This window comes from Coloeus monedula (genome assembly GCF_965178545.1).
Source record: "Coloeus monedula genome assembly, chromosome: 11".
Lineage (NCBI taxonomy): Eukaryota > Metazoa > Chordata > Aves > Passeriformes > Corvidae > Coloeus > Coloeus monedula.
The window spans coordinates 21,441,596-21,585,774 of NC_138791.1; the positions used below are offsets into that span (position 1 = coordinate 21,441,596).

The 144,179-nt window shown below is 41.5% G+C and overlaps 1 protein-coding gene and 1 long non-coding RNA gene across 5 annotated transcripts in view; one reads left to right on the forward strand and one right to left on the reverse strand.

Annotated features, from left to right (window-relative positions):
- Positions 1-4,229: 4,229 nt before the first annotated feature.
- Positions 4,230-100,885, reverse strand: FGD5 (FYVE, RhoGEF and PH domain containing 5). 3 transcript variants are annotated; one of them, XM_082288875.1, is made up of 21 exons: positions 100,713-100,885; positions 88,084-91,027; positions 62,685-62,814; positions 55,176-55,234; positions 55,035-55,065; positions 42,944-43,095; positions 40,995-41,151; positions 40,487-40,571; positions 37,538-37,588; positions 35,940-35,998; positions 31,211-31,282; positions 29,615-29,683; positions 21,221-21,304; positions 19,638-19,717; positions 15,357-15,456; positions 13,109-13,246; positions 11,929-12,031; positions 9,780-9,910; positions 7,963-8,091; positions 6,107-6,255; positions 4,230-5,379 (listed from the first exon to the last, which is right to left on the reverse strand). In XM_082288875.1, the coding sequence occupies exons 1-21, from the start codon at positions 100,723-100,725 to the stop codon at positions 5,343-5,345; spliced, it is 4,773 nt and encodes a 1,590-aa protein (XP_082145001.1). In that variant the 5' UTR covers positions 100,726-100,885; the 3' UTR covers positions 4,230-5,342. The 3 variants fall into 3 exon arrangements, with proteins under 3 accessions (XP_082145001.1, XP_082145000.1, XP_082144999.1); XM_082288874.1 differs by having other exon boundaries at positions 40,487-40,574; XM_082288873.1 differs by having other exon boundaries at positions 40,487-40,574; positions 40,995-41,147; positions 42,940-43,095.
- Positions 100,886-142,499: 41,614 nt separating this feature from the next.
- LOC309576913 overlaps positions 142,500-144,179 on the forward strand; it is a 2,327-nt gene continuing 647 nt past the window's right edge. Inside the window, exons 1-3 of one of the 2 annotated variants that reach the window (XR_014226725.1) lie at positions 142,500-142,838; positions 142,917-143,748; positions 143,847-144,156. This is a non-coding gene — a long non-coding RNA (uncharacterized lncRNA). The remainder of the gene's footprint in view (positions 142,839-142,916; positions 143,749-143,846; positions 144,157-144,179) is intronic. The other variant, XR_014226726.1, reaches the window with a different exon arrangement.

The following is a 144,179-nucleotide window of genomic DNA, read 5'->3' on the forward strand; positions in this document are numbered from 1 at the left end:
GTTTAGAAGGCAGGAGCTTTTGTCTCCTCTTTCTTCCTTGTTTCTGCCACCCAGAGAAGGTTTTGCAGAAGTTTTACTCTGAGCTCTGGTGGAGAGCAATCATGCTTGCTGTACAGCTCCACCATGCACGCTCAGGTTGAGGAAAGCCATATTAAGATGGTGACAAATTTCACTGCGGTTTTTGCAATAATTTCAATGAAATGTAGAACTACAGTGTATGCCTTGAACTTTTAATAAGCAGGATTGTATTAGATAATGCTGAAATTTGCTAAATTTATATATAGAGACATATAAAGGACCCTTAGTAAAAAGTGCTTTTTGGCCTTACCTATGACTGGAGAGAAATTAATAGAAGATGCCGGAGGTGAAAAAGATCAAAGGGAACTGAGATTACTTTACAAGTAAAGGTTAATAACTAGACTGGCAGCAAAGAAAATAATTATATCTATTTACCACACTGTGGTGAGCTGACCATGGATTGCAGCCAGATGATAAGCCAGTCACTCACTTTGCCCTCTTCCTCTATAGCAGGATGGGGAGAAAATGACATGAAAAAGCTCATAGGTCAAGATAAAGACAGAGAGATCACTTAACAATTACTGTCGTGGGCAAATCAGGGAAAATTTATCTAACTGCCAGTTAAAGTAAATGTGGATGGCGAGAAAGCCAAAAATTAAAATACCACCTTCTCTAGCTACCGCTTTCTGCCAAGTGTAGTTTTCACTCCCTCTCCCATCCAGCCCTCAGAGGATGGGGGGTTCCAAACGGCACACATCAGCTCCTGCTTGCCCTTCTGCTCCTCACGCCTGAGCTCTGCTCAGAGGGCTCCTCGCCTCATCGCGCAGTTCCTGCCGGGAGCGCGAGCTGCACCCAGGGCTCCTTTCCTCTCCCCATGGAGCGCGGCCTGCTCTGCTCAGGGCTCCTTTCCTCTCCCCATGGAGCGCGGCCTGCTCTGCTCAGGGCTCCTTTCCTCTCCCCATGGAGCGCGGCCTGCTCTGCTCAGGGCTCCTTTCCTCTCCCCATGAGCGCGGCCTGCTCTCCTCAGGGCTCCTTTCCTCTCCTCATGGAGCGCGGGGTGGCCCGAGGGCGCCTCTCCTCAGGCCGCAGTTCCTCCCCGGAAAGACTGAACTGCTCCCAGCCTTAGCTGAGAAAGGAGTTTAGTGGCGGTCAGTTTCAAACGGGCCTTGGTAACAAGGTCGTTTTAGCTCCTCCCACGAAGTGGGATAGTTGCCTCAGAAGAAAAAATGTGCTACGAAGCTGCTATGCAAGAAGAGAAGTGAAGAGACCCTGTGGAAATTATTCCCTTCCCAGGAAAACAGACTGAATTCCCGACAGAACAGAGGTGAGATGTGCCTACTTGCAGGGAGGGAAGGAGGCTCTAGGTGTGGAAAGAGAGAACCTCTATAATGAACGTGTGGGCTTCAAGAGGCCAAAGCTCTCTCTCTTGCCATGGTGGTGGCAGTAAAAGTACATAACGGACTAAGAGGGGGTCAAAACTCAGGGCATGCCAAGTAGTATAAAATACAAATAGGATTTGAGGTTATTCATGTGTTTTGAATGTTTGGGATAGATGGTATTGTAGAGCTCAGTTGTTTAGGGGTTTTTAAATTCTCATTTCAGCTGCTTAAAATTTTCTGGGAACTTTCAAGGTAAATTTTCAGAGCAGAGCCAATACCTAGTATGAAAGAAATCAACAATTACAAGTGATTGACAAGGTTTTAATAGAGCTGTTTGGTCTTGTTAAAGACACATTCAATTTAAATCTCTCTTTTAAGTGTTAGTAGATGATTTTTAAAGTATGAGTCCTCATGCCTTTCACTCGGGTTTGTACGTGGCTGGGCAGTGCTGAGGGAAGCTGCTGACCTCCATCAGGTGGGGGAGTTTGCCCTCATTTCTCCATGTTTGTCTCTCAGTAAAAATGAGTTTGCTGTCTGCTGTAGGTTTTGTAGACTGCAGAAAAATATCACTACATAAAATGAATAAGGTTGGGAAAGACCTCCAAGATTATCAAATTCTACCTTTGACCTCATACCACGATGCCCTGTAGTGTAGAAACTTTCTTGTCAAAACTTGATCAAAAGTGGTCACAGTGTTACCCAGGCTGAAGAATTACGTTGCTTTTAATTCACACAAGTTCATATGTTATGTTCCTAAGTAACTTGTGGAGTTAGACTAGTGTTTTTTCCCTTAGTATTTAAAGGAATACCTTTTCCCCTCACTGAATATTGTCTCTTTCTTTTACCTTTACAAGCAGTGATATTCACCAAACGTGGCTACAGCCAACATAGTTTTTACTGCTTTTGTGTTAAAGTAGCATGCAAACAGGAAAGCCTGGTTGGTATTCATAGCTGCGTGGTAAAAGCAGCAGAGAAGCAGCTCAGGAACAGCAGCAGTCCCAGGTGTTGACCAGCAGTGCTTGTGTAAGTGGTATAGGATCTTGTCATACAAGTTGTATTCTCCATCTCCTAATGACTTGCACTTTGATTAAGAAGAAAAATTTAATAATGGTTTTAAAACCAGGTTTTAACTAGGCATATACCATAAAATAGGTCTAAATATTATTTGCAGATAATAACTAATAACCTTAATGCTTTTCAATAAATAGATAAATAAACAGAAAAACTCTGAAACAACAAATGGGAACAGCTTGAATCTCAGGTATTGGCTGAGCAGCTAGTACATTGTGACTTACTCTAAATTTTTTTTCATATAATTTGTGAAGACGTGGAGCAAAATTTTTGTTTTGAAGGAGTAATCCTAGCTATAAATTAGTAAGAAAAAGCTGTGTAAGTAAATTTCAAATAGTAAACTGAGTATATACCTCTATTTTAAGAGGTTAGCATTTTATAAGATGTGATTCCTGGGCTAACTCTGAAAATTTCTGTCTCTGGTGTTTAGCTTTGCTCAAATTCAGTTAACAGTAGGATTGAAATTGTGAGGACATTTTCATTTTTTGCTCTTTCTTTATGCTGCATTGAGACCATTTGTGTCTGTAACTGAAACCAAGATGAAGTAAAGTAGGTGGGCTTTACAGAAGATGAATGCAGTGTGACTGAAACACATTGTCATACCAATTAGGTCTAAATCCTGTTTCTACCAGAAGGCCTCCAGTACCATCTTCTGATTTAATGCTCTTCCTTAGTTTGTCAGAGAACTGTTTAATAGGCAAGTGTCTGTTAAACAGTAACTAGAACTGCAAAGCTGGAATTAAAGAAGGTAAAAATTGTGTAAAGGAAAAGCCTGTAGAACTGCAGTTATGTTTTGCTCTTTTATTTTTCTACATTACTTAAACTAAAGTTTAATAGCACTGTATCCTATTTTTTTACAACAAAATATTTTCATGTATTCATTTCCTGCTTCTAACTGAAAGCTTCATACAACAGTCACTAAATGTCAGCACCTAAATCTTCATAACACTGTCATTCTGTAGTGCAGTTTTGTTTTGTTTCAGACCATGGCTAGAGATCTTGCTCTGTATTCAATGTTGGCTTATTTTTCTTGTCAGTGCAAAATGTTTTCAAGGGGGGGTAAACATTTACAGTGTATTGGTAGCAAGGCCATGGCTCGTACATGAAACAAGGAGTTAACATTGCTGTTCATCCATTAACTAAAGAATACAAAAGTTTTATTTTTCTCATTCTTGGTTTTTGTTGGCACATGATAATATATTCTTAATGGAATGGTCAGACTCAGATGTATCAAAAAACTAAAAACAATGACATTTTTCATTTAGTGAAAATGAAATGGTAGGTGTGTATTTTTTAAGCTTGTTTATCCAGGTGATAAACTGATCTACCTTACCATTTGGATATATATTATAGACCTTTAAAAATATGGACAATTCTAAAAAAGTTTGTTAGGGTCAAAAATTCAGATATCCATTAAGTTTCTTGAAGAAAGGGAAAAATGAAAGTAATAAAAATTCCCACCAATATAATCTAATGTAAGTAAATTCTTGAACATGTTTTTTTTATACAGAGATATATTTTAATCATAGATGTCATTCTATTCCTCAGTTAAATATTATGACTGAGGACAAAACCATTGTATTGCAATGATTAGAACATCACTTCTCAACTTTCTTTATAAAACCCCCCACCAAAAACACTAAAAAGCCCCACCCCAACAAAAAAACATCCCAAACCAAACAAACCTCCCCCCCCCGACCCCCAACTCCAGAGATCTATATCCTCAGCTGGTGTAAAGCACCACAGCATCTTTGAAGTCATACAGACACAGCTGGCTGCTGAGAATCCAGCCCTGGAGATTGTAGTGCATGGCAGCAGTCTGACATAAGACAGGTGTAGCCACAGGAGTTCCAAACGACTCCAGCAGAACAGGTTCAGACAAGTGCATTTCAGCCCACCCAGCATATTTCAAATGCTGTGCTGGCTATATGGATTAAACTTTTGATGACGTTTTTCATAACAAGAACAGCAGAAACAACAGGAATTTTGAAAATAAAGATACAGTATTTAAATAGATGATAAAAATCTTAACACTACTAGGGAGACAACTGTCTGTAGGTTTATAATAAATTAAAAATAACCTTTGGGTTTGAGTCTGAAATATTTAGAGAGAAGCATCTAGCTCTGTAGAGCTACTGGAGTGCATTTCAAAGTACTGCAGTGATATGAAACTAAAACTTTAACATAAATTATACAGTGATTTGTGTAAAATTATAAATGGATAGTAAGTAATTATGTTGGATCATAGTCAGTGAAGTGTTGGTAGACCAGGTAAATTGAATGTATTGTTCATTCATTTTCTGTGGAAGCAATTTAGCATAAGCAGGGCATAATTTCATGCTGGCACCTGTTAACGGATGAGTAATACATCAGGCCACAGAACTCCTTAGAAACATGAAGAAAATGAAGCTGTAGTTCAATAAAAATGATAAAGTGCTTTAAATGATCATTTGTTGTTTACTACATTGTTTCTCATGTCATGGTAGACATCAAAACCAATCCAATGAAATACAATAGTGCTCTAGAGTAAGTAAAACTGAGCCTGTTACTTACTGTTGTCAATATTTCCATGTATTTTCTGGTCTTGATGTAGGCTTAGTTTATTGTGGGATCAGAAGAGCAGCTTATAGTACAGGCTGAACTTGCACAGACATAAAGATCACCATAAATAATCTCTATCTTGAAATTTTCATTTGCAACAATGTGGATGTAAGAAGAATGAAGAAAAAGAGCAAGCTGGAAACAGTTCCAGTGAATCCAGTGTGTGTGGCCAGTGGGCCTGAAATACACTGTTCAGTTTTGTAAGTCAGAAGAGGGTTGCTGGAAATGTATAGAAATCTGAGAATTTATTCCAAGTCCATTAAGTGAAAGCTGCTATAATATGGATGCTTCTTCCATGGCTTCAATCCACCTAAAAAGTAGAGGAAAGAAAAATGGTACATGTAAATTTTTTTTTGCATTTTAAGAAAATAAGTATTTTAAGAACATAAAGCCTGAAGAACACTGTTTTTTCCACCCCAGCTCTAATGAGGAACTATAGTTCTGTGATTAAAGCAGGGAGATGAGTACTGGGACTCTTGCTTTCTAGTGCAATCTTGACAGTAATTTATTGTAAAATCTCAAAGATAGTACAAGTGCTTTCTTAGAATAGGAAAGATGAATCTGGTGAAGTATGATTTAAAGCAACAAAACCTCCTATAAACACTCATTTCCTTTTCTGTGTGTCTTGGGGTGCTGGCATTTTTATTACAAATTTTGTGAGTATCTTATTATGTGAAAGCAGTAACATTAGAATGGGAAGTAAAAAAAATCATTTGTTGATGAGAAAACTAAGAAATGAGTAAATTGAACATATAAATTAGAAGTTTCTATGCACTAATCACCTTTGACAGACTTTTAGCTATGACTCTTGAGGCTCAGTCTCTTCTTTACGTACAGAAGAGAGCAAATTCTCCTTCCTGAAGGAACTGAAAAGCACCAGCTAGATTTTTAATGTCAATCAGGCCAGTCACATGCAATCTGGCTTAATCAAAATTCTGAAAGTTGTTTGTTTCATCTGTTACAAAGGCATTCTGAAGTGAAGGAGGGGAAAATCCCTACATAAGTGCACTGACTAATGTGGAAATGTATCCCCATACCTGTGTGCTGAATTGTTATCCTCTGCTCGGAAGCTATAAAAGAGAGTCTGTTTGTGGTAGAGATGAAAAACTGTATCCATACTTCCTTCCTCCTTTTCTGGGGCAATGGTGAAACCCAACAAAGGCAAACTTTCTGTAGCAACTTTGTCCTGAAAGCAAAGAAGAAGTGAATGAAAATTTAGAGAGAAGGCTTGTAACAGTTTGTGGGCCCTTTCTGAAAAGCAAATGATACAACCCTTCTGTGACAGTTCTGCAAAAGCAGTAGTGTGAATGTTCTGCTGGACTCATGGCTCTTAACCTAAACAGGAGCAGTGCCTATGCACTGCACATTTTTTATCTAATCTGAGTCCTGAACACCACTTCTCAAAGTCCAGTTCTTCATGATCATCCACATGGCCATGAAGGTCAAATTAGCCATTACTTTGATGGCTGTCTTTGACATTATGGTCCAGGAGGCAAACCTGAGATTACTGAGAGTACAGTAGCAATTCTGAAAGCCTGAGACTCACTTCCAGTCATGTTCCTTTTGATCATTTTTACTTGCTGGCTGCAAGCAGTAGTCCTTTTGGTGCCTTGTCATTGCCTTTGACAGCACTAGTGATTTTTTAGAAATCTGCTCTTTCTCAAGCAGCACACATGCTTTCCAAAAGGCTGCTTGGAAATTTCCTAGTTCATAATGCAATTAATCATTCATTTACTCCCAAGAAACTTCCATGAGTTTAGTTTGGCAGACACAGCTCTGTACAAGTTAAAGAAAACAATAAGCCTTAATGAAGTTGCAGTTTAGCTGTTACTGATAGCTGTAGTTTTGGTCACTGTATTTAGGTAGATTTATATGTGTATATTGCTTTTGCCTCTGCTTTTAGAAGGTAAATTGCAGACTAGGAATGTAAAGTAAACCATTTTTGCTTTTTCCCTATTGTTGAACCAGAAATGATCACTTTTAAGGTTAAAAAAGATAAGGTAAATGTGTTGCATACAGAATTTGATGCTAAAGGTCTGAACTGCTGGCCAAAATGTGAATCCTTTTGTGACTCAACCTCCTCATCTCTTTAAAGGGGATAACATTGCTTCATATAACCATCACAGGGGTGATGGTGATGCAATTTTAAATATCTGATGTTTGCAAAGTATTTTAAAGACTTAAAGTACCAAGTATTGCTTTGACAGGTTCTTGCATTCTATATTCTTTATTTGAGCAAAATGAATTTTTATGTTTTTGCTTATGAAATCTATCCTTTATAACCAAACTTTGTATCACACTTCAAGTTTATTTGTATTGCAGCTATTATAAAATAAGAAAAGGGACTGGGAAAAGACAAAATACATAAAAGTGATCTAGTTAATACTCAGCCTCCTTGGCTGTAAGGAAGAACTTACAGGCCAACACAGCTGGCATTATTTTCACTTCTGCAGACTGCCTCCTGTCTTTCCCTGTCAGTGCTAGTAGGACAAGCACGTCCTATTTACACTTGCCAAACTACAAGATTCTCCTCCCCACTAGGAATGGATCATTGTACTCTCTATCTACAAAAATACCTGGCAGTTACTAAGTGCACCAGAGAACACCAAAAGATCTTGAAATCTTTAGGTGTAAATATGTATGTTAAGGGTCACGGTGGTTGACAATTTATAACAGCATGAATAGTAAGAAATCAAATAATGAAGGGCAGCATGTGAGGGCTGCCAAGGTCCAGCTAGAACTGTGGCTGAGCCAGTCTGTTAGGGCCAGGTCTCAGAAGCAGGTAGTTGTAAGAACTACCATTTATACTTTTCTCATTTACTGGTCTCCTGCCTGTAGGGAGTAAAGAAGGGGTCTCAGATAGAAAACTATTTCAAGTCAGATTGCACAGTACCTCGTTTGCTATGTAGGTGTAGAGGACTTTGCCTTTGATAACAAACCAGCGTTTCTTCCAGTGTCTTTTGCCTCCCTTACATCTGCTGAGGTAACCACTGATGGTAGCTCCCTCTCCTGAGGCTGCCACCTGGAGCAGGGTAGGAGAAATCAGGATTTTTAACAGTAAAGGCTTTTCCCCTCCTGATTATGCATGTTTGCATTGCACCAACCTCTAAGTGAAACCATAAAAATATTGATACAGAAAAAATACAAGCATGGTATTATGGTTCTTTTTATCTGTTTGAATATTTATAGTTAAACTTACTTCCCAGTAACTCTAATGGTAAATATGCAGTCGAGTTATTATTGAGGTCAATAAGTTTACAGTTGTGTTCTGAAAAGCCAAACTTGTCCCTTTTCCCACATCTGGTGTTTTTTGGTGCTTTTTGTATTTTAAAAGTACATGCTTCCAGAAGTGAATTACAGTTTTGTGGCTGAACACTTTTGAGATGTGGGTATATTTAGGGCCTTGCTATGGTTTTACATTAATTTAGGTTAATCACTTGATAATGACTTGGTTTTATTTTTGAAATAATATTTCTGAGAAGACTTGCTCCTCTCATAGAAATATTTTGAGGTCTAAGTGCTTAATGTTCTTAAAAATCCAGATTTTGAGTAGATGGAGCTATACACATGCACACATGGAATGCAGTGTACATCATTAGTTACAGCAGTAAACTGTAATGGTATTGAATTTAGAAACAAAGGGCAGAGAGTCAAAATCAGCTTTTGTAACACTGACAGAAGAGATGACCGATAATTAATATAGCAGTGTTTTGCAGCAGAACAGAAATGCTCCAGGACCAGGAGTAATGCTATTGAGAGATAGTTCATGTTAATAAAGATGTGCTGCTTCCCTGTGAATAGAAAGGTGATGGGCTTTTTTTCCTTATGGGGTTGAAATTCTGCCTGCTAGCTCTTTCAGTACTCAATTTGTGTGTTTGTATTACATGCTTGTATCTTTGGCACAGTTTCACAAACAAACCTCAAGAAATTCCAGTGTCTCGACTGTAAAATGAGTTCAGCAAGATTTTTGCACCCTAGTCTCTTTAATACAATGATAAATGCCTGCAGGAAATGGGAGTACTTTACTGTGCTCAAGTTCAATGGGCAGCTTAGCTACCTAGAATCAATCATCAACATGATTGGCACCTTGTTCCTGGAAAGAAAACTAATATAATTGGAGAAATCATGGCCCCATTAAAATCGGTGGGAATTTTGTTTACATTGGTAGAATCAAGATTTTACCCATTTGATTTGAAATGGTTTTGTTTGAGCTGGAGGGAAAGTGCCTGATTAAACATGTGTGCTCTTGAATTGATTGCCAAGGACTATTCACTAAGTAAGTCTATTTCCTAAGGCAGTGTCATTTTATTTCTCTTGAAATCAAAGTAAGGTTCTGGAAGTAAGAGTCTTGTTAAGAAAGGTCACTGATGAACAGTGTATCATGCTCTGTTGATCTGCCCTCTTGTTCTATCTAGTACCTTAAAGGCGCTTTGGTTTTTTCAAGACTTCATAGGCTGATGAGCAAATTAAAGTACCGTACTCTGAGTTTCTCAGTGGGCTCAAGACACTTCTGTGATATCTTTAGAGCTCAGAGTATTTTTGTATTTTAAACACTACTGTGAAAAACAAAAAAAAATAATTGCTTGATGAAAGTAAACCAAGGCACGTGCTGAGCCCACTGCACACAGTATAAATTAAAAACAGAGCTGCTGAAATATGAGTACACAGTTTTCTATAGTTCCTTGCCTTTCTCAGGCAGCTTGGTCCTACCTCCATGAGAGCTGAAGGGATTCTCTTCTGTTTCTTAAAAGATGAATAATGAATATTGTGGAATACAGAGGAGAAGGCACTGCTTGAACACCTGGATGAAGTTGGAGGGAAGCTCACACTTAGTGGCCGCTCTGCAAGATGAAGAAAATTCAGATAGGGAAGGGGAAAATAGGTAAGTTGATACATATCAGGCTAGGGGAGACACATGACACACTAATACAAATGACTAAGGAAAATGCAATGCCTCCTCTATACACAGCTTTTATTTTAGTCTTTCTTTCAAATCACCCCTCTAAGTCTGATGAGTGGATTCCATGGCACCCTTAGTAAATGGTAGTAACCTAAAGTTTCTTGAAAAGGCCTGCAAGAAAGCTGACAAAGCACAAAACACAGCTTGTTTTCTTCTTATTCAAAATGAGCGTTAAGCAAATGGCTTTAACATCTTTCTTCTCTATGTTCTGTAACACCTTTGCAGGATGGATTCACTAATGCAACTTTCTTTCTGTATGAACCATTAATTCTCTTTGAATTGTGCATGGGAGACCGTTACTCTGTTTCTGAAAATTTCCATTACGCCCACATCTGAGTTCATATCTTCATGATTTCACTTCTGGCAACACATTATTTGATAGCTCTTAGTAAAGCACAGCATTAGTTTAGCACAAAGCTGAGTTACTGCTTCTGGACACACAGTGGCTTGGGGATGCTTTTCTGGCTGCTGTGACAACATCTGTTTATGTGTTTTCTTGGCTAGTGTGAATTCCCTTAATCAGGATGGAAAAACTAAATCTCATCTGTCCACACCTTTTTTTTTCTTGGCAATATAATAAACTTACTTTTAGAGACTGTCTACATGAGTAGTTGTGCAAGAAAATGATTTCCTGTTCACTTTCTGTTCATACATTTGTAACCCCTCTCCCCCTTTTGTCTTTGATTTGGATGTGTACTTAAATCAGAAAAGAGACTTATATAGTAGGATAATAATACAAAATTCTAGATAGGCAGTAGCTCTTCTGCTTTGAATTCACGTTTTCATCTGTAACTAGATTAACTTGCCCTGTAGAAAAGTTCTTAGTGACTCTGCGTTTAGCCTCAGTATTTATTTTTCTAAAAGCTACAACATGGATGAGGACAGTGAAGAACCATAAAGACATTGTTTTATTTTAATGGATAATTAATTAGAAATGACAGGGAAGAGTTATCACCTATAATTAATTAAAGAATAAAATAGTTGAGTTAGAAAGAACCTACAACAATCTAGTCCAACTGCTTCACCAATTAAGGGCTGCCCAAACATTAAAACATGCTATTGAGGACATTGTTTAAATGTCTCTTAAAAACTGAGAGGCATGGGGTATAGACCACCTCTCTAGAAAGCTTATTCCAATGTTTGTCCACCCTCTTGGAAAAGAAGTGTTTCCTCATGTCAAGTCAGAATCTTCCCTGCTGAAGTGCTGAACCTTTCTCATGTTTCTTGTCTCTGGATCAGAGGGAGAAGAGATCAGCACCACTGTTTCCATGTCCCCTCCTCAGGAAACTGCAGAGAGCAATGAGGTCACCTCTCAGTCTCCTTATCTTCAAAGGAGATGAGCTCAGAGTCCTCAGCTGCTCCTTGTAGGACACAGTTTTAATCATTATTCTGGTTTATCAGAAAGCCAGGGGAACTCTCAGAGAACCTGGCTCATAATCATAGAATCCCAGAATGGCTTGAGTTGGAAGAGACCTTAAAGCTCATCTCGTTTCATCCCCCTGCCATAGGCAGGGACACTTTTCACTAGACTAGGTGGCTCCAAGTCCCATCCAACCTGGCCTGGAACACTTCCAGGGATGGGGCAGCTGCAGCTTCTCTGGGAAACCCATGCCAGGGCCTCATCACCCTCTGAGCAAAGAATTTCTTCTGTATATCTAACCTAAGTTTTCCTTCTTTCAGTTTGAAAAAAATGGTTCACTAAACTTGATTTTATGGCTCGGTAAGCAGTTTTAGCTGCCATACAGCCTGGCCCTCCTGGAACCTCAATACACATGCCTCAGGCTTGAAATGAGGAATACTATTTAACAAAACACAATATAGTAGGCAGGTTCTAAAGCCTCCCCATTATACAAGCAGGAAATCGATTTGTCAGTTATGCCAAGAGTGAAGGAATCTTACCTCTTTTCTTAAGTTCTGCATAGCAGCTATCACAGACTTTGGCTGCTTGATCTTTGAGGTACTTCATGGGGTACTTGTTTCTTGAACAATTTCGACATACAATCTGTTCCAGCAAGAAGAGATGCCCATAAATATGATTTAAATTTATAGATATGCATATACAAAACAAATCCCCTGAGCTGGCTGGGAGAGGAAGTTGGATAGTGGACCACACACGACTCTCTCCCAAATCTGTGGCAGTCAGGAAAAGCCTGCTGATTGAAATGCGATTGCTGTAGGTTTACACTGTTGTAAGCCAAGCAGAATTGGTCACTGTATTTGGCTGCACACCACTGCTGTGTCCTTCTCCCCAGAAATTTACACCTTCCCTATCAATGAATCATAGAAAGACTACTTTAATACTACTGCAGTTTTTGTAGCTTTGTTAGTACCCTTGTTTTCTTAAACAAGCTTGCATGTTCCTCCAAACCCTGTGTAGGTACAGACTGATTTTCTCTGGGGAATTAGAAAAAAAGATTAAGTTAAATGCTTTTTTATCCTGTCAAAAATCTCTGATATTTTTATTAATTTTTTTTTTTAAAAATCAGTTTAAAAGACATCCGTGGTTTAAAACAGGACTGCAGGTTTAGGTATACAAGCAAATCTCTAGAGTAAGAGGTTAAGGGACAAAACCAAGAAAGCTTATAGATCGCCTGAACTTTAGGGCCAAAGGCAACAGCTCTTCAATGGAGTACAAAGGAAACTTTCCCTTCAGTCACTGATCAAACAATGCTCTACTGCTCAGTTTCTTCACTTTCCTTGGAAGATAATTTTACCAGCTGTTATTAGGGACAGGACATGGAGTAGTTGTGCTACTGCTCTGGTCCAGAACAGAGCCTGTATTTTTAGTGTATTGCTTCATTGTCTCTAGAGCTAGCTGTGTGTCAGATATAAATAACAGCTGCACTCAACAACAATTACCCTGTCAGCCTTTAGCTACTAGCCTTTGGGAGCTAATTTGACCTTAAGGCAAGGTTACTGTTATGCCTTCTAGCGACATTAGAAACCTAAGCACTCACTGGTTCTGTGACAAGTGAAATTCTGTTCTTGATATTGCTACAAATTTTCAGGTTACAGCAGTGCCAGCCAGTGTCCTAGAGGTGTGAATAAAATTCCCCTGAGAAGCTTGCACAGCTCTTACCTTCCCACAGGCATGGCAATGATGTCGCCTCAAAGTGAGGGTAAAGTCACAGCCACAGTTCATGCACATCATGACATGGGACACAGGCACCAGCATAGGAGGCCTCTCACCCAAGGGTATTCCAAGCCTTTCCCTTAGCTTAAAATGAAGGAAGAATAAATGAAGAAGCATCCACACTTCCAAAGTTCACTGTCAGCCCTGTTCCATTACATACAATTCTCTCATTTCAGTCTACCTTCACCTGCTAAGATCCCCATTTTTTCTCATTTCTAATGCACTTATCTAAGTGACATACAGCTGCTTCAGCATTAAAAGACAGTACACACTGGTGTTAAAGCCAGAGCACAAAAAGTAAAAATCCACATAAATCTATTTTGGGTCAGGCTCTGACCCATCTCTTGCACATCAGACCAGTATCTGACTAATTGCACATGAAAATTGCAGGCAGGAACATGAGTTAGAAGCATTTTTTTATTAGCAGCTTTTGAAATAATATCCATAAAAAGCTCTACAACCTTCAATCGAAAAAGCACCTGAGTTCTTTGTCATTACACCTTGGGACGGTTGTGTGATAAGGGAACAGAGAGTAAAGAAAACAGTAAAACCAAAGTGAATTTACTCCACTCCAGATCTGATCCATGCTTTCTGGTTGATCTCAGTATATGTAAGCAGCTTTAGAAAATGTTATCTGCTCTTCCTAGTTCTTGGAATGCACCACATGGCAGTGATGTTCAGGTGCCTTTGGTCCAAGCCCAGGGAGCCACGACCAGTGTGGAACTGAATGCAATCTAATAAGCCGTGCTGAGCCGTGCTACTTCAGGTTCAGCACCAAAGTATTATGGGTACCTCACTGTCAGTTCACAACAGCTCAGCATTTGGTACAAGCACGACAAACTTTTTTGCTTTTGAAGGATTGTTTCCTATGTGGAAATTAGACTTCTGTAGACACATAGGATGTAAACACAGACAAATCAAATTCCTCTAAATTTCTCCACGTGTACATTCAAGCTTACACCAGAAGCAGAGCTGCAAGAGAAATTTTTTTTTCATTTGTTGAAAAAGGATTTGGTTTAGATTACTAAGCTGATTAATTTCTAATTTTTTTCTGTTAAATATTTGAAAGTAGATTAGATACAGGCTATAAAAAAAAATCCTGTTTTGTTTTTGAGTTAATTTTTTACTTTCTGAGGTCTTCAAAAATTGATGTATAGAATGGTTGAGTCTGGAATGGAACTCTGAAGGTCACCTGGTCCAACCACTCAGCTCAGGCAGAGCCACATAGCAGCAGTTGGCAAGAACTGTGTCCAGGTGTCTTCTGAACCTCTCCAAGGATGGTGACTCCACAACCTCGTCGGGCAACCCTGGGTGCTAGTGTTCGGTCACCCTCAGAGTGAAAAAGTATTTGCTGCTGTTTGAAGGAATCTCCTGTGTTTCAGTTTGTGGCCACTGCCTCTGGTCCTGTCACTGGACACCACTGAGAAGAGCCTGGCTCCTTCTTCTTTGTACCCTCCAGGTATTCGTACAGTAGATCCTCCCTGAGCCTTCTCTTCTCCTGGCTGAACAGTGCCAGCTTTCTCAGCCTTTCCTCCTATCTGAGGTGCTCCAGTCCCTTATCAGCTTTGCTGCCCTTTGTTGGACTCTTTCCAAGGTTTCTATGTGTCATACTGAGGAGACCAGCATTGGACACAGCACTCCAGGTGTGGCCTCACCAGCACTCTTTCTTATTTAGTAAAACTGGGATTCTACATAATCTAAAATAGCATTTTTACTTTTTATCAGATGTGGGTTTTGCCTCCTTAAGTGGGAGTAGTAGAACTGAAAATAATGAGATAATAATATACATAATTGCACTGGTGCAATTTCAATATTGCTGGTGGGGTTTGCACGGGTAGTGACTTTATTGTGTATATGATATTAATGTAACTAATGGGCAGCTTGGGGTTTTTTTTTAATCTATGAAGTTTGTAGCTATTTTTAATTAACCCAGAATAGCTACTAGTTTGTCCTTTAGGACAAAACAATCTTCCTCCAGAAGAACTAAGCAAAGGCCACAGAGTATGGAGTGTGATTAACATTTCAGAGGTAGCCCGTGAGCTGTGATGAGTTTCATCGTTCAAGCTTGGCATACTTGTTTAAATGAAAATAGAGTATCTGGCTACTAGGAACTCTGCATTGTATAAACTTCCTCCTTTCTCTCCCTTTCTCTCCCTTCCCTTTTCAAGCATTGAAACATTTGGCCTCCTTTTACCTCCACGCTGCTGTGGAAAGTCGAAGTCTTGTGAGCTTTGTAGTCATCTGGGATGTGTTTGCTGATGCAGCTGTACCAGTCATCCCTTTCTGAACAAGAGCTGGGGAATGAAATACAGCAGAGCAATTAATGCCATGCGCAGCAGGGACTGAAACAAGCTGATCAGAGGGGAAAAGTTTCACTTCATGAATGTTTGCTTTTCCCCTCTACTACACTACACTGAATAATTATCTGACCAGGAACAAAATTGACTGTTGGATGTATTCAGAGTGATGATTAGTGTAGCTCCATGCTTAGGACTGTGACTGAGAAGGAACTAAATGTCCAGAAAAATTTTCAAAGTAGTCTCTGGCTTTGCTATAAGCTGCTCAATCCTAGATCACACAGGACAATATGAAGTGTCTCTTTTTGTCCCGTCTGCCCTATCTTTCAGGCACTCTAGTGCATAGAGTGTTGGCAGATATGGGTTGCTCAAAGTAAGTGTGTTTATGCTCATCTCTACAGTGGGATGCTTAGATGAATTGCGTGTTGGGAAATGCAGAAGTGCGTCGCCCACGACAGAGATGTGAATGATTCATTTTTCCTTTAGCTTCTTCACAGACAACCTCCAGTCTCCTGGAACAGAAGAAGCCAGGACAGCAATTTGTGAAGGAAGCTGGGCGTTCCGTGGAGTTGCAGTTATGCGTGGAGGCCAGTAATTCTCCAGACTGGCCCCTAGGTGCCCCCTGTGCACAAGGCAAACCAGCGAGCACTTTGCACTTGCCTGCCAGTCCAGCTATCCCCAAAAAGCAGCAGGGTGCCTGTTATTTCACAGATGCATTTGCTCTGTTACACCCATGAGGTATCCTGCCTATTTTAGCTGTTTCTTCTGCTGTGACTTCAAACTGTGCACTTCCTGTTCATCTGAAACTCTGCACAGCTCTAGCGGTTTCTAGCCTCAGTCACAGGAGGGAATGCAACTCAGTGTGGTCTCCCCTCTCCAAATCATACCAGCCACTCACATTAAAGCTACCCACTAGACTTTGTTGTAAAAACTAGCAGTGGCATCATTGCCAGCTGCTGTTCAGCTGTGATTTCCTCACACTGTCCTCATGAAGACCACCAAACAAGACATCTGAGAACAATTTGTGTTTTGTGGTCTTAAAAAAATAAGAGCACAAAAAGAGAGGAAATGCCAGATTTTCTTGATGGTCTTTGACTTGGCATCCCTCTGCACTGTGAGCATAAGCCCTTGTCTGAAAAACATGAGCCTGTGCAAAATTCAACAAGCCTGGAGCAGAAACTCTGAGCTAGTGTATGTACTACAAATTGGCTAACCTCTGGAAGCCAAGGAGCTATGTGACAGGAGATCATCTCTGTCAAGAGCCACACTACTAGTCATAGAATCCCAGAATGGTTTGGGTTGAAAGGGACCTTAAAGATCATCTCATTCCAACCCACTGCCATGGGCAGGGACACCTTTCACTAAACCAGGTTGCTCAGAGCTCTATTCAGCCTAGTCACTCCTTATAATACCAAAGTTACCACGTGTCTAATTATGCTTTCTAAGAAATCTGAAGATGTCTGTATCTTCCAGACAAATCGTGTCCACTGCCTAGAAAACACTAAGGCCTGACTTTCCTGATTGAAACATTTCTCTTGCTAATTCTTTCATGGCAATTCTCTGTACTTGAGAATTAAGATATGATTAAAAATCACAAAGGAAATTATGGCCCATATAGTGATGGAAATTAAAGCCACTTTAGGGAAGACAGGTAAGAAGGACAACATGCTGTCAAAAGTCTCATATCTAACTGGCCCCTTTAGCCTCTTCTCCACTCAATTAAAGATCTCTAGGAAGTAATTGCAGGTTATTAGTGACTAAATGTGGGAATAACACCTGTCTGCTGATGAGTAAGATCAATTATGTCAATTTTCATAGGCCTGTTCTTAATTAGCTATTTGACTGGTTGCATAAAGGCTCAGAGGAATTTCTGCTGAACCTCTGAGACTCAGAGAACCTCAGCCCTTGATTCACTATTGCCACATTTGGTCCTTGTGGGATTTTTGGGATGCATCTTCTGTGCTATCAGTTATTCACATTGGTTGATATATTCATCATTAAGCAGAAAAAGGGGGTCAAGTTGTCACTGCATTTCACTAGACAGCAGGGGACCTTCACAGAACATAGAAATGGGACCAGGATAGGATTTTGTCACAGTGCTACCACTATCACTCTAAATTAGCCTTTTAGGAGGTAATATTGACTGTGTTCTTCTAGTATTTTCTCTGGTATTTTATATAAGCACCACAGAGTTATCCCTATGTACAAGACTAATATTTTTGAAATGCAAATAAAGATATAAGAGCATAAGAGCCTTCTCCATAAAGGTGCTGTGCTCCCTACAAAAACCAATAACATGGCTCTTCAGGTCAACAAGCCATTTTCAGCAGGAAATGGAAAGACTTTACAGTGCCATCTGCTCATATAGCCATGCTGACCTCTGAGCTTTGGTCATCCTTAGTCCACTGCCTTTAGTTCCTGGCACTCATGCTGTATTTCCTCAGTGCATTCACCTTGTCTCATACAAGTATAAAGGCTTTGAGGTTTGCCTTGTGGTTGTTAACAACTGGCCTTTAGTGCAGGCTTGCAGCACCTCAGTGTGAGCAGTAAAACATACAGTACTTAGGGACACTTGAGGCCTTTTCTGCACTTTTCTGTCTTTGGTGCTTCTTTTGGTGAGTGTAACAGGCCAAGGATGTTGTGCAGTGGAGTTAGGAGGGCATGCTGGCTTGCTGGCTCACCAGTATCTCATCAGCTCTGTCAGCCAGTACAAAAAGGAGGAGGAAGAACTGTTCTTGGGTGACTTATGGCAGATTGGTCACTGAATGAGCAGCACAAGGAAAGGGAAGGGGCTCTATCCAGTCTCTGTCTGTCTGTTTCAGAAGGGTAACCTTAGTCTCAGGCCCTGGTTCTATCTACTACCAAATAAATACAGCTCACAGTGGCCTCACATACTTTGTTTATGCTAATTAAGCATGGACTTGATATGAGTACAGAAGGCAAAGAAACATCCTAATAATGCAAGCAGCGCATCCTAAGCTGCTCACTAGGGATGACAACTTCAGTTCCCGTAGGGAAAGGGGACGTGCGGCAGAATTTCCCCTCTACAATAGAGGAGGACTGTACACATCCTGCTTTTATAACTGGCAGGTAATTCAGAATTACTGTGAGTATATTTTGAGGATTGTGATGAGTGTGCAGGTCTAAGAAAATCTCAGATATGGTTATGGTTATAAAAGGAAATGGACCAAAAGGCTTTGACAGGTAGCTGAGCATTCCTCACAGATGCTAAGTGCTCTGGGAAGGATGAGAGCTCCAAATTCTGATTCTGAATAAGAAAGTGCCATCCCTGTCTTTCTCTTGCACTGTGTAATTTAGGAAGTCGGCTGTGTTTCTAGGCATTCTGTTGCACACTATAGTTGCAGACTGATGGTGGGAAAGTCAGTACTTAAAAGCATTGAAGACCTTGCTATTTGGAAGACTTAATTTTAATACCACTGCTAGTGTGCTATGTCTTTTATAATAAACTACATGTGGAAAACAAGCCACCTACCTTTCTGCTATAGCTGTAGGTAAATTAGTGGGATAGTTTTGGGATAGAAGCATGAAAAATATAGAACATTGCTATCTTCTGATCAGAAACTGACCTACAATCTCTTTTTGGCACTAGCTTGGAATGCTAGAACAGAGATCTTGACTTTCAGTTGCTATAAATACTAGTCATACACAAACTCATTAGTGAAATTCCTTTTATTAGAAAAACCCATAAGGTTGCCAGTAAGGTTTAATTTTGACTTTGTCACTTAAGCACTATTAAATACTTTTATATCTGTTGTATGGTATTACCTAATTACTATTTTCTCCAGCAGCTTTACAGCCCTAGAGGTGTGAGGTAACAAGGGAACTTACAAAAGGGAGATATAACAGACTCCTAGTGTCACAGGGAAAGAATGTGAAAGAGAACGGAAAGTACCCAGGCCGCTTCTTTCCTTTCTCTTTAAGATGTTATTAAGAGCCAACTTCTAGTCTTTAGGGAGTACATTAATTGAATTAGTTACAGTTTATAAGCCTTGCATTTGTAATGAATGTTGATTGTGTAATCAAGTACTCAGCCATTGTCTGTCACCAATAGCAAAAAAGAATGAGACACCATTTCAGTCTTAGGTATTGGTTGGACTAATCTAGAGGTACAGCTCTAGAATGTAACACCCTTTGCCATGGACATTTGGGAACAGTACCTTGCTGACAGGGTCAGGCAATGTTCATCATATTCAATCTTCAGGATGTTTTGGGCTTTCTCTATCACTGGGCGACTGACCTAGAAACAAATACCATGAACATGAGTGTGGACATGAGTTAAACTGTCTATAACCAGTACACCATACGTGTCTCAATGCATATGATCTTTGATATCCCAACCATCTGTTTCATATTTCAATACAAAGAGATGGGCATTAGGGTTTTTTGTATTGCTGTTGTAATGAGAAATGATCTCTATTTCAATATGATGGTGTGCTGAAGGAAAAAAAAATCACTTAACGCAGCCTATAAGGATAAAGTATCTATGAGGGTTTAATTTTTAGTATGACAAGCTTAGGAGATGTTTAGTCTGACAAGCATCAGAGCATTTTGGTCTTTGCTCGTAATGAATAGAAATCACATTTTTTCTGACATGCACGCATTATACAGTGAAGCACTTCAGTTCAGTGAATGCCTGTCTGCAGCGAGGCTCTTTAAGAGCAAAAAAAAAAAAAAAAAAAACCAACTTAAAAGCTACATTCCCTACCATGGAGTATATTAGTAGCCTGCTAATAACAACAGCCAGTGAGGAGAAACATATCTTCATAGTTTCATTTTTATTAGCAAGCATCATTACACTAGTGATTCAGTGTTTCAAATGTACTTCAGTAAGTACTTGCTCCACAACTCCTTTTTGCTTAACAGCAGAATATTTTGGCAATTCCTAGGAATTTCTGGGATCCCTGAGTTAGTTTTAAACTCTCAGGTCCCTGGGATGATCAGCACCCCCACCTTTTCACAACACCTTAACCTTCCTGTGTCATTCCACTGAAATTAATGATTAGTTATTCTCATCTTGTATGTTTTCTAGATCATCAGACTCCTGACTTGTCACGTCAAATCCTCTTTCACATAAATTCAACTTGGATTATTAGCTATAGAACAGTTATGAAGGTCCAATAGAACTCTTTGGTCCAATATCTCCTGTTCCACAGGTGCTGGTTCCAATGAGTACGTAGGGAAAGAGTGTAAGGACAGATTAATTGTGTTTGCAATTTATAAATTTATTGAAGAAACTGGTTTTGTATCATTGCATGAAATTACTCCCAATACACCTTTCCCCCATAAAGTTGGCTAATTGCTTTTTGAACCATTAATGCTTTTGATGAAAACAGTTAAAAGGCACATGAAAACCAGGCTTGTGTAAATTTTGAGTAGCAGGAGTTTTAAACCAGGCAGACTAAGCCCTAGTGAATACGTTGAAGGGAACAATAATGCATTGGCTGGAGACAAAATGGTATAATATATCTTTTCTGTTTCCTGTTTCATGATCAGAGGGTAACTGATTTTGGCTTGTATTACTTATGTAGCCTGAATAAGGCTACCATACTAAGTCACAGAGACAATATTTTTGTTTGTTTTATACCATTTTTCCTTCTGTCTCCTGTAAGAGACAAAGGAATATCCTGAGAACAGGTTCATCCCCTTTTTCCCCTTGCTGGATATGAGACATAAACCAGCAAAGCACCAGCAGCTCACTATAAAACTTTAATTCAAGCTTTTAATACAGATGAAGCATTACCTTCATGCCTGACACAGCCAAGGTGTTTTTCAGTTGGTATTTGCCATCCTTCTGGGGATATGTGTACAGCAGAACATCATTCATCTATATGAAAAGAAAGACAAAATCAATGATTTGCAATATGGTTTGCAGGCCTGCCTGCCCATTCTCCTGGGGGGGATACACAGAACAAGCTGTAACTTGATGAACTGCTGGGACTGTTACTAAAGACAGGCCCAAGCAACACAGCTTGGATCAAAACATGCATTTCCACAAAACTCCAGGGAGTCTGCATGCAGAACTTTATTTCTTACCATTTCTGACTGTTGCTAATGACTAAGCAAGTTAGCTAATCAGCTCTTTTTTATCCAGCACAGGTGAAACAGCTACTTGTTTTAAAGGCAATGACATGTTCAAGTTGGTAAGGCAGGTTCTGCATTTACTAGCTGGCAATACCTACTAACTGCGTGGTGCTGCAGGTCTGACTCCCTTGGGGATCCCTTAACAATGAAGCTGCAGTAAGGCTACACATAGGGCTGGCATTCACAGACTTCCATCTTCTGGGCAAAAAAAAAGAGGTGGAGGTGAGGAGAGGTGCCACAGTCTGAAGGAATGATTCAGGGAGGAATGGTTTGGCTATTGGAGAGTAGTAACTGTACTTCACTACTAGTGAAATTCACCCAGACATCTCACAGCTTTGCTGGGTCTATGGGCCACAGCAGAGATGATGGAAGGGCAAAAATGAGAAACTTCATTTTATGAGGAAAAGGAATCTGTACCTTAACACCCCAAATATTTCCATGGTTCTCATAGTTCCTTGTAGAATGCATGTTTTTCAAACAGCCTCATACTAAATGGGACCAGATCTTCCCCGCAGTGTGCATAACTTAATTCTAGGCATTATCACAGCCTTTTACCTTGATGCCAACAAACAAATTAATGAAGCAGTAGAACTGGACCTTGTGGGTCTTTCCGGACCTCTCCTGCCCTTACTACTAGAAGAAGTAGCAGTATTGGTGGCTCTAACACTGCCAAAGTAGCGTCTGCCTGCATGCATTCCTTGCTTTATTTGAGTGACCAGGTCATGCTCTCCTGCTGTCTTTCCCAGACCTCTCACATCAGTACCTATTTGCATACACTCAGTCAGACCCTTGACTACTGTACTGGGACACTATGAACAAAGATTGCAAGGCAATGTAAAACCAAGGAAACTGAAGAATGATTTGGCACTAAAATACTGTGTCCTGTGTATAGGATATACATCCTGTATTGAATTACTGGGGTCTTGATAGTACTGCCTGACCACCTGAAAGTGCTGGTATAAAAGTTTCACTAATTTGCCTGAAAAAGAAAATGGAGAGTGGAGCCTTTTGGATGTTTTCTTAAAAGGTCATAGTTCAGCTTTCTTACAGAACAGGAACAATGGTTAAAGAAAAATTACATGGAATCAATAGGCATGGGATTAAATCCTTATCACCTCGGACTTAACAGCAAAACAGTTGTTGCCTTTATTAGGACATGGATTCACTCATGGACCAGTTCATTAAGTAGCTGTCTGAGTCATAGCAAAACAGGCTTATATGCTTTAGCTGTATGTCTTTAAAATGCAGATTCTGGTTAAAATGAGGCAAAACATACTGAAGAGTGACTTCCCAAAACTTTTGCCTCAAATTTTATGACTTTTAAAAATCAAATTGAGTTTATTGAGTAGGATCAGACAATATTTTTATAGACATTACTGAAACAGTTCATTCTAGTATTTTCACAAAAAAACCCCTCCCATCCTTTCTTGCACTGGACACTCTACTGTGTATTTCTCCTTGTCCTTCTAATAAGTCCTAACTCCTTTAAATCTCTTTTAAGAAAGTTAAAGGGAGTCTTTTTTGTAAGTTTCAAACTCTTGTCAGCTGAGGATATAAAGCCTACTGTCAAGTCAGAATAGTAGTCTTATGTTCTCTTCTCTGTAGTCCAAAGTTGGAGCAACAACACAATAGAATTTCCTTAGAATAAGGTGACAAATTGCTTGTAACAGTTTTTCTGTGATTTACTTACTGTTCCATAAATTACTCTCCACTAATATTAATCTGATCAGCACAGTAGCACCTGCACAATACTGACCACATGACGATTCACACTTTAACCAGGACTATGCATAGCCAGTAAATTCCTCACAACCTACTGCATACTGACTATCTAGGAGGCTAAGAGACAAAACTGAGAACGTTTTCAGTGGAAAGCAGATGACAGCTATTTTCACTTTCTATTACTAGTGGTAACTAGGATTCCACCAGCCAGGTGGGAAAAGGGTAAAAAAGGCGGGCAGAGTTTATTGCTAACATTAAGAAAATGTGAAATAAGAGAATACTACTGAAATCTTCTATTTGCCTGGTGATCCTGCTATCTCCTGCATGTTCAAAGGATTGTATGGGAAAACTGGACTTCCTCTGCCGCTCATCAGTGCCAGTACTTAAGGCATTTCAAACCGCAAGAAAAGGTAACTATTTAGAATCATAGAATTGGAATATTCTGAGTTGGAAGGGACTCTCAAGGATCACTGATTCCAACTCCTGACCCTGCACAGGACACCCCATCATTCCCACCCTGTGCCTCAGAGCATTGTCCAAATACTCCTGGGAGCTCTGGCAGCCTTTGGGCCATAACCCTTGGGAGCCTGTTCAGTGCCCCACCACCCTCTGGGTGAAGAACCCTTTCCTAATATCCAGCCTAACCCTCTCTTGACAGCTTCATGCTGTTCCCTTGGATCCTGTCACAGAGAGCAGAGATTGGTGCTGCTTCTCTACTGCCCCTTGTGAGGGAGCTGCAGACCGTGATCAGGTCTAACCTCAGTCTCCTCCAGGCTGAACAATTCAAGAGGCCTCAGCCACTCCTTGTATGGCTTCTCCTCCAGATCCTTCACCATCTCTGTGTTCCTCCTTTGGATGCTCTCTAACAGTTTTAGCTCCTTCTTATACTGTCATGCCCAAAACTGCACACAGTACTCAAGGTGAGGCTGCCCCAGTGCAGAGCAGAGCAGGACAACCCCCTCTGTCACCCAGACCGTGATGCTGACCCTGATGCCCTCCTGGGCACAGCTGGCCCTCTTGGCTGCCAGGGCACAGCTGACTCATATTAAATTTTTTGCAGACCAGGACTCCCAGGTCTCTTTTCATGGTGCTGCTCTCCAGCCCCTTGTTCCCTAGTCTACACACACAACCAGGGTTGCCCTATCCCAGCACTAGTCCTTGTTAAACTTCATATGATTGGTGATTGCTCATCTCTCTAATTTGTCGAGATTTCTCTGCAAGGCCTCTCTGCCCTCGAGGAAGATGACAGCTCCTCCCAGTTTAGCATGATCGGCAAACTTACTTAGTATCCCTTCGAGTCCTGCGTCCCTGTCATTCATGATGTTAAAGAGCACTGGCCCTAAGATGGAGCACCATTTAGGGCACTAAGCCCAAGGAAGTGAGCTCCTGAGAGAGATTTTCAGGATTCTGACATAATCTGCTATGAGGCTTCTTGAGTAGTAAACTCAACTTATTTTATGTATTTTAAAAGTTATATATTTCTTTTAAAAGCTGCTTATACTTTTATTACCGTTGATAAAGGATGACACCATGGTGCATACCATTATCATGACAACTCTGATTAATATCCCAAGATTTTACTAAACATGACTTGGCTTTATAATTGCCCACTGCCATTTTTTTCCTCCTTCTTTTTTTCTCCCCTACAGTATTTAGAAGTAGGCTGTGATTTGGAGGTCCCACTAGCCACAACTTGACACAGTGAAATTATGACAAATATTTCAAAGCTTGTGAAGCAAGGCACACATATTCATGAAGAAAGAAAGGGTTTGCACTCACTGCTGTCTCTTTTGCCACATGCACAGTAGAGACCTGAGTGCTGGCCATATGAATGGTATGGACAGAACTACCATCAGTACCAGTGGTTTCATGCATCATCCTGCTTCAACTGCCCACTGTTCCCTGAAGCAGTGAGGACTGACTGATGATAAAAGCTGGTCTTTAAGCCTCTCAGAAATCTGCAGTAGAAGAGATGAACTGCTAAAACCCTCAGGGAATTTCCCACAAGTCCTTGGGCTTCAGACACACTTCTTGTTTGCCAGAATACTTTTGAGTAATTGGGATTCCCAGACAGCTCAGAATTTGATATTGGAGCACATATCCTTATTCTTCATTGCTCCATGGATACACATGTTCCCCAAAACAACAGTTGGCAACACAGAGAAAGAAGGATATGTCTCCTCTTTAATTCTTTTCTTCTCTGTTACTACTTTTCTTTCCCCCCCTTCTTTTTATAATTCCCTGTGTTGTGACAGGTACGCAGTGACATTAGAGTCAGTGCAAGTTTTCTAACCTATAGTGTTCAAACTGAGTGATCAAGACAAGTTTATGACCTGCTGAACTGCTGGCATCCATATGTAATATACTCTCTGTCTAAAAGTTTCTACCACGTGTTTGGTTTTTTTGAATGTTTTAAAGGCTAGTTAATTATGAACCCTGTCATCTTCTATTCAAGTCTGAGTTAAACATCCCCTGAGTGTCAGTGGAGCAGTCTGAATGTGTGCTGGAGCTGTGTTTTCCAAGCTGTGACTCTAAAAATCTATACTCCAGTCCTGCCAGATAGAGCATTAAACAGTCTCCCGTTTGGTAGTAGCTTCCTGCAACCCATTTTCAACACAAGTGGCCTTTGTAAAGAAATTCTTAGAAGCGTGAGATAAGAGAGAGGCTCTGAGTTGCAAAGTCTCGTAGTTGGGGGGCAGTTAGGGGACCTGCCAGTTTCAGCAGCCCATACTGTGCTGCACAGAGGCCACAACATCCTTGTAAACAGAATCTGGACTCAGGAAACAGACACACAGCAAAAGTCACAAAACATCCTGCCAGGAAACACCAGATTCAACAATACCATCAGCCTGCACAAAACAGCCAGCTCAAGTAACATGATGATACACACAACATACACCTGCAGAAACATTTGAAATTTGTCTTTACACTGTCATGCCTATATGGGCTCTGCACAGATATACAGTGCTCCTTATAGGCAGATATATATTCAGAGCACAAGCATGCACACCACTAAAGCATACCTCGAAAGCACAGGCCAAGTAGGAATCTGGCACACACCCAAGTTTTACAGCATATTCTAACTACAACTTTAGTTTGATTGGCTCATCTCCTGGGATGTATAGGGATTAAATTCTCAGGGTTATCCTCCAGTGTGTAGTCTTGCTCTGAAATTCTTTCCAGGTCCTGGTCTTGATTTAGCCTTCCATCAGAGTAAGTTCACTACTAAGAACTTCAGAAAATGCTGTTTATGTAAAAATCTGTTTTGGATAGTGAAGGTAAATAGACTTATTTCATCAAAGCTAAGCCAATACACCTATACATCCTGGGTTCTGGTGACCTTTTTGAGTTGCTACTGACATGTGAAGCATTAAAAAAAAAGTTCTGAAAGGTTTGGGTTTTTATTAATACACAAACCTGGGTTTTGCAAGTGGCTTCAAAGGATTATAATATGATCTTTAGAAGATAAATACTTTAAATAAATGTCGGTTTTAAGAGAAAATGCTTAGGAAATTATTCTAATCTTGGGGTTTGGGCATGGGTTTTTCTTCCACAGTGTCCCCAGGTATCAGAATCAAGACACCACTGACAGTGGGAAGAATATTTTCATGCAGGCATGGCCTGTTAGTGAAAGGTGTTGGCAGTGATGGTTGGTAGGGCCTTAAGACCAATGCAATAAACGTGCTATATGCCAAGATAAAAATATGCTGATGTAGCTATGCAGTAGTTGTGTCTTGCTGTATCCACAGGCTAAATAGTCCTTTAAGCAATGCAGGAGTGGTAGTGGCATGTGCAGTGGTGGCACCACTGAGAATCCGTAGCAATAGTAGTGACAAGCAGATAATGCAAGACCATTCAGGTGTTAACGCAGGAGTTGCCATATTCCACAGTAATTTTCCTGCAGTTTCACCGTACATGGAATTGCTTTGCAACCTGAGGAGCATTCATGTGGAGGAGGCTGGAGTAAAAAAAAAAATCGCTGAACCCAAAGGTAGATGTGTGCCAATAAGTTTCAAATAGTTTCAAAGACCCAATCACCCTCTCCCTGCCCCTACTGGATATCTAATACAGGAAGCCTGAAGTGATTGCAACTTCAGTGTGCTAGACCAGGAAAGAAGCCAGGTTTATGTGTCTCTTTGTTCTTGAAAGTGACCATTATGACTAGCTCCACCCCATTCTTTGCATGACAGCACATTTGGTCACGATTTGCCTTGCTGACTGAAAGGAAGAAAAAACCACTTTTTCTGAATACTGAGAGCATCTATTAACAAGACATTGGCTACTGTAATGTCTCCAGCTGTCGAGACATTTCTCTCTTTGCAGTTAACATCTGACTTTGAGCATCTAAACTTTCCCTAGGAATAGGGAAATGGTTCCTAAACTAGAGAGTGCCAGAAACTAATTTCTGTGCTTGCTTTGTTCCAGTAATACTTTTGGCCTCTTGTGACCTGTGACCTTCAAGCTGATACAACCATTTCGGATGACTTGCAATTTATATAAGTTTATCCCAAGTTTAAATTACTTTCCTCTCAACATTTATTACTAACCTGATTTATGATCTTCCTTTAAAATTCTCTATATCAGTTACACTAGCTAAGTTTGTAACACTTCAGCATTTGCCATAGTAATGGGTTTATGATGGCAGTTTCAACAAAGACACTGGAAGACAAAAGGGTAGCAATGTCTTGGAATTTTGTCCCAGCTTTAGGCACAATTCCAGAATAATTTTGAATACTAGCAAAGGCAAGTGTTTCAGAAGAGAGATCAGTAGGGATTTAATTATCATCTGTTATCAAGTGGTCATCAGTAGACTTCAGAGTTACTACTGCTGAGAACATTGTTTCTTAAGACCAGCTCCTAGAGTTTCTGGCTTAACCTTTTTCCCTTGAGTGCAACAAAGTAATGATTTTCACATTTATTGCAGTTGTTACAGTCCATTGATGCTGACTCAGTAAAACAGAACTGCAGCTATCTCATATTTGAAGATTTGGGTGAAATCCATCATTTTCAGTACATGAAAGTCTGAATTTTCACAGAAGCCACTGAAAGCATCAAAAAAGTGAAGCACCAGCACTTTGTCCCATCCCATCTGATCTTTGATTATGACTGCAATATGTGATTGAGGAGGGAAAGAAGCTTGTGCATATGCTCATGCACAAATAGGAGTTAAAACTAAGAGGGAGAAATAAGAAGGATTAATGCAAAATATATGGCTTCTGTAATAAGCCATCTCTCCTCCTTACAATGATCCCATGGTGAAAAGCTGTCAGCACTTAAAGGTGACAGCAAATACGTATTCCAGGCATATAAGCAGTTTATTTAAAAATAAATTCTGCAACCAATATTTTAATGTTAATAGCAGCAGTAATGCTCAGTTCTTTATGGCTTTTTTCTGGGAAGGAGCTCTAAAGAATTTTTCAAACATTAACAGGTAAGCAGGTGATAAAGTCCTAAGACACAGGCAAGTATCATATTCCCCTTCATATTGATAAGTGCATAAAAATACGTGTGGTTAAACAATAAGCTACCTGAAAAGTTGAGAACAGAGCTCAGGAGCCTGGAGTCTCAGATACTCTAACTGCTTAATAGAGTGTGTAATGCAAAACAGAAAGCATGAGTGTTCATAGTATGTCTCCAAAACAGTGGTGTTTCATCTGTTTTGTTTTGCAAATACTTGCAGTAGGGTTGTGGACCCTTGTAAAGGGTATTCCAGCCAAATGAGGAAAGGTCCATTCTTCCTAATTATCCTAGAAGAATGTTGCAAACTGTCACTGAAAACTCTTGTTCTAATCCACAGTAAGCTGGAGGTGTGTGTTTAGAGGAACTAAACTGAGGCAATGCACAGAGTTATCAGGTAATTTACATATATGTGGACAGCAGGGGCTAAAACCCAGTCCTTCAGCTTCACATCCCTCCCAAGTGTGACCAAAGGAAGTGTTCAGCTACTTTAGCAGTAGGGTATTCTCTCTTGCTTCTGATTAAATATTCTAAGGTCTTAGGATTTTCAAGTGTGCAGCTTAATTCCTGAAGGTATTCAGGAGTTCTTGTCTTCCTGATTCCCTTGAAAACTTGCACTTCTTTGCAAAACTATGTCCTGGTGAAGGCTGTATGTAACTGTGGCACAACTAGATGGTTGCACAGCATGTATTCCTGTATGTGGGGCCAGTGGGATGTGGGAAAGGACTACAGCCCTGTTAGCAACAGGAACTAACTCACCACATCACTGTTGATGGTTAAATGACTTGCAGCCTAAAATCCGCCAGGCTTAAGGGTTGCATAAATTCATGGAAAGATATGAGACAGACAGTAAAAATATTTTAAAAAATCTTACCAAGAACAAATGCCGAGGATGCCTGTTTTTGCCAGAGACTTTCATCAGTGTTCCCTCTTTAACAAAGATCTGAAGGAGAAAACAGCAGATTTTAATTCTAAGACTTCATTCTGAATCTTACTGAGAAAAGAGAGTATTTCTCCTGGGGAGAGAGCTACTCCAATGCCATTCATCAGCAGAAGAAGAGGTAGAGAACCTCAACACTTGTTTCTAGCCTTACTCCTTATGATCTGGCTTAGTCTTTGCCTGGGTTAGCTCTGCTGCCCTTTGTGGCTTGCATTTGTGTCAGTACAAAATGGGTTGGAAATGCACTTGTCCTCAGCCCACTGTTTCTGCACGGTGGACTATGCTCAGAGGTAACTGTTGCAGATTGCAAAGCTAACATGTAATGGGCTTTAGAAAAGAATTCTTGTCTTTAAAAGTCCTCTAAAATAGACCAAAAAAAAAAAAAAAAAAAAAAAAAAAAAAAAAAAAAGCTGAAACCTTGGGCTTCAGTATGCTACACGAACTTAACTATACCTGCATATATAATTTGTATAATTTTGCAAGCACAGTACTTTTTCAGTCCATCTTGTTACTATGTATGTAGGTAGGAGTGCATATGTAAGCAGCTAAACCAGCACACTAGAACTTCATTGCACTAATGTTTGAAAAAGTCTGCCATAACTAAACTTCATCAGTGGATTAGCAATCATCTGCTCTTTTCAGATGGAGAACAAATCTGGTGTACTTTTCCACTCTAGAACAGTTTATCATCAAAGAGACAAATCCTGCAAATTCTGTATGCTGGGCTTTGCAGAATTTGTTAAAGCATTACCTGGTAAGGGCAAGTGAGAATACTGATGTTAGAGAGAAAAACAAAAGTTGACTGTAGTATTTGGCTGATGAGTATTCTTATGTATGAGTATGCATGCTTTGAAAATTGCTTAATGAATTTTGTTAAAGATATTGGTGGACTGAAGGGAAATTCAGAGTTGCAGAACTCAAGAAAGAAATCTTTTGAAGTGTAGAAGCAGGTTGGAGCTGAGGAGACTGGACAGGTTGGAAATCCAGAAGAATAAATTTGCTTTTGATATGGATAGCAAGACAGAGCTGTACAATCTCTCATGTTTCTGTTGATGTGTTGCTTAAAAACAGTGCCTTGTATAAAAAGCACCACGGGGGAATGGTGAAAATATAAATTTGAAAACAAATTAATTGTCCTGATTTAAGATTCTTACCCAGCTATATAAAGTGCAGAGCCTTTTCAGGCTGCAATCAATTCCTGCTAGAGTTGCAGCCTTTTGACAGGAGTATATAAGGAGGAAAGCAGTAGCTTCATCAAAATACACTACACTTGGGGTGGCTGAGGACAGCTGAAGTGAAAAGCCAAATGGCTGCTCTGTAAAAGCAGAGAAAATGCATGTCTTTCTCAGCATGACCTTCTTTTTGTGCACTGCCAGAGTGATGTTTTTTTACACAAACCAGTGCTCCAACTCGTATCACAATAGCTCAGTAAACATCATCTGTAGACGTCTGAAATGTGGCCATCCACACAGAGATATTGCTGGCCGGAAACAATGCCCTTACCAGCATAGGTCTGCCTGCAGCACTCACCCTTCCTGGCTGGAGGAGGCCGCTCTGCCCTCTCACACTGTGCTCAATGTGTACTAGCTTCTGCAAGTTTTCCTGGGAGAGAAAAACAGCATTTAGAAGACTGCATGGAAACTGGTTTTATACAAGCAAGCAAATCTTCCTTCACCCCTCCTCACCATTTTATTTCTTTAGAACTGATATTACAGAATGAGGTTTCAGAGAGAACTGGGACCAAGGATTTTACACCCAGAAAGTCTTCTTCCTGCCTCACAGATTTTACAGAACCTCATAATCTGCATTCACATCTATGACCTTCTACAGTTCTTTTACCTGTGATTCCCCAGTTCACCTTCCAAAGGACCTGCTAATTCCATATGTATTTATACATTGTCTTCTTTGCCGACTTTCTGGCTCTGGGAACTAATAAAATAGGGACAAAGTACAGTACCTGCTCCAAAGGCCTGTGCATTAGTGGCATGACACAAATAATCCAAAGCAGGCTTTGATACTTTAAGACTGTTGCTAGCATTATCTGAAGATTTACATTCTGTGATAATGGATAAATGCCTTTGCAATAGGGGATTTAAAAGGTGTCCTAGTAAGCAGGCAATGAAGCTGCATTTCTTTTTTGATGCTTTGCAAAAACCAGGAAGTTTATGATCAAACTCTGATACTATTAACTGTCTACCTGGCTTTAAAGCACAGTCAGTCAGTGGGTACTGGCACCAGGCATGAACTTACCTATGAAAATGGTAAATAAGATTAACCTAGATAAGCCTGTGCTCCCATAAAAAAAAAATCAGGTGAGTAAGAAGGAAGAAGGGATGTCTGTACCTCTGCAATACTGCTAGTCTTTTCAAATCTCCTTCCATTTAGCAGGTGAGGCTGTTAAAATAGAGGCTTGTGCATAGGATTCAGCTGTGGTTTTTATCTGATCAGAACAGTAGAATGAGCTGCCCAGCAGCAGTGAGTCATCGCTGGAATATGCCTAAAAATTAGGAGTCTCCTATCTAAGTTAGCCACTGTACCCTATATCCTCAGTTATACACCCAGATAAACTACAGACTAAGGACCGTATTTGATACAGCTTCATGACCTGGCAGCCTTTGAGTACAGTTTTCTGCTACAACAGGCAATGGTCTGTTTACCTTTGCTCCATTGACTGGCATTAAGATACCCCTGGGATTAGTGAGACTTGATCAGATCATACATTGGATCTGCCTGATACAAGTCAGTGGTGTCTACAGAATCAGCTAATTAAGAAAGTTATCACAGATACTGGAAAGAGCACATCCAAGTCAACAAGATGGTATGTCAAGGCTAATTTACCCTGGATTTCAGCTAACACAATTAATGTACCTATCTAGGCTTGCTTTTTGAGATAAACCTGAAATACCTCCTATCTTACTGCCCTAGTGAAATATTGCACTTGTTAGCATGAAACTAAGTTTAGTTCTTAATCAGTAACTGCATGTCAAATACATGGAAATACCTACAAGGCTTGACCAGCACAGGGCTGCACTGTGCCCATACGATGTAATTGACAGTTGGCACATTTTCAAGAATTTGAGCTGTCAAATATCTCTTTTGCAATGCAGGAAGTAACAAATGGAATTTTATAGGTCACTTCTAAAATACTGTAGGCCAATAAAATGGAAAAAACATATAAAGCAATAGCACAGGAAATATGAGGGATCATGGGACAGCTGACTTTTGCAAAAGATATTTGCAAAGGACTTTCCCATCACTGAAGGGTATTTTAGCCTGGCAAGACTTGTCCAGTTGACAGCTTCCACCATGAAAATGTGTTTTTCTTCTGCAGAAAAAGCAGTGTTCTCCTGTGAGTACACTCATGCCAGTGCTAGTACTACTCATCTGGGTTTCTACAACAGTGAGGGGAGAAGTTGCAGCAGCCCAGCTTTTCTCAGGACTGCTGGCAGAGGCGCCTATTGAAATGCTGATGTTTGCAATATGGGCACATGTTCACCAGGAAACAGACAGAGAAGTATTGAACTCATTTCCTGAAGGAAGTCACATGTGAACAGCCATCACATGTGAAGGATAGTGGTTTATCTGGGAATGTGGGCAAATGAGGGGGGGTGTAGTTTCCTTACAGTTCCCCAAGATTCCCTGTTTATTTAGCTTTCTTCATTGGTTTTAAAACTATCATCGTTTTTCTTTCAAAGATCCTTCACAATCCTACAATTAAGGAATAAAAGCAAAACTCCACCCAGATAGTACTGCAGATGTGGGTGTTAGAAATTCTGCTGTGGCCTTTTTAGCAGTGAACTGCAGTTTCCATAATTTTATCATGATGTCTATGCAGCAGGAACGCCTCCCCAAGGAATTCACCAGCTGTTAATAGCAACAGTGATTTATAGCTCTTAGCACCTCAGGGCCTCTAACAGATTGTAGACATTCAGAGAGCGATACAAACCCTGCTTAGTTCATCTCCTGGAATTACAGATAGACATAATACTCTGAGGTGATGGTGTGCCTTGTACTTCTTTTTGTACATCTGTAAATTGAAAGTAATATTTTCCTACCTGGTGAAAATGCTGTAGAGATAGTTATGATCATAATATGCTTGAAAATCCAGGGTTAATAGTTCCCAGGAAAAACTGCTAGAGTCTTATTATCATAAAACAACAACAAAAACAAAAGCTAATAATGGGTCACTGATAGTCTGTAGAAAATGTAGATCATAATTCAGTGCTCCTATGAGATTTTTGGAGTGTTGTTTGATGAGCTGGTATGTGGCAACAGAAATCTTCCTCCTTCCAGGTATATTATTTCTTAGAAATTCAGCCAGGTACATGACAATTTATTAACTCTCTAAAATAAGTGGCATTGTTCAGTTTCTTCTGTAATTAGAGTAATTATTTGCTTTTATGTTTTCTTTTTTTATAAACCGAGAGAAAGAAAAGAAGTGCTGTTCGTGGCTTTTGTGTCTGGGATATTAATTCAGGACGATAACCTCTGATTTAGCAGAAAATTGAACTTTGTTTCTCATGAACTTGCACCTTCACAAAACCCCCTGCATTCACACAGAAGGGAAAGAAGGAAATTTTGTTTCATCTCTTCCATGCCACAGTTTTGAAAAAGAGCAGATGTGCTCTGATGATATGATAAAAAATAAGTGTAAAAATCTATTTGGAATTTGTGATTAAATTATTCCAAAACAGACACTATTAATAGCAGTTATTATACAGTCTGTGACATCTGTAAGACTCAGATGATACGATGATGTTCTTCATATTAAAGCATGGCTTAGTAGAGAGAAAATGATTTCATGGCAATGCAACACAGTGGATTTTGGGCACTTACATATACTTCTAACTTCAGAAAAGTATTCATAGAAATCTGCCATATATCTGAGTGAAATCTAAGGAAGCAGAGGTGCCAGAAAAAGAGTGTGACCTTGATCTGTTAGGAACTGAGCTCTTAAAGTTCTCAGCCTCTAACACAGACATCCCTAAAGCTCTGAGCTTTTTCTGGAAGCGTTTCACAAGATCTCAGGTTTTTGATGAAATATTTGTTTTGGTACAAAGAGTGCTTAATAATGGAAAAATATGATTATAAATTCTTTTATTGAGGAGAAGAAAAATCAGAATCACACCAGTTGAAAACCTTGCTTAGTAAGTCTGTACTGTCAGACTCTAGTTTATAGAGGGGTCAGATTACATTCCTTTTTATGATAAAACTCTAGGCTTGTTAGACATCCACCCTGCAGTCTGCATCTATTCTTTCATCTTCATAACCGATTAGTGTGTTCTTCCCTAACAATTCGTGTATGTTCATTTCTTCAACCTTAAAATCCTACCTGAAAACAAGCTCTTACTAAGAAGATTGATATTTCATTCCTTCCCCTCATATGCATTGATGCGATGATGCTACATGTGATGTTTTTCTCTTTGTCTCTTGAACTTCATGTTTTGCTGCCTGAATGATTATTAACAACCCTCTCTCTGCTCAGGAAATAAAATAATAAAGAAGTGAGTTGAATGCCATCTATAATTAACCAGGGGGGATGATGTTTGCAATGTCAAAGAGTTCTTTAATATAGTAAAGGCACAGCAAAATTCTGATGCAGGATGTTAAATTCAGCAATATTCAAATGAGAAGTAAAATGTGAAAAGTACCCCAACATACGATACATTCCCAATAACTTGAAAAATCTGTGACCAAGTGTAATGATAAAATACTTTGCTTTGGAAAACTATATAACTTATTTAGATACATAAATCTGAATTCAGAAATGAGTTCTAACCTATGAAAGGTTTGGCCAGTCTGGTTGCGTGATCATTTGCAAGATTATAAACCATGACCTACTCTTCTGAAGTAAAATGGGATCCCAGAATTGTGGAAGAATTATGTAAATGAGCTCAGAATCTATCTTTGATATATTTGATAGTACCTTTGAATGTTTTATATCTAAAAACATCCCAGTCTAGAAGTAGAACCATGAAAATTCCCACCTCTTCCTTCATTGCTCCACACAGCATTTCAGCAGCCCCAAGAGGGGAAAAAAACCTTTGTGCTACTGGCTATGGTGTCTTACATCTTGCACAGCTGCACTAAAGGGCATAGACCAACTCCATATCTGCAGTACTGTAAAGCACATCTGTACAAGCCCTTGAGTCTCACCTTGGAGGAGGCTTCAGAATTTAGCAGACATATGTATTCACTTGAACAGATGTGCAGAAAACACACTATTGACCAGGAGAGCATGTGTCATGGTAGGACTCACCGCTTGGAGCATGCTGTCATTGGCTTGGTCTGTGATTTCAGAAACGATGAATAAGGCAGCTGAGGGATGAAGGAAAACAAACACCATATATCACACAAAGGAGTAGGAAAAGAACTCAAATCACTCCTGTTTCCAAGGGCATCCTTTGGCTTCTTTGTCACTTTCATAATGCAACTGCCTAGCAACTGACATGTCACACAGTGCTGTCCCCCTTCCTCCCTTCATCATTCTCTTGTGTGAAACTGCATCATGCTTCTGCTGACCCAGAGAGCTTATGAGGTCCCTTTTAAGTATCTAGCATGGCACTAAATCTTTTGGTAATGTTTTCTAGTTGCAGACTTTCGTCAATGTCTTGTGTTATAGAGAGATGAATGTAACCCAACATTAGCCACCAAAGAGCACGGCAGTCTAAGATGTACCTCTTACTGCTGAGGGAGAGCACATGTCATCCCTTTCCGACAGAAGTGTGTATGAAGTGGTGGCATGAATTAACTCCTGGATTCTCCTCTGGCAAATAACCTAGGCTAGGACATGTTTGCTGGTGCTGAGAGCAGTGGCATAACATGGCTTAGGTCCCTATTTCACATCCCTTCCCCTGTGGCACAGGGCTTCCTATCAGTTTCTGGCCATAACCTGGGAGCATGCTAGCCATCGCTGGCCAGGAATGGGACAAGCATCTGCTAACCACAAATGAGATAGGCAATTGTGGTCAGAGGGCTTGTCTGCCCTGCTATTGTTTAAATTACTCGTATAGCTGTAGTTATACTGTCAGTGACTAGGGTCAGTGACTAGGGTCCTAAATCTTGCATGAGTCTCTGCTCTTGGGCAGAACAGACTAACTTTCAGTCAACCACTGACTTTATTGCTATGAGTTGGTTTGGATTTGCAATCAGTGTAAGAGGGGTGAACTGATTTCTTTAATACAATGTTACTGCTGCTTACTCCAGCCTGGAAACTACTCCCAGAAGATACCGCAACTAAACCTTGCTTTGATTTCAGTGGGAGTAAAAGACTTCTGCTTTATCTCATGTGTTGGAAAGGATGGTGTTAGCAGTGGATTTGTTCTTGATTTTGCAGAACTGCTTTTTATGCAATGTCTTTCAACTTTAGGTAGCCTTAAGGAATCCAGAATACAGATATGCAAGTCAAATCTCCTGGGTTTCTCCCAAGTTCACAGAGCACAGTAGGCATACCATAGATAATGGTACACAATCAGTCAGGGGGAGCCACCCGAACTGACTTTACAATGACCAGGCCAAATATTCACAAAGCCAAAGAGGACTAGGATTTCCTCCATGGCTGGGGCAAAACTACAGTGTCTGCACTATGCCTGTATAGATGATATTTTCTTCTTCCGTAAATTTCATCACATCAAAACTATAGGAAGCCTGTATGTTTCAATTTAAAAAAAAAAAGGATTCTTGTCCTAAATAATTTGTCTAAATTAGTAATCAGTTCTTACAGATTTTTACATCTAGCCTATTAATGCAAAATCTTGAAAATAATCATCTTCCATATACTACCAGTATAGAGATCTTGCACCTCTTTAGAAGCAATGTTAGCAGAGCAGAATTTTTCTTCTACCAGTTTCATTTTACCTTGTGTGGCTTCATACTCTGTAGAATCAGGACAAAGATTATTCAAGTAATCTGTAGTAAATGACCAAACAAACACAGACATCCAACAATCAGAATACAGGTCGACATAATTTGTAGTATTGTTAGCTAAAACATTAAATCCTAATCACAAAATCAGACGCTGGTTAGGATTGGAAAGGCCATTAAGTATCATCTTGTTCAAATCCGTCTGCCATGGGCAGGAACACCTTCCAGCAGACCAGGTTGCTCAAAGCCCCATCCAACCTGGGCTTGAACACTTCCAGGAATGGACCATCCACAGTAATGTCCCACAGCATTTTACTCCCAAATAGTTAAGTGTATATATAGCCACTTTCCAAAGCAAAACTCATCTTTGATGGTATTTTACTTTGAGAATCAATGCAAGAGCATTGATACAGATTTGAGCTCCTCACATAACTTGGCAGGTATAAATAAATAAACAGTGACAAAATTGTTTCTTGGTCAATTGTTTCTTGGTGCTGAGTAGCACCACTTTACAAATAACTGTTCTTCTGATGAATTCTGTTTTCCCATCTGAACAAACGTTGTTGGCTACATTTATAGTTAGTGTACATGAATCATATGCTTTTTATGGGCATAGGAAGGAGACACGAGTTCTGTACAAGCAAGGTTCAAATAATTACTGCTGAACTTAATCATATTCTGAAAATAGGTTCTGTAAGATACCTACAATAGTGCTTAGTGTGACAGCAATTATATTTGCATTATATACAAACCTTTAACTAGTGTTTTTTCGGACTACTTTTCTTGGATCATCTGCTTATTCTTTGGGTCTTTATGCTTTTAAAGACTGTAGTATGTAAGTGCTACAGTTTTAAGAGCCTAGTCTGGAAATACTTCATTCTTATCTTGCTGGTTAGTCCAGGCTCCTAAATTCTGCATCCAAGAACTAGAGACCTCTGTGCTGAGATTGGTGCTATGCATGGATGTCTGTTCCCTTGAATATTTTATCCATACACATTTCTCTTTCTAGTGCTGTGCCTTCTCTGGCATCCTGAATGCTACCTGGCTTTTACCTCCATTCTGGAAAGCATCTGCCTGTACTCAGGCAGGCAGGAAGGGGTTGTATGATGCCATCAGGCAATATTCAGTGTTCTTTTTCACTGCTGCAAGCTCTGTCCTTAGCTATGGACTGAGTGGACAAATCCTTTTGGTTGTGGTGCAGTAAGTGGTAACCAATATCCTCATAAATACCCTTCCTTATCTGGTAGAATCTGCCAGTTATCACACAAGTATGCCTGAGAATCTGAAGGACTGCACTGTTCCAGAATCATCCTGTCCTAGCAGGCAAAGAGGGGCTTGGTTTCTTGAGGTTAAGAACTAAAGTAGTAAACCTATTTTGTGTAATATCTTAATCCAGCAGACCTTATCTCACTGGACACAAAAGCTGTTGTTTTCCCAGTTTTCAGTACCTGGGACAAGGAGGAGCTCAAGTTGTTTCAAGCATAGATGGAATCCAGTCACTGGAGCTTCACTGAAGCCCTTCCAGCTTTGTCACAAAATACCATGATGCATGTTTGCAATTTATCTTGTGGACCACAGAAATGGGAAAACAGAGAACAGAAGGGCTATTTCTGACAGGGATATGCCAATTCCCTTTACATAAATGCAGTATTTGCGTGCATGCACCACAAACACTCTATGGATCATGTGAGACTGCTAAGTACTGCAAGCCACAAGTCTGGGAAGTTGCCCTTAATGTAGACACACCCAGAGAGGGAAGAAAGAAAGAAAGTCCTAGTATTGGCATGCAGTGTTCATTTCTATTGCTTGTACTGAAAAAGCAAATCCAGCTGTGAATAATGAGTTGCATCCTTGATCAAAACGTCTGGAGCAAGATGAAACTGCTGGTAATCTGTGCTGTTAATAAATTTTCCATATGGTCACTTTGTTCTGCTGCTTTTATAGAAGCCCCTTCTAGTACACTGTGCCCTTCATCGGCTGTAGGGGCAGGGTTTATGGCTCTCTTGTTACTGTACCATGCATAACTAATCTTGCATCCCTGTCCACCCACACATATACATATGCCCAAAATATTTCTCTGTCTTTATGTGTATGGATCTTTGCTTTTTTGTGTTCTGACTAAATTACTTGATAACACTGAGTTTCATTGTTACATTTCACCATTTCCTTCCCTAGCCAGTTCTAAACTTCCCAATTCTTTCTAGGGGCCACATCCTGCTTCAGAAAGCCTTCTCTCCTCACAGGCTCAGACTTGCTAGGTTTGGGGTGGCTTGCAGAGAAGGAACATAACACCCCCTCCGGAGAGACTCAGGTGGTAGTTATACATATGGTCCTGAATGTAAAGGGAAGGTATAACTGTAAATGTAAAATCTGTAAGTGTACCGTTAATTTAAATTTATATTGCTGCCTCCTATAATGCAGCAAGATTGGACTGGGTTTTTGACTAATCACTAGCTTTAGATGTACTGTGCACAGGACTTACGGTGCAGTACTGGCTACAACTGCTTTGTTGATAAGGATACAGGATGCAGTGCAGTCTCCTCTCTGAGGCCACCTGTCTTCTACTGTCTCTGGTAACTGCACTTGATATAATAAAAAATCAAACCTGTTTGTTGGCAATGAGGCTGAACTCTGTCTCTCCTGATTCACAGAAGGAAAAAGCCAAGAAGGAATTGCTAAAAGGACCTGACTACACTTTTTTGTGACCTTTCAACGTGGCTGTCCTGTAGAAGTGCCTGCCTCTTCCCAGGCTGCCTGACGCTTCCTGAATCCTGTACTAAGCATATTGAAGTTCCCAGGAAATCCCATACTGCTTTAGCCCTATTTTAGCTGTTTTGGCATCAATATGTAGCAAAGCGGAGGCACAGAACATCATGGGAGTGTTTTTATTGGGTACTTTTGAGAGTGATTTTACTGGGTATTTTTGAGAGTGATTTTACTGACCTGTGAGCATCACACGATATTGGAAGACACGCTGCACCACTTTCAAAAGCTGGTGTTTCACACTGCAAGGGCTGTCACCAGAGCTCTGCTGTCCTCAGTGGAAGGGAAGAAACACAAAGATCAGGGGGGATGCGAGCTCAGCAACAAACTGCCATCTTAGTTATAATCTTAGTTGTTAACTCTAACACATCCTCAAAGAGCTTGATAAGTCAGTAAGTTACTGAGAACCACTCCACTGTATTTCAGCAAAATATATTCACGGATCTGTAGATTCACCAACATACATTGTGTATGCACACAGGAGTGTGTGGGCAACAGAGATAGAAACAAACACATCATGCACAAGTGAATTTCTCACTTCAATTTTAGCACCGGGGCTATGAAGGCTATTCTTCCATTCTACCCTATGTGTGAACACTGGTGGAGTTCCAGAAAAAAAAAAAATCTTTGAGTAATCCCCATGGCAAAGCCATGCATCAGTGCACATAAAAAACCATGTGAGCCTTACCTCAAACTCCTGAATCATGGTAGCCAGTTGCGAATATTTAAGGCACTTTTCATCTAGCAAAGCCAAATTCCTGTCAAACTGCATAATGTATGCTGTATGGTGATTCAGCCTTGATTTTCTGGAGAGAAAAACATCAGCAACTTTCTGGTGTTCCTCCCTAAGGCCACAGAAAGAAAAGAACTAGCAAATAAACAAACAAATAAATAAAAGTGAAGAAGCAGAGCCATACTTCTTGCTCATTGTATTAGACCCACAGTGGCTCGGGACACTGAGCACCTAAAGCCTTGGCTAAACGGAAGGAAAGAGGGAATGCTTCCCTGACAGACTGGACAACACCACGGGCTGCTGTAGAATGGGTACCATGCAGGGCTGGTCCTTTGGCTGAGCCTCTGCCAGAGCAGCACTGTGAGGCTCCTTTCAGGACATGGCTCCTGCTTCTGTAAACAGACCTTCCAAATGCTGCAGTGCTTGGAGCACTGTTTGTGGGGGAGAATATAACATCTGTTGTAATATCAGATCTTCAGCTCTCCTTCACTGCCTGCTTCTCAGCACTGCCTCACTGTCATCTGTCCCAGTATTCAGATGCACAGTATTGAAATATTTACAAAGCATGTACAAGGAGAGAACAGAATAAAATCTGAGTTTGCAAAAGAGGAATCGTACTTAACAGAGGAATGTGAGTTCCTGGGGATGTCCAGAGCAACAGAGTGTCTGGGGGGGTGCAGGCATAGGGAAGGGCTTGCTTGAAGCTTCAGGTGTGCTAATGACCTGTGTGAGTGCAGGTCTATAACATACGTATTTCTGTTGTGTTGGCAGCATTTACAATACAGTCCTCTTTTATCCCCAGTGCCACAGAGTAGTTCTGGACAGAACTCTTAGGGCATTTATGGTTGTGTTCATTTTGTCTTAGGGAACTGGCAGCTGTTAGAGTAGGGTTCTGGCTTCTTTAGCACCCAAGTCATTTTAGATCCCAGCTGGAAACACTACTTCTGTTTGTGTTCTAAGTGTATAAATCATAAATCATCAATGACACTTTTTAAGGCTTTCTGCCAACAGTCCCTTGGTGGACACAAACCAAAACATAGTTCTCTTTAGTCTCTCCTTTCCTTGTTGTGTGTTTTCACTGGGAAGCACAGGGCTGCAAGGAGACCTGTGCCCTGCATTTAGCATTGTTACTGAAAAAATTCTCCTCATCTAATTGACTTCCTTAATTTTTCAGTGCAGAAATAGGATCATCCATTCTCAGTGACCACTGCCTCCTGGAGTCCAGCAGGCTGGAGGTGTGGGGCTTCACAGTCCATCATTCAATAGAACCTGGCAGCCTGGCTTAAGTCAGGGGTCTCCTCAACTGAATGAATTTTGGAGCTTTGTCTGTCCTAGTCATGGTCTTACTCTCTCGTGGAAAGAATTTGCCCTGTAAGGATGTTTGATGGAGTCCATTAACAGGCTGCCAGTGTCTGTTTGGCTTGGAAGCATAGGGTAGCAGATTCCTGCCTTGGTGCTGGGAGAAAGGGGCTGACCCTTAACTGAGAGCTACACAGCTGCTATGTACATTTCTGTAAGCAAGTGATCTTTAGGATTGGTTCTGATATAAGTTGTTCCTGCTTCCCACAGCATGAGTCTGTGACCTTCAGGCCATGAGTGTGAAGCCACTTGGTGATGACTGAGAACTGGCAGGGGATAATGTATATGAAGCTGGCTGTTCTCCCACTGACTGGCAGGGCCATTTCAGAGTCATGGGCTGTTCACTGGACACATACTTCAGTATTTGATTTCTTAGCCTGACAGCCTCTACATTTACTTCCTTCCTGTCTGTATGCAAAATCTGCCAACGTAGTTCAGGTTCTACTCTTCATTTCTGCTGGGATGGTCAAGGGAACACCAATGAGTTCACCCACCTGCTGTGGAGGGTATGTTAAGGCCATCAAACTATGCCATTCTGTACTTGCCATTTAAGGACTCTCTCTTCCAGTTCTTCTAGGATGTCTTGGTGTAATTCATAAATTTCAGGGAGTTCACTTAAACCTTGCTTGAGTTTAACTTGTTCTTGTTCATTTTCATCATCATCTCCAAGCACTTTCAAGATACCTTCATAGAAATCCTGTGAACAACAGCATTGAAATGAGGCAAACAGACTTAAAATATCTTTTCTGAAATTATTATTACTATTTCTTGACTCCTAAACTATGCTCTCTAGGAATTAAAAGGTATGCTATCAACAGCAATAGTGCTCAGTATGGCAAAGAGATCACAGAATATTTTTTCTTCCATCCATTAGTTCATACACAGTTTCAGCTGAATCCCACAATGCTATCAACCTAAAATTGAACAGTTCGCCAGATTGATCTGTAAGACCCTTATGCATACAATGAATTTGGTATCTTTTTATTCACTTTGCCTTTTCACCCTGTTTTTCTGGGTGTGGTTTGTCTCATTTTTACAGTGCTTCTTAACCCAAAACATAATTTTTAAAAATGAAGGATGAGATTCTCACCTCATTGGGTCCAACAGCTTGACATGAAAAACATCAACAACTACATGCCTTGTGCTAGAATTTGAACTACCTACACTTCTGAACTTAAATTTAAGCTATGAAACAAATAATTTTCCCTATGAAACCTGAGTCCTTTCTTCCGCATCTTAGAAATGGTTTTCATCATGAAGTGTTTTATAAATTATGTTGGCATAGGAGTAATTTCCTCTCTATTAAAATATAGCCAGCTCTGGTACATAATAGGGCACCTATTTAAGAATGCATAGCAAAATGCTTTCCCAGGTTTGAGCTGGAAGTGAGGAATAAGACCTCCATCTGAAACTGCAGTGATAATTTGTCTTAGATCCCCAGAAGTTAGAAAATCATCCCAACAGCAGCGAACAAATATTTTGTGTGCAAGACATTGCTTAACGTCTGCTTCATCCAGAGCTCTCAATGCTGAAATGGTTTCAGGTCAAAGCCCCATTCCTACAGAATCCTTCTCTGATTCAGACTTGTAAAGGAGCTTTTGTCAGGGCCTGGATACGCTTTAGTGACTTTGGTCACTGTGCTGCCCTGGCCCTTTCCAGGTGCCTACCAGCCACTGCTGTTTCCCCTGTCTGCTGCTGCCACTCATGTTCCCTCTTCACAGGCAGTGGCTAGAGAAGCTCAAGCATTTAAAGCTGCCTGGGCTTTGGGGAGGTCTGAATCAAATTGTGGCAATGTGTGCAAGGTGAGGCACAACACAGGGCAGGGAGGCTGAGGCTGTGCACAGGTATAGCTAACACTTTGCTGCTGAGCAACGTGAGGCAGGTTCCTAACCCGGGGGCTCTGGTTGCCTGTACCAGGAGCTCAGGCACTGTAACTAGGTGGTTCATCATCTTAGCCATATATGGTGTTCAAAAGCATCAGCTTTCATTCAATAAAATTCAATAAAATTTAAAGTGTCTGATTTCAGGAGTCACTTCTTCCATATTACTACAAAGTACAAGTGATAGAAGAGCAGTATTCAGTGTTTGCCTGAGGATGGTCCTCTAGCAGAACTGTTAAAAGGTTTAATCCTCCTCTGTATTCCCTGTAAGGAGATGAGCCTGTGTGTTCCTCCATCTTGGTCAACCTGGGCTCTTACTGTTGAATTATCTGTTCCTTCTAGTCAGGTCTACATGGTTAAAGTATCTAAATCTCAGTTTTTCTATGAAAATAAGTGAACAATTAGAAACCTAAGTGCATCGCAGTTTGTGATGAGAGCAGAAACTTGGCATTCATGTACATTTCCTCAGAAACTGATTGTGTGAGTCCTTTTTCCAATCTTTTTCTGCATCCCAGTAAGTCATGATGGGCTTGGAGATTTTATTGCGCAGGATGAAGAAAAAAGTGTGAAAGTGAAAACTAAAGTAAATACTCAAAACAGGTCAGTAGAGAGGCCACATTAACTGTGAAGCCTGAAAGCTCCTGATGACTTGTTTTGGTGCAGCAGCTGCAGACTAAGAGGTTGTGAAGCTTCCTTTCTTATAAAAATATGATCTTTCCTTACCTGACCTTCCTTCCCTTTTTTTTTTTTTTTGCTGTGTGTGAAGGTAAGGCTAGGGCATTGCAGCATTCTCTCTTATTGCTAGGCACCCTACACATGCTGGTTTTTTCCAGTAAGTACCTCAAGTTGGGTATTGTTTTCAAATTCAGCATTAAAATAATTGAACTGAGGGTTTGCAGCTGAATATACTTAGATTCACTGACTTTGAAGCCAGGAGGGGACCATATTGATATGATATGATATGATATGATATGATATGATATGATATGATCTAGTGTAGTCTAGTCAGTAGTCCAGACCACAAGACTTACTGGAATATAGCATTACTAGGAAAACAACCAGCTTTGATTTAAGACAGAGTCTACCACCTGTTATGGTTAGGCTAACACTGCATCCTGAGGAAAAAAACCAAGTCCCAATAGGGACTCTTGGTGATCTCATGAAGGGTCAGGTAGTTTATAACCACATACAAAGCCCAAGCATCTAGTCACAGCAGAGCTGGTTTTAAAGCCCTAGCTGCATCCCACAAACTAAGACCATCACATCAGCAGTTGTTTTTCCACCAGGTTTGCACTGCACTCTGCTTTAACCTGATGCAGATCTAGTGAGAAGGAAACCTCTGGTGTCTGATCAATCTGGCCAGATCCATTCTGTGAATCTATTTTTTCACATGCAGCTCTGCAACAGTGAGTTATTAGTAAATCAGATGTTTTTTCAAAAATACACTAAAAACATTCTCTGTCTGCCCACAGATTTTTATCCAGTTCATTGGATGAAAAAAATGCAGCTGCTTTCACAATTGCTGGGAAGGTTATTTCGCTGGATGAGTTAATAGAAATGGCAGCTAGACTTTTCCAGTCAGAGACCATTTCCTGGCCTCCTACTCCACTGTGTGTTCTGGCCGAATGTGCTGTGAAAGAAAGGAGGGGCTTGATAAAAAGGAACCTCTAAAGTTGCACAGTTCATTGAAAGATGCCAAACTGTTTCTGTCCAGCCCTGAACCAGGGGGGAATAGGCTGTGTGTCTTCATTTGTCATGGTCTAGTGATGAAGGAACCTATTGCTCAGAAATAAAATTCTGTTCCCTGAACTTTTAGGGAAAATCTTATGAACTTCCCTGGGCCATACTGGGATTTACCGTGGCATTTCTCATGACTCTGGCTTCTGTCCAGTTAAATTTTTTAAGTAGATAGGGTTATTAAGGAGGAGTCTAAAAAGATCTGACTTCCGTAAAACTTGCTAATGTCCAGGTATGAGAAACTCATCAGAGTATGCTTCACTGTGAATCTATACTTTACATTAGATTGCCCACTTTGGATTGATTAAATCAAGGTTGCTGTATTGATTTCAGCATGGTGGGATTAGGTTGGTGTGACTGTGATCCTGCTGAAAATTTCTGTAAGAAGCAGGAGAGACTCCAGTCAAAGAACTTCACAATTCCTCTCTCACCAATAGGGACTGCCTCCAGGCAAGATCAGGTTTTAGTGTCCTCAGATTCATTTGTGGCTTTTCTGTTGTTACTGTCAACTGCAGTGAACACACTGGCTCTCCATGAACTGGGATGAGTGGATTATCTAATGGATACTAGCCAAGAGTCAAACATACACAGTGTTGGGGTTTTTTAGCAACTATAAGAGCTAAAACATTTGTTTTCTGAAAAGCCACTAGAACTAGGTAAAAAAAAGATCATGATGACAATTTTCTTTTTGATTAACTATATCCTGGATAAACAATATCATAAAGATTTCTGAAAAAGTATAATTATGTTTCCTAATTATCTGGGTCTGATTTCCACAATATGTTCTGCCCCAGTACCATAAATAATCCCAATGTTGTGTTAATAAATTTCCAATTTTTCTGATGTGAATTAGCCTATCTAAGTTCATGTTTCAGCCAGCGTATAATCCAGAAGTTTTTCATCCAACTAAGACAATCAAGCTGTCTTCTGGATGCTTTTATTAACTCAAAGGAATCTGCAACCTTTCAAAGTCCTCAGTCATCATAATTAATCCAGACCAGGGAAAGGGAAAGAATCTAAAGGGTTTTTTCAGCGTATTGTGCCTGGACAAGTGAATAGCTGTAGTAAATTCACTGCTGATGTGCTTAAATAATCTATTATGTTACAAAGATGTCATATTTTCCAAATTAGCATCAGTGAGCTCTGTATCTGTCCACTTTCCACCACAAGTGAGCAACAGGATTAACACTTCTTTCCCACAGCATCTCAGTGGATTTAATTAGTTATTAATTGTCTGTCCCCTTGATTATAATGAATTCTCAGACAAATAATTAAATTCCAGTTGTCTGGATAGCCAGCTTTCTAATGATTAATAAAAACCCTGTAGCATAACAGTAATCACTATAAACATCCATTAAAAAATAATTATGTCACTGTTGAAAATGCTGAGTGCCTGTGAAACCATTAATCAGATGCAAAGTGCTTTTCCAGTCTCACTAACTGTAATCAGACATGGCACCTGAAGGTCTCCAAGTCTGTCACAAAAGCCCAATGTCTAAGTGCAGGAGGTATTAAACACTGAGTCCATATAATACCCTGATGGATCAAAGCTTTCTTAGAACAGCTTCATGAACTGAAGTTGTTTGGTTCAAGGCTCTGGTGTGATAGCTACAAAGCTCAATCTCATCCAGGGGTGGATGAGCCTACAGATCTCGCACCAGCCTTATGCCTATACCTGCATGTGCATGGGAAAGCAACACCCAAGCTGGCTAGGTGACATAGAAGGTTAGCAACTCAGCTATAAAAATACATTTCTGAAACATAAACATTTTCATTACATTTTGGGCACCCATAAATAAGCCCTTTATATCCATCCAATGGCCATACCCTTAACATCCCTGATATAAACCCTACAAATAATGAAGTGAAACAAAGAGGATCAAACCCCACAACCACAAAGGTTGTTGGATTTGGGGTTTTTTTCTTCTCTTGTTTGTGCACATCACTAATACACACAAGTTACCTATTTTTTCCCTCCAGGAATGCCTCTGAAGAATTCTGTTCTCTGCTGTAAATGGGGACTGTAACCTGGAGCTTGTTATAAGAGTATGAGACAAGGAGGAATGCAGGGTTTCAACAAGATCTTATGGTTTATGTGGAGCTCTGCCTAATTGTCACCTGTTTGGCTCTTGGAAGAGAATCTGACACCCTCTGTGAGGTTATGAGCCTCACAGCAGGATGCTGGGAATGCTTGCTGATGCTAAGAGGAAACAGTGATTACACGTGTGGTGTTGGGGAAAAAAAATTATGTACGTGGCTCCAGGCTACAGAAAGGTAGCCGAATTTACCTGGAATCACCAACCTTGATACTTTTGTAGCAGGTAGTTACCTCCAGGTACTCTTTCAAAGAAGTCAGCAATGCCAGTGACCAGAGGTTTTTGGTAGAGCAATTATCAAGAAAGTTCTGTACAGGATTCAGTATCTATAGGAAATGTGATATTCTAATAGAAGGGCAAGAGGTGTAGTTAATGGGACAAGAGTTAGTTCTGGGTTTAGCTTCCAGGATTTTGTGAGCAGATGCAGAAACAGTTAGTTTGTGTATCATATCTCTCCAACAATGGGAGTGAATGGGCTTTAGAGTGCAGCTGCAAATTTCAACTGTAGCAATCCTGGATATGTGTCAACAGACATTTCACAAGATGGATACATCCCATACATACTGTTATCCTTTCTGCAGTTCAGCCCTGCTGCTAGTTAGCCTTTATTAGCTAAATGAGTCAAATGAGAACCTTTAACCTTGCAGGACCCTAGTGAAAGGAAGGAAAGCCAGTCTCTTGTCAGCTAAACCACTGCTTCAGGCAAGTAGTTCATCCAGGAGAAAAAACTGCCTCTCTGTACATATATACATACATATATATGCTATGTTGGGTGATTCCTGTTCTTCAACTTCTACTTGAAAATAACTTGGAATGCAGTAATTCATTCTGGATCCAGAATGTTGGTTTCCTTTTTCTGTATATAACAGAATAGGCCAAATTAGATCAATTCATCAAATGGGGATGAATGAATCCCTGGGAACTGTGGACTACTGCAACCAGTCTAGTAGAGGTAGTCAGGAGGTGATAGGACTGAAGTTAATTTCTACCTTTACTGTAAAAAGCTGATGGATCTGCCACCTGCAGTGGGTTGAAAGCAACTATTAGTATTAGAAAGGTGAGTACGCTGGAGAAGAGAAAATCAGGATTTTGACTTACAGGTGTAGTTAAACAGATTGCTCTATTTGAAAGAAAACCTCTTAAAATTGTCCAAGAAATGCTTATCAGTTGCTAGATTTCCTTGGGTTTCTTATTTTTCATCTTCTAAAGCAGTAGTATAGACAATTCTAATCCAGTCATAATGGAAATCCTAGTTTTTGCATATTGACCACAATGGCAGGAGAGCAGAAGGAGAAGGGGGTACATCACCATTAATATTGGCTTTGCCAATAGTAATTTTTAGTCCTGTGGTTTGAGCAGCAGTTGCTCTGCAGGTGGGAATTGAGGTTCCTTCTCACTGGCTCGCAGCATTGTGTTCCTAGCATCAGGCCTGCATTTGAGCTAGAAACTGTGACATTCTAGTAGAAAATGGTGACTGTAGAGCAAAGCCACTCTTTTAACAGGCCAAGAGAAATATCTGAAACAAACAGTATTTCTGTGAACAAAAAGTGCACATTAGACTAGAACGACAACATTGCTAGATTGTGGCTGAATTAGAAGAGCTCTGAATGCCTGCAGTCTAAGGAATATGGGTGATCTTGCTTCCAGATCTTGAAAACAAAGTCTCAACCTGCTCTTTATTGTATTATCTCATTGGGAGGAACAAAGCTTCTACAAAGCAGAATAGAGCTGAACTGCTTCCCAGATTTTGAATTAGCTTCATGTTGTTGGTAACAAGGTAAAGAAGTCTTAGCTCAAAAGGACCCAATGCAATGCTTTGAAGAAGTTAATCATCTGCTGTTCTTGCAGTCCCTTGCCAGAGAAAAATGATGTAAATTTATACCAGGCAGAGGTCTGACCTCTATTGTTGTCATGGCTGAATCAGCTTCTCTGCATATATCTCTAGTCTGTATTAAGAAAAAGGGAAAGGTCTGATGTGTGAATAAATTCCCCTGGGATCTTTCTACAATTTTCAAAATAGATGTGTGAGTTTCCATTAGGGAACAACACTGAAAAAAAATTTAAAAGGTAGTGAATGTACAGAGCAGATGCATTAGAGGAAAACCATGGCCATTTTTCTGCCTTGGTCTTCCTGTGGGGATACTAGCACTTCAGCTACAGAAATCCTATCTGCACACAGCATGTTTACCTTGTTCACACTGCAACACCCACCTGGCATCCAGACTTTTATGCTTTTCAGCAAGGTAAATACATATATTAACATACATGCATACAAAATAATTTCACATGTATATCTAGAATTGCAATTGCTTCCCTAGTCAGGCTGGTATTTTAATGGACTGATACTAATGGGAAGTGATCATATTTGACACTGTGTGAGCGGGCCAGGGAGGACAACAGGAAATCTTGTTGCAGCCCAAATTATACAAGTCTACACTAATTGCATAAAATGATGCAGAATTTTATAACCACTCTCACTTTTAGAACGAAGGTAGATTCAATAGATTCTGCATATTGCAGAATCCAAAGCTCTTTTGGACACCTAGGCATTATACCTGAGGGGAGGGTGAAGAGTTGAAAGGGAGAGAAGAGAGCTTCTATATTAAAGCCAAGTGCAGACATGAGGTGCTGTACAGTATCCTGTGAACCAAGTCTGACTCATGGTAGTTCTTGGAGATATCTACATCACAGTCAGCAGCCCCTCTCCTAATGATGAAAGTGAAAGTGGCACTCCTGAATTAAAAAGTAGCACATCTCCTACAGCAGACTGAATGACCCCTGATCTGTATGAAGCAGTGATCTCAAATTTCTCACTACTGGACTCAGCAGAAACAACGCCAGATGAACAGCAGAAAATGCCACCACAGCAGCCACGTTAGTGTCTTACCCTGCCATGCAGGGTTCAATCTAGGTCAGGAACCCTGACCTCAGCACACGCTCACATGCAACCAAATACACACATTCATCCAAAACACTGCAAATGAATTTCAGAACCAGCAGACTGTACAGTATGCACTGAGAATACTGTATCAGTGTGGCTTGCTACCAGGGAATTGTCCTGATGCCAGATGTGCTGGTGTGGCTTCCTTCTCCTTTTAAGAGATATACAGATTATCTGAAAGCTATTTTGGCTCAACATTCCCACTGTGGAAGCTCCCTGGCCAATACATAGTTATTTTCCCACTGCCAATGAACACAACAATGAATAAATAAATGAGAAAAAATTCAGCCTAGTGTAAGTGAGGGCAGGCTATTCTTTTGTAACAGTGTGTCCTTAGGCTTTTATAAGAGCTTCAGAGGGCCTAACAGCAAGCTAGCTCTTCGTTTAGCCAGCACATTGCATTCACTAAAACATTTAATTAGGAAAGTAATTACTTGATCGGTCCAGCAGAACTTTAAACATCATCCAAGATATTCACAGTAGTAAAAAAGGCTCAGCAAATCATTCACTCGAAGTGTAAATAATTAGAAAGATGGAATTCTGTTTTGTCTAACATGTAGCAGTGGTTCCTAAATTGGGCAGTTATTTTTTGTTCTTGAGAATGTGCCGCCAACAAGAATTTTGAAACTAGAGTTTAATCAATGAGGTTTAATCTCAAGTTAGAGGCTTGAGCACTAAGATGATTTTGTTCTTTTTTACTTCCTAAGATTTATTTTTCAGTCATAAGCATTGGGATGTCCAGTGCATGGTCGAATTCCAAACTGCTCTGAAGGCTGGAGAACCAGCACACATCTGTTCTTATCATATTCATATCCATATCTCCAAATGCTTAGGAAGAATAAATCTGGGTCTCTTTGTTTCTAAGAGTTGTGGTCCATTGTTATGAGGAAAATACAAACCAGGAAACAGGATCAACTTTCTTTTTAGAAGGAGGTGTTGTGGCTGATGTCTTTTCAGTGCAGAGTTGTACTTAATTCAGTAAATGTCTTGGAGGAAAGTAATAACTACTTCAAAGGGGTTTATACACACACAAAGAAGATGATTTTATGTACAAAAGCCAAAGGTCCACTATCAAAAAGGAAAGGCAAAATAAACATGACCATGATACACTATCAAGCAAATGCTTGATCCCATACAGACGGGGATCCTGAAGCAGTCTGAGTCACACTTAAGTTTGATTCGTGTATATTTTGTAAAGCCATTTGAAACAGACTGGCTGAAAGGAAGCAAATAAACCATCTTGGTGATGTGAGAAATTTTAGGCTGAGAAAGCCACCTGCAGCATTTTGTTCAGGAACAAGCACTAAGAACAGGATGTCAAGTGCAGCCTGCATTGCTGGGAAAGAAAAATAGGAGACAGAATGACAAAGCTTGAAGATTAAATGATCCTGAAGGAAATTCAAAGACTAATCAACTTCAGAAAAACTGTGAGTAGCAAGAGATCATGGACTGGGACTAAAAAGCCCTGCCAGTTCCATCTGCTCAGATCAGAATGAGTTCTTAACTCACTGCTCCAGGGAATTGCATTACCTTTGAGTAGGGCAAGTAACAGCTAACCTTTTAGATTATTATCACTACTACCTCACCAACTGATACCAAGTTTGTGAGCTAACACAATGTTTCCAGTCTTTCAGTTCAATAGCAGAGTGGGTGTGTGGAAATGTCATCATTTTGGCAATCAATCAGTTTATTAAAGTCTCCACTGAAAGGCCAAACAGATTCTGTTATGCTGAATGAACAGCAGCACGAGCCAAGCCTGGAAATGAGATGGGAAATTGCTCTTGCTGCATGCCTAAGAAAAGCCTTTTTTTCCTTTCTGAAAGCAGCTAGGGTGTGGTTTAGTTCTTTGCCTTTCTTACCAATATGTGGGTTTACATGAGAAGATGAAACTTGAGACTTGATGATAAGCATTTAGAAACTGTTTTCTTGAGAAAGTCGGTGATGGGAAACAGAGAGAAACGTATGCCTGCGTTGAGGAATGCTGCCAAGGAAGCCTTTGGGCCTAACTGGCCATGAGTGGTGTGTTGTACCTTGAGAGCAATTTGGTGGCTGTGGTCACTCGTGGTTGTTTCTGAAATCTGCCAGTGGAACTTGTGTCAACAGCAAGTGCACAGCAAAGCATGATTTTTTGCTGATGTGAGTATTCCTAAAACTACTCAAATATGGAAAAAGGAGCAGTTAGATTATTGTAACTTTTAGTGTTATGTATTGAAAATACTGCCTTGGTTAGGCAATATTACCCCTACATTCTAAGGGACTTATATGTTGTAAAATTGGTAATGGTTTCTCTGGTTATTCTGAACAATGCACTAGACAACAGGTAAATATAAAGATCCAACAGCAGTTGGGGTGGGAAAAGTGACAGTGTTGTGGCTGTGGCTTTCTAGATTGAACATGACTGCAACAGAGAAACCTGCAGATTATTTCTGAATGCCACTGCAGTAGGTAGGTATCATACAGATGTCAGCCTATAGAAGTAGAGATGGGGTATGCCAGGGCAAAAGGCAATCAATGAAACACAGAAACATACCCTCTGAGCCTGTTCCCATAAAGATTTTTGACCTCTTCTAAACCAAGGAGTGACTGAACTAGCAGACAAGTGTGAAAACAGGCTGCCTGTTTCTCTCTCCTCCTTCATTCTCTAACCCAGGTTCCATTCATACATCCTCACCAGTTAGAAAACCAACTCATACAAATAACTAAATATTATTTGAGAAACTTGCTTGTTGGCTATGCTGAAGAAAAGCCTCCTGTACCCCCTAAAGGAGTGTATGGGCCAAGAAGCATAAGAACTTTTCCACTGTATAAGGAAATCATGAATCAAAATTGTGATTTTGCCCTTCTTAAACTTCATGCATCTGATACCTCCTCCCAATTCTAAAATTGATGAGATTTTATTAAACTTTCTAACCCAGCACAATGGGAATTGGGACAGGGAAAGTCACAGTGCATGATTACAATTATTCTGACATTTCACAACCTGTAAGTGGCTTAACTTGCATGCCAGTGCATTCATTCAACGGTTTACTTTAGGCCCATTTCTTACTTTCATTTGACATCTTAACTTCTCTTTTTTTTTCTCTTTCTCTTTTCCTTAATTACTTTCATAATTAGGGAAATAATGAGAACATGCAAAATATTCGTAAGATCCCTTTACTGCAGTGGGATGGGCAGGCAGGGAAACAAATTTCACTACACGGGGTTTTACCAGAGGAAGCAGAAGAGGGAAGGGACGGGGCAAGTCCTGAAGCATTTCTTTCCTAACCCAGTAACAGCATAGGCAAGGCAGCCATTTTTCCTGCGGTCTGCCGAGGGTGCCGGCTTGGGAGAGGGGTTACTCTGCCCTTCCGAGTTTATCTTTGTTCCCGGGGAGTCCCTGAGATTTCAGCAACTTTGGAACTAGTGAGTATTACTGTTATTTTTTGCCTGTTGATGTTTCATTTTTTTATAGACTGTTTTTTTTTTCCTCACATCTACTCTTGTTCCTTTCTCCTTATTGGTGGAAAGGGATTTGTTAAAACTAACGGGGAGGTAACTAATTTTAGAGTGTCCGCCTCTTAAATTGTCTTAAACCAAGACACTGTGACACAGCGTGGATCTGCAGAGCACAGTGGCTATTGCCAATACTGCATTATCAGAAAACAAGAAGCTTAAATGGAAGCAGAGTGAGTCCATTGAAACCAAATCCCCATGCTTCATAGCTCTGTTCCCATCTATCTCACTCTGAAGAGAGAGAGTTCACCCGTTTATCACCATCTCCTTTTCTGCACTAGGCTTGGTCTGCATCTTACACCAGTCTCAGCCCCAACAAGCACTGTTGGCCAACGCTTTTCCCTCTAGATGAGAAATAATAGATTTGATTGGTTCACAGTAAGCCATTCCTCCTCAAATTCACTTAAATCCCTTCAGTGCTTTTATGTCTTTTAAATTGCAGCTAAATAAAAGGGTATTTAGGTTTCAGTGATTAAAATTATTTACTTACCATACATAACAACTGGAGCATTTCCACATATCTGCGGAGAGAGACAAACTTTAATTAATTGCCATCAAATGAATACTGAAGGGTGGACTGTGCAGCTTCAATTTTAGAAGAGCAACAGGTAGGTTGTAAAAACAAACTCACACTTTTTCTGAAGACATCAGCTCCTGGGCAATGAGGTAAGCTCTCGACTGGCCTTCTTTCTGTCAACAGAAGAAGCCAGAGGCAATTAAGAGATGTCTCATTCCACAAAGTAAAGCACTATTAGAGAGCACTTTGAACCGACATATTTCTATAGTAAATATAGTGACCAGACTTTTATTCTTTGTTGTTCAGTTTCTGGCATCTTGGACTTTCCATGACAGACTGTTTCCCCAATTCAAATACTAGTAATACAGTACAATATAATAGCTGCTAATACAGATGGCAAATTTGAAAAATGTCTTGTTATTGAAGGAGGAGTGAAATTTTTTGTGGATTTTTACAGGTCCAAAATTTGTCTAAGAAGCAGAAAGTGCTTAGCTTTGAACAGGCTAGCTTCACAGCTGTTGAGGATATACTATGTGGAGAATGGAGTTCTTTATCAAAATGGGTCATATTCCAGACTGTTCTGACTGCTGTCAGTGAGACCTGTGGAAGCAAATGGGGCAAAGGGCTTTATTGTGTTCTAAACAAAGTGTCTAAATTTAATGAGCTGAATAGCTCCAGAATTAGTTCAGTACTTCACCAGACAACATTGTTTCAAATCTCAGAGGCATCTACTTAACTGGCAGGCATCTTGGAAGACACAGATAACTGTGAAAGAAGCAAACTGCAGGCTCTGAGGTGCAAGTGGCTAATAGGGTATTTTGCTCCTACTTTGTGACTCGTCCTGACAGTAAGAGATGACCAAAGCATAGAAATATGTACTGAAAGGAATGTACTGGGAAAAGTTTGACTTTTTCAGCAGTGACGAAGTAGGGAGCTAAAATAGTGGTCTAGTAGTTATAAAGGAAAGCAGTCCTCAGTGACCTAAAATGGACTCTGGGGAAATGAGCACAGTATCAAGTCTTTGTGACATTGCTTGCCAGGCCAAGTATGCTAGTAAGAAGACTCAGTGAAGCACAAAGTCAAGGGTCCCTACATGGCTGCCATGGCCTCCATCTGCTAAGCAAAGGCTTGGAGCAAGGCCCGGAGGGCAGCTTCTGAAGAGGGAACTGGGAGAGAGCTATACTACAGGACTAGGCAGGTGAATGGCTGCAGGGAGTAAAGATTTCTAAAATGCTGGCAGCTTTGCAGTGTTATAATCATCACTTGAACTTTGTTTCAGAAAGTGAATAGCTGAGGGACCTGCACCCCCTCTACTCCCTGTTCCCAGAAGTCTGTCTACACACACTGTTGTCTATCTCAGAGTTCATTTCCTGGTTAAACAAATAGCAGTTAAATAACACAAGACAGACAATGGCTAGAGACACTCTCAGACTTGCTCTAGACAGGCCATGGGACACTGAGGTCCCTGAATTTTGGCTAAGACATATTAATCATAAAGATTGATGGCACTTTGGCAACAGTGCCAGTCCCTCCCTTCTGAGCATAGTGCCAGCTCTCAGTCGTGCTGACCCAGCTGTTTGCATGACCTTGATCAGAACCAGACTGGTCTCCTGATCCAGCTTAAAAGAATTGTGGGGTTGGGGGCAAAGTTGCCCCCAGCAACTAGCATGGGTCTAGAATGGAGTTGTTTGGCCTAAGAGCAGCGCAAGTAGGTCACAGAACAATTTCCTAAACCAGAAGCATTAGTATTGTGCAAGTCGCTTCTCTGGAGTACTCTTTTGGAGTAAGTACCCTCTGGATTTCAAAGCAGGGCAACTAGTGAAGACATGGGAGCAGAAGCTCCATCACTGTGTGTGCCACTAACTTGCCATGCTAACGTGGACAAACTGCATCTCCTCATGCGTTTTACTCTGTGTGTCATATTTCAGAGATAGCTCAGAGTAGGTGTATTGTAGCTTGATGGTACCCAGACAAGAGTGCTACTGTCACAATCAGAGGCTTATAGCAGTTTTATAAGCTTCAGTCTCTGAGTGACTTCATAATGCCCATTTTGTAATTATTATGCACTGTGTAGCAGTTCCCAGTAGTGCCAATGGTAAAAGGAAGCATTACAAGAACAAATCACCTTTTCAGGTTAGCTCTGTGAATCAGTGAGAGAGAAGGAAAAGCAGTCCACATCTGTCTTCCAGATCCCATCCTTGAAGAGCTAGATTGCAGCTGTCCTGGAGGATCTGTGTAATTATATAAATCAAGAGCTGTCCCTTGAAAGGCATCTGAATTAGGTGCTTCCTCAAGGCACACAAATCTGTAATTCCCAACTCCAGCATATTTCAGTTTTGTGTCTGTGCACGAGTGCATATTTTAATATGTTAAAGGTTTGCAAAACAGAATGACTACTGGAATCTGGGCACCAAGCCCACCCAGTGGAAATGTGTAAGGAGAAGCAAAGGCATTCTTATGTACTGCTGCTGTTGAGTCAGTAGCTGCCCTGCTTGTGAGACCTTTGAGACTCTACTTAGTGTTCCCTGTTTGTGTGCAGTGCAGCTCTTCTCCATCTGCCATATGGGGTGGCTGGCCCCCTTTTTGTCCACTGTCTTTTATTATGATACTTGGGAGAAGGGTGGAGCATCTTACCTCCAGTGCTGCCTTTTCATAGGAACAGCATTAGGGATTATGTCTGTAGGAAGTTCCCCTTCATTCCTCCAGCACACCACCAGTCTGGCTAGAATTAGGTATGTTAAATCAGAAGTCCCAAGTGACTAACCCAAATGCTTTGGGTTTTCACTGGCATAAAATTCAGACACATCTGATCTGAATTCCCTCTCTATTTTACCATTTTTCTCTGGCTACATGCTATTCACCTTGCTATAGACTTTCACATTTTGCCACCAGGGTAAGATCACATCCCTCATATGCTGTCTTCATACAGTTCCTTGTAACATATTACTGGTTTTAGACTAAACTCAATGGTATTTGCATACAGATTGGTTTACTTTTAGATTTCCCATACCGTACTGGCAAACAGATACGTGTTCTGGATGGAAGAAACGTCTTTATGTTCCAGCTATGGCTTTATTACTTGTTCTAGGATTTGTATGAAATTTATTTCCTGAGTACTTTAAAGACTATAATTCTTAGAGGTATTCACACAGATTAATCACATTCTTTTATTCTTATTATTTTTCTGAGATTCCCTTCAGCTCTAACTCCTTCCTGTGTTTACAGACCAGTTTAAGAGAACATTCTTAATTGTTCCTTTGCCTGGTAGCTTAATGTAGTTTGCTATATATCTTTAATACCATAACAGAGTTCTTAAAATAGCTGATGTTGCTTCAGTATTTCTAGCACCCATTTGTCCAACTACTGCTTTTTCCTTCCAAAGGCACCCTGTAAAGGGAGACAGCCTCTTATCGCCGTAGGGCAAATCGTGCAAATGATTGCAGTCTAAATGCCTTCCATTGACTACTGGGATTATTTTTAAGCCTGTTGCTTTGTTTGATCAGCATATATCATACATCTTTAGCATTTGTGTGACACTGTCTGAATCAAGCAGCATGATGGAAATAGCTCCTGAAGCCCAGTCCAAGGCATGATGCTTTATAGTGTCATTACAGGACCACATGTATGGCTCTCTGCAAGATGCTAGTAAAATGAATTCTTAAATTGGTAGGTGGGTTCCTGCCCCTTACCCACCCCCACTGATTCCCAGCCTGTGCTTCATCTCTGTGTATTTCCTCAGAAACTGTTCAGACCACCCTGAGGCCTCTGCTGTCATTTGTCCCACATGTGTTTGCCCTTTCCCAACCCTAACCTACTTCCCCAGGTAGAGCTGTTAATGCAGTGGTAGTAGTAATGTAGTAGGAAGGCAGATGCATTCCCCATACTATCATCTCTGTGAATTCCTTTAAAGACTTGATTGTCCTACAGTGAACCTAAAGACAAGAACCTAGGTTTCTGCCTTGCCTGCAAGTTTGACCACTATTCTGCAAAAGATGGGTTTTTTCTCTTCTCTGGATGTATCATAAAATCACTCCTCCTTGCTGGGTCCTTATCTTCAGTAAGCCAAGGTTTAGAATTGTCTCAGGGATTCGGTCAGTTTTATAATAACTGGGGGTTTTATGAGGCTGGTGACAAAGGTTATCAACTGCACAGGAGACTGAGTCCTAAAAAAGTACCTACAAGAAAGGAACTGCCTGAAGACTTTTGCTTGAAGATTCTGACAGTAAAGCGAGAGGCTCGAGGTACGGCGGGGTAGCTGATTATCCAGCATATGCAGCATCTTCCTCAAACTACCAAGGCAATTCATAAACTCAGATCATAACTAGAAATAGGTGAAACCTACCAGTATGTATTGATTTTAGTCCATTTCAAAGCATGGAGCTGCGCTTCTCCAAAGTACACTTTCAAGATTATATTGTCTCTATTTCTGATCTTTTTTAAGCTGGAAATTCTGAGACTGCTACAAAAACTAAGTTCTGACAAAGGGAACTCTGTGTAAAGTCGGTGCCTAGTCAAATCCAAACTATTAAGCTCATTTACTCTATAATTCCTGTAACAGAGATGAAAGCCCCTCTGTTTGTTCCTTCAAAGAAAGCTGATAATGTAAAAAAATACCTCAAGAGGTATTATTGGCTATATTTCAGATTGTTTACAGTGCAGGGGTTCCAGCAGCCCCTGAAAATTTCTCCACATGTGTGTGAATCTGGTCCCTAGGAGAGCAGGAATTCAAAGGAGACAAGCTGTTGAAACAATACCAGGAATGTGTGTACAAAGCTAACTTTTGATATTATATTTACTTGTAAAAATGAGCCTTAAAAAGAAACATCAGAGGAAAAAATGTGCTTCAAACTGGAAGTTTTGTGAATCACCAGCAAACAAGCTGGGAGAAAGCAGGTGAGCAAAACCAAAAGATGCTGCTTGCATTTTGGTACAGGAATTCATTCATGTCAATGAAAGACAGCAGGTAGAATCCATCTCAATGCAAAATGAAATTCATATATCTGGGCACAGGGAGGAAGTTTTATCATTTAGGCTGTTTCATGCCTTTATTTAAACCAAGTTTCCCTGAGTAGGAGAGAAAAGGAAATCAAACCAACAAACCCCAGAAGGTTTTTTTGGTTTGGTTTGGTATTTTTTTGTTTGTTTTTAGTGTATGCATGCGTGTCTTTTGGAAATCTAAATTCGGGTCTTAGCCAGCCCTAAATGGCTGTTTTGACAAGATTAGCTCATTTTGAAATCCATGGCACTATTTTTGCATCCAGACCAATATGTGTCCCAATTCTCTCCAAGTGACAGTGCATCTGAACTCTTTCATGTTGTATAGCTGCTCCATGTTGTCCTGAAGATTTTTCTCCAAGGGATGTATCACTTCATGGGGGAGCTGGGCAAGTTCTGTACACTTTGTCATTATAGAGGCAGGTTTTTGTTAGGGTATGCAGTGTTCCCTTGTCTCATGGAAGACTGGTGTGAGAAGATAATAAACAAAGACAGGAGCAGTAGAGTAAGAAAAACATTCCTCTGTAAGGATACCAGTGCGTTCTGAGACAAGATCACTCACTGGTTCATTAGTCAGCTTGGAAAGATGGCCTGTTGTCAAATGAAGCTGTTTTAAGGCAGCTCCCCAAGAGCTTGTGGAAGTCTGGCACTGGGTACTGTGACCCTTGCTGACTGTTAGCTTGAGAAGCAAAGGGCAACTAAGCAACCAGACCTGTTCTGATGTTCTCTGTCAGCCATGTGCAAGCATTTAGTTTGTGTTCTCCTCAAGAGTGGGAGGAATACCTCCAGTTAGACTCTGAAGCACATGGGTGTTCTCTCTAAATGCTGCCTTCTTTGACAGCTATCCAGTGTGGTTACACCAGCACAGCAGAACTCTTAAAATGAATGACATGTGATAAGGGAGACATTTAGAAAAGCATCATTTCCTAGTGTCTTGAGTAAAACCCTACAAAAAATGGCATAAAATTGGTTTTAGCTGTCTTGAATTTGCTTCCAAGTGCACAATGATTGCATGTATTTCCCTCATGAACTCAAGTCACAATTGTGTTGTCACTTTGCAACTAGCATCACTAAGAGATGCTGAGAAACCTAACTGTCTTAGATAAGACACTAGGGTATGCTCTAGAAATGCTGGTGGTTTGTCAGCTAACTAGTAGGAAATTAACTGAAAGGCAAAAATGTTTTTCACTTAACAGGGAATATCAGAAATTTAAAGGCTTTTTCCTTTCCAAAACAATGTGCAAACAACAAACAACCAAACAAAAGGTCACAAATCTCAGAGGAAAGAGTACAAAGGTTAGTTGTGACTGTTTCACTTGTTTCATGTCATCCAGGAGAACAAACCACAGTCTTTTCCACTGGTACCAGAGGTAGCTCAGCACCCTGCAGGGCAGAGGTAAATGTGATACAGCATGAAGAGAAATCAAAGGAACCTATTCCTGCTCTGAGATTAGAGCAACAGGAATTTCATTTGCCTTTCAATGTCATTCTGCATTGTTTCTTTTTGTGTTTCTCAAGAACTGGTGTCCTGGTAAGGGGGAAACTCTGCTCCCCTCTCTATAATTGCCCCTAAACAAAGCTTCACATTCTGGAAATGCCTGAAGAGATCTATCTTCCTAGAATCAATCTATTTATGCTCCTCCTTGACAGAGCTGACTCTTACTTAGCCATTACCTGCGAGAGTCATCTGCACAGACTTTTTCAGACTCTGACACATGCTCATGACCAAACAAAAGCCATCTACAATCAGGAAGCCATATAGCTGACACTGAGAGAGACCAGGTCGAAAGGAAAGGGCAGAGAGAGGTGTAGGAAATCAGGATTTGCTATTTTCATAGGCAGCCTTAATTCCTGGGGCTCAAATCGGAAAACTTTAGAAGAACACACCCATTTGTTGCATGCATACCTAATGAGCTATGCTCTGGATGCTTGCACAATCTCACCCAGGAGTAGATTGTTAGGCCCATATTATGTTTTAAGAACAGAGACACACACACGTATGTGCACACATGCACACACACACACCCTCCCGTGAAAAACAAAGGTAAATTTGTCTCTAAACCTGCTCGATGCCATTTAACATCCGCACTTAGCTTACAGGAAGTAAGCACTGTATGGTGCCAAGCTATGGTTCCATTTCCATGGTCTTCTCCATAATTTGTTTAAGAGCTGTTTTATTAATCAGAAATCAGTACAATAAATACTAACACAAGTGCATTTTCCCTTGATGGGAGAATTTTGAGATGGGAGAGACCTATTAGACAGTTTACTCCAGCCAATGTAGAACTGGTTCCAATAATGCCTTTGCCTTTTTTTATTCAATGTAATTTTAAATTCTCAAGATTGCAACTAAGTGCTTTGGAGTGAGACATTTTTCCTGACATTCAAGTCAGGCCTTTCTTGCTGTTTATGTTGCCTCCACTATCTTCAGACTACATTCTTTGCCTTTGCCACGTGCTGTAGAGGCAAATTGTTCCTAGCGCAGTGGGGGAGTAAAGGACTGATGGCTCTGCCATTTCTAAATGAGCACCAGACAAAGAGCAGAGAAGAGCTGAGAATCCAGGTTCTTCTGCAAATTGCTTTTCCGTCTCCAGGTTTCATGCATTAACCATTTTTAGGTTTTTTTACCTTGTTGGTGAGACTGGGATCACCAAGGCTGCTCTCATCATCTTCTGAACTCTTTTGTTCCTCATCTGATGTGACAACTTCCATTGGTGTTACAGAGACTGGGCACACTTTGTAGGGCTCAGTGTAGGCACTGCAGAAAAACAGAACAGACTAGCTCAATGGTGGTATTCCAAGACTCGCTGTTGCTCCGACATACCGAATCCCTGCAGAGCTGCAAGGCTTGGAAAGCAAGATTTATCAAGCAGGGGGTTTTTTTGGCTGCTAGGTTCAAAGGCAACCGTTTAGGCAAGCAGAAGACTCTGAAAGGAGCAATGGGAAGTTAACTGAACTCGTTCAAGCTTCCCCGAAAGATCAATGTTCTGGCCCAGTTTGGAGTAAAAACTTCATGCTTATCTGCAACCAAAACTGCTTTGTTTATCCCTAGTCAACCCCTCAAAATGGATGCAGTAAAATAATGCTAACATTTTAAAATGGAAGTTAGATATTGTGACAATGGGTTTTCTGTGAAAACATCAAAAGGATGAGAAAAGTATAATGGTAATACCAATGGCATCAATTAAAGTACAAGATATACAAGATACTCAGATTCCAGAATCCTTGAGCTGTTTCAAGGGAATATGGATCCAGCTCCAGAAACCCAGAGAAAGCTGTGCAGTAAGAGTACTGGACCTGGTGTGCAACACAGGCCAGTGCAATACAGGCCTGTGGTTTCACAGCATTTTATTAAAAAAAAAAAAAAACTTCAATTAAAATTGCCAGTGTTCTCAAAACCTCCACAAAGCATGACTAAAGCTGATCTGTATATGCTTAGCTCCAGATTCCAGTTGCTGGATCTTGTTAAACCTGGTGGCAGTCTTCCAGATTTTGTTACTGTGTACTCACAAGCTGTATTCAAGTTGTCCCTTCATTCTGACTTCTATATGAAACAGGTGAAGATTTTGGTGTCATGCCGCCTATGATTTAATAATTCTAAAATCTCTGAACTTCATCCAATTATCCATTAGCATTATTCAATTTACCAACCATTTTAGCATCAGCTTTTGCTACTATCCATTTTTGATACTGCTCTTGGTACTGCAACACAAAACTCATTATTCCAGCACAGGCAAAAGATGTATACCAAGTCATGTGTATCAGCTGTAACACCCATCTATTCCTACCTGACTTTACTGAGTTTTCACATTAAAGGATCATATTTGGTTTTTTGACAGCAGTGTCATTCTGGGAGTTTATATACAGCTTATACACCACAGTGGCCCCAAGCCTTTTACATTTCCAGGGTAAGGTTCCAGTGTTCAGCCAACAAAGGAAGTCTTTTGTATTGAGAAACAAAATCTGACATCTTCATGTTTTCCAGTAGACATGTTGGCCAGACAGGTCAGTCTGTAATGTGGGCCTGGATTACTCAGTTTATATTATTTTTACACTTCTCATTTCCTCTGACACATTAACTTCCTTTCACAGCTCTGCTTCATCTCTTTATTTTTCTTTAATCTTCCACTTGGAGATCCCAGATGTGAACAAACCCAAGGCTTCAAAGCCAATACTAGAGTGACAGAAGGCTGGGCAAAGATGGGCTAATGTAGGTAAGAGGACAATGATGAGACTCCCAAGGTCACTGACCAGATTCTTATTTCCTTTCAGAAAGGGAACTCCCTACATATCTGCATTTATTTCTAAGCTGCAAGCAGGTGTCTCCCATGCAAGTGTGGCTGTCAGCCTTTCTGTTATGCCTCCAGCTTTTCCCTCATGCGCAGAGTCCAGGAGTTCTCACGGGCCACCCAGTGCATTTGCCATGGCTGGGCAAAGGCTCAAGCAGTAACACTGTTCCTCATCATTGTCTACTCTGGCTTATTAGTACTATCTGCAGTTTTTCAGTGTGGGTGGCATCACCACACTCTTGAAAACCTGTCCAGTTTCAACAGCAAAGGGACCTCAGCACAAGAGCAAGGCAAATACAGGAACAGCTCAGGAGACTGATTAATCATTTAGCCAGTCTCAGTCCTTACTCACACAGTCCTTCTGCACTTTGTAGTTGTTTGTCCCAGAAGACATGAAATTAAGGTATTCCTTCCTTTTCTCTCTCTCTCTGATAAATGACTGCATTATGTTAATAAAAGAACACATTATAATTTGGGAAGAATAACTCAGTATATTTAGTCTTGTAATCATTATGAATGGCATTATTAAAGGTTCATACAGTAGCAGAACTTGCAATATTGCTGAACTATTTCATGGGCTTTGTTTGCAGTAGACCTGTATCCCAGTGGCACCAGCTTGAGTTTAAAGAGAAGTCTCAAAATGTTATGGATCTCATTTGCACACGGGATAGGCACAGGTATATTTGCCACCATTTCCATTCTCCTCTCCTCTGACCCACTCCAATAGCACTCAGGTCTTTACTTCTGTGACTGTTTTATTTTGTCACAGAAGCTTCTGGGTAGTGCACCTTTCCTGGTACCCAGCGTGCACTTAATCCAATGAACTCACATGTCATCATCCATCTTTTATGTCTATGCTCCTGTGATCTCCTAGCGCTCCTACTTTTTGAAGGCTTGAACTGTGCCCAGGAATGACTAAATGATACTTTTCTTTAGCTCATTGAAAGCACTGCTAACTGAGCTTACGGGAAGCAATAAACTTTAATGCAATGGAAGATGCAAATAAAAGTGTGGGTGTGAAGAATAAGGGAAGAAATAGTCCAAGATTTTGCAGTATCTCAATAGACACGGTAATCCCCAATTAATTCTCTTCCTTGTAGCAGTGATTTGGCTGGATAAGAACAGATTGCTGGCACATTATCTGCTGCCCCTTCAGCAATTGCCTGTCATTTCAAGAGTGACCCATCACAACAAAGGAAGCAATGGGCCTTCTGGGACAGTCTGACATTTAATTGACTGAGTAAATGCAGGAGGATTGGTGCAGCAAAAGTCTTTTTAGTTAGCACCAGTTACATTATAATTAGCACAGCTGCTGATAGGTACAGAGTAGGGAGAAGCTGTATGGATGCACCCTACTAGTTATTTGTGTACTTTTACCTCTGCACATGTATTGCTACATCTGAAAAAGTGTTCTGGAGTCTACAGACTCTCTGGTTATCCTGCCCCTATAGTATGCTTACATTTGACCTCAAGAGACCACAGTGACTGAGGGGAGAGTGAAGCCATCAAGGAGAGGGAAGCTGAACTAATCATTGTACTAGCACTTTGTAAATAAAGTCTCTACTACCTTCGATCCCTGCAGAACACAGAGTGGGAAGTTTGTGCACAGATGGTACATGCATGAGAGAGCACTGTGGAGAAACACAACAGGTGTGAGAGCTCACAGAACATGATTTGCAAATTGACGAATACTGTATTTACTCTTGCTTGAATGTGCAATTCTTCTTTTATTTTCACATCTATCCTTCAAAAGACCTTGCAAATTCTACCCCATTCCTCAGCAATGATCACATCAATTCTCTAAGATTTTTAGAAGTTATTCAGTCAGCATTAGTGACATGTAAGGATTTATGTGGGTGATTTAACAGTGGCAAAAGTACCCAGCCAAGGTTATTGTAATAAAGGCCCATGAAGACCATGTATTTTTGTTTGCAAAACAATACAAATGCTCTTGGCTGTATGTTCATCTCTTGGCTACACACCCAAATGATTTCTTGTTTCTTCCTTTAGAGTCACCAACTGCATGAAAAAACAAAGCAAACAAACAGACAAACAAGGAAAACCAACCAAAAAAAAAATCTGGGTTGGTGAAAACCTAAACTTTTGGGAAGGGCTGTGACTTCCACTGGTGTGATACAAGTCCTCTGTACCAGTAAGGATCAGATTGCTTGCAGTTTGCTTTCAATTAATTAATTCATGCATCCTAAAGAAAGGCTCATAAATCTCACCTTCTGCTTCATGGTCTATGCCCCAGCAGCAATAATGAGGGGAAGAGGGGAGTCCGCTTTCCTGCAAGGTACCACTCAGCTGTGCTTTATGATACCTGTATTCATCCTTTCCACCAAGTGGCTCCTTATACATCTGAAGTGGAGCTGGTCAGGCTATTAAAATGTGCTGGCAATGTCCCTTCAAATGCTAGTGCAGTAGATCCATCCCAGTGCCTATTAGGTATCATCATGTGTGTTGGGACAGAGTTACAGCATATTTCTACCTTGCAACTGGTGGAAGTGTGATAGAAAGCTGTTGGTCAATCAAGAGCAATACAGCATCTCCTTGAAGCAGCAAGCATTTGTGTAGGGTTCAGATGTATGCAGTTTTAATGCCACAGTGATCACAGAATCACAGAACAGAATTATAGGATGGTTTGGATTGGAAGGAACCTTAAATATCATCTCGTTCGATCCCCCTGTCACAGGTAGGGCCATCTTCCACTAGACTAGGTTGCCCAGGGCCTCATCCAACCTGGCCTTGAGCTCTTCCAAGGATGGGACATTCACAGCTTCCCTGGGCAACCCACCACTCTCTAGATAAAGAATTTCTTCCTAATGTCTAATCTAAATCTCCCCTCTTTTAGTTTAAGATCATTAACCATTCCCCCTTGTCCTATCACTATCTGCCCATGTAAAAAGACACCCTTGCTCTTTTTTAAAAGCCCCCTTTCATTATTGGAAGGCCACAATGATGGCCTTCTCCTCGGAGCCTTCTCTTCTCCAGACTGAACAACCCCAGCTCTCTCAGACTGTCTCCATAGTGGAGGTGCTCCAGCCTTCTGAGCATTTTTTTGCCCTCCTCTGGACCCACTTTTACAGGTACATGTCTTTCTTTTGCTGAGAACTCCAGACCGGGATACAGTACTCCAGGTGGAGTCTCAGGAGAGCAGAGTAGAGGGGGAGAGCCCTCCATGTTAATCATATGGGAGGGAGCAGGCCAGTGGGAGACTCCTGTGCCTGAATCCATCTCAGATCAAAACAAGTGTGATATGGCCAGTGAGGACATCCAGATTACCCCATCCCAGCTCCTGAGCACCTCCATCATTCTCATGTGTCTGTCCAGAGACAGGGGACTTCTATAATTGGATTTCCGTATTATAAAATGCAGTTTCTGGAGAAGGAGACTGGGTGGCTTATCATTAATCATTGTCACCAGTCAACCTGGATTAGTTTCCCTGGACTAAACTGATTTCTTTTGGAAGTAAGTTTCAATGTATTTCAGTCTAAAGAAGGGTATGAACAAGTGCAGCACTTAAGGAGCCTCTGCTGTGTTCATATTTGAAATGAATTAATAATTTGTCTCCATATGCTACATAAAGGATGATCCCAGCTAATAAAACTCAAGAGGTCAGAAAAGGACACCTTGCTTAATGAGTTCCAAAACCAGTGTTCAGGGTGTGCTGATCTTTCAGCCATTGTGATGTCATTTGGTTAACAGGTATCTGTTCAGCATTCAGACACCTGGACTACCTGGATTACCTCCTTGCTGCCTCCCTGTGGTCTTTCGCTCTATATCCCCAGTCAGTGTCAGGACAGAGAAAGAGAGAATAGTTATTTTCTTTGCACCTGTTGCAAACTGCAAATTGGATTATGCAAATTAATTACCACCAATATAGTTGAAGGCCAGAGGGCCCCCTATGTATTTTCTGAAAATTTCTTATTGTTTCAAAAGTGCCTGCAAGTGGAGATCATAGCAGTATTTGGCCAAAAATATCACCACAAGATGAAGAAAGCAGTAGAAGAGGCTAGAAATCACGTCCTTGGTCCCATTCCTACAGTGGAACCAGGATATTAAAGGTGCTTTTGTCAGTAATTATCAACACACAGCTCACCATATTCACTGTTTCCACATAGTGGCAGTAGGAAGTAAGTGAACTGCCTGGGTTTCTGAGGTAAACGCTGACTTCTGCTCTGCCTCTTGTGGGGTAACAGAATGTCTTTTTTCTAGGGTGTTTCATCCATTCATTAACAAAACCATGTTTCTGGACTGCTAAAAGACAATCCTTTCAAATATTTGCTAAAGAGAGAATGGCTGTGGTGTTGAGTTCATTTAGACCTGGATCTACCGAAGCTCTGAGATAAATGACAGTTATGACCCTAAATATTTTTCTGTGTGTATTGGTGATTGCGCTAGCAATTATTTGAGCTGAGTCAGCAAAGCAAGCTTATAGGAACTACCTCAGAAGGTAGAAACAGCTATTCTTTCTCTGTAGGGTACATCCTCCACAAGTATATATTCCCTGGATCTAGCTGAGTGGTGATGAGCTTGACACATCAACTCAGATCACATATGCTGAATTTACAAATGACTACTAAATTGCTGCCATAACCTCCCCATCCACAGACCCTACCCTGTGTCCATTTAAACTCCTCTGTCACAGGAGTCTCAGCTCATAACTAGTTATAATGTATTGGATGCAAGACCAGAATCTCATCTGGACACAGCTGGGTATTTGTGGCAAAACCCACATATATAAAATTCACACCATCCAGTGGGAAGGAAAAATAATCGATACATGCAAAGACCCCAACCCTCCACTGCTGGGCCAAGAGGATTGAATACAGCTTTTTTCTGCATGCAATATCCCTATCCCTGTCTTTATCTCAAATCCCAAGCCCAGTAGTTACTAGTTTAAACTCTCAGACAGTGACATTCTTACTGTAAAAAATTAAAATCATATTAACCCAATGCAGTGATAGTAATTTGGGAGACGCAATGCAGTGCTGAAGTACCCTGTTTTATTAAAACTGATTATTTATTTTATTGTATCCATTCGTGAATGATTGTTTTAATTCATTCTGCAAAAGGAAGGCTCATTACTAAAGGAAATTAAAGTCCAAATGCATTTAAAGCCAGTAAAAGGAGATGCCTATTACTGCAGCATGTGTTTAGCCAGTCAGTTCCCTATTATGCCAGATCATCAAGGCAAATACTGTATCTGAAGTCTGGAAAGGGCAGGAAAGACATGATGTCTGCTAATAACACACACAGCCTGTCAAAGCAAGGTAACACAGGGATAATCACATTTCATACTCTGAGGCATAAGCTGTTTGCCTGCCAAGGCCAGGAAGGTGCTCTTTATAATTCCACAAGCATTCCAGTTTGAATTTTGCTCTTGCATTGTTGCGGTGAAGAATATAAGAGAGGGGAAGAGGATTTTTGGTCAGGTGCGTAAGGCTTTTGCTCTGTTCCAGACAACTTCAGGGACAAAACTTTCCCAGCTTCAACCACTGGAGATGCTCACAGAACAACAGTGCTGGTGCAGGTCTAGTTTTGGAACGGAATGCAGGAAGTGAGGAGCACGAAGGTGTTTGGGCTTCATTTCAGGGAATGTCCTCTGGCCCAGCCTGGGGCACTATGAGTAGAGAAGGGATAAGAGAAAGCCTGAGAGTGAGGTTTTAACTAGCCATGTCCCAGATGTGCTAGAATGGATGGCTTTGAGGCTTTTGCTTTGACACACCTGTGTAGCCAATCCACACTTTAGGCTCAGTGATGTACCTTGGGGTGCACTGCTGTCTGTGAGCACCCTTACCCTCCCCAGTCCTGTGCCTTTAAAACAATAGGTAAAACAAATCAGCAGTAAGAGCTGGACGTGCCTGAAAACAAAACACAGTGTCCTTGGGCCTCGGACAAGTGGTATGCCCCCTTCCTGCTCTCCCAGGCATGAGGGAGAGGCAGTGAGCTGTGGTGGCCTCAGCTTGTGCTCAGCCTGGCCCTCTGGCCCTTGTCCTGCATTTCCTGTAAACAGGGAACAGTTCCTCCCCAGAGATGACCTGGCAATGAACTAGTGAGGGCTGACGCTCAGCTGCACCACACCCAGCACCCCACCGTGCCAGAAGGTACAATGGGGCAGCTGATAATACATAATATGTTATTAAAGGCAGCTCTACCCTTTATTGACTCCTTTGAACATATTATTTACATCACATGTCAGCCACCACAGAGCTTTTACTTTCAATAAATCATTAGATTCACAGACACCCCAGAGCTTTTATATCCAACAGCCCTAGCAGAGGTTTTCCTTAAGATTCTTTTTATGCTTCTCTTTTCTTTCTTTCCCTTGCTAAATCACAGCCCTGTTGATCTCCATCACCCTGTCATTCCCCATCTGTGCTGTGTTGAATCCTTGCAATGCAAAGGAGATGGGCATAATGAAGACCTGAGTGCTTGGCAGTGACAAAAGTATTGTGCTGTGAAACTCTTCTTCCCTCCCAGACCATGCACACCATACATCTGCATTATGTTGGAATTCCATTCTGCATTGCTGTCAAGGGACAGAAGATAACAAGGAACACATCCACTAATTATCAGGATGGGTTTAAAATAATTTGCTGAGTAACCCCTAGTCACAGTACAAATGGCCTCTGACTGTGAAACCTCCCAACACTTTTGCCGTATTCTCCTCTATAAAATGACTTATGTCAGTGACAGTCTGACTTTGGATACAATGATGTAAAACTGGGGAGGATTTACCCTAACTTCAGTGTAGTCACTTTATACTTGTGATCTTTGAGCAGAATAAGACCCTCTGATTTCACTCTGAACCCTCTGTAAGACTTATGCCTCTCTATAAATCAGTGATAGAATAAGCCAACGAGCTAGAACTTCATTAACAAAGAGAAGGAAAAGATATAAGTAAGCAGTGGCTTTCAGCTGGTCACCTGATGGTCATCTCAGAATATAAGAAGTACACCTCTCTGGGGAGACCACTGTCTGGGAAGCAAAGCTGATACTGCTGCTCTACTACAAATTCTTGGTTATGATCTTTGGCATGTTTCTTAACTTAGTGCTTTGGCAGTCAGTTGTGTAAGGTGGGTAATCCCAGACCAATGTCCTGTTTAAAATACAGGCTAGACTGAAGGCTTTGGACACTGTGAATGCCTACCAGGGTCTAAACCAGAACTGCTTTGTCCGTTTCCCTTGAGGCACAGTTTTCCTTCTCTTCTTCCTGTTTACTGCAAACTAAAAGGGATTTCACTTTGTCCTTAAGACAAAAAGGGATAGGTACCCCCAGGATTATGTCCATGCTTAAGACACAGAGTAATGTTTTCAGTTTTATGGCTAAGCTGAGATACAGAAATCTACCTGGAACTATTAACAGTCATGCTTGCTAGTATTGCTGTTGTCTGCTGAGGTGAGGGTTCTTGAGTTACAGGCCCTCAATGGCTTTCAGGCAGCCAAGTTGGTGATTTCTGCACAAAGACAGATACACACTAGAGAAGAACACTAATAATGAAAGATTTAAGCAGTGCTACTTGCCCAAAGAATTAGAATTCATAAAAACATTGCAGATAGACACTTCAGAAAAAGGTCTGCGTCAATCATTGTGTGGGAGTTTCACAAATGGAGCCAAGCAGAACCAAGGCATCTTTGTCACACACAGGGCTCCCCTGGAGATGTTCCGTGTTGGTGGATGGTTCTTCTGTCTTACAAGCATAATAAACAGCTTTAAAATTTTATATAGGTAAGAATCTGGTCCAGATGTGTTTCACAGCTGCACAAGGAGCTTATTGAGCTACACAGTGAGCTACACAGAACCAGAATATCTTTACAAGTCCTCTTCCTTAGTGTGTCTAGGTCTGTACACTACAGCAGTTGCTCTGTACTTTTGCACATATAGTCCTGAAACTCAAGAGTACAGCCAGAATTGCCCTGTTGATTCTGGAATCTAGCTGGGATGAGATGTGATTAGGTGTCAGTTAGGCAAATGTGACCATCGTAGCAGCAAATGGATCCAACTCATTATAATCCATTCAGAATATCCAGTTTAACATAATCATAAGTGATAATAGTAGTGAAACCTCAAAGGAGGATGCCAGCTTGGAAATGGTGTCAGTGAAACACAAACACAAAACTTGAATCAATCATTATTTGCTGCAGCCAGAATTTTTAGTGATCTGCTTATTAATAGAAATCTGAATTCTTGGCACCTAATTCCAAAAGACATCAGAACTGGTGGAAGACAGAGGCTTTGGTTTTTGTAGTAGAGAACACTGACCTTTTTTTTAAGCTGTTCAGAGTTGTATTGGGAAAAGACTTAAAATTAGTATTCCTAAAGCCTTTTAGATGACAGAGAAAATGATACTTCCAATGCAGGTAATGACAGTTCTGGGTTTTTTTTAAATTTCTTTTCAAAAAAAGCATATTTTGTTCTAAAATTAGGAAAAGTAGCAGTAACACAACACTAATACTTTACAATGTCTGAGTCTGCTATGATAGACAAAATACTAATTTCTTGCAAATAGTACCTTTCTTAGAAGTGAAGTTACAAGCACCTTGCACAATAATGAGCCCTAATACGAGAATTATCTCTAAGCATTGTTGTAGTATTATTGATTTCAATTTCATTCATGCGTAAGTAGAACAACAGTTGGTTGCGTACATAGCAGAATAAGGGCAGAATATGGAACTTCAACACTGGTATTAGGAAAAGTAGGACACCCTTGGTTTGTAATTGCCATTTCTAAAATGGAAATGACACTTGTTATGTATGGCTTTAAGATACCACTTTCAGTGCAGTAACAACATCAGTCTGTCAGATCCAGCAGTAGAAGAGTGCCCAAGTGTGCAGTGTGAGTGCCTTCAGTAGCAGCTGGCAAGGAGATCAGAGTGCTTTACAACTTTCTGTCCTGCAGTTAAAGAATCAATCTGGCAGTAACTTGGCATAAACCCTCCATTTGACATATGCCTCAGGCTGAGAACAGTACTGAAGTTAGAGGGGAGTTAAGGGAAAGGTATAGGACCAGTGGATGCTGATAAGGTGTCAAACAGCATCCCAGGCTACCAACACTGCAGAAGAAGAAAGAACAAACCAGTAGCTCCCACGTGGGGTTGCATCCATGTGTACTGGCTTCAATTTACGATAAATCAAAAAGATAATTTTGTTGGGCTAATGATATTAAGGTTCAGAATTATTAATGGATCACAAAAGCAAACCTCATGCACCCCAAAGGTAAATTTCATGGGGAAAAAGCCATAATGAGGGGGTTTATAGGCTGAAGTCCAGGTGCTAATTTTCAACCAAAGAGTTTTCATTTGGATGTGGCCTCAAGGTGGTAATTACATTTCTGGGACAAAATATTGTAAACCTATCAGCCTATTCATTTCACATTCAAGCCCTAAGATCCATATTCTATATTTGCCTCAAAACAACTGAGTCCATCGAAGTTGCTAGAGCAAGGGGAGAAGGTAAAAATTACTGTTTTGGTCTGGATGCTTGCTTGACATCAGACTTTACAGGTATTGGGGAATTAAGTGGGGGCCTAGAACTTTCCTCTGCTGCATTTATTAAGGCAACAACCAAGTCTAAATATCTAGACAGACAATTTGTGGCACAGTTGCTGACTTATTAGGAAGAGCAGTAAAATATGCCTTATAAACCATGAAGGAACAAAAAAAGATGAGAATTGAGTGCTGTTATGAGACAACACTCCATGCATGAGGATCAAGCCTCAGAAGTATTTTAAATGCAGCCTCCCTAATTCATCAAGAGAGCTTGAGTGTTCCTCTGTACCCACCCCCAGACCAAATGACCCCATGCTTAAACCTCCCACACAGGCTAAAGTAGCACTGATCCTTGCCATCATTCTTCAAGTGGCACCCTCAATGACTTTGCTGCTGTGGCACAGCTCGGCAAACGTGCCAGCATAGAAAATGCAGCCCAGCCTGCTCTGTGAGCACAGCCACACACAGAAGCAGAATCAGAACTGTCAGTCCAAGCAGTTTGTGCAATGATGTAGCCAGAAGCCATGGCCCAGTTTTAACAAGTTGAGCAGGAATACAAAGACAAGAGCTGGCCCTCATCAACCATTTTCTGTGGCTTAAACTTGCTTGTATCTCTGTAATAAAGTGTTCTGTGTGCAGGCAGATTAAGGATTTGCTCCACATCTACTGGTTTACTTTGCAGGGGGGCATAAATCTCCTTGTATGTATGTATTACAGTCAGAGATCTGGCAGTATAGCTGTAATATGGGGAGTCAGACTGTGCCTCCATTACCATTTGACTAACAGTATGCATGGCCTGGGTCCTCAACCTGAAGCTAGCTCAGCACCAGAAACATGAATAGGTTTTGCCCATTTAGGTGTCTGAATGGGGTCAGACAAGCTGCAGGAACATGCTGAGGAAGAGGACAAAGTGGCCTCCTTGGCCAGGGTCAAGGAGGAGGATGGGACTAGGCAGTAGTGGAATAGCTCAGCAAATTTTAACACTCGTCTGGACTTTAATGGGAACTGCACAAGGCCACGGGGGGTATACACACACCAATGTGTCCTGATGTGTGCATAGTCCTGCTTGTCTCTACAGTGTATTCTGCAACCACTTTATGCTGTTTACTTTTCAGAGGACACCATGAAAAGGAAGCCCAGTGTATTATACAGAGGATCAGAAAGGAGACCTGTGCAAGGATCTCCTTGGCAGGTTCCATTTGAGCCATGGAAAATGCAATGAAGCGGCCAACTGTGTTTATAGATTTGTAAGTATCCAGTATGCCTTGTTATGCCTATCTTATGCTGTGATTTTCTGCAGCTGCCTGCTGCAATAATGTATGGCTGTTGGTTCTCTCCTTACTCTGGGAGTGGATGAACACAGGTAAAATAAGAGATGTGAGTGATTCACACTCTCCCAATGGGTTGGCTGCATGACTGATATGAGGAAATGGCTGGTTAACATGAAGACATTACTGATAAATATGCTCAACAACCCTTCAGCAGATAGATGCTGCTTTACAAACTGTGGCATTGAGACCACTCGCAAATGATTGTGTGAAGTCAAGAGGTAACTCTGACCACTCTGAAAAGATCTTGTCTGGCCTTATACCATACAGTGTAGCATGACGTTTTGCAGCAGGTACACTGTTAGGTTCTCTGCTCTAAACAACCTGTTCACTTACCACTGAATTGTAAATCAGTATCTTTACACAGGAGATGCTCCAAGACTTCCCAGCTACCCTGGCCTGTCACAGATTTCATGGTTCAAGTGGCGCCATGTCTACCTGTGTCAAAAGTCCTCAAATACCTTTTAAAATAGAATTGTGCCATAGTATTGCTCCTTTTTATGCCTTGAAGCTTTCTTGTTGAATTGTTATCCCATTCACCCAGTTTTTCCTCTGAGACACTTGATTTTACACATACTCTGAAAGTCAAACTCCTTCACATCTTAAAGCTGTGATGAAAAAGTATTCTATCTGCTATGTGTAGAATGGAAAACTCTGATTACTGCAAAGTCCGGAGCTTTAGCTCAGTTTGCACAGGACTTGACCAGGAGATAACTGTTTTTCTTTGCTGCAACATCTGAGGTGTAGGAATTTATTTTTGATCCTCAGACAACTGAAAAGAAATTATTTCAGATGTTCTAGAAATGAAAAAGGACTGTGTCCATTTTCGGTTTTTGAGACCAGAATCTGTCGGTATTTCCTCCTCCCTGTGGCTGGTGTTTTAGGCACCCAGTTGTGAGAAACTCAGAATCTAATTACCATTGCTGACTGATTCAAAGTGATCTGGAAAACCAGACCTGCAAGAAGCAGAGACTAGGTTTTCTATGTCTTAGGCTACAACTTATAGGAGCTGCTTTAAAGTCTGTCAAAACAGATGTATGGTTCATGTACAGTTCTTTTGTGAATGTTTCCCTTTTGGAAAATGTTTCAGCTCATTCTAGTTCCATGTTCTAGCATAAACCATCAAGGCAGTCAAATCATAAATTGCTGTTCACATCCTCAGAGGTACATATGTACCCCAAATGAGCATCTGGCATTGTATCATTTATCATCCAGATTCCACTTATAGTCACTTTTCTGACTATGACACATCTACTAATGTTCTTCTGACTATGAGTCCTGGATCCTCTTAGGAAAAGATGATACATTTCACAAAATGAAACTGTCTGATAACATGGCACGTATCATAGATTGGAGATTAGGGATATGTTCCTGATTATTATTACTTTGTTTATTTTTTGGCAGTGTAATTTAGTCACTAAAACTTGGAACCAGAGTCTTTATGTTCTATTTTCATTTTGTTACCAGTTCATTATTCCATACTTTCCATGGAAAATATGCACAGTAAGTTCAACATAATGAACGCCATGCTGCCCTGCAGGACTCTTAAGATGGAAGGCAAGTTGTTATTTCCCTGTACTACCAGGATCAATTGCTTTATCAACACCATGCGGCCAAATCTGGGGACAAACCAGGGGAAAAATGCAGTGAAGCTAGGATCAAGTGAACTTAGTTTTCTTGCATTTCAGAGATTCACCCAGTCGTTAAAGTAGAGTATTTCCAGAAGGAAAGAAACAGAGCTTAACTGCTAATCTGTAGGACTGAAGCAAAGTGCTCTCCTCTGTCTTCTAAGAGGTCAGGTTCATTTCCCACATCAAAATTAGAGTTGGCTGTCCTTTTGTTTCGCTGAGGCATTTTTAGTTGGAAAATCACGCTTGGAATGATTAAACATTACATAGATTTATAACATTTGGCTGGGATTAATCTATTAAATTATTCTGCCACTTCTCCACAATAACTGTGTAAAATCAAAAACCATCCTAATTCTGCGACTCTAAAATGGTTTAGTTCAGAATTTACTTCAGTATCTATTTTTTTTACTTGCAAATGAAACAGGAAAAATGTCATGAACCACAGAACTCCTTTATTTTGTTGGGGTTTTTTCCTTGGACTTTTCAATTAGGCACGCATATTTTATATCTCTTGTAGCCACTGAAGCAATGTTTTTTCTTAAAACTGCAATCGAATGGCAAGATAAATTACTTGTCCAGACAGCTTAATATATGTCACTCTCACAGTGGCTCTTTACTCTGGATGTATTCATTGTGATGTAGTTTTTCTCACTGCCACTGTCTGGATTTTTTAAGCCTGACAATGTGAAAATAGAAATTATAGAGGAAAGATTTTGAGGTGCCCAGTTTTACCTCACATACTGCCCTTTTCTATTTAAGGACCAGGAGATTTGACTTCAAAGATGTGTTGTACTGTATGCAGTCCATTACTTCTGTAGACATGTGTGCTAAGGAAGAGTCTTTTTTGAGTTCTTCTAGCCAAGTCTCAGAACTAAGAATGCAGACTGATACCTGAAATGTAAGAGGATAAGAAACTGTCATCAGAAACACCAAACTAGCTATCCTTGACAAGGTCCACCTGCCCAGAGGGCCCATCGGGGGGTGCAGTGGGTTAATACCCAAGTTTAGTAAATGTATTCAAGGCATAAGGACAAACTGCCAACAGACTGAAGAGGTATTTAATTTGGGACAGCTGAGGATGGCTGGATGGAGACTGTGGAGCAGACATATGCAACTATCCCTTGTCTCCGTTCCCCAGTACCTAGCTGTATTTCTTTTGAGAAAAAGAAGTTTGAGGACATCCCTGTGACACTCATAAAGCTGGTGTAGCATGAGTCAGACAGAGCACTGGAAGGTGCTCACTAATGATAGGTCTAAATCTGCTTGCTCTAGGCCTTTGATGGATAGCATCTAATTAATCCAGTCAATTACTGGATCCTTTTATAGATCCTTTTATATTTTAAAGGAAAGAATCCTTTTATAAGCTCTTTAAGAGGGTTCTTGGCAAAACAAACAGTGCCTCTTAAATATGTTCTTCCATCCATTAACTCTAATTGGTTGATTAAAGTAAAATTAAGTGTTGTATGCCACTGAACACCAAATTTTTAGAGGGAGTTTTTACATTAACCCTTCTTTGGGTCCTGTAAAAGAAGAATTCTTGTAGGATAATTAAAAATGTGTTGTACACTATAAATAACTTTGCTGGGTGGCACAACAAACCATAAACTACTAGACTGGATTTGCATTTAAAATGCAATAGCATTCTGTTGCTTTTGTTACAAATCTAATCTAGAGATATACCCCATGTCATGGAGCAGTGGATTCTGGAAAGACTACAGCATTCTAATGTGCAATCTTTCCTTCAATAAATCTTCTCAGTAAGGCTTGTGGTGGGGGTGGGAGAGGAGAAAGGCATGTACAGAACATGGCATGCAATACCATGTCATGTTATTGACCATAAAGGTCTGACCATTACAAACATTTCATCACCCTGTCTGCAGCACGTGCTTTTTTTCTGCATGGTGCTAGGAATGCTTAAATCACACCAGTATCACTTCTGTGCTCCATATTCATCATCCAGGGCAAATCTGCAATACACAGCACACTCTCTCCTCTTGTGTAATCCCACTGAAATGTATTTCTGGTTCATATAATGAAAACAGGGAAGACAGAGAAGTCTACCCAGGCATAAAAGCCCTCAGGACATGAAGATGGTGATGTGTACACATTCCTTCTTTTCTGCACTGTAATTCGATCATAGAAATAGCCATCACAATCAAGTCCATCTACTAATAAAGCCAACATCTGCTGAGGTCTTTGGACCATTTCCTGGGAGCTATATGAGACTGGAATTTCTCATAAACAAAGCCAGGGTGAGATGCAGCATGTTGTGTCTGAGCAGTGGCAGCCCTGTGAGGCTGTGCTGTGTATGCAGGATGGTGATGTGCAATGCAAAGCTGTGCCGGGGGAGCACATTGGCCTCCTCACTACCGGTACTGTCCCCACACATCTGCATCTCCAGCATGAACCAAGACAAACAGCTCCAAGGATATGAGGAAATGGGAGAGCAGTCATGGAGCTGCTGGAAAACTGATACCTGCATGTGGGCAATGTATTAAAATCTTTCCTTCTTTGGTATTAATATGACATTACTGATAATGTCTGGAGACACTTCTCAAAGGTGCTTGTTAGAAAAACTCTGCCATCCAAGAGCACTTAATATCTTGTTTTTCTGTCTCTAATGCCTGACAATGCAAGGTGAAGCACGCCTTGTGCCCAGCTCTCAGCAGCAATGGGTTATCTCCCGCAGACTGCTCCCGGTCTATGAGCAGCTTGAAGTCCTGCATTAACTGCTATCATCTTCTAATTCCCAGTGGCAATTCAGACAATACTCAAGGAAACAGAAATAAAAACATGACTCATGTCAGAGCTGGCTGCAGCTGTTGTCAAGATTTTCAATAGGTTGCGCACGGCCTGAAGTCAAGTATAGTACCGGAATCCCTTACTCTGCAATGAGCTTACAAAGCTTTCTTTCAGGTTTATACTGCAAAATTCAGTAACTGGTGAAAGCTCATGAGATTTTTTTTTCCATCGTGTTCACCAGATCACAAGTGACAATGTCTCTTTCCCTTGTCTCTAGGCTCAGTCCCTGATCCTCCTTCCCTCTGTGACAGCATTTCTATGCGACTTTCTCCCACCTACAGGATCTAGAGCACAGCACATTTCACACTGACATAAAGAAAAACTATGTATAGATTTATGTAAGTGATTTAAAAAATAATTACGTTTCTTTAAAAAGCCTCTCATAATGCTTATGATCACTTTGGTTCTCTTTGGCTGAATGATTGTCAGCAAAATTCCATACAATTGACCCATACAGGTCTTTAAAGGAGCTAAGCCCTATTAGTAGACCACTTCTGTGCTACCTCCATAACTAACATTAACATATCACCAGCCCTGGGAAATGCTAGACCTACAAAACCGAAATTGTCTTGTAAAGCTTCTCATCAATGCTATGGGTGCATGCTAGCTTAGTGTAGTCACAGAGCAAGGATTTAAGAAGCAGAGAACTAAGAACTGAGTGGAATCAGCAGCTAGAATTTGTTTTCCTGAGAAAGCAAGAAAAGGAAAGGATGGGAAAATCTTTCCCAAAACAACTATCTAAAACCTATGCTGGATCTGTAGCTCAGAGCCTGCTTTGCCTAGCTTTGTCTCCAGTATACATATAGCTTGCTTCTACTACAAATGCAGGGTAATGTAAGCAACATTGCTATTATCATACATAGCAGCGAGGCAAAAGACAGCTTGAATTGTGTTGAACATGCGTATCTTTTTTGGATATCCTCTGACATCCATGCCTGTACTGAGCCGCTCTAGCTAGGACTAGCAGAAAAACAAAGCATGAGCTGATTTTTTCTTCTTGACAAAGTTCTCCTTGAGTTTTACCATAAATAGGAATGTATGGTAACTGGACTGCTCATTGGGATGAGAATAGTCTTGATATGGTCAGCATATGGGCAAGTGTGGTACAGGTCAAAACCTGCTTTTCAGCTAACAAACTATGTGTCTTTTTTCTGCCCCTGTCTTCTACAAAATGTCAGAAACATCTGGAAATTTGGTGTTGCTTCTCCTTTCACAGCTACTTGTATATGAGGTTATGTTGATGATCTTTAGAATGCTTCCCCCTCATTTGCTCTTTGTTGGGACAGAAACAACTATAGCCTTATGGTTTTCTCTGGGCCACAGTTCACCTAAATTAATTGTCACTGGAAGGGGCAGGTTGCACCTGTATAAAAAACAATCAGGTACTTTAGCTGTACCTATTGCTTCAGCTGCATTTTTTATCCAAGGAGTGAAAGGCTTCAGGAGTTTCTAATGGCCATTCTCCATGCCCATCTGATGTAATACCACAGCTGTATTTTTCACAGCTGATTAAAATCTTGGCACTGCTGTTAGGATTCTCCTGCCAGCTGCATAGCAGCATACTTCAAATGCTAAACGACTGTCATACCTACTTGTGCAACTTTCTTAGACTTTACCAAGGAGCCCTAATCTTTTTCTGACCAACAGTTACATTCTTTCCAAAATGATGATTCCTGCTTGGACCCACTCTACCAGCTTCTTCGCTTCCTCAGAAAGCCTAGCACTGTAGAACTGCTGCAGGAATCAGGCATCAGGAAGCAACCAGCCCTACACTGACAATAACCTGCCACAGCCTCGGGGAATGCTCCTGGGGAACTTCTGATTTGCAGTAGAAATGGTATATGGGATCAGTAAATGCACAGATTTAAGCACAACTCCTTCTCCGGGGTCTGAGTTCAATGAAAACAGTAAAACTGATGTGCAGCTACTGTCTTGGAAAGGCTTTTTGTTCCCTTTCCCCAGTGATCTGCCCAAAAGCTCAGTTGTATGCTGGGATCTGCAGTGTTAGTATCCCCAGAATGGCAAGGAAAACACAACTTGCAGCAAGAATTACTTGGGAAAGCAGCACAGTCAACTGCAAAGGGCACATCTACCTTCTCTCATGCTGAAGACACTGAAAAGTCCTTATTGGTCAATGACCTTTGTTCCAATCACTGTATCTGTTCGACTTCTTGCCTTTTGCCTTAATGAATTCAGGTCTCAAATTGGGACTTCCCTTCCAAATGCAATATAAATCCTAACAGGTAAAGTAAGGGGAAGATGTTTTTGCATGTGGCAAGATTCATTCACTGAAACCTGTCAAAAAACTTGTTTCCGTGTTCCAGAGAGTTGCACACAGCGTTCCTGATCGAACCACAGGAAAATCTCCATCGCAGCGTCAGCTCCTCTGACTGTTCAAACTTGAAGGGCCTGTGGAAGAATGACTAGCTGGAGGGCCAAGCTCAGCTACTTATAATTAGGAGTACATCAGCATCTCCATGTGTTAATGATAGTAACTTTCCAAACAGACTGTGTTTTGTATTTAAGGACTTTTGACTGCTATGTACTACACTGGATATCATGAGCTCTGTGATTAATTTTCAGATTATGTTCTCTGTGGTTTATGCACTTTCTCACCTGTTTTCTTATGTAAGCTTTTAAAAACACCTATCTGTGACTACAGCACGTGATCACTAGAAGGGAGGAAGATTTGGCCTACTTAACATCTCATTAAAGGGTAAAAGTTTTTAAAGGAAAATAATGGTAATGACATTTATTATGAAAAAAGAAAAAGTGCTTTCTGCTTACAAGCAATAGAGCTCCCCAGGGCCAGACTATAATCTCAGACATCTTGTGTAAAATAATTTGAAAATTTTTTTGATTGTCTGATTAATATTTGAATGAAAGGGATCTCTGGCCAATTACAAAGACACTTCCTAAACCCTTCTAATATCCTTTACAGAAGCCCTTGCACTCTCTCATACTCTTGGAATGAGTTTAAGTGCGTGAATTTAAGTAGCACTAAAACAGACCACTGTTTTAGAAACAGTTCTGATTTCTTTTCTCGGTGGGTATTATTCGTTGACCTATTTTAGAAGTTTAGAAGTTAAATTCTTTCAAAAGTCTTCACTAATTGAAAGAAAAAGAAAATGAAGGAAAGTGGGGAGAATATATTGATGAAGAAAATCTCATTTATTCAGAGAATTCAAAAAAATTAGGAGGTGGCATCTTCAGCTTCTCTCCATTGTAATGGTTGCAGTTGTGTGCAGGTTTAATTCAGCTCGCTCTGCTGGACTTCACAGAACAGTCCTGAACATTTGCTTCTGCCTTTGTATACATCAGACTGTCAAGTTGTGTCTGGTTTCATCCTTAAATAATAGCCTTGTAGGTTAATCGGCACCCTTACCGAGCCTCAGTTCACCAAGTACTTCTCTGATTTTTAAAAATATTGACAAACCTACCAGTATTGCTGTAACAGGAACCTTCTTTTTATTAAGAAACTTACTGGTCTTTCATGTAAATTAAAGCACCGTGAATTTCCTTGAGGTTATATAAATGACACAGATTTACAATTCAACAGGTCTCAATTCACAGTTTAACAAAAGATATATAATATTAATGTGTATTTATTTTACTGTGATAAACATGACAACACTGATTGTCCTTTCTTGATAATTGCTATTGTCATGTATGAACTATTTATACTGAAGCTTCCATTTCATAATTATCTCTAGACTTTCACCTTATCCACCATATCCTGTTTTTAGATACTATACTGTGCTTCTCTAAGAGTTGGTGATATAATCTCACAAAACCTACATACTTCTCATTTGTAGGAACAGAGAGAACCCAGACTATGACATCTTGATTTCATTGGTTAAAAATATGTGCTATGTTGGAGGAAAGTCATTATTAATGATTTAAATTTCATCCTAAGCTAAAAGACATATAAATGTACAAGTAGGATGCTATTCAGACAATTTTTAGGCAGAGAAGTCATGTTTTAAGATGTTTCTTATGCTCAACTTTTGTTAGGCTGTTTTTTGCGTTTGCTACAAAAGGGTAATGGATCAGTCATACAGACTGCTCAAGCTGCTAATCAGTGACTGATGACCTGCAGGGAGCAGAGAAGATATAATCACTCTAAGTGTCATAATTTAACATAGGGTGATGAATCCTGTGGTGAGGCAAGGGGACAGATAAGTATTCACTGGAGGGGGAACTAATTGCTTATCCACTGGATTTTTCTCCTTTAAAGGAAGGGGGATTTGTGTCCCCCATGATCCATGAACCATAAACAGTGGTTCTCTTGCTGTCTAACTATAATATGATTTTGGTATACATTTTGGAATTGGTCTGTGCTGACATCATCCTTGTGATCTTGCATGTAGGCCTGACAGAAGCCCAGACTGACTCTGGCTATGCAGGAAGAGGATTGCTTACAAAACTCTGAACGGAGCTGCTTACCCATGAAGCATCCTCTCCAACACTAGCACTTCAGATGCTGGCACTGTTGTACCAGTCCCTAAGTACATGTGTGTTCCTGCTTCAGACTGGTGAAATTAAAGAAAATATGTCACTTGCTTAACACATAGACTATGGTTTTTTTCTGACTTTCTACTAAATAAATTTTTTTCACTCTCTTCTTCTTGGAAGAAGCACATCCCTTGTGAATAAAACACATTTGCAAATGAATGGTATATGGAAGAAGTGATCAGCTTTCTTGCTTGTACTCAGGCTGAGAAGCATCAGATAGATGACCTATGTTTTGAAAAGCAGTGGAAGGTTGGAGCCCTGGGGATAATTTACAGGCATGAGATGGCAATTCTAGAGACCTATTAGATATTACATAAGCCTTGGTGCAGTTGGACATAGCACTGCAATCCTCACACTGGCCCACAAAAATTCACTTGAGAGTCAAAGTCTGAGCAAGTCCTGCTGCTGGTTAAGTATGATGATCAGACTGAGGGTCTTCTAGTATGTATCAATGACCATTTTATGTAGAAGGATATAGGAATGTACAGGTTACAACACCACAGGTTTTCAGCTTATTTTCTATGAGTATTCAACATCACAGTGGGATTAGCTGTGGAACTGAAGGAATACTCCTTTTATTCCTCTCCCTATCTTCTTTTCTCTCTGGATTTTGAGCATCTTAGCAGAAAGAATGATTGAGACTTATAACCAGAAAGCAAAAAAGGGGGAATGAAATTCTGAAAACTTCCTGACCTTATCTAAATGCTGATAAAAGATTCTCTCTCTCTCTCCTAAACTATGAAATGAGTGTTTGAAGTACCCCTTTCCTAATACCCTGATGTTTATCACACTGCCATATGCATGGCTGATGCTTTGACAGTCAAACTAGGTTAGTGAAGCTATTCTTTACGGCATATGAAGAATACTTTATCTCTAACTGACTTCCATCCGATGCAATTTAAGCCAGTAACTATGATGAAATTGCTTTGGTTTGTGAAGGGTCAAGGCAATGCTGTAGGTTACAGTGTACTGTCCCAGAGGTGGGGCACAGCTATCTTTTCTTTCAGCCTGAACAATTGGTTTGTGTTGCTTTGCACTCTGTAGTGCAAATCTTCAGAGAAAAGGAGCTAGGAAGTGATTTTCAAAAACCAGTGAATCAGAGAATCAGAGAATCACTAGTTTTGGAAGGGACCTCTGGAGACCGCCTAGTCCAACTTCCCTGGCAAGGCAAGGTCATTGTAGATTACACAGGAAAATGAAAACTGGGTCTGATTCAGGCCTTCAGACTATGTGGACTGGGTAAAGATTAGGGGAATTTTGTTCATTTCCTCTTAGGACCCCTTATTCTTACACCATACAGAAGGCTAATGATGATCTATATTATCATACGCCCGAATCAGAGTTTAATTATTAATACCAGATAACTAGATTTTGGGGATACACAATAACTGCTCTTCGGGGGGCAGTGTTGCCAGTTCTGTTCTGGCAATGGTACTTTTAAGTTAAGATTTATTTCTAGAATACTTCAGTTATCAGATATAAAAACTTGATTGTTTCTAATTAGAAATTATTGGTTTAAATCTACTACACATGGTCTGTCCTTTTAAGCAAGAAAATGAAACAGCGAATCTTTTCATCTGACAGGTTCTGTGAACTCCCCTCCCAGCCCGCTGTTCCCCAGTCATACGCAGTAGTGAAGGTTCCTGGTTGATAATAATCTTTTATAACACTCTCACAGTCAGTTCTTTGAAGTGTGATAAAGAGTTGTACTTGGCCATTCATCAACAATGTAGCAATTCCATAAGGTATCACCAGATGCTAAATACAAGTGCTCTGCAGGTGAATGCACCAAAAAGAGGTTCATGGGCTCAAATACCATCTATTGCAAGGGTTTAATCCAACACACTTTTACTCTCAAACAGTTGAAAACAGCCTCTGGACATGAGCAAGCTGCAGTTCAAAGTAATTTTTATCCCTGTGTGGTTGTGGCAGAGGTATGCTTGATAGGTATTTGTACTAGAAATCTTAAATCCATGGTGAGGTATTTTAGGCCAAACTGCTTTAGCAGTGAATAAAACATCCATATCCATACATCATGTATACATGTGTAAATAAGTGCACCTGCTTGTACAATTTGCTTTGCTTTACAATTAGACCATATACTGGTTCTTCAAGTCTGTTATGCCACTGGATGTGCATTTACACGGGATGTGTATTTACATTTCATCAAAGATTTTCAGGCATGTCTTTGTCCAAAACATGCTGACAAATACAGCAAATAATAGCTATCTCAGCGGTAATTATGTCTGCCTGGTGCTCTTCCCCTCCACCCTGGTTATCTTGATAAAGGGGCTGTACAGGAGCCTAGCCTTCATTTCACTCCCAATGGCAAAAACTGCATGCACAACAAGCAGCAGGCTGAAGAATTATGTTCATGCCTTGACCTCAAGACTTCCTGAACCAGTTTGGATTGGCTCTCCCTTTGAAACTACAGGTTTCCACAGGAAGTTCATAAATGGGCCCAAGTCACAGCAGTTGACGTAGTCCTAATATTTTTAACTTGGTTCTTCAAGAACTACCTAAAATGGGTGGCGTTTCACCGCCACAAAGAACTGGCCGGTTTTTTCAAAAGCAAATGTCAGTGTGCTGGGTGAAATGCAAACTGCTGAAAGCAAGTGAGCAATGTAGCTTTCGTTGTTCTGGGGATGTGGTGGTGTGTGTTGCGAAGCTGCACTGCGCTCCACCATGTCTCTTGTGTCAGCATCCCTGGAGCTCCCAACACTGCAGGCAGCCACCCGCTCCAGAGAGCTAGACCATAGGCCTGTGTTCCACATCCCTCCGTTTCACATGCGTTTGGATCCACTGCTTAAGCCTTGATGCAATCTCTTTTCCCATGTCCTACTCACTACCCCACATCATTTGTGTCTTAGAAATGGTTTGCAAGACTCATTCAGAGGTGTTAAAGAAAAATTATTTTACTCCCTAAGTCTGAAATACCCTAAGAGGGGTGTGTGAAATGCCCATGGTTTGTTCCATCCACCAGAACAAGAGAGAAGACCAGAAAAAATAAATGTTGCAAAGAAACACAAGTATTAAATCTTTTGGAGAATGATGGATGGAAATGGACATGAAAACCTTACTTCTAAGATTTTTATCTTTTTCACACAGCTCTAACAAAATGCAACTGCATTAAAGACATTCCTTTTCATTCATTTGCTTTGCACCTTTTTTTTCTCATTACCTGCTAAACATGAACTTACTGGAAAACACACTTCTTATTTACATCTCTGCATTCCACTGATTGTATGCTATAATCTGACAACAAATTGAAAGGTGTTGAGTGCATTGCTCCTACATTCCTATGAAAAAGAAATTTTCTTGTTTGCAAATAACCTAATGGAATGGGATGAAAGATTGTTATTAATGTAAGCAGTGCATATGATTTCAGACCTATTTAATTCATTTATAAATTAGGAGCTCTGTCTAAAGGCCATGATAGACCTTAAAGCAACTTCTAAAATTAACTGTCTAATCTGATTAATTCATTGGGGTTTTCTGGTTTATACTTAACTGATGTACTTTGAAACATAAATTATGTATATATTGGTTTTTTGGGAAATTGACAGGAATTAAAAAATTAAGCAGGACCCCTTCCAGCAAATAGGCTCTCTTTTCATTCAGTCAAGAAGTCAGAGACCTTTCTGACTGAAGAACAAAGCAAGCTCTCCCTCTTTCCCCTGCCAGCCACAAAAATTAGATCCACTGGATAAACCAAATAATTTTGAATATTCTTTTTTTTCTGCCTGCAAATCATAGGATCCAGATCCAGTATTCATTTACAAGGTAAGGAGTTAATTTGAAGTCTTTTTTTTTTTCACTGATAGAGGCTTGTCTTGTATTCTTCCAATCTTTCTTGTAAGCATTTCCTGAGAGGGGTATAAGTCAACCAACATGGAGAATCTGCCTATGATACCTAGCCTTGTTTGGCCAAGGCTAGCAGGTCTTACATAATAATTTATTACAGTACCTTTCTGTTTCCTGGTCTGTGGTTTGCTGCTTGTTCTCAAAGCCAGTGAAGCTGCTCATATCCACATAGCCGTCGTTCTCATTAGCAGCAGATAATGCCCTGCTGGGGTCTTCAAAAAACTCGGTGAAAGTTCCTGCTCTTGTGGATCTTCGAGGAGGAATTTGTATGTTTTCATAGTCAGAGCTCATGGCAGGAATGTTCTCATAGTCAGATGTGTCGGCATTGGGAAAAGAAATAGACCTAGGTTTCGTTAATGGCAGTGGCATGAAAGGAGGTCTGGACCGGTCCTCAAAGGACTCCACCCTTGCCACGCTCCTACTGAAGGACTTGGGCGTTCCTTTTCTTTTACCGTCCTTATAGAAAAGAACAGCTGAGGAAGACTCAGATGCACGGAGCTTCCCCACATGCGATTTTAGTTGAGGTGAGCTACTTAGGCTCCTCCTGTCCAGCTCCATCAGCCTTGGAGGCCCATGATAGCTGGACTCTGAAGAGGACCTTGAAGAAGAAACATTAACATCTACATGGACTTTATTTTCACTTTTCTTCTTGAACTTTAGAGTGAGAAACCTCTTAAAAGAAGATTTCTTTTTCTTGGAATGCTTATCAGGTGAGTCATTCTCTATCAAAAGTGAAGGTGAACTTTTAGTGATTGGCTTTTTGGTGATGTAGGCAAGTTCAAATGGAGGTGGTATATCAACAAGTGAGGATGGAGTAGATACGCCACATGATGAGAGATGATTTTGCTGGGAAAAACTACCCGAGGAACCATTGACACAAGGCAAAGACAGGTTGTCTTCTGTCCTTTTTATTCTAACACCATCCAGTACACAGACATCACTTTCTCTGTAAACAGAGATAGGTATCTCTCTCCCTTCAACAGAATAAGATCGAGGATATAAAATAAAGCGTCTTGACTTGGTTGGTAAAGCCCTGTTGGCTTCCATTGGTTTTCCTTCCAATGAAAAGGAATTATTGCTTAAGTCTTCTGTCCCAGAGCCATTTCGGGAAGAGAGTAAATCAGTTTCAGGTCCAGTTTCTTCTGGAACAGTTTCTGGGACATAGCCTGGCATTCTCCCAGACAGAGATCGTGTTCTAGTGACAGTACTTTTACGATCAGTGGGCAGCAAGTTGTTTTCCCCATCCATGCCTAATTCACCCCTTTTACCATGATCAGCTCCTAAATCAGTCTGCACATCATGGGCAATTTCATTTTCTTCAGGAAGCACATAAGGATCATCTAGGGAATCACTGCTAGTTTCTCTTTCCTCTGATTCATCAGTCACAATGACCACTTTAGGGACTGCTAGATTTTCATGCAAAACATATTTTGTCCCACATTCTACATTAATTTTGCCATGCTTACAGATTTCTAAGTCTTCCTCAAGTGGGACCTCTTGAGGTGAACTTGAGACACTTTTGCTGAGGCTGTTTGCTTCCACCTTATTGTCTTTGAGTTGCAACTCATCTGATTTAGAGGTTTCCACAGTATTTTCACTATGCTCTTCAACAGCCACATTTTCTGGCTCTGGCTCCATCCCTGGACCACAAGGTAGACTATCAGAAATTATACCATCTTCATGCAAAGAGGCCCCTTCTGTTTGAAGATTCTCATCTGAATGTTCCATGGGTATTTCCTCACCACATTCATTCTCACAAGGTGCAATCGAACAGCCATCATCCATATTCTCTGCATTCACAGTTTCTTCCTCCCCTTTCCCAGAGTCTTTGCTTGCTTCACAGGCTACCTCTGATGTCTTCTCACTTCTCCTCTCAGTGATCTGGTAGCCATCACTGCCATTTCCTGTGTTTGTATTATTGTGCTCATCTGGGTCTACTTCCTCCTCTTCAGCTGCTGCCTGATGGATGAACTCTGCTAAACCATTTTTGGCACTGGGTTCATCTCCACACAGTTCTAAGCCAGGACCTGTTTCTTCACTGGCCTCCTCAGGCAGCATGTCAGGGCTTGCACAGACATCGTTCTCTAAGTCTCCTTCTATGTTCAAATCAAGCTCTGCATGCACACTGTGGTGATTATCATGTGCTAGACACCCATCTGCCATTTCTAAAACCTCAGGCAATTCCTCCTCCTCTTGCTCTGCCTTCTCACAAGCTGGGATTGATTCATCTGCAGGCAGTGGCATTGCAATGATATCTCTACAGTTATCACCCATTAGTTTCTCATCTCTATTCAAAATGTTCTCACCGTCAGTCTCACAATCACTACTGTTCTTGACCAGTTCCAGGTTGTAAGACATTTCCTGCCTGTTTTTGGCTTCAGTACAATCACCTACAACATCCTCATCTTCATCTACATTCTTGGTAGCATCATTATCCCCATCTGGGGCATCTAAGGACTCCTCACAAAGTTCTTTCGACTGGTCACAGTCTCTGGTTGACTCCTCAGAGTCTGGTTCCCCTGGTTCAGCAGTATCTGAAGAGTTACGGTGCTCATCTTCGATGACTTCTCGACTACTGGTATTCTCATCACTAGCAACGTTATCCTCTTCCTTCTCCACCTTTCCTGGAGTTTCTGAGACTTCATTTTCCACAGAGGAATCTAGGTTCTGATCATACTCATGTTCCAAATCATTGCAGTCTTTTCTGGTCAGCTGAACTTCAGGAACTACAATGTATTCATTATCTGCCTCGGATTCTAGGAAATCAGCATTGCATCGGTTTCCTTCATACAGCTCTCCATCAAGACACACCAGTTTCCCATTCGCACATTTATTTAAATTATTGTTGGTAGAAACACTGGATTTGCCCTCAGTGTCAGCTGAGAATTTCGGCTTGGGAGCAATAGGCGGTTTGGGACCCCTAGACACAGAGTTTGGGTTATGAAGAATATCAGCCCTTGGCAGTGAAGGAGAAAATCTGGAGACAGGTGCTGGAGAAAGATGACCAATAATCTTTGGTTTCGGTGCTAATGGTGGTTTTGAGATTTCTGGAGAAAAGAGACAAAAGTCATATTAGTCATCTTGGTTTCTTATTAAAGCCTGCAGAATATATCCTACAATAGACTTTATCAATGACTTGTAATGCAGAAGTAGTCCAGCCAATAAAAGGCTGAGCTCTGAAAAGAGAACTGAAGGAGCAAAGCATATGGACTGTCCCTGCATGTGGCACTGTAGCTATTCCAGTCAGCATAGTTTAAGGTCGAAACTGAATGGAACTAGATGCAGCCCCAACACATTTGGGGAGAGAAAGATGTACGGCTGCAGAGCCAAGGGTGTATCACACAACAGGTGCCCACAGATGTGTAACACCTCCTGCATTCAGAATAATAATATTAAGGGACCTTTTGTTTCTGCCACAGAAATGTTTGCCAAATCATTAAATATGAACACTTTGATTTAATGATGCTTAAGTGTTTCACCAAAATGAAACTAATGGCTTTCAGGTATAGTAGCCATTCATGTAACACAGTACGAACACTGTGTAACAGTTATTTTAATTTCAAGAGATAGTTTGCAGAATTTCAGCACTGAACAAAATTAGTTCTACCAACAGATTAAGGTTCAGCTCAACCTAACCAAAGTCTTGATGCCCAGACACACAATCTTCCCATCTGCCATTACCGTGGTAACAAAATAGGGAGTTATGTTTTCTTTGTCAAACATAATCATGAGGCATAAGATAGTTGGCTAAAAGCTCAGCTAATACTTTACACGGATTATGCAGCTGAGCTATAATGAACTGAATTAAATACTTCAATCCAAAACATGAAGAGAGTTACTGGTTTAAACTCAAGTTCTGTTTTCAGTGTACAGCTTCTTCAGCCATGTAGTCAAAAGATCCTCCATTCCTCCTGTAAATGCCATGATCCCTTGCAGGTACAATCTTCTCTAAATATCAAAATGTATTTTAAAAAGTTAATTATCTTGTAACATAATGCCAGCCGTGTATTTCTAGTGGTAGTGCTGACACATGCAGGGGAAATCAAGCAGACTGACAATAACCAAGATTGAAGCTACGTGGATTAAATCATGTATATATCTCCATTTTACTCACAGTAGTTTTCCTGACACAGCCATTTCCAGCTCTTTTGGTCCTGAAATTAATATTCTTCAAAAACTAAATGAAATGCTGAAAGACTGCATAAATGGGCAGCAATAGGAATCCTCCCTTGAGAGATTTTTGATGAGATGAAATACGTAGTGTGAAGAAGCCAGCATAACAAATAGTTACAGATGGTAATAAGTAGGGAGACGTTGTTTCCTCCTGTTGCTGTTTCCCAGCCATCAATAGATAATTACGTGGTTAAGCAATCAGAAATCTCTAATTATTTTTGTAATTTTAATTTGCACATTCTGGTGGAAAAAGGAAAGTTCTCCATTGTAAGGAAAAGCACAGGACAAACTATTTCATCATGACAGAGAAAGAAACAATTCTTTGAGCATGATCTTCATTCCCTACACACAAGAAATAAGGGAATAGCATCTCAAAAGAGAAAATTTGGGACACCATTCCTATGTGAGTTCCTATCCAAAATCATGGTATAAGTTTCAGAAAGTGTAGCTACTGTGCTGTTTTTATTTAGAGTATTTTGAAATGCAGACTTCAGATATGGGGAAGTGCAGACAGTTAGAACTGAGCTGTGCACTGTACTGAGAATAAAGGAATACTGAATGCAAACTGCTTGAAAAAGATTCACTGATTGTCCTGATATTTGGTGGCATGCCACTTGTCTTACTGTTATCTTAGTATAATTGGAGTAATTTGTAAGGAACTAACACTGGCCTATTTATTTGGTTAGACTCTGGGAGACATAAAAGGCTGTTTTTTCTGATCTTCTTAACCTTCCTGAAATTTCTTCTGATACCCAGAAAAAAGCTGACAAAGAGTCATTCTGATGTAATCAGAAAACAGTCTTTCTAGAGTTATGAGACACCAGAGAGATTTCATCTAAGTTGAAAACTGAATCAGTGATCTCAGCTTAGCCCAGAAGGAATGAAGAATCTGTTCTAATCAGGTGCCTTATCGTGTATACCGCTTAAGAATTATTCTGTATCTGGAGTTTTATCCAATCCAGCTGCATGTGGGAGACTTAACTCATGGAAAAGGAGGGAGAGAGAGCTGTGTATTCACCAGTCTGCAGTTACTGTGGTGCTTCACAGTATCCACTGCTGCTGCTTTAGGCTGCTGGGTGTCTGTCTAATCACAGAATGGGTAACTCATCTTTCCCTCCCCATTATGTCAGAAACTTTATGTGCCAAACACACCACCTTTGCTGAAGTAACATTGCTTCTTTTGCAGGCAGCAGTTGAAGGCTGCAGAGTACTGAAGATTCTTGCCAGTGAAAAACAGGGAGGCAACAGAAGTGGGTTTAGTATCTTGTAAGCCTGGCGCCCCAGCGAGATCTACCTTTTGCATTTTTAAATCAGTTATTGAAATCACTGAACATCCTAAACTAACTTTCTGTTAGTAAAATTAATGACATTTTTATTAGCTAAAACTGAGTCTTTACACCTTTGCCACCGTAATAAGACATTTTTAGGACTAACTCCAAGAAAAAACCATCACTTTGGAGGTACTACACCACTTTCTGCAGTGCCTGGCCTTTCCTAGGAATGTATATCCAAGAGTAGGATATAAATACACCTAGTCCATTCCTGGTTATGTGACAAGACTTGAAGTTTCTACGTTCTCATCCTCGTTCTCATCAGAGAGTGTCTGTACGGAAACAGTGAATAAGGAAGAAAAGACTGAACTGTAGAGAATGCCAGGGCCTTCCTTTTGTCTTATAAACAAATTTGAAGTAAAATAATGTCATTAATTCATTTCCTTTAAGTAAAATAACCATGGAGACATTCACTTAAAAGAAATACAGCTTAAACAGTTACCCACTTTCCCTCCAATGATAATTTTCTACAGCAAAAGGATCAAATAATCTTGAGTTTTTCCTTCCGCTACCTTCAGTAAAACTGCTATTGGAAGAGAACTTATGGTAACGGACCCTGTTCACAGTCTGGTAACAGGCATTGTCATGTCCTTCTCTTACCCACTTGTGCCAGCTACTGGTCACTACTGTTTGCTTACACAGTTTTCTTCCTAACTGCTTTGTCCATTGATCTTGCCTTTCACAAGGCTCCTTAAACAATTTTCCTTTTTCTTTGCTGGGGGTGTGAGGGAGAGGCAGTGGGAGGAGTACAAGTGTTTGTTTAAAAAACTAACCCAAACAAAAGAAAGCACAGCTTCTTGCCTTTTATCACAACAATTTCATTCTGCTTCAGTTTCTGCCTCCTTTGCTGTCTGAGCCACTTGAAAGGTTCCGGCTGTGACTTCTAAATGGACACAATGTAACATTGCACCATAAGTAATGTGTATGTTCACAAATAATTGTGCATGTTTATTTTAGGATGTATTTTATGTTGGAGGGAGACACACCCACCTTGTGCTTAAAAGGAAACTCTTGGGGAATACAAATTCCTTTAGCCTGCTCCTCCCCTTATTGTTCGATGCTTCCTTGTACTGACAAGGACTGCTTCCTCTCCTTACCCACCTTCCTTCAGGCAACCCTGCATAGTTCCATTCCTGCCATGATCTGTATGAAATTACATTACATTCGTCTCCTCCCGTCCAAGTTTCTAAGCAGTGAACAGTAGCCTACCAGCTCTCCTGGAATAGCAATCAACCCATGCAGCCTTTACTGTTCAAGTGTTTCTTTGAAACAATAACATTTTGTAGTGCGGTATCACCAGAAATACTGCAACTACCCACTTTCAAATGTTTTCAAATTTAGGATTTCAAATTTAGCCTAGAACTTAATTAAGGCTTAGAAGGGACCATACCTACAAAGCACCACCACCGAGAACTAACTAAACACTGAGGTTTCACATTTGCCTGGATATATGCAGACACGTCCCAGGGCCATGCTCTTTGTGAGTGGCTCAAGAAAGTACGTAGTTCCACAATGCAGATACTGGTTCCAGCCTTGACTGGTGCTGCAGTCCAGTTCAGGCTTCTCTTAAGATGCTGAAAGTAGCTTTTTCTGACCAATGAACTTTTGTGGACTTGTGTTTCCTTCACGCCTTTGGCATTAATTCAACTCAGACATATGTGAAAATGGGAAAGGCATGGAGGACAGAGGGCAGAAATGCATTGTTCAGGGACTTGCAGAGCTTTTGGATGGAAGTGATAGGGCAGGTGAAGGGACAATATTGCAACAGTGGGGTGGGACTGCACCAAACCCAGAATCCCAGTAGAAACCAAGTCTTGTCTGCCACTGCTTCTGCCCAAGAAGAAGCGATTTAAATCCACAGATGGAAAGTAAGAGGAAACAGGAGGCAGAGAGAGAATATCCAGACAAGGACATCAGAAAGTCTTGTTCAGCTTTGATCAGGAGCTCTATAATTTCACATTGCTATATCAGAATGAAATTAAAACTGATTTTCTAGAAGGCTTTGGTCTAAAGTCAGCAAACAGTGGACTATATACCTTAGTACCACTGTCATTTTAATCCTGTAATTAATTGTTCATTTTAAAAATAAAGTCCTTATTTCCAGTTAGTGCTGCCTTGCTTCTATCTCCAGTTTGTATCTCCAGCATTTATTATTGTTTCTTCCATGGGGTTAAAGACTCTTGTATTGTTCAGTCTTTCTCTAGGGAAGATATCTACTTCCCTACAGCTATGTCCTGGTACGTCCTTCTTTTTTGTAAACTGAACAAATTAACTCATTAAATCTTTGCAGTTGGACAATTTTGCCCTTCCTGAAGCATCTTCTTTTGAATTTTCTCAGAACTTTTCCCAGTTTTCCAATAGCTGCTATAAAAGTACATGGGGCAGACCTATAAGAAGAATTCCACACTGCACACTGATAATGCTGTATACAGAGTTCAGTACTTTCCTAGGCCCAGTTCTCACAATTTTCCATTAGCTTGTTACTGTATCAGGTTGATCTGCTTGTCCATTGTGACCTCTAAATTGTTCCCAAGGCTGTTGATTGTCTCTAAATTCATTGCTTTGTAATATGTATTAAGTGTAATTTGTTTGAATGGATCGAACTTAATGATCCAGATCTGTTTATACAGCTGCCCTGCCTATTTTGTTAATTACCCTTTCACCAATCTTTGCATCGTAAAGTAAACTTTGTCATCCTATATGTTTTTGTTTGCTTTCTTACCAAGGAAAAGGATGTCCTGGTCCCACCACTATGCATACCACCATTTGATAATGTTACAGACATAACTACTACAGATATTCGCTACTGACAGCTAGCCAGTCCTTAGCCTTTATTTCTGTTACATAAATGTTTTTCTCTTAAATCAGAATGTGCTACTAAAATACTACATAGATATGCATGTCTTTGCATCTATATAGTTGCCATTATCAAGCAGATCTGTACGTTCTTCGAAAGACTGGGATCAAATTCCTCATTTGAAGCAAGCAAAGTACCACTACTGAGGAAGTGGGAATAAGCAACCTTAAGAATAGCAGTAAAAACAGAAATTTATTTTTGTTTGCAAAAACACTATTAGAGACAAAAATTATTTGGAGCAGGAAGGACAGAAGTTATTTCATGGTAGCATTTCTATTTTATGAACTAGATAACAACATAAAACAACAAAGAACTTATCCTATAGCAGCAGCCATCATGCTCAAGACTCCCTCTCATGTCAGAGAATGACAGTGCTAAGAGCTCATACTGTTGAGAAAAGCAGCGTGTGCAAACTGCTGCACAAACCCAGAATCTCATGGAAACTGTGTGACTGCACAATATAGCTGTAAAGCAGAAAATTTTCACACCTCAGCTACCAAAACAACACCAAGTTCTTAACAAAATAGAAGAGAGAGGAAATTCTGTACCTGTGACTATTTCAGCTTGCATTTATCATTCAACCATAGTGCGTCCTCCTTAAAGAATAAATTGTCCTGACAGAATGGTAGACAGAGCTTCCTATCAAAATAACATGTAACTTCACTGTAAGTGAAATGGATAGTTCTTCTCTGGCAGATGAACAGCTGGGTTTGGACCTGGCCAGAAAATGGGCACAAAACACGATAGTAATGCTGCCAGGAATGTAAGGCAAGCCAAGTACAGTCTCCTAAAACTCATTTATTACATTTCCAGTACGTAAGGCTGTAGGTTCGAATATGTAATTACAACTCTGCCAGCTGTCCAAGTGAGACAGCGAGGGTGTGTTCAAGCTGCCTATGAAGATAAGCCATTTTAATGTCATCCTGAATTAAGTACCCAGCATAAGCTGTGTAACCTGCTTCAATGTGTTGGAGATTTAAATAGATGAGGTAGCACGGTTTACAAGGAAAGTATCATTCCTTTGAGGGGGTTCAACTCGTAAAACACCAGTGCTGTCACTGGTAGGATCCCAGGATGTACTGTAAATAAATGAGACATCATTAATTGTGCAATATTTGATGTAGAAATAGTTCTCTTTGGTTTACAGCATATAAGTGCATCACTTATTTCACACTAGAGAAAAGTCTGAGATTACAAAAGTTATATGAGAAGTGAAAATAGTTGCTTGGGAGTCACTTGAAATGGCAAAGGTACTCAGACTAGGAATTTCAAACCATGTAGGAGTGTAAGTCTTCCTTTCAAATGGGATTTCAGTCCAGATTTAGGTACCAGTTTGACTTGAACAGGTATTAGATACTTACATGGCTTACATGGCATGAGAATTTTGACTTTAGGAACTTGAAATACGAGGTCCCAATCAAAATCAGCAGGTCATTGGCCCCTAAATGCCTCAGATATTTACAAAATTGGTATTTCATGTTCTTCGTAAGTCTGATACTTCTGAGAAACATCTATCCTCTCTTATCAGTATATGTTCCTGTGATCAAAGGCACTCTGTATATAGCAAGAGGGCTCCACAGTGTGAAGACAGACCTATAGTCAGTAGTAACTATCCCAACAATTCCCATGGGAATTTTGTCTTCTTAAAAGTCATAACTGCAATATTAACAGCTGGGCAGTCAAAGCATATCCCACTCTGCAGAAATAAAATGTTGCTATGTACAGTTACAGGAGTGCATCCTCTATGATTAGATCAACGCATTATGACTCCGGGATATCAGATCAATACCTTACAAATTTCTGTTACTATATAGCTTTACTGCAGTCATCTGTAAATACAATACAACAGCATAACATCCCATAGTGAAACACTGTTGGAGAAGGGGAAAAAAATCAAAAGGCAATATAATCAGGATGCTTCAATACAAAAAACATCTTGATCCTGAAAATTCTTCAGTGTTTTCACTGTCTCTAGCAGACTGTACATACATATCTTGCTGGTGGGCTCAGTTATGAAAAACCACAGGTACATGACAAATAATCTTGGTACTAAACTACTACCATATATTTCTTTTTCATGTAATTGTGTTTGCGCCGTCACCAGTTTGGCTCTGTTTTCACAACAGTAACTTAACACTGAGGCAGGCAACCTGTTGTTTCATATATTGCTTCTTAGGTGCCAAAGATGGCTAAAATTCTCTGACAGGTCCATACAGCATCTTTTCCTATATCACTTTTAGTAGCAGCTGAAAGAATATACAATCTGCTTATATATCTGAACAATCTGGAGTCTAACGTCCGTATGTTTTTCCTATGGGCAGCATCATTTCAGCACCTGGCAAAAAAATTACTAGAGGCTGGAAGGTCCTATATATAAGGCTGGTCTGGTCTCTTGTCTCTTACCACAGATTTCCTGTGGCCTTGGGTGGATTGCTTTATCTTTCTTTTCATATCAGTTCTGCATCTCTGAGGATAATCCATATCTCCCTTCCAGTTTTCTGTCTGTCATTATTTTAACTTCTGTGGGATATGCCTCCACATATGACTCTACTTACTGGTGCTATGTATTACTTACTATAATACAAAGATAGCTAATGCTGGTGCCCAAGTTGTACCAGTTAATAAATACCCCTCGATTCAGTAGGAAGTTCTGCTTTGCACTGATGGGGGAGACATTCCTTGCATTGTGCGAACATACAAAACAAAGGCTGAGAAGGGATATGAGCACTCTATAAATACAACCTGGAGGTAAACACCAGAAGAGGAAAAGAACTATTTTTAAGCAAAAGGACAATGTAATCACACGAATAAATGGTGTTGAATCTGGTCTGGAAACCAGGAGTAGCAGGAGAGCTGAAACCCGAAAGGTTTTTGTTTAAGATATAATTGGAGGAATTAATAAAAGGAGTAGTAACAACGGGTACTGCTTTTGGTAATGAAGATAGTCCCATTCGGTCCTACATTCCTGAAAAATAAAAACTGCTAATAAAGTTTAGGTCTTTACGAATGGATACATCTGATATTCCTTACCCTGAACTTCCACTGACAACAGGAGTAGATTAGAGCTGGTCTGTTTTAAATAATGGAGAGATGAAGAAAGAGAGGTAGGAGCATCATTGCTAAAGCAATTTTTGCCTGGCTTCATTTTCAAATGAGTTTGTCTCCTGGGAGGGACAGAATCCAGTCCAGACCAGGATCAGAAAATAGAATGGAAATAATCACCAGATTTTAGGAAAGTGTCTCACTCCCTACTCCAAGAGGAAAGAGAACCTTTTGCTTTAAACTCAGAGCAGTGGTATAACACACCGATAGAACAGTGGAGTGCTGGGCTTGACCTAAAAGAGCTTTTCCAATCCTATGTTCCTATGTTTTGGCAAACAATGATTCAACAGAACAGTTGTAGGGCAAGGTATCTAGCGGTAAAATCTCTGGGCTTCAGGATGTACCCATTCATTGCAAGTGAGGTGCCCAGAAATATTCACCTGGAACAAGGAAACAATGGAAAATTTTAGGGCTAACAAGAAAGAGCTGTTGCTCTTCATCTTTAATTCTGGAAGCAGCATTAAATTTTTCTAAATGACTCCAGTTAGCCATAATTGTTTCTTGGATTGTTATGTTTTTCACACACATGCCTCGCCTCTGAAAATCAGAAAGTCTGGGTGAACAGTTTAAAGTTTGCCCCAATTTTCCAGTGGCATCTTTTAATGTTTTAACTGTTGAATGACTTGTTCCCTTATGCTATGTCTTTCACCTTCCCAGTTTCCAAGGAAAAATTCTGAGAAGTTAACAGAAAGGAGGAGGAAAGGCTTGGGTTTGCCTTAGAGAGCAAATTCTGCAAAAAACATTACCTCCCCCCAAAAATATACTTTTGGAAAGAAAGTGACAGCAAATTCCCTAGGAACTTCGTGAAGGGTTGAGTGTATCCGAGGGAGTAGTGGGCGCACAGCCGCATTCCTTAGCAGGCGCAGCCTTGCCGGTCTGCCAGTCTGGTTGTCCCCGGAACACCTCACCTCGCCCGCCCTTGATCCCTTACCGGCTGGGCAAGCAATGGGGCACTCACAGCCTCGGGGAGCCATTGAGCACCTGCTGGATCGCAGGGGAAAGGAGGGCCGGCCCTGGACGGAGAGTGCCCGAAGGAGAGGTGCCAGCCCCAGCGGCACGGCCCCGAACCCGCCGGCCCCGAAGGATGTCGGAGAGAAGGGGGATGCGAGCCCCGGAGGAGCTGTGCCCGGGGCTGCCATCCTTGGCGATGGGATGTGCCGGCCCGAGGGAAGGAGGGTGCCGGAGGAAGGAAGCCCGCCCGGCGTTCGCCGGCCCCGGGGAAAAGATGTCTAGAAGCAGAGACCCTTCCCGGCGGGCCCGCGCACTTACCGGCGTTGTTCATCTTCCACCCCAACTTCGCTCGCCGGCTGCTCCGGGCGCTCAGCGCATGGTCCCGGGGGCCCCGCCGCCCTCGCCCCTCGAGGCCGCGCCCGGCCCTACAGCCCCTGCGGGGGCACGGGAGCGCAGCGGGACAGCCGGACGCGGACGGCGGGCTGGGCGGGTGGCGGTGCCGGCCGGGGGCGGTCAGCGCCGCGCGCCTCCGCCCTGCCCCGCGCGCGGCCCGTCGGGGGGCGGTGGCGGCGCCGGGGCCCCGCACGGCCGGCGGCGCGCGGGGCCGGACCGGGCGGGGCAGGACCGACTCCGTGCAGGCAGCGCCCGCCGCGGGGCGAGCCCGGGGGTCCCCGTGGGGAGTGCAGGGCATGGATGCGGCACGGATGCCCGGGCGCGCGAATATTTAAAGGCGCGGCGGGGTCCTTTGGCCTCCTTTTCGCGTGCCCCCCCTTCGTGTCCCCACTCCCTTTCCACCGCCCTTGGACCCCCTTTTGTCCCCTACTTGGTCTCCTTCATGCGCTTCTTCATCCCCTCTCCCGCCTTCTCCTCTCCCTCCATATCGCTTCGACCCTCCCCCGCCCCCCATCCTTTTCCCTCTCTTCTTCCTTTTCCCCCTGCCCATTCTTCCCTTCTCTCCATAATTCCCCCCCTTCCATCCATCCTCCTCAATCTATTCATTCACACACATACACCCGCTCCATTCCCCCTAGGGACACGACCGCCCCAGCCTAGAACCTCGTAGGGAACGAAGCTCGGGGAGGCCCCCGCCCCGCCCCGGGCGTTTTTCCCTAACCGGGAGCATCCCTGCAGAGCCGACAGCACCTGCTGCTGGAAGCGGGATCAGAGTGCAGAGGAGCCAGGCACGGTCCCTCGCATACAAACCACGCTTGCTCAGAGCAGTTTCAGGCAAGCTGCAGGTTGCTGTCTGCAGCCCTCTCCCATAAACCAGCATCTGGCTCAACGAGATTAGTGCAGGCACCTAGTTTTCGGGCTGGTAGCAGCACTAACACCCATACAAAATTGGATCGCCCCCTTCCTCTCAATAGAGGCATAATATAGCCCTTCTACGTTTCCCAGTGGGGCTGGTATTGCTCACGCAAGTAAGCACAACTTGGCAAATTTCCCTCCCCTGGCAAAGAAATCTCAGGAGGGCTGAGCTGACCTCAAGATTCACTTCCCTTAGTCGGGGAGGGACCCTTCCTTCCCAGAGCAGGGCGGTTGTTTGCAGCAACCCCAGAGTCCTGCAGGCCAGAAGGCTGGGTATGGGGAGAAGTAGCACATTGTACCTGCCCAGTGTCCAAGCAGGGGTGTGAAGCTGTCAGGTCTTGCGTTGACATTTTGGATCCTCTAGGAATCACAACAATTGCTAACACCATCCAGAGCAACTTAATTTTAAATGCCATTCTGTTTTTGCAAAGGGCCTAATAACTAACATCATCCTGCTGGCAGGTGCTCTGTAGTATAGGCAAAGCTCTTTTTCTTGACCTTTCAATGCTGTCTCATTGTAACTGATGGGGTGCAGGGTGCCTTGCACTGTAGTGCACTGACCTCTCAAGAGAGAAAGCCAGCAGTAAGGGAAATGGGAATTAAACCCTTCTTTCTGTGGACTTGAGTGTCTCCCAGTGAGGCTGGTATCCAGGAATGCTGGGTTCTGGTTCTCTAGAGGGCTCTGGTTGTATCACTACAGCTCTAAGCATGCATTTGCAATCCTGTATGGTTTTGGAGATGGATAAATTCACAGTAACAGCTCTTTCATTACTACTCTGACTGACGTAAAGGCCTATATATTCCCTCATAGCATAATGTGTCTGGTCTGTGCCCTGGTGCAGGGAATGTAATGGGTTTCCCTGGTCCACCTATGACCGGCAGTCATGCAGCCGTCTCCCATCTTCATGTATTGGTCCCTGATTTTATTTTTGTCACCTGCAGCCTTGATGTCTGTGTCAAGTAACATAAATAACATGTCAATAGAAAGCATCATGTGAAATAGCTTCAAGAATACAGATTTAGGATCTTACAAAAGGTGGGAAAAAGATTATGGCGCACAATGGAAAAAGAATGCACTATTTTAAAAAAGCAAGCACAGTACAAGTGATTTGGAAAAATATTCCTTAAATGTGTTTTCCAGGGGAATAACTTTTTGGTTAAACAGCTGCAAAAAAACTAAACAGTAGGGAAAGGGGCAGCAGGAAGGCAGGAAACATGTTTTCATAGAAGAATTGAGAATGTGGGCTGCAGAATTTGGGGGTATTTCCTAATAAACTGAAAAACATAGTCTAGATTGCAAAGTCTTCTCATACCTAGATACATAATGAAAGAATGGTTAAATATGCTACTATCAAAACAAAGCCATTGTAAAAGAGATTTTGCAAATAGACTAGATGGTCTTGTAATTAATGTACTATTTCTATAGTGCCCTTCACACAAAATCTTTTTTGGTCTGCTGTAGGACAATGAACCATGACATTTCATAGGTTTTGATCCAAACAATCCATTTGTGAAAAGTTTCACGTTTTCTGTGGAAGTAGCTGAACACTCCAGCGGAACCCTATACTTAGCATCAAGGAGACAGCTCCTGCTCCTAACATCATGCCATTAGCTCAAAGCCTGGCTAAGGGGCAGGCATTGCCCATGATTAATTTTGTGACCTAGCTCTGCAAAGGCTGAGTGCTTCTCACAAGTTTCTGACTGCCTGTGCTCAAATCTGCTTCCTAATGTGAAGGGCAGGGTGCCAGGGTACCTCCAGGAGTTGCTGACTCCTTTCTTTCATCAGATCTTATTGGTTTGGACTTTGAACTGGTTTGCAGTGGGTAAAAAGGTAACCAATGCACTACTAGGAGGTATTATACTCTTCACCAATGACTGTGTTCTTGAGCAGTTCAGACGAATTTTTGGACTCCAAGAACTGCTGCATGGGCAATTAGACTACAATTCATGTTTAACAGGGAAAACCCCCGAAAATCTGTGCAACTAAAGTATATTTAGTAAGCAAAAGCCTTATATTCTTTTTATTATTAGCCTAAAAGACAATCCAGGGCATAATTTCCTGTACTGAAATGATGAAAAGCTGTGAGAACTGTATAGCTAAATGCAAATAAGAACCATAAAATAACTGCTTGAAATTTATCCATTTACTCTGTAATCCCCCTGAAAAATAATGGGAAATTATCTGTATTACAAGTGGAAGAATGGGAAGGTGAATGGATGTGAACATTCAGGAGATGCTTAAGGGTCAAATCAAATTTTTGCAGCCAGAAGAGGAATCTCTGCTTTTGCAAGCATATCCTGCAATTAAGGTTTTAAAGGGTGGAGTCCACACCACATTAACACATTCCTTGAAGGAAGCAGAGTTCAGATCAGAAAAATCATTTTCCCCGGGGAGAACCCATGACTTAATTGACAAAAGGTGAAATGGACACATCTAATTTCTTAAGTCATCTATTGCAATAAATGAAGCATATATTTAAAAAATATTTTTGACTAATTTTTAATGAGATGTCTTGTAACAAAGGATTACATAACATAATATGGATTAACATAACCCAGCTACCCATTTGACAAATTTTTGAAATTTTAAACTCAGATGAATGCCCTAGGTTTATAGGTCCCCATCCAGCAGATGTTTTAAGTACATGTTTAAGCAAGTGTGTAATCTGTTGTAAGTAGGGTTAGTCCATATATTTAAGTGCCCTGTTATATCAGAGCTATCTAGCATGCTGGAGTCTTATTTTTTTATCACTGTCATGTAAGCTAGCACTCTTTTTGCCATTTTAATGGAGCTCTACAGACTCCGTCTATCATCATACACTACCTATGCATCCTAATTGTTATTCTTAAGCCTCTTTATGTTATTCCATAGAGGTGTTTGCCAAGATGAGGTCTGTTCCTTTATAAGCAGTCTTCCAGGGCATTTTTCATGAACTTTCACCCTCCTATCTCTTCTTCTTTAGGGTTTGTAGATTTGGCTTTCGGAGTTTGGAGTTTCTTTTTCACTATTTTGGTGTCAGTGGCCTTACTGAAAGAAATTTGGACTAAAAATACAGTGGGTGGGGGGAGGGTGTGTTTGACCTCAAAATGACATTGGGCTAAACGTCTTAGTTCCTAGTAGGCAGAATTTCAGAAACCAACATTGCTTTATAAATCTTTATATGCATCTGGTCTTAGTTGCCTGAAGAATCACCTATTTTCATATTATTTTGATATTACCTGGTACATTCTAGCTGGTAGTATGCCACCCAAGAATCCTCAAGACAGGGTGAAGTGGTTCAACAGCACATCTCTCTTGGTGACCTGGCAAACCCAAGAGTGTAGATCTATAGCACAGGATACATAGGGTAGCTAATCCCTTGTGTTTCTCTTTGTAAGGGTACTTGGGATATCTGAAAGGCTAAATGTGTAGGGGAAAATGGTTATATTGGCATGGATTAATGCTGATCAGGTCTACTTTAACATTATTCTACAAAAGCATTTCAATTATTGCAGTAAAGTGGTGCTGCATGTCACAAAAAGTGAAATAATTTACTAAAGCAGGATGAAAAAAGTGAAGATGTTTTAATAACCACAAGCATTTCTTGGTATGCCAGATAAATTTAAATGTAAAATACGGGCAGCTGTGATGAGCTGAGTATTGTAATAGGCAAATACAGTAAATACTGGTAGGTAAACCCTTTTCAGTTATTTATCTTTGCTGTGATGTAATAGCTCTGGAGCCAGATGTCATTGCTACCTGGTAACAAATTCCTGTGTCTATGAAACTTTATATCCTTCAGTGACTCGAATGTCATCTCTCAGACTTGGTTTCTTTTTCCTCTCTGCTCAAAAGCCTGACTGACACCAAGGCAGGCTCAGAGGCAGAATAGTAAGGAGCACTGTATGTGACAGTACTGACCAGTTGTCCAGGGAGCCACAAGAGCCATTGCCAGAGATGTGCTGTATTAGAATTGGAGTTGCACTGGTAGGATGTGTCTTAAATTTGTAGTGCTGTAGCACTCCAAGTTCCTCCAGTGTGAAGTTAACACTCTCTTGAGAGCTGTTGGTACAGAAAGAAGTTGAAGGACCATCCCTCAGATGAGGTCTCAAAGATTAATGGTGAATGCTTCTTTAAAAGACAGAAATTAAAACAAATGTTGTCATGTCCATTGGAGACTGAGATGAAATCCTTCATTCTGCAGAAGCCCATTGCCTGGCTATACTAGAAGTGTCTGAAAGCAAAGCTTGTTCATGTCAAAATTTGACAGCATCATCTGCTCATCTCAGCACAATTCAATACAATACTGCCTGGCATATAATGGCAATTTTTTCTTATTTTTGAGCACCAATGTACCTTTTATGACAAACAGTTTGCTTGCTGCCTTCACTCTACATTTGTGTCTTCTTTACATCAAAACTGACTGCAAAGAATGTGTTGAATATATGTCATAGCCTTGGCCCCTAATTTTACATCTTCATTAAAGGCAAGAGAAGTCAAGTGAAGACAAACACAAAGGGAGTGGAGAAGAAAAGAAGAATGGGAAGGTTATAGCTACATGATGAATATTCTGTTCCATACAAGCAGTTTATTACTTTGTAGCATACTTCACAGCACTATTTTGCAATAAAAGAGAAGGGATTACAATTGCCAGTTACTAGTGACTAACACCACAAATATGCTCCGTTATCTAGTTTAGAGAGTTCATTTCAGACTACAGGAGATACTAGATTTTGAAGGATGGTTGATGTGTACAGACCCCAGCATGCTGTAGGAGAGGGAGGCTAAAGGATAGTGGCGTCAGTTCCTGGGAGACTAGTCTGTGTTTTTATTCCTTACAAAGGAATACAATTGTGAAATACTCCAAATACATCTTTGACTCTCACTTGATCAAATGAACATCTGATTGTTTCACTCACCATTTTCAGTAAAGGGCCCCTAGCAAGAGCACCAGTCCTCTCAGGATGGACATTTATGTGTTTCCATTCAGGCTTATGGTGCCATCAAGGATCCTCTGATGCATCAAGTTTGTGAGCTTTTTACCGCTTAGTATAATTGTAAGAAAATAATATTTGTAGTCAATTGTGCAAAATCTGAGAAACCCCACATTTGGATCTACTTATTGCTCGCTCACATTGCCATGGAGATTTTCTTTGCTACTCAATTGCCCAGATACCTAATTCTCATGTCCTGACTCACTTTTTGCTGATGTCTTACCCAGGTATGGCTTCATTTAATGTAACTTAGCTTGGGCAAGGATGTGTCCGGAAACGTGTCTATCTCTACTCAATGGCATGTGACAATTCTGCACTCTGAAGCACTTGGTGCCTGTATTTGGAAAATGTCAATACAGCTCTACTGGCAACAAACTGAGAAGTAGCTGAAAGTACACTTTTATGGACTGGCCTACTTGTTTTTCTCCAAACTTTCACACCCTCGCAGATGCTGTCTGTTACATAAAGCACGAGAGGAAATAGCATCACAGAGAATCAAATGGTGAGCTGGGAGCTGAAGAATGGCAGACAGGTGCTTCAGACCACTCAAAATGACCAAGTGCAAGTCAGGAGCAATGTCATTGAGGATCAAATGTTATGCAGGTGTAAAATTGATGTCAGTGAAATAAAAATTGGTCACCAAGTCAAAAAGGCTGAGACTTGGCTTAAACAAACTCATCAGCACTGGGGACAGAGCTGAATTTCAGTTCTTGAAGTCAGTAAACACTCTTGCTGAATTTCATTTGAAAAGGGGGTGAAAAAAGCTCCACCCAGCTGGAGAAATTTTGGCTGGTTTCCCGAGTTTGACGGGACCATGCATTTGATACCTCCCAACACATGCAATGACAGTGCGTCATCAGCGAGAGAAAAGGTTACAGCAATGATGGTTACTGCTACCTCTGAGCATTGTTTTGAACTACAGCAATTAATTACATACCTCATTTTATCACAGCTATGTACTGGGTGCAATCAGTTGTATGAGAGCTACATATAGGGAGGAAGACAAACGCCCATTTCCTTTCAGTATTTGGATTTGTTTTGGTCTCATGCCAGTGAAAGTCTCAGTCCAGGCACCTTCCACCACAAATCCTCACTTTAACTGTGCAACCTACTTATCACTGGGGCCTTTTTGGCTGTGGTAAACCTTGGCTGCATTGATTAGCACAGCCACTGACCCAGAGTGGGGCTGGCAGCTGCATTCTCCATTTCCTGCCCAGGCATCTGCTGCCTGATTGGAGGAAAATAGTTCTTAAACCTTCTTCAAAACAGGAAACTTCTCTTCTCCCTGCTTCCTGAGATACAGGAACCGTCTCCGAAGCAACCCGTAGACAAAGACTCGTATTAACTAGTGGGGTGCCAAAACAGATATAGTGGAAGTTCATCATTCAAGCCATAACCTACACTGAAAGCTTGGAAAGTGCCTCTTTGTGCACCGCTGCTCCCACCTCTATGTGTCCACACTGCTGCCTCATTGAACAGTCTGGATGTTAATTAACAGATTATAATCCTATCCATTGGAAGCATTTGTAAATGCTTTTCATCTTCATGATTAAATATTGATCTTGTGCCACCAATCTCTGGAACATAAATTTGTAATATTGCCCCTCTGACTTTGCATTGGAGAGGTGACTGAACGTGGCAACATTGCCACTCCCTCTTTTTTTTTTTTTTTAATGACAGTACAAGTATAGTTTGACTAAAAAGTATTGATATCTCATGCTTTGCTCATTGAGTACCTCTTGGAAGTTTCCCACTTATGATCAAGCCTCCTTTAGCAGCTGGAAGTGGAGCTTTCAGCAAATCACTTTCAGTTTGAATGCAGTCCATTGTAGTCCTGGAGAAAACTACATGCATGTTTATAATTTGCAATTTGCATCAGTGAAGGCCCATTACTAGCAGAGCCAGTGAAGCATAGCTGAAATTAGTATAAACTTCTGTAATTCTGCATTCATAGAGAGTGTCAAAAATTTTACCCTAAAGTTTTGATTTGGTGGGTACTTCTAAAAGAGCCTGCAGGTCAGCTGTATCTGGTAGGGGGTTAAAGTGCACCTCAGAGCATAAAAAGAAATGCAGTAGGTGAAAATGGTAAACAGTGAGAAATCTTTGTTCTTATTTTTGAGTTTGGACATAAATTCTACCTACATGATCATCTTTTCACAGCAAATGCAAAGCCCCTGTCAGCTCCACCCATAAAGCTGAGCGATTTGGATGTCTGAGTAATTTCCCTGGTGTTAGGCTTAAGGAAATAGAGCAGTAGGATACAGCAACATTCAGAAGTCACCCTTTCCTTTGCATTCAGCTACTTTCTCACCAAATACTTCCTGACAGTAGAGTGCCACAGTGGAGAATCCCCTCAGACTGTCTGATTTCTTGCCAACAAGCTATGCTGTTGATCCTAGAATGGCTGCCTTCAAAATCGAGACTAATTATTTTGCCTATGACTGTACCTACAGTAATCAGCAGATAACAGGGGAAGCTGTTACGTACTTGTGGCTTACGCCTGCTGTAACCTAGGCCACCTGAATTGCCAGTAGTGGAGGCAGCAGAAGGGTTTCTCATTGTTTCCTGTGACTTTCAGACACACAGAAGCCTGTCCTTTCACTGCAAGTGATTTTCAAAGGGAGAAGCAATGTTTGCCAAGAGAAGCAATTTATCTTGATAGGTTGACTTATCTGGGTCATAAGGCAGACAAGCTCACCTTCAGTCCTCTCACCAAATTAGGGGAGAAACCGCTATGTTTTAAGCTAAATACAAGCTGTATGTAACTTTCCTTGTTTTAGCCTAGTCATAAATGTGAGAAGAATGTAATGAGACACAAGCTTGCTGCTATGGTCCCCGTTCATGAGTGCCTCTATCGATTGTTCTTTGGAGGAAGAAATTTAAACCTAGCTCTTAAAAGGTGATGTTATGCTGCATGAGGAGAGGTAATACAAAAGTGGTGTGATCAGAATATGGAAACATTTTTCACAGTGGCCTGTATTGTGGGATAAACTGCTTGTGATGTATCTATCCCCTAGGACCAGTTACGCTGGGATCCTTATTTGGGATGAAAAAGTTGTGAAATGCCCAAAATTTCCTATCTTGAGCATCTCCCTTCTTGTTTCTTCAGTCTCTCTCATAGGCAACCAAGACCTTTTTTTTTTCTATTCTTCTGTGTCTAGAGGAGGCCAAGTGGTTCCAGGGTGTTATTCCATGTCCTGACTGCAGTGCAAGTCAATGTCCTTCAAGTGGAAGTACACGTGAAGAAGGATGTGAGGCATTCCTGCAATTCTGACTAATTTCTCACTGAGCCAGGCAATTAACTTTTTGAGCTTGCTCTTGGGCACTGGTATGGATGGTGAGAAGCTCCACTAATACTGATTGTAATTTGGTGCATAAGCAACACAGGATGCATGAAAGTCTTATGGAACCAATGCACTCAGGAATGCTCCTCATGTGGAGCATCAAAACTGAAATCTCACTCTTCTGCCTGGCATGGCTTTGCCTCCAGCAAGCATTTCTAAGTAATTACAGCTGTTTAAGGGTGTAAAGACCCCTTTCATCCCTAATTTTGACATTAGGTTTGATTTCACTGAAATTTCTCTGTGGAAGGTATCTGAGCAGCCTACTTTGGAGCGCTTCTTTGATGTCCTGTAGGCAGAACTGCCAAATAAGTATCGTTCCTGAATGAATTAGTCCCCAGTTATGTATTTTGAACATTTTTAGACATCACTGGGAGAAGAATGTGTACACAAAACAAGAAAGTGTTTGTACAACCATTCTGTCAAAGCAGAGCAAGCATATCTTCTGCCCATTTTGTGGCAGTGCTTTCTTTCAGAAGCATTGAGCCCTGGAATTAATGAAACTCGACTTCTCATAAATTTGTGTCATGGTTGCCTTTCAAGCAGAACATAGTGTGAAGTCTGATTTAAAGATCTTGCCTGTAGCTGGGCTGCTAAATAAAAAAGACTTTCTGAATTTCTTAGCATCTGATAAAGAGTGGACTGATACTGCAATTTCTCCTGTACTGATTCCTTCTCTCTTGTATACATGCCAGTCCCAGACTTGGATCCTCAATGAAGAGTATCAAGAGGAGAGTAACAAAGTTCAGCTGAAGGAATTTTAATGTGGAGGTCTGAAGTGACAAGACGCACAACAATTGTACGTGGGTGGTAGCATTTATGAACCTTTAAAGCTGGGTCAGAGTTCCTTAGAGTCCACTTCTGATCCAAGCAGAGAAAAAGGGACAAAATTTAATCAGGTGACATTATTAAAAGCTATTTAATTTTCTTAAGTGTTTTGATTCATGAGGACAGAAATGACACAATAGTACCTCATTATTCATATGCCTCTTGAAGCAGTTTGCCTCTCCCCACTCCCTTTTCTCATATATTCATTAATGTAATTGATTCTAATAAGGAAGATAATGTCATTATTGTCTCTATCCTTTCTCAGTGCATGTAACCAGGAGACTTCCAAAGGTTCTTGGCCTGCACCATTTTTCAGATTGTTCACTCAGAGCCATGGAGGCACTAGCTTACATACTCTCAATGTGGATAAAAGTACTTTTGCTTTCCTAAAATCAGGATATTGGAATTTTTTTTTTTTCCAGGAAGCAAGACAACATTTAACCTGAGTTTCCATCACTCTAGGACACCTTTATTTTTGCTTAGCTGTGCCAGAACCATATACTTTCCATGATTTTTGTATTCCTTAGTTAAGACAATAGTGATAAAACCATTTTGTACTGGGGTGATTATAGCTGATTATTTCCTATCATTAAAACAGAAACACAGAAGCCTCTTTAAATGTCTTGTTCTGCTCTGTGTATCTCTTCACTAAAGACATTACAATTCAAGTCATGCTAGTTCTGGGACATTTTGCAGCTCTACATATTTTCTAAGTGTCCTTCTTGTCATAATGAAGGATTCTTCAAAGTCTTGTGAAATTCTGTGGTTCCAGCATATGTGGTGCTGCAGCATAGTGGGCACTGAGAAAATGATGTGGGGAAATTAAGAAAAATAATTTGTTCTAGCATTTTTTTTTTCTTCCTTGGGCACCACTTAGTGGGAAAAGAGTTTAAATCCATTTTTGCAGGTCCTGTTGAGCACTGGTATGGAAGGACTCTGAAAACAAGTGTGTTTCCTTTGGGAGCAACTTTCTCTGCTCTAAGCTGAAAAGAGGGGAGCCAGAGAGGCTGGGAAGAAAGAGGTCTGCTTCTAGAGGTCGGTGTGAACTGTGACAGGGATTTTGCTCCTAGTTCACAAGACCATCCTGGACCCTGAGACCTGCCAGGCTGCTTACATTAAACGAGGAAAAGGTTGGCTTTGGCTGAACTGTGGATCTGATGTATTCTACAGAGACCTCTCCCACTGCGGAGCCTTCACCCTCCAAAACAGGGACCTTTCTGAAGGCAGTGTGCCAGAGCCCCTATTGCTCCAGCTACAATCAGTGGTGTGCACACAGCCTGTCTCTGCCTATGTACTCATCCTTGGCTGATTATCTAGCCATTATTTACAGCACCTGGATAAATGAGTGGGTTTTAAAATTATCTTCTCTATGGTTGGTGACATCCATTCATCAAAAAGGAAGACTTTGACTGACCAAGGGGCAAAAATACCCTGGATAATACTGCAGATCTGAGTGGCAAAAGACCTCATCAGCTTTTGGGGAGCAGTAAAAAAACCCACAAAACCAGCAAATGAAAAACATGTTTTTCATTTTTCAACAGCAGGGACTTGAAATGTCCTCCATTTTTCAGTGAAAAAAGGGCCTATTTACTCCTGGCTATTATTTTGTATGTGTTTTGCCAACAGCTGATAAAAATTTCTGCAGATGGACTTTCAAAGAAAAACATGTTTTTCTGTCTCTAACAGCTTTTTACTTCCTCACTTTACACAATTGCAGGAGAGAGTGAGCAGTGAGGAAGGTGGGGGTAGTTGTGCCTATTACTATATGTCTTTTTTTCCCACATCCAGTTTTATTTACAGATATAAGACATGGCAAAACATGTTTTTCTTCATCAGGAAAGTAAATTTTATTCTGCTGCTGACTTAAAAAAAAAATATATATATCTATATTCCTGCCCCCCACCCTCCTGCTCCAAAAGTCAAACCGATGTCTTGCATTTCATTTGTAAGCAACATTTTGAGACCTGCTGGCATTTTTCAGATTGACAGCTGAACGAGTGCTTGTGAGGGCTTGTGGGTTTGAAGAATAAGTGACAACAAGTATTCAGAATGATTGTAACTAGGCATCTGTGTATGTATGAAAACACAATGTTCTTACACGTACTGGTAGGTCTGTGCAAATCCATAATCTGATTCTGAATTCAAAAATGGGCCTAAAGTTTTCAGCCTGGTAAAAGCTGAAAAACTGTGTAGCATTGGCTTGCTTATATTGCAGTTATTGTAGATTATAATTGTAACAGAGTATCTTGTAACAAAAACCTTGGGTCTTATTAAACATAAAATATATAACATATGTTATATATATATAACATATATATATATATATATATATACACCAAATGGAACATATACATATGTACCAAATGGAACTGTAATTAGAGATGCTAATTATAGGAATGTAAGACCTCATTGGGTCTTAAGTACTGCTCATGACTTCACATTCCAGAAAACCAGCATGTAAATGTACAAGCATATATTATTGATTGTGTATGAAATTTTCAGATGCAGTTAGTAGGCCTAAATGCTTCAATTTTGTTCCATCCTGAGTTGCAGAAATGCTGTCTTACAGCTGTAGTGGCAGCTGTAGGTGCTGTGAACATTAATGGGCTACAAATCTTTAATTGGCCTTGCAAAAAAATGAAGAATCTGCATTTTAGAGGCCACTTTGAAAGTCTCTTTATGGGTGTTTTCTGCTTTTAAATTCTTACTTGAATTTACACATTGTATCTAATTAAAATATTTTGGCTTCTTGGTGGAGTGATATGAGTGAATAGAAAATTACATTACTCTAGACAAAGCTATTGTTTTACATTTCCCTGGAAAGCCATATGACCACAAGGGATCTTGTGCAGATAAAACATGGCTATTTTGAATTATAACAAAGGTGAAAGTGAAATAAAATCTGGGGGCTTAACAAACCTGTTGATAGCATAGTAGGTGTTGGTGAAATAAAAATACTTTGTTTGGCTCAACAGTTTGTCAACAGCACTTTTAATCTATATTAAACATTGAGTACTGTGTTAAATATCATTCCCTGTTACCTGCAGGGGAAGTAACTGTCATCTGTCTTCTTCAGGTGATTGTTTGTGCCAATAATGACAAAATTTAAGCGTTGTTAGTGCCATCATGCTGGCCAGTGCTATACAAATGGAAAGCCTTCTTTTAATTGGGTGTTGGAAGAACCAAAATTTTCATGGGGACGGTTAACCTGGAAGCTGCTGTGAGTCGCTTCCTGTCTAGCTCCACACTGCAAAATGTGTTTCTTCCAGCTGCCAGGGGAATCTCTTGGGATGCCACATAACTGTGCATGGTACCACTGAGTGGAATTAAGGCAGTTTGTAAAATACAGGAGAGGGACGCCTGGACAGGCCAGCTAGCTTGTGACCATCACACATGTTGTACTTTTGCCAAGGATCTGGCCTGTACCCTGCTCAGTTTGTTCTGTTGGGAGTGTTACTGTGATGGACAGGTAGACAAATTCTTTGGATTATGCAGTACATGGCTGAGCGGGTCATGTGTTATTTTACATAAGTCCACAAGTTGCACCCCCGCTATCACTGACTGCTGTCAGAGCAGTTCACAGAGCTCATTGCTATTTCTTATGGGGAAGGTCTGCTGTTCATTTTAATGCATCCATTTTCCATGGGAAACATTGCATCCTTTTGTTTATTTTCATTTCTGTTGTCTTCCCCTTACCTGGATGCTTTTGGGAGGGCTGGAGGGGTCTATACCAGTTCCCTGGTGCATGACTTGCATTAAATGCAAGACACAAACATTTTGGCAGAGAATTTTTTTTTTTTTTTTTTTTTTTTTTTTTTTTTTTTTTGGACCGAGAAGTCAACAGGGACAGGCAGAGAGGAACACTATCTTTTCCTGACCAGGTAGGTGCAGCAGGCCACTCTCAGACACATACTGCTGAATACATAACTGCTGGTGAGCACTACAGTAACATAACTCTTGCCTTTGTGCAGAAACGTAATGTCGTGGTTTTTTACCTTGGGGAAAGTTCTGGGAAAGCAACAGAAGTCTCCTCCCTCAAAACCCCAGCACTTCTGTATAATTATTTCCTTGGAAAAATTAGCTTTCCGTTTTCAGCCGCTCTCCACAAGAGCTTCCAGATCCCCCTGTGAAGCTTTGAATTTGGCAGGCTCATGAGACCATGGCAGTATTGCTTTACCCTGGGCCTGCTGGCCACAGAGACACTGCCTGTGTTAGCTGGAATGTAGGAATACAGCTGCTGTTTACTGCCTTGTTTTTCAGGGAAAGCCTTCAGTACGTTCAGAGACTCAGGGAATTTCCACTATTTTTCTCAGCACTCCCCCCACCCCTTTGGCCTTCAGACACATACATTGTGTTGTTTTGACGTAATTTCAAGCAAATATTTTGCCACTGAGAGGCAGTGCAGGGTCACAGAGGTCCTCCAGGCTCCAACTTCAGGCTTTCAGCCCTCCCCAGTAAACAATAGCTCTATAACTCATTAAAACTCCCTTTTGATTACTTTTTCCTGTTTCTGATTGTTTTGGAGCAGCAGGGGTGGATCCCACACTCAACAAACTTCTTTTTCCTGCTGCTAAATTTAAATGTCTCTGAACTGAAAGGATTTGCTAATCTCTTTGACAATAACTCCATCAAATAGAAATTACAACTGTAAACAAGATTTAGACTATTTATGAATGCTACAAGGGAATTGTGACTTGGTTTTGCAGAGTAATTTTCATGTCCAGGATTTTTTTTTTAACTGTCTTCTTTTTTTCTTTCTTTTTTCTTTTTTTTTTTCTTTTTTCCCCAGACAGAAAAGTTACCCAGACCCTAGTACCTTCTCTGTTGGTTACTGTACCCCTCTTCATTTTCAGATTTAGTAATGGTCATGTTCTCCCATTGTGGCCTGCATGAAACCAAGCTGGTAATCTTGCTTATCTCCTTTTTTCTTCAGATTCATTCACTATCTACTGCTTCACATCATTGATTCAGCACTCCTATTTCTGTCTCTAATCTCTGAATACGTTTTCACTGCATGGTTTTCTCCTACTTGCAAGTCACCTGATTTACGTGATCTACCTGTAAAACTCCCTTGCCCAGCTGACTTTCTTGACAAGTTGTGTATTCCATCTTTTATTTATAGCAGGGGTAAACTCCTGAATTGTTTTCAGCAACCTCTACTTTCCTTGTAGGCCAGATATAGATTAATAAATTAATAATTTTCTTTGATGGACAGCAAGGAGAATTTAGGAAAGTGAGTTGCAAAGAATCCAGTTCAAGGGAAAAATATGTGCAAATTTGTCCATCTACATCCTTCTATCACATACATTGCCCACACATACCTGGACACCAATCTGCTTAATCTGTACTAATCTAGCATGAAGCCTGCTTTTCAGATATAGTGCAAAAAGTGATAAAATAACCAATTGAAATGTAATCTGTATAGCACAGGTCCCTATGTGGATTTAATTAGCAAGAAAATAATTTACTTATGTCATTTTTAAACCTACAACTAGGATCTCTGGGAGAAAAAAGTATGAATGTGTATAAAGATACAGTGTGTCCTGATGACCTCCTTGGCAATTTGCTGTTATTACTTGTTAAGCACAACATGGAGAAATACATTTTTCCTGCCCAAAGAGCTGACATCTTAAACAAAAGTGAAACAGACTGCAAGAAACAGATATATACTCTTGAGTATCCCGTCCCTCACTTCGTAACTGCCCCTCACTTCCCCTCATCCTCCTCTCCGCCCTGTTAGGTTGTTCTCTGGTTTTTTGTTTGTTTTACTTCTGTTGTCATTGGCTCAGTTTTAAGTACCCTCTAAGCAGAATAACTGTAAAATGACACAGTGTAGTAGATCCAAGAGTGGACCCTGTGCCTAGAAGGCAGAATGACAAAAAGACTTCCTGGAAAGAATTACACAGCTTTTTCTTTTTAACAGCCTGGCTGCTAAAGTTGTCCTTTGCAGGATAATCCAGGGACAGAGACAGAACTGTTCTGTCTGTAGCAAGTGCTGTGTAGTCCTGCAAGGTTTGCTACCACAGTAATGAAACTATGGTACCTGCCCATGAGGATTATGGATTGAGGTTTAACAGACAAATTGGGTATCATCTGCCCTGAGTTTCACAGAAATTCTTCCCTAAACCTCCTGGAAAGATTAGGAGTATAAACTGGTGCCCTCCAGAGGGATGAACAACTGCCACCGAGCAAGAACACAGCTCTTGTGTCCTAATAGGACATGATATTCTCAGGAGGTTTCCATTGGCTTCACCAGGATTACACTGTAAGAGAATTTGGCCCTGTGTTTTTCTTCCAGTCATCTCCAAGGACTGTGTTCCCATAATTGCATTATTTTGTATTGTTTAATTAACCTCAGTTAAACTCCTGATGGGTCAAGTCAGCTTAAGTGACTGAGCATGGTAACTGATAGATAATGTATATTACCACATCGGTATGTCCTGGCCACCAGGCAACCTTACAGTTCCTGTGCTCTCTTAGTTGACAGCCTAGTTTTGAAGACTATGAGCTTTTCATAAGGTTCAACTGAACTGTCAGGCATATAATATGCTTATTGTGTATAGATATTTACATGCAGAAGCATAGAATCATAGAATCTCCTGAGCTGGAAGAAACCCACCAGGATCATTGAGTCCAGCTTCTGGCCCTGCACAGGAAACCCCAACAATCCCACACTGGGGCTGAGAGCATTGTCTGAACGCTTCTTGAACTCAGGCTTGAGGCCGTGAGCACTGCCCTGGGGAGCCTGTTCCTGTATTCAGCCACCCTCTGAGCGAAAAACTTTTTCCTGATAAAACTTTTTCCAGTCTAAACCTCCCCTCACTCATATGCACTTGTATTTTACACACATACACATATTATTATGTGCATAAATACACACATAGATATGTTTATACAAGTGTGCACACACTGATTATTTTTTTAGAAGAATTAAAGAAAATAACATGCATATGCTGTCCTAAAGAAACTTTGACAATGAAGAGGAAAATAATTATTTTCCTGGACCAAATTTCCTGTGTAGTGATTTTTTGGGGGGCATATTACATATGAATGTGACTCACGTTTTTGTGGAATACAATTTTTAAAAAGCACAAATGAGATAGTAAATTTTACAGCTTAGTTCAAAACTGTCTTTCCAACTTAACGCCTTAAAAAGCTGAGCTACATATAGGGAGTGTAATTAATCTTTCCCATTTGCTATAGCTCTTCTCTCCAGTTGTATTTTCTATTTTGATCCTGCCACGCTGCATGCAGTGTAGCCTTTGAAAGGTGAACTTCCAAAGTATGTTGCCAGTGTCTCCGGCCACACATGAGGTGGCCCTATCCAGATGTGATGGACTGAAACGCAGTTTTCCGAGCAACAGCATTTGGGTGTCTCAGCACCTTCCTGACTGCTCTACTACAAGTATTTCTTGGCTGACTCCGTGGCTCATCTTGGAGCAGCTTTGAGGCTTGTGCTTAGCCTTATGTATGGGAGGAAGGCTGTTCCTTCACACTGTTTAGCTAAGGTAGAGGAGATAGTGAGCTCACATTTGTCTCTGGAAATCTTTATATTCTGCTCAACTTCAAAGGAAATAAGCATGGGGGGTGGGGATGAAATGATAATGGCTGGCTGGAATGGGGGTTGTTTTCCCTAACGAGGTCATTTAGCCAAGCCAGAGGATGAAGGAAAGCCTTCATATCTTTCCAGCTCTTCTGAGACCTTTCAGAAAAAGCTTGATAAAATGCAGGCATTCTTCTGACTTCTGATAGTTTCAGCTGGAGTTCCTACTCTCAATTGTCACTAAAACTAAGCTTTTCTATTACCAGTTTCTATTAGAGATTTCACAACATGCATTTTTCTATGTATCTACCTCTAGGTTAAATCTAGAGACAAAAGTAATTAAGTCTCTCTTGGCTTCAGGTGTTTGTGTGCATAGCAGTAATGAAAAAGTGCAGATGGAAAGGGGAATTCTTCCAAACAGTGAAATTGCTATTTCATGTAGTATTATGCTAACTTCCAAATCACCGGTCCTCTACATTTTAGCATTTTAGAAATGCTTCATCTAGATCCATGATTTCCCTACTCTTTTGGATCCTCTTTTCCGTATGCAAATGACTCTACCAAGTAGCCTTTCCATCAAAACTTTTGCTGGTAAAGCTGTGAAGGTAGTATGACTCCACAGAAAGCTGACTACAGAGCATCATTTCCATGGCCTCATCAACCACCACATGGAACCCACTGTCTGAAAAAGCTTTCTGCTGGAAAAGAAAAGATTTTTTTTCAGCAAAATATGTGTTCTTGGGAAAGCTTGTGCTCTCTAAGTTTGAATTTTTCACTTTAAAAACATAGGAAAATGCTGTATGCTTCAAACACCACCAAATATCAGTTGCCTACAGCATGCTAGTGTCCTGTGGGTACTGTGCACTCAAGTAACAAGGTTGCCTGCACTGGCTTCTTGTTTCCTTTATTGTACTCAGGCCCTCTTGAGATAAGGATCCTCTCTCCTGTGTTTGTGTACAGTATCAAGGGACCGTCCCAGCTCTGATTTGGGACAATTTTTTGTTAATGCAATATCCAGTGAACGCTATGATAGTGATTATTCAGCTAAATATAGAATAAAGGCAATTAAAACACTTCCTACTGTAAAATATTGGATATATATTCATCATAGGGATGATATCTCTCCTTTCCCTCTCTGTTTGGTTTTAACAAAATTCAGAGATACATAATTGATTTTGCATTTGCTTAATTTCCTCTTATTTTCTTTCTCTTTTGTCTCATTTAATTTTTTACTCTCTCCTTTCTTTTCTTTGATAGAGATGTTTTTTTCATTCAGGCTCTGGATAGTATGGTCGTCTTGCCTGGACAGAGTGCAGGATTTACTTGTTGCATAAGCAGACCAGCAGTTTCTGCCCATCTGTTGGGAGGGAGGTTTAAATGGGCACTTTACAGCCAGATGATCAGGAAGCAGGAAAAATGATGTGAGAAATATTTTAAGTTTCTCTCTTCCTCACTTGCATGTACTGCACACAATTTTTTCTGTGCAGGAATCTTGCTTTGATGGAAAGTTCTTTATCAACCTAAGAAAAACTGTCAGGGTTATAGCTGAGATTCTGTTTGTTCTAACACTGGTACCTTTTTGTCATAAAAAAAGAGGAAAAAAATTCCCGAGTCTTAACAAAAGTGAAAGTGAAAAGGCTAGCATTTTGCAGTTTGATCGGGTCTCCAGAAAGACCTGAACCCAAAGCCTAAACTGTGACTCCCAGTCAAAGGGATTTTTAAAATGCAGACCCAAATTTGCTTTTCTAATCTTGATCTAGAATAACTCTTGCAGAGTCCACCTTATTTGTGAAGAGTAATTTGCAACTCTTGAATGTGAGCCCAGTTTTGAGACCACGTGCTCAATATCATAAAGTAGGAAATACATTCAACTAGATGAAGATGTGCAGGGGACAGAGACAACCAGCTTATTTCAGTTTATTCACCAAAACCGTCAAGCTCTACTAAAATTTCATTAGCACAGTACAGTGCACTTTTTGCTCTTTCAACACAGCAGATTAATCTATAGAATATGAAATGAAAAGGAGAAGCTACCAATGGCAGATCAAATCTGCTACATGGCAGATCAAATCCTCTGCATGGACTGAGGAGTGGAACGTTTTTGATTTCATTTAGATGAAGTGTGAGCCCATTAACAAGTATCTTAGCAACATACAGGTTTTTTTCCAGGGTTTGATACCGTGAAGCTAAACAAACTTTCCACCTATCTCTGCAAGCTGCAATGCTTCTTTTCTTGCCCTGGGGTGCAAAACTCTCTTTTCCCCTCATATCAAATTCAGTCCTCTCTTTTAAGACCTCTCTGGACCATCAAATCATCTCTTTTTCTGCTCAAGTATCATACTAGTTTATCATACAGCCTCATTTTTACCATTTGATAATAATTTCTTCCTTCTTGTCTCTTCTCTGAGCACTGTTCAAGGATTTTGGTGAGAAGGGGATTTCTTAACCACGAAAGCTATTCTTCCTGAGATGAGAGGAAGGATTTGGCCGTACACAGAGAAATGCAGCTGCCGTCTGCATCCTGGGTAGGAAAAGGATGACAGCAACAGTCAGTGGGGATGTGACATGGTGAATGAAGAAGAGAAAACAGCTGAAGGTCGTCCTGTAAGGTTGTCTCATTTCTTAGATCTGAGTCTATCTGAATTTCATCTTATTCCTAACTGCTTTATGAGGTATCTCAAGCTGTGTAAACAGTAAAGCAATAATAGCAGATCACAATGCACTCATCACAGACCGTGAAGAATAACAGCCTATGAGTCAAGCAATATGCCCTCTCTAAACAATATAATGCTTCTTGCAGACAGGAATATTAATCACCTCAGGAACTGACAGGATCTGATGGGAGAGACTGTTATTAATATTATCTCCCTTGGAAACATTTGTAATGGTAATAGTAATTTTAATAATACTGGAATAAAATTAATTGGGTTGGCTAGCTTTGTAGCAAATGGGAACACTGAGGAAGGCAATACATAAATAGAGAGACTAATTCATGAAGGAGGTGGACTAGATTTGTCTGTTGACAGCTCAGACATGATAAGGAGAGGGGGAGGGAACCTTTTGTTTTAAAGGTTGTATTTGCTTCATCGATCGTCAAAATCTTGTTGAAAGTCTAATTCAGTTATCATGTTTTTGCTGCTGTCCAGAGACTGAATGTATGTATTAGAGGGGCCTTATATACAATTTTTGCTACAAGCAATTTACTATGATTATATTATTCTAATCTGGCTGGTTCCCATGGAGTCTCTGAAACCAAATTGTATCAGAGGAAGATGAATATTAACAATACTACCTCTCTCAGGAGAGCTAATAAAAGAATGGAGATCTCACGTTTTGGTTCAACACAAAGAGCTTTGAAATGGCCCTGGAAATATTGACATCAGTTCTCAAGATTGCTACTTCAGTTATTTACTGCTTGGCTTGAGCACAAGCCTTTTCTATATCTGTCCCCAAATCCAGCAAGATTACAGTGGAAATAATGAATTTATAAGCTAAATAATGAGGCATGTGTCAAAAGGAGAACTGTCATAAGGGTTTAGTAGGAAAAGAAAGTGCCAAGAGGACTGCATTTTATCCCTTCCTTTGTTACATTCTGCTTTGCATGAATGTGTCATCTGCCTCAGAGTATTATATACCAATTAATAGCGAAAAAACAGATAAATTGGAGGAGTGCTTGAGGCAGATGGCAAATTGCCCAACATTTTTTTTTTTAATATTAAACCAAATAACTCTATGGGTTAAGACTTAGCTCTGAGTACCCAGTATGAGACATTCAAGCTGTGTTGATAGCTGTGACTGGCAGGGAGTCCACCAATGCTGTATTACACTTCCAACTGGAAAACTATAATCAGGCATTTGGCTTTAAAACTTCTCAGGCAAAAGGAGGAAAAATGAATTTAACTGTAGAAATTGAGACATTTTCAAACCTTTCCTTCTGGACCAATTCTCTTTAATAGCAGCATCAACTAAAGAGAAAACTTAGGCTCCTCTCAATATATTTACAAGATGCACAGAAAAGAATTACCCATATATGAATTATCTTATCCCTGGAAAGGGAGTGGCAAGACCCTTATTTAGTTGCTCATGTCAACAAGATGCCGATAAGAAATTCTGAAAAACCCCCTCTCCCTGGTTGCCTCCATTCCAGAGCTAAATTATTTAAATAGGGAGGTAATGCTACTGTTCCAGCCCCTGCACATTGCTGCCTGAGATGGATATCAAGCTCCATTCAAGATTTTAATAGACTGGGACGAGACTTTGTTGTTACTATGGCGTGATATCTCAGGTCTCTATTCACAAGAACAGCCACTTAGGGCACTTTGGTTAAAAGGAATTTCTATTAGAAAAGGCCAGTTTGTCTGAAATGTTTTGAGGAGGGAGAGGGCAAAAAGATGGAAATTATTAATTTGTGCATTTTCCACAAAACAAACTTCTTTAAAAATGAAGGATGTGACAATGGTGTCTTTGCGATGCCTACTGTCAGTCTCTTGCCTGAGCGTGAGAAATACCACATCAGTTAAAACAGGCAGCAGTGACTGTGCATTATTTCCTGCTGTCTACTTGGCATGGACCTGATTGTAGAGCTAGAAAATTCCCTTTTGTTTTGCTTAGGTTTTTCTTGATCCCACATGGATCCTCATCTAACTTTGCCAGTCAGTCAAAAATTGTCAGAATAGGTCCCCAATTACTGGTTGCCTAATGTGATGACTGAGTTCTGAAACCAGAGTGATCATATGGATAAACCATGCAATGGACTACGCCGGTTTCAAACAAACAAGTCTCTCTTCAGTCAATACCTCCAGGTTAAGCACAGCATGTACAGCTGACAAAAAGAATGCACAATGTTATTCTCAGCTTGTAGTTCTGTAGTTCAGTTTCAGCTGGTGTTCTCCTTTACCAACATTATCAATAAGCTTGAATTAAAATGTGGGTTCAACCGCTTAATGTGGTAAAATGAGGTGACACAGCAGACATGAAATATGGACATATTTTCACTTGGAAATAGCACTTTCAGCCTCTCCACCTGATTTTTTCTGCCATAGAAGCTACATCATAAAACTGCAACAAAAGCCTTTCCCATGCCGTAGTAGATATTTCACTCACTACTTCTGCCTTGCCACCTGTTTTAAAAAGATCTAAGCAAGGAGCCTTCACATGTGTTCCTTCTCTGCTCTTTGACACGAGTAGGTCAGTCAAAGAAGGAAAACCTCTGCCAATGACAGGAAGGCATTAAATAAAAACAACCACATGAGATGCCTGTGACTCTCTCAGAGGGGCAGTCCCTGTTCGGAGAGAAAGAAGCTTTCAGGAACAAACACCTAACATTCCTACTCCTTCACAGTAGTATTGTGAGCTCTGGAACTCAAATCCAGCAACACCTCAGTACCACTTGATGACCACTTGATGGTCACTCGATGTCAAAAGAGTTACAGCTAATTTTCTTACACTTAAGAGCTTTTGAAGGAGCAGACAATACTGGGAATATATTGCCTATAGAGCCTCCCCCTCCTTCATTGTGTTCTGTTTCTTGTGACCCCATATGTTTTTGTTCTTGGCAGGGAACTGTCTCTGTGAGGAGAGAGGGTCTGAGCAGCACAATGCACGGGATTGTATTTGTCTTTGTGTTTCCATCCAGAGGGGCTTCAAAGTAACTTACGGTAGGAAGGTGAGACACATATATAATGTCCCTGTGGTTATGTAAGGAGGGTTTCTGTACACTAGATCAGTGTTTAAACACATCATCAATCTCCTGTCTATGAGGGACACAGGAAAATTGCTTTAATTTTCGTATTTTGTCTCAGATGTAGAGAAAAAATTTTAAAGAAGGAACAGGAACATAGTGAACCTGGCATAAAAAGAAGAGGACCTTTTCTGTGTTGATTGCACCTAATGTATTTTTTCTCATGATTGCTAAATATAATTGTCTTCTAGGAGCATTCTGTCTTTTAAATGGCAAAGGAGGTTTGGTTAGCTTTTTCACTCACTTGCAGCCTCTGCTGTAGTTTGGCAGTATTTGAAGATCTTTGTAAAAGGGTCTTGAGCTGAAGTTAAACTTTGTGCTCCAAATCAGTGCCCACGAAAACATGTTCTTTTCACTTTCTGCTCCATCAGGTTCACTTACAATCTTCCGGAAAGAAACAAGAAAATCAGTAAATTCCTACTGGGGCAGAGAGCTATTTGAGCACTGTTGAGAGCTGGCAGCTGCCAGAGACATACTGAGGAATGTGCCCAGGTGGCATGTGCCATAATATAGCCAATGCCAGAAGAATTTGCACTCCTCCTCTCATCTGGCAGAAAATAGCTAATATGCAGGAGGGTGACTGCGAGAAGTGGCATGCTTCATATCAGAGAGGCTGCTTGGAACGCATGCTTGTCCCAGCGCTTGCCCCAGCAGGTCCATACTGAATGTCCAAAATTATGCCTGAATGAGCAGAGGATCAACAAGTGTTCTTGACTTGTATTGATGTCTTAAAAATAGGTGTGATATTTTCCTGGCAAGGAGAATGTGGAAAGCCTGCAGGCAGCATGATGTTAGTTAGGATGAGCATGTGCTGTGAAATTCAGCTCTATCTCAGAAACAGGTTGTCTAGTTTCGATACTCTAGACCAAGCGTACACCGGGAACAGGTGGTAAAAAGAGAGAAGCAGGAATTAGGCACAGATCTAGAATAATTTTATTTTCATGGTCTAATCTTAAGGGGCTCAGATTCTGTGCTCCTACTGGAGCTGTCCATCTCACTTCTTTAAAACCCTCTTCTTATTCCCCAGCTTTCAATTCCCCTGAGTTGTGGTGAGGAGAATGGCTTTGCCTTGCCCTGCAAGAAAGAGCACAACTACTTCAGCACCCTCCAGCCTCTGCCATCTCCAAAACATGCTTCTTTATCATCAGACTTCAGCTGGGGCTGTCAACTAAAGAAAACTAAAATAATTAGATATGAGAAATACCTCCACCAGGCTGACTCAAAAAAAGACAGAACAATCCCTTAGTGTTCAGGCATAGTGGTTGTATGTCTGCCCATTGCAGCACCAGTCAGGCATTCTTGACAACTTATTACTGAATGCATTAAGGTTTTTTTTCTGCATAAATAAGAGCAGTAACTCTGTGACATTGAGTTTGCCTTTGCTTTACAGTAATTTATTATCCTATTATCACTGTTTGCAAACATCTGTGCTCAGCACTTCCTTCCTTGTAGCACTGAAAGACTAAGTGTTCATAAGGCCTAACCATCAGCTATAAACTCACTAAACTGCTGTATGCACTAATGTGGAATTAAAACCATTATTTGGGTGATTTATTTTAGGCACAGATGTGACAAAGGAGTGTATAAAAACTACCGGCTGCTTGTTTTCTTTTTTCCTCTGCTGCTGTAACATTTGCAGTTATTAGCTGGCATTTTAAAATGGTGTTTTTTGGTTGGTTTTGTTTTTTTTTTTTTTTTTTTTTTTTTTTTTTTTTTTGGATTCTCAGACAAACATAGGTAACCCATCAAAACTGAAACCTGAAAAGTGATGTATTTTTTACAGCTGGCATCTTGGCTTGGACTAAAAGTCTTCCTTTTCCTGTTTTGTTCAGGGCTCTCAGATCTGCTTTTTCTCAGTATCTGGCGCTCTGATTGTTACACATTCTTTCGTAGCTGAAGATCAGGAGCAGCGACGAGGGAGGCCGGGAACAGAGAACCGAGCACCCTTTTGTCCCCCTAGGTCCAGCGGTAACGCTTTTTGGCCACCCCAACCGTGCGCCGTGCCGCCCGGCGGGCGCACACTGCCGCCTCTGCGGAAAGCGAAGCCGCCGTCCCTCGCTCCGTGCCGGGGAGCAGCCGCCCGGCCCCGGCGCCGCGCCCCGCCCGGGTGTGGAGCGCACGGGCGCAGCTCAGCCGCGAGGGCGGGGCGGGAGTGGGAGCGGCTCTCGCCGTGCGCTGCGGTGTTTCTGTCCGTGCCTTGGCCGCTTCCGCCCTGCGGTGCGCTTTCTTCCCCGGCTGGCGGCAGTATGCCTGGGCCCCGACCAAGTAAGTGCATCCCTGCGGGTGGCCGGGGGGCCTCGGGATGTGTCCTGTCCGCCGTGGCTGCCTCCCCCCGGGGCGGAGGAGGGGGCGAGGAGGGGCCTGGCACTGCGCCGGGCGGGGGCCGCTCGGCTTTCCATTCCCCGCCGTGGCTCTGCCCCGGCCGCTCGCCCGCGTCGTGGCCGTGCCTGCGCTCGCTCGGGAGCCGCGCGGCTGGAGCCGGGTCGTGGCCGGCGGGCGGAGCGGCTGCCCCGGGCGGGGCGCGTGGTCCGGCGGGCGCTGCCACCGCGGCGCGTCCCGAGCGAGGGGCAAACCCTGGCCGTGCTAGTGCACCGCCGGTGACGCGCTCAGTGCCGTGGGCTGTTTTTACTGAAAGGTGTCCGAGCGGGAGGTTAGAGCTCTGTGCTGCCGTGAGATGCTTTCTGACATCTCATTTTCCCCCATTAAATTCTATCATCAAACTAATGAGACCAAGCTTCCATCTCTCGCATTAGAGAGCCTCGGGACCTTGGTAAAGAGTGCAAATAGATTATATAAACTGCTCTAAATTAAAAAAAACCCAAAACCTGTCTTTGCTTATCATCATGTGCATCATCATGTGCATCTTTTTGGAATGGCTTTACTACTGCCCACTGAAAGAAATACGGCAGCTGTAAGTGTTAAAAAAAAACCTATCGACAAATTCGCCGTAAGTATGGATCACTGGCTAGCATAAGATAGAGCAGAAGATAAAAAAGGAGATTTGGTAAGTGAAGTAATTCAAGCCTTCAGGAGTAAGCAGGGAATTAAACAAAGGCTGCTCATATTTTGCCACCCACAGCACTCGGGAGAAATAAAAAGAATGAAGCAGACTATTAAAAATAAGTTCAAGAAAATTATAGGGCAATATCCTGAGTAATGGTCTGAAAAATAACCACTGATATTAGCAGCTTCATGAAGTAGGAATAAGTCATGCACCACTTTACATATGTGGATGTTTTGTTTGGACTGCCCATGCCCCACGTGGACATGACACCCTAAGGATCCTGAAGGTGATCGGTAGTAATGGGAAAGATGTGATAAGAAAAAAGAAGCTTAGCCTCTGGTGGAAGGAGCAGTAAAAGAAGCAAGAAACAAAAATGGGGCAAATGAGAATCAGTATATATGGTGACACTGAGGCCAAGTAATGGGTTTGAACCTGAGGAAAAAGAAACATGTCCTAGAAATGGAAGGTATGAGTCCAGTAACATGTGAATGAGATGAGGGTAATGGAACATATGAATGACAGCTCCACATTTTTCAGTTTTCCACCTCCAGGGGTGAAAAAGTGTGGACTTCGTTGTGGCTTGGCCGAGAAGGACAGTCCCTGCACCATCAGTTAGAGAAGATGGATATTTAGGCTGACTTTCTGTCAACTCACAGAAAGCCCCCCCCAAATTCCTTCTCTGAAAATCAAAGGAGGGAGCTGTAGTTTGACCTAGTCACTTACTTTGGCCCTGACACCAGGTGTCACAGCAGAGCTGTGCATTGCTGGATTTTTTCACTTACATTCTATGTCACACAGTAACATTTTAGTAGCTGTAGTGAATTATTCTATAATTGTTCTATTGTAAAATTACAGACCTCTAGTACTAATAGCAGCAGCTGAATTAATAATGAGCATAGGTAGACGGACTATGCCTTTGAATGCACATTGATTGTTATGTGCCTTCCCTTGACTCAAAATACTGAGCTGGCAAAAGAGGATTTGCAGTGTCTTAAGTGCTGAAAGGCTGAATGCTGGTCAGTAGGAGACTGTGGTTACTACCTTTGTCCTTGCGCTCCAACCCCTGCCTCTGGAGGATGAATGGTCATGATTAACACAACCATACAACCACTTCATCTCATCCAGACACTGAGGAAGGGGTTAAGGAAAGAGGGTTGGGGAACCTGAGAGTTTCAGAACACCATCCTTTTTAACCCTTCAGCAGTCTATCTGCATGTGTATGAGTGAGACGCTTTATACAGGTAATCCTTTACACATAGCTCATTCATTCACACCTCTTGAGTTGATGCAGTGCTTGGGAGGTTATACCAGAAAGTCAGCTGATACAGCTCATGTTATAGCTGGCATTCCAAAAGCTTCCGGCTTTTGAACGAAATGAGGAGTTTGGGAAACCTGTAACACAGGGCTTCTGATTTCATGTTGGCTTTATACAGTTATGAGGCTTAGGTTTACAATTTTGTGACTGTTTAATACGTGGCATGTGTTATTAGCCTCTCCAGAATACAGGTGATGACAGAACTACGTGTATTTGGAAATGTACATTTCAAAAGCTATAAGATAGGTCTTGTTAATTTAATTTTGATTTTCTTGCTTTCTTTGCTTCCTCATACAGTGTCTGTTAGATGCCACATAAAGAAGATGAAGGAGCCTGTCCACAAAAAAAGACTTGTTAGCCAGTGAAGGTAAGAATACATTAGATGCCTGGTACACCGTGGGCATTTGTTGGAAGTTCTTGAAATGTTGAATGCAAATCTCTACTTCTACATTCCAAATCTGGCATTTCCTGGGTATCTAATTTTTTCGTGTAGTTTAGAAGACACTGTAGAGATACAGGTCTGTATAATCCCTTTTTAGCAAGAATGCTATGCCTCAGTTTACAACTGGAAGATGTTTCTTTAATATGCAGTTTCAGATTTATGTCCTGTGTTGTCATCTGGCTATGGCATTACTTCTTACTATGAATGTTAGCACTATAACCATGCAGTGTTTGAACGCCAGTTTTAATAGGTCAGGGCAGTTGTAGTGGACATTTCTTGAAAATGCGTGCCATTCTTGCAACACACCTCTATGAATGTGAAATGTGCCAAATCCTGGAATATGTGCACTTAAATAGGCAGTAGATCTGGAACCCATGGATGGCTGAATTCCAAATTACTTGTAACCTCATGCTTATCTTCAGTGTATACTTTTCTCTCATTACAGGGATGCTGCCTGGAGCAGAGATGAGGTCAGGAAAGCCAAGACACAGCTGGAGTGTAATTTGGCAAAGGATTCAAAGAATAATGGTAAGGGTTTCTACAAGTGTGTTGAACAGAAAAGGAAAATTAAAGAAAATGCACACATCACACCCTCCATGCTCTCCTGGTAAGGAAGACAGGAAAAGTAAAGGCAACTGCCATGGAGAAGGCTGAGATACTCAGCAATTTTTTCACTTCAGTTTTCAATGGTAGCCTCTCTTCCTGCATCTCTCAAGCCCCTACACCTCAAGACAGGGAGGTGCAGGGGAATACGTAATAGTAGCCGTCGAAAACAAAGATCAGGTTTGGGACCACGCGAGGAACGTGAACATGCAGCAGTCCATGGGATGCAATCAGTTGCATTCTTTGGTCCTGGGGGAATTGGCTGATGTAGTTGCCAGGCCATTCTCAATGATACTTGAAAAGTCTTGGCACTCAGGCAAAATCCCCAGTGACCGAAAAAAAGGAAACATTACACACATTTTTAAAAAGGGTAAAAACAAGGACCTTGGGATCTGCTCCCTGGTCAGCCTCACCTTTGTGCCTGCTAAGATCATGGAGCAGATCCCCCTGGAAGACAAGTGAAAACATTTGGGAGACAGAGAAGCAGTTAAAGATGGCCAAACATGACTTCACCAAGGGCAAATTGTGCATGACTAATCTAGTAGCCTTCTATGGTGGAGTAGCTGCATTAGCAAACCGAGGAAAAGCTGTGGATGATTGTTGGTGCCACACTGGAGAGATACGGGTTTGATGAATGGACTGTTAGCAGCCTGATCTAGTGAAAGATGTCCCTGCCATAGCAGGTCCCTTCCAACTTTAACCATTCTACCATTCTTTGATTTACTATTACTGCAGACTTACACCCTGACATCAAGACTGGCACACTCTATTTCCTAGGTGGTAAAATAGTAATAACATGAGAACTCGTGTTCTGGAAATGGGCTTTGCAATCACTGAGTACCTGATCCATCCCTGATGCTGGTCAGTTCAAGCCTTGTGCAGAGTATTATTTCTGGTTATATGCTCTTTGTGTTCTTATGAAAGTGCTTCCTAAATGTATTAGAAATGCTTCTGGTAAATGCTGTAGTTTCCTAATTTTTTCCACAGTTTCCTTGCTGGTGTTACATGTCACAGCAAGGAAAGGCAGCTTCCTTACATATAGGTAGTACTGTGAGGCAAGGAAGATATATCCCTTTTGGCCATCCAGTCTAATTCACAGAGTTTTACTTTTTTTTTTGTCTAAAAATTGTGCCTCAGAGCCATGCACAGAACATTATCTGATTTCCCATTCTTTTAACAAGATTATCTATGTCTTTCAGTTCTGTCTTTTCTTCGACGGGTGTACAGGACAGGACAGGACTGATTATTTTTCTTGGTTTAGTACTGAATAGGCATATAGCCTCAAAGGTAACTAGATGTCTTATTTTCTTTGGTGTTAATACGAATTAATACCTAAGCACCTTTGTGACTTGCTGAAAACATCTGTGGTCTCTGTGCAAATTCAGTTTGTCCTAATCTTGCAGTGCACTTGGCAGCTGTATATAATTTCTACCTTTTAAAACCCATCTATAATATGCTTGCAGGAGTTTCTGGGGAGGTCTTAACTAGTAGAATGTGAAAAAGAAATCTTGGACTACATCCAGTGGAAGTACCAAAAATCAAAGGATTGGAGTAAATAATTGCTTGTCTAGGTTCATTACCTAATGGCACATTTTCGTAGCTGTTTATGCACGGGCATACTTGAGATCCTTTGTGCTGTTAACTTAGAATTTTATTTGGTACAGCTAAGCATGGATTTGCTAGAGCACAACTGTGTACTTTGAAATTGTTTTTACTGACTGCAGTAATTTTTTTACGGGTAACGTTTCAGCTTCAATCAAAGAAGTGTCCTGTGTGTCAGGAAGGTTATCATAGCATTATCCTGAATCCATGTCAACATCACGTACTTTGAGATTACTGTGCAGCTCCACAAGAAGAATGTCTCTGCTGCAAGAAGAAAAAAAAATTCTGGTTAGGGTTAGAATTGTTGTTCCAACTGTGGTTGGAACTGATGTAACGCTATGTTTACTTGGATGCTTGAAAAACTCTGATGAATGTAAAATCACTTGTTAATTATTGTGTTTTGTTGGAAGATATGTCATAAAATGCTTCAAGTTGCTTTCTAGTCTCATGGGATTTTTTTAATATGCAATAATGTGATGTATTACTTGTGTACTGTGAATTTAAGATACTTCACACGGCTTTACTGTTAGATCACAGCGTGGTTAAATGGAAATGACATCTAGGTGGGGTTTTTTTTTTTACAATTTATAAGTGAACTGCATACTGTCGTATTTATAAATGTACCAGGGAAACAAAACCAGTGGGACACATATGCTTTCATATTCAAATACATGCTCATGTTTTCAATTTTGTGAAATGGAACAGTTTTAGTAAACAGCTGTATATTTGCATATTTCCCTCCACCTGCATGCTTGTAGTCTTTTGTACATCTGTGAAGCTGTGTGGTACTCATAAGGAGTAGACATTGTGTACATGTAATATTACCAAGTGCCTATGTCCAATGTCCTATAAAAGGACAGAAGACATAAAAAAAAGATTTGGCAAATAATTTTTATTATTTCCTTTTGTATTTTGAAGAGTTTGACAGTAATTAGAATGTGTTTCCTGCTTTTTTAAATATTAAAAAATACACTTTTTGCAATAATAAATGCCCATTTGAAAGGAACTACAAAATTATTTAAGTATGTAGTCGGGCAGTGGCATTTTGACACTGATTCTTCTAAAAGGTGGTAATATCCTTACTTCTTCCTGGTAGTTGGGAGCATGCAGTTCAGGAGGAGAAGTTAATAAATTACTGCATGTTAACACTGTACATTCTTAATTTTCTTGCATGGAATACTTGCCTGCATTATTCCGTTTTCTGTTAAATTCAAGTGTGACACTAGTACAACTTGGGTTGAGATGTCAGGGCCCCCAAGTGATGGAGCAGACTTGCTGCAGGGACTTGTTACGTGCGTGACAGAATAAACCCTTACCAACCACCTTTGCCTTGCCTTTGCACTGGATGAGAGGCTGTCAGTGAGATGATACATGGTGGGGATCAGGCCCCTGTTCCTGCTGGGCCCCAGCTGTGGGGCCCAATGTCATCTCTGGTCCTGTATTCATGGTTCTTAGATTTTTTTATGTCACTGGGTTACTTCTGTTCGTGTGCAGTGTGTGTCTGTGTTTGTGTCTATGTTGAAGGTGCTCTGCCTGCCACAGCAGTGAGAGACAACAGAAGGATAACCATAGGATTATTTACTTTTCATTTTACTCTTCAAATTTTCCCACTTGACTTTCAGCTGCTGTATTGACCAAGGGAGACACGTGGTAGCGGCATGAGGGCTAGAGCTGTTGCAGTGGGTCTGTGAGTGCAGGTTCCTATTGTGGTACAGCTATGTCCCCCAGCCTCACAGAATGATCTCCCTGCAGCAGGGTCACAGGGAAGGGGTGAGGCATCTGGCACTGGCTGGAGCGCCATAGCAGAGGAAGGACGGGGCAAAGAGCCTGAATGGGCGACAAGGCACCATCCTCGGACACACTGCCCCTTTGCTGTGGGGCAGCCGCCAGCCTGCGGGACAGGAGCCAGGGAGGGACTTTAATGATTTGGGGGGGGCTGACTCCCCTTTATTTTTCTAGCAGATGCCCCTTTTGGAGGGGGGATGGAGTATGTGAACAGCATTATTAAAGCTGGTGTCCAGGGTAGTTTGATTCATTTTATGCCTTCTTTGGTGGCGAGGAAAAAGGGAGGGAATTGGAGTCTGGGGGGTGATGATGTCATTTGGGGCATCCCAGTGTCACTGGGAGAAGGGAGATGCAGTGAAGGAGAAGGTGAGTAGAGTATGAGATGGGTCAGGTGGGGTCCTCTCAAAAAAGGGAGGTTACAGCCCAAAAATGCTTGGAAGTTTGGGGGGGTGTGTTTTAGCAAAAAATAAAAAAACCTGTAGCTTTTCTTACGCAGGATCTTAAGAGTATAAGAAATTCCAAATATAGATATAGAGGGTTTAAAAAGGCAAATATAACTTTTGTATAAATAAATTAAACAATAAAGGGCTTGAAAAATTGAAGAAAATACCTCTATAAAGGCACTAGAAATAGCTCTGAGTATTCAGTGGTTTTTTTCCTGTCTCCGTAGAGCTGAGATTTTGGCTGGGACGTAAATCGCTGCTGCCACCGAGTGATCAGAATGACGCACTGCAGCCGCCGGGTGGCAAATACCACACTCAAGATGGCGGCTCGGGGGCGCAGGTGACGCTGTCCTCCCCAAGATGGCGGCCGGGTACACATGCGCTTGGGGGCTGACAAAATGGCGCCGCGGCAGGACCTCTCTCCTCTTTCTGAGTGTCTGAGTTCGACCCCGGCCCCGGGCTTGCAGCACGATCTCGCAGGGCGCTTTCCGGTGTGGGGACACAGATGGTGCAAGAGTAGAGTCGGGATCAGGCTCAGGCAGCGGAAAAGACGCCTTTCAGAGGAGCGGGGCTCTTTGCCATACCACACAAAAGATGGCACCTTAGCCGGAAGTAGCTTCTGCCAGCACCCAAGATGGCGGAGCTGTGGCGAGTCACGTGATGCCCGACAAAAGATGGCGACCCGTCCCGCGGCGTGTCCTGTCCTTCCAAAGATGGCGCCATCGTGCGCATGCGCTTCTGGGTAATGGCAAACCGGCGCCGGGGAAGGAGCCCGCTCCTCAGAAACGCATCTATTCGGCTGCTTGAACCTGACCCGGCCGCCGACAGCGACCCACCGCTTTCAGCGCGATTTTCCGCGGCGTTTCCCGGGGTGCGGACACGGGTGGTGGGGTCAGCGGCGCCGGGGTGGGGCGGGAGGCACGCGGGCGGCGGCAGGCAGCGGCGTGGTCGGCTCCGTCCCGGTCGCACCGCCCCGCTCCTGACGAGGACCCTTCGAATCGCGCGCGGTACCGGACCGGGCTGCTCGCGCCCTCCCCTCGCTCCCGCCGCTCTCCGAACGTCGGAGCTGTCAGAGCCGGGCGCAGCCAGCAAGGATGCAGCTCCTCTGTCCCAGGAGGTGAGAAGTAGCGGGGACCGGAGCTGGAGGCAGGGTTTCCCAGGCAGGGGAGCAGGGAGAATTTCAGCTCCCAGCAGCTCTCGGTGAGTGCTGGATGGGCTCTTGGCTGATCAAGGTGGGAGATGTGGGTGGTATTCACGTTCCCAGGAACTGCTGAAATGGCAACTCACAGCAGCCTCGTGTGTCTGTGTGTGGAACCAGCTCTAATGCTGGCAGCCACGTGGGAGCTGGGAAATGAACATCAGCAGGCTGGAAACAAGCCCCAGAGATTGGGTAAAACGGGATGGACTTTTCCCAAGTGTCTGAAAATCACTTTTGGCTTTGCTTTAGGTATTTAGCACTAAAGCGATTCTCAAGGTGTTGGCATTTCTTTTAATGCAGTTTCGTGAGGTGCTGCCTCAATGCCTTTCTTGCAGCTGCTGTTGGTTGAATAGGTGCCCTGATTTATCTGTTAGGTCGTGATTTGTTCACTGCTTCTCACAGCTTGTACAGTAGCTGTGACGCAGTGGTGCAGTGACGCACCGGAATTTCTGAGTTATTGTCAGGTCTTGACAGATGACTTTTACGAGGTTAAATTCCAGTGAATCTGTACCAAAAACCAGAAGCCCTGAAGCACAAGAAGCTGTGCTGCAGGACCTGGTGGCCTTGGTGTGCCCCTGGCTGTACCTGTTCAGGTGTTCCCCTGCTGTGCTGTCGGTGCTGCCTGTCAGAGCAGTGGAGATGGGCAGATCCAAAGAGCAGGAGTTAAACCCCACGGAAGTGTTTCAGAGCAGGCAGGTGGGACCAAGGCAGAGCTGCTCAGGGATGGCAGGTAGAAACTGGAGCCCTCACAGGGAAAGCTGTCTAATCATCACAATCCTCTGCTTTTCCTATGACTGAACCTGTCCTTGGTCATTCCTGCTGTTTGCAGAGAGAAAAAATGCTCTTGGGGACTTGCTACTGAGACCAGCAATCCATTTTCTGAGGGGAGTCCTTGAAACAGAACTTTGAGAAATGAGGATGCTGCAGCTGGAAAGATGGGAATGGAGAATCCATAGTGAATGTTGTCTGGTGAGTCTCCTCATGTCCCTGATCTAATGCTGTGCTGTCACCAAGTATCTCGTTCTGATTTAAGCTGTCCCAATGTACTGAAAGTACACATTGAAGTACAAAATGCATGTGGAAAGCTTCATGTTCCCAAGGGATTGGTTTAGGGATGTGCAGCTTCTGAACTGCACATGTAATTCAGATTCCCACAGAAACCTGCTGGAGTGCAGTTCTGGGCCAGGAGTGTCAGGAAAGTGGCATTTTCACTGCTAGCTCAATAGTTAGTTTCCTTGGAGCTCTCAAGATTAGGATGAAATGGTGTTCATGCCCCAGTGGGAAAGCACGGAGCAGGATCGGTGCTGTAACTGTGTCTTTTTTCCTGCTCTCTGCACGCTCTCGAGGATGCCCTGGAGTGCTCTGGCTCATGGCAGTTTAATGTGTGTAACAGCTTCCCGTGCCTGTCTGTGCAGGTGGGCCAGTCACTGGGTGTCCCATAGAATCCCTGAGGTTGGAAAGGCCCTTTGAGACCATCAGGTCCAACTGCTGCTCCAGCACTGCCAGGGCCACCCCTTACCTCTATCTCCAAGTGCTACATCAGGAATTACCCACTGACACAAACTGGAGTGAGGGCTGCAGGCACTGACAGTGTCATTGCTTGCTGGCAGTGGGGCTGGGGGTTCCTAGAGGGTCTCCAATGCCCCTTCCCTTCTCCCTAGCCTTCCCAGGCAGGATGGTTGGTCTGGAGAGCACAGTGTGCAGGGGGAGCAGCCCAAAGCCAGACTCAGGACAGTTTTCCCAGAGTTCAGGGAACCTGTGCCTGAAGCACCTTTAATTCCAGTGTGCTCGGAACTTTTTTGTGTAGGTTTTTATAAACTTGAAAACAGATTTTGGGATCTACCAGTGAATTCAGTGAATTGTCCCAGCTGGAGAGCTTTTTGCTGACCTAAAACTAGCTTTTGAACCCCAGAGCCACAGGGTTTGTAGTATTTTACAATAGCAGAGTGAGCCTGTTCAGTGACACAGTTGACCACAAGGGCTCGGTCAGCCCTTGCTGTTGTGCATTTTCCTCTCTCAGAGGAGGAAAAACCCCTTTGCTTTACTATGGCAGGGTTCACCGAGGCTGTGAATTGTACTCCAGAGCATCTTCAGGCTCCCGGTGCTTGGGGCTGTGGTCTTTGGTGTGCAGAACACACCCCAACCTGTCTAACCTGGGTTTGGGTGCACATTTCCAGAGTTAGTCAGACTGGGAAAAGGCCAAGAGGGTGGTGGGAAGGCCTGTCTCCCAGGCCTGGGCATCCTCAAGACACCTCAAGGATGTTTTTTAAATGTTTGTTGTCTTTTGTTTCCTAGCCCAGGGCTAAGCTGGAGAAAAGGTAGAGAGAGTGGCGAGCAGAAGTCCCATGTTTAGATCTACCTTTGGATTGCATTTCCTCCCGATGGGTCTGTGCTGCCCAAAGTACAAAGGAGGGAGATGCTGGAGTACCTGTTTGTTCCCCTGTTGAGCTTGGAAGAGACGCTGAGCATGAAATTCCAGGGAAGCTGCGCTTGTGTAGTGACTGGAGTGAGAAGCAGTGGCAGCTGTTTGCCATGGGCTGGTTTCCCACCTTCACTTCAGTTCCCTGGCATTCCAGGTAATCCCGTACAGCTTTGCTTTTCCAAGTGTTTTGCTGAAGGGTTTCTGAATGTGGCAGTGAGCTTTTCTGTACTTCCCATTTATGTGGAGGATTTGCTTCAGGAAATGTGTCGATTGTCTGGATGGATTAAAAAGTCCCCATTCCAGGTTAATTGCCGTGAAAAAAGGGAAAAGAAGCCAATAGCCTGGACTGGGATGCCCCAGGCCCCTTCCAAGCACTGCGGTTGTTGCTTGGTCTTTATTCTCCAGTCCTGTGTGCTCAGGCCTTTTTCTGAACTGTTCAGCCATAAACGCTATTGCAGGAGGAGCAGAAAATTCCACGGCTCCTGGGGATCATTTGTCTGCGCTGACTTTGTGCTGCAGCCGGAGCTGTGTCCTAAATGTGAGGTGTGAATTAATGTAAATTGTCTGAGACTGTGTGTTTGGACTTGCTGGTGTAGGGATGGCCAGGTCTGGATTTAGATTTGTGGGCACCGAGCGCTTCTTGTGTCAGCTTTAGGTCTGGTGGGAATTGTTGGAGAAAGGAGAATTGAAATGCACAGCTCTGTTCTTGGAGAACAGGCTTTTTGTCTGTGGGCTTTGTTGGTATTGCTCTTTAACTGAGCCACACCTTTAAATAATGATGTGGCACCTTCTAGAAGCAGTGTTCAATATGTTTTGTGCTCTCTCATGAGATCTTTGGGCTTGTGTTTTTCCATTGCTGTGTCAATCCAGCGGCAGGGGCGGAGTTAATTGAAGGTCCAAGCTGACAGTGTCCCGTGCATCTGTTGTTCATTGATCTATTTGTGGTGTTCATTTCATCTGGATGCAGAGTTGGGCTTTTTGGGCAGATGGTGCCCCTCAAACCACGAGGCTTGTTTAAACCTTGTACACTACTTTTTGAAGATCCAGGATGAGTGAGGACTTTGTCTTGTTGCTGTACTAGGGAATGGAATGCAGGAGGTTCCTACAATATTGGATGGTTGAATGTTGGAATGTTCAAGGATATCTGTGTGATGGCTCTCAGGGGTGAATCTTGCTCCCGGCAGCTCGTAGCGTGGTAGCGTAGGACACAACAAAGCAGGATGTGAGGGACAGGCAGGGTAGGAACAGCGAGGTGCTTCATGCTGGTAGCTCAGTTTTGTGTTGCTGATGTTTTCAGAGCAGAAGCAGATTGGTTTGGTTCTGGTGCACTGGAATAGGATCCAAACCTTAGAAAGTACTTGTCCTTAGGCTGAAAAATATTGCTGTGTGGCACTTGTTCCCTCACACCTGCAGTTCATTGTGGAAAGCATTTATTTTAGTGAGCAAATATTGTTGTGGCTGGTGCAGTGAAAAGCAGAAGAGTTCCCGGTAAGATCAGCATGGAGAGCACGAGTGCCAGGCAAAACCTCACCATGTTCCGCTGTGATGCCAGTGAGGGAGGAAGGAGCGTGAGGTGCAAAGCCCTGAGCAGAGTGGTGGGAAATGGGAGGCGAGGAAGAGTTGGGCTAAGTATGGATTTAAACTGGGCCAGGTGTTAGTGTAGGAAGAGACATTTAACTGGAATTTATTTCTGTTTCAGGAAGCGTCTCATGGTATAATCTGCGATTTAACAGTTCCCGTGCTAGGTTAATTGTAGCGGAAGATGGCGAATGAAGCCAAGAGACTCAACTAGGATGCCCCAGGTCCCTGCCAAGCACAGATTACAAAAAAACAAACCCCGAGGTTACAAAAATACTAAAAGCTCTTGTTACAAAATACTAAAAAAAATAACAAAAAGCCAGCCTACAAAAAAATAGGTTCCAAAATACCAGAATAATCTAGTTTCAAAAGAATAGAAACCCAAATTTCAAAATACCAGAAAACCAGGTTTCAAAATCTCGGTTTTAAAATATCAGAATACCAAGTTCCAAATTACCAAAACAACCCAGTATCAAAATACCAGAACACCAAGTTCAGAGGTACCGAAGTAACCCAGTTTCAAATTGCCAGAACAAGTTCAGAAATACCAGAGTAACCCAGTTCCAAATTACCAAGTTCCAAAATATTGAGGTTACCCAGTTTCAAAATACCAGAACACCAGGTTTGAAAATACCAAATTAATTCAAAATAGCAGAATATTAAGTTCCAAAATATCGAAGTGACCCAGTTTCAAAATATCAAATTGCAAAATACCAATTTTCAGATGTCTTATACAGGCAGGATTCCCAAACCCATGAGAATGCAATATTGTCAAAATGGCATCTGTGCTATCAAAATGGTTATTTTCTCCTCTGAAAAGCTTTCCCACAATGACCATCAATACAAGTATTTATTTTAATTGTGCAGCCAGATGTAATAAGAATTTTACTTTAAAAGCGAACACTCGTAGTAGTTTTCTGCTTAGATTGCGTCCGCAAGAACCAGCATTTGGGCCGGAGAGCTACGGGATCGAAGGATGGAGTAAATCTGCTCCCTGCAGATGCACAAGTAAAGACTGAGTAGCAGGCAGAGGGAGTATTTATAAACTGTATCAATGTTTCACTGACATTCAGGCCAGTGGAGACATCCCAAGTGTCCCTCCAGGAACAACAGCTGGAGCGTCCAGCAGGGGCTAGGGAACAGCCGGAGGCACCTGGGCAGCTGAGCAGGCGGGGCAGCATGTGAGGTGCCAGGGGGAAAGTTTCAACTTTCCTCTTTTATCTTGTCAGTCCCTCCACAGAGCCCCTAGTCCCTCCACAGTGCCCCTAGAAATGAGAGGGGTTATTAGGAGAAAAAGGGTTTAAATTGGGGGAAAAAAACCTTCCTTTTCTGTAATTGTCTGTGCCCAAATTGAGGGGGAATCAATTCAATTCCCCTGCAATTTTAATGGTATCATTTGAAGGAAACCCTGCCTTTTCTATGCTGTTAAGGGTATCAGCTGGCAGGGAATCCCCATTTTCCATTATTTTCCAGTTTAAATGGAAGGGGAAAACCTCAACAGTGCTATTTTATGGGTTTGAATTAAGGGTAACTCCCGCATTTTCATCATCCTGATGTTTAAATTGAGGGAGAAGCCCAATTAGGGTTAACCTTTTTTAAGGGTTTAAACTGAGGGAAAAATCCCCCTTTTTCCATCATTTGAGATATTTAAAGTGAGGAAACCCCATCTTTTCCTAATAGTTTAGGGGATTAAATTAAAGGGGAGAAGTCATTTATTTGCCATTGTATCAGCTTAAGTGGAGGTAAACACCCTGTTTCCTCACTTTAAGGGGTTCAGTTGAAGGAAGCTCTCCTTTTTTCAGCATTTTAAGGCCTTAAATCTGCATTTCAGGGCACTTCTACCCGTGTCCTGGTATGAAATATCTCATATGGACGCAAGCCCGGCACATGCGTAGCCCTGACGCTGCCCGGGAGTCTGTTAATTTTGCTTTGTAACATATATAGCCCTAATTAGAGGTCCCAATGAGAGTTACACCATTCATATAATTGCTATTCTTCTTCATCCTACTTAGTCATATGTGGAGTACTACTTAGTAATTACTAAGGTGTAACTATACAAATTAGCAACTCATTATCCCACTTATCTATCTATGCTGCCAAAAACATGAAGTTTTATTTCTTACCCAGTCTCTGCCCTTTCACTCAATGTAGCTGTAGTAAAAAAGAAGGTATCATTTCCCTGACAAGTTTTTTTTTTTTCATCTATCCAGCCCTTTACTCCAGCCCTTTACTTACATTGAATTTCAGTCAGACGAGCCAAGCAGGTACAGCTGCTTTGAGAGCTTTTATACCTTGTGGTAATTACCTCCTCCCTTTTCCAGGGCATTGTGGGAACGAGAGGCAGGCCTGGCCAGGGGTATATTAACCCCAGCCTTTGCCAAAGGTGTTTATTTCCTCTCTGGGATTGATTGGGATAAGAGCTTTTGTCTTATTTCAATGAAGGGAACGTTTCAGCTTATCTCAGCTTTTTCTTCAGCCTCTAAAGCAACAGAGGCTTTGAAGACATGATGAAGAAGATAGCATTGAACACAGGGAGTATTTAAGCTCATGATTTTGGGCTGAGTGTTCAGGGGAGTGAGGTACTTTTTTAAATTCAGGTTGGTTGGTTTTTTTTTGTTTTGTTTTGGTTTTTTGTTTTGGTTTTTTTTTTTTTTTAGGAGCATTGTAACTTCTGGGTTGTGTCAAGTACAGAACTTCAAATTTTTTTAGTGTGTTCATTGTATCACAAAAGGGACTTGCCCCGTGTCAAAGATGACATCTGAAATTGAGGCTTCCGATAGGTAAGTCGTGGATTATGACTGGGAGAGAGACTGTGAGCAGGGTAACTGGTTTAGGAAGTGCCAGGAGGGGTTTTGAAGGCTGCATGGTGGGAAAAGGTGTCCATTAGGGGCCCCCTAAGGCTTTTCCTCAAGCATAGCAGATGTATTTACATATCTTAAAGCACACAAATGCATCCACCACACTCACAGAAGCACAGTGTTACTTTGTCCCTTGCTAACCTAGGTGTCCATTGAAATAATGGCCACAGCTTTTGACTTGAGATGAATCCGGAGACTTGACGACCTGGATGCACTTAGGAGATGGCGAGTAGCCGAAGTGTTAGGATTTGGCCTATACGCCCCTAAACTCGCGCATTGATTTTGGTTTTCTTTATCTTGCTGGCTAAGAGGCTAACCTGGCTATCATGGGGCCTTCCAAGACAGCCGAGGAGGACTCATTTCACATCCACTGTGGATTCATGTCACCAGTCATCTGAAAGATAAGTCGGGGGCTGTGACCTCGAGATGGGATGATAGCAGAGTAGTGAGTTGGAAATTCCTGGGAGAGATTTAATAATTAGTGCAGGGGTAAGGGATGCCCTCTAAGGGGCCTCTTAGGACACCTAAAGGGAGCAGCTCTACTTTTGATTGCAACTGTAGGGTGTGCAGTGCAGAGCAGCTCCAGCCTGTGTCGTGCTGTCGAGTGTGTTGTGTTGTCTGGAGTGTCTTTGGGATCCCTTGGATCAGCTATCTCTGCCTTTTCCCTTTGAGGACTTTATTACCTCTCGGCACGATGCTGATATTGTTTGTTCTTTTACCGGGGGGCTCGGCCATGTCTCGGAATCGCATCTCAGAAGGGTCGAGTCGGGTGTCTTTTGAGTCCTTGTTCCTGGCTGTATTGCCGTCCATCCTTTCCAGCCGTGAGTTGTAATTTCCTGGGGCTTGTAAGGATATGAGGAGTGTTCTGAACATTGTCTCGCAGCTGTCTTTATCATCGAGACCGACAGTTCTTATAACAGGTCACTCTGTTAGTCTTGTCTTCTGCTCCTTAGACACGCCATTGGTCGTCTCTTTTGGCATCGTCTCAGTCCTTGCCATCATTCTTCTCCCCGAAAGCTGTTTTTATCATTCTTGTGTCATGCTGTTTGTAGCATAATGTGTTGTTTGTGTTTAGCCTGGAACTGCTCTGCCCTGTGGAATGGAGTGGGGGGTAGGAGGAATAGAAAGAAGACTTTACAGGTAAGCTTTAGGTTTGCTTCATTACCTGAGTCACACCTCGGACCGAGCAACCGTGGCCGGTCTGTGTGGGGTTCAGGGGGGGCAGTATGGCAGCGTCTCGCAGTTTTCTAGCCCTTCGTCTTAATGCACACTGTTGTCGTATACTAGGCACTTTGCTTTGACACATGAGAACTTAGGAAAGGTTAAGCTTTCCCTGTGTGTCTGAGTGACATTGATGAATAATTTTTTTGCAGAGGCAGAGGGATAGGATGGAAACCCAATACAAATGGAGAAAGCCAGAGGAGCATGGCAACGAGGTGGGTCGGCCCTCTTAGGAGATGGTGAGTGGCAGAATTGTTGGGTTTTGGCTGACGTGCCACTAAGTTCATGTCCTGATGTTTGGTTTTCTTTATTTGTAGCCAACTAAGAGACAACAGCCCGGTGACAGCAGGAACTTCCCAGACAGCGAGAGGCAGCCTTCTTTTGTGCCCAAGGCAGATTCACGTCCCCAGATGTCCGAGAGATAAGTCAAGGGCTATGACCCACGGAGGGAATGAAAGCGGGCTGTCGAGTCAGGACTCGCTGGGAGGGGTTTTTGAGTCAGCTCTGGAGATGGGGATACCCAAGAAGGGGCCCCTTAGGCCACATAAAGGGAGAGTCTCACATTTGATCACAATGCCAAGGTGCACAGGACAGAGCAGTCCCGGTGCGTGTTGTCACTTGTCTATCGTGTGTTCTGTGTCTTTTGGGCATCTTGTGTCACAGGTCTTTTGCCTTAGCCCTTCGATGTGCTTGCGGTCATTCTTTTCACCGAGAGTTTTCTCTCTTCGTCGTATCCCCTCTTTTGTCATCACCTGTGTCACGGGTGCCTGCATGTGTTTGGCCTGGAGCTGTTCTGCCCTGTGCACAGTCTGGCATATGAGTGTGATAGGACAGGGCCCGAGGACTTGAAATTTGTAGCGTAGGGTGTAGTTTGGCCTCTAGATGGTATTCCTAGATTGACACAAGATGGCTGGAGCCATTAAGTTCTCATGCAGCACTTTGACTTTTGTCATCACTTTCTTTCAGATGCAGACAGGTTAAATCTGTGGCAGAGAGCCCCATACTGGATGAGGGTGTTTCCACAGGAAGGTCAGTCACCGTTTGTGTTTGCAGGGCAAGTGTAAATGGTGGCTGTGTTACAGCATTGTTCCTTGTCTTTGTTTTTAGGAGGTAAAGCCAGATAGCAGCAGTCAAGGTGAAGTGAGCGAGGTAAGCGGTGACCGGTGGAAAGAAAAAGTTGTTATTGCTTGGGTGCCAAGTTCTGGTACTCTAAGCTTTCAGCATCCATTGTCATTTGTGTGTTTTAGGCAGTCCACTTGTGCTGAACCTCCTCGCCAACCAGCGGACAATCCCGGCTCGCTGCCCTCATGAGCCCTCTGGAAGTATTACAGGACTCTGCGATAAAGCATTTGCATTTTCCATTCGAAGGTACCATCTGGGTAGCCTTCGGCAATGACGGAAGAGTTACGGTGAGTCAGGAAGGGAGGAGAAGTGAGGGTCTGCTCAAGTTTTGGCAATGCTGCTTCACCTCGTCTCCTCTTAACCCAGGTATACCCCGCGACGACGGTGTCAGCCCCTAAGCCTGCGGCCCTAGGACCTCAGCCTTCTTAGGAGATGGTGAGTGGCGGAATTGTCGGGGT

What these genes read in the sequence shown, in the direction of transcription:
- FGD5 (XM_082288874.1), bottom strand. An exon ending in TGGCTGTGTCAGGCATGAAG is followed by an intron (nt 19,718 to 21,220) that starts GTAATGCTTCAT and finishes ATTTGTTTCTAG; the next exon opens with GTCAGTCGCCCAGTGATAGA. An exon ending in ACACCTACATAGCAAACGAG is followed by an intron (nt 6,256 to 7,962) that starts GTACTGTGCAAT and finishes CTTTGCTTTCAG; the next exon opens with GACAAAGTTGCTACAGAAAG.